This window comes from Miscanthus floridulus, chromosome 4 (assembly GCF_019320115.1).
Source record: "Miscanthus floridulus cultivar M001 chromosome 4, ASM1932011v1, whole genome shotgun sequence".
In the NCBI taxonomy this organism is placed as follows: Eukaryota; Viridiplantae; Streptophyta; class Magnoliopsida; order Poales; family Poaceae; genus Miscanthus; species Miscanthus floridulus.
The window spans coordinates 107809569-107953747 of NC_089583.1; the positions used below are offsets into that span (position 1 = coordinate 107809569).

At 44.7% G+C, this 144179-nt stretch overlaps 4 protein-coding genes and 3 pseudogenes across 5 annotated transcripts; 3 read left to right on the forward strand and 4 right to left on the reverse strand.

Annotated features, from left to right (window-relative positions):
- Window positions 1–26401: 26401 nt before the first annotated feature.
- On the reverse strand, window positions 26402–38424 carry LOC136549044 (nucleolin 1-like). Its single transcript, XM_066540356.1, has 3 exons — window positions 38267–38424; window positions 37883–38146; window positions 26402–26996 (listed from the first exon to the last, which is right to left on the reverse strand). The coding sequence occupies exons 1-3, from the start codon at window positions 38422–38424 to the stop codon at window positions 26402–26404; spliced, it is 1017 nt and encodes a 338-aa protein (XP_066396453.1).
- Window positions 38425–39886: 1462 nt separating this feature from the next.
- On the forward strand, window positions 39887–41732 carry LOC136549045 (uncharacterized; annotated as a pseudogene).
- A 21422-nt stretch (window positions 41733–63154) lies between these two features.
- On the forward strand, window positions 63155–65906 carry LOC136552521 (putative F-box/FBD/LRR-repeat protein At5g44950). Its single transcript, XM_066544091.1, has 4 exons — window positions 63155–64116; window positions 64226–64360; window positions 64477–64892; window positions 65528–65906. Exons 1-3 carry the CDS (start codon window positions 63208–63210, stop codon window positions 64840–64842), a joined length of 1410 nt encoding a protein of 469 aa, XP_066400188.1. The 5' UTR covers window positions 63155–63207; the 3' UTR covers window positions 64843–64892; window positions 65528–65906.
- A 313-nt stretch (window positions 65907–66219) lies between these two features.
- LOC136552522 (equilibrative nucleotide transporter 3-like) lies at window positions 66220–70254 on the reverse strand. The gene is made up of 9 exons (XM_066544092.1): window positions 69936–70254; window positions 68978–69046; window positions 68763–68867; window positions 68266–68421; window positions 68025–68168; window positions 67826–67931; window positions 67208–67383; window positions 66943–67103; window positions 66220–66843 (listed from the first exon to the last, which is right to left on the reverse strand). The coding sequence occupies exons 2-9, from the start codon at window positions 69014–69016 to the stop codon at window positions 66477–66479; spliced, it is 1254 nt and encodes a 417-aa protein (XP_066400189.1). The 5' UTR covers window positions 69017–69046; window positions 69936–70254; the 3' UTR covers window positions 66220–66476.
- A 2946-nt stretch (window positions 70255–73200) lies between these two features.
- On the reverse strand, window positions 73201–76791 carry LOC136552524 (equilibrative nucleotide transporter 3-like; annotated as a pseudogene).
- Window positions 76792–76800: 9 nt separating this feature from the next.
- Window positions 76801–81116, reverse strand: LOC136552523 (equilibrative nucleotide transporter 3-like; annotated as a pseudogene).
- Window positions 81117–98100: 16984 nt separating this feature from the next.
- Window positions 98101–103670, forward strand: LOC136550270 (E3 ubiquitin-protein ligase JMJ24-like). Of its 2 annotated transcripts, none has more exons than XM_066541779.1 (6): window positions 98101–99297; window positions 99402–99535; window positions 101830–101938; window positions 102027–102153; window positions 102225–102288; window positions 103028–103670. In XM_066541779.1, the coding sequence occupies exons 1-6, from the start codon at window positions 98212–98214 to the stop codon at window positions 103422–103424; spliced, it is 1917 nt and encodes a 638-aa protein (XP_066397876.1). In that variant the 5' UTR covers window positions 98101–98211; the 3' UTR covers window positions 103425–103670. The 2 variants fall into 2 exon arrangements, with proteins under 2 accessions (XP_066397876.1, XP_066397877.1); XM_066541780.1 differs by having other exon boundaries at window positions 98101–99216.
- Window positions 103671–144179: the final 40509 nt, after the last annotated feature.

Sequence of the window (144179 nt, forward strand, 5' to 3'; positions counted from 1 at the left end):
GAGACACAGCTGCGCGTTGCTTCTACATATGCAGTCGTTTTAATTTAAGTGATTCTTTTCGTACCTTTTTTTTCTTTATTTGTGTTACTAGGTTACTAATATTTTGTTAGAATCTTATTGTGTAGGCCCATGAGAGGTGTTTGAAGGGGACCGTGACGCCTAAGAGGGGGGTGAATTAGGCGACTTAAAATTCTAACTCTTAAACTATGGCCTCTTTTTCTAACCCTAGCAAAACCTATGTAAAAAATAAACTATCTAAATGTGCAACTATAGTTTTGCTAGTGTGTTGCTATCTCTACCGCAAAAGGAGTAATACAAACAATGTAAATGCGGAAGCTAAAGAGCAAGGTAGAGATATACAAACTCCCGTCGATGACTCTGGTACTTTTACCGAGGTATCGAGAAGCACACAAGCTCCCCCCTAGTCCTCGTTGGAGCCCCTCGTAAGGAATCCCTCATAAGGGCCAAGCTCCCGGTCAGGTAACTTCGTGGATAGCCTCGGGCATTCCCCACGCGCAAGTGGGTCTCTGATGTGCCTTTCGGCAAGCCTCTCCCGGATGCTCCCCGCCGTCTTCAGTATCAAGCTTCCGACCAAAACGCCGCGGGCCTTGTTCCCTCCGGTACACGGTGGCGGCCACACCACAAACTCGGTTGGTGTGATCTCACAAGACTACAAGCCCCTCCGATGTACAACAATGGTGCTCGCAAGCATCGAGTGATAAAAGATATGCAAACCTCACTAAACACTAGGCCTAAACCTAGAGCAAGCGCATAAGTGATGGTCTAATCAACCTAAGCACTTCGTAAACCACCTACGCTAATCACCTAATAAAATACTAAGCACTATGCAAGTGGAGATCACTAAAATGGTGTATCAACACCCTTGGTATGTTTCCTCAGCTCCACACTACCCAGATGGCCGGTTGGGGGTTGTATTTATAAGCCCCACTGAGAAAGTAGCAGTTAGAGACGAAATCCCGCTTTTCTGCTACTGACCGGACGCTGGAGTCGTCCTGATCGGACGCGTCCGATCGTCCCGACCGTTGGAGCCACGAACAACTGATCGGACGCTGCCAGCGTCCGGTCACTTGCCACCGGACGCGTCCGGTCGCAAGTTCGCCACTCTAGAACCTCTCTATACTCGATCAGACGCTGCTATCCTACATCCGGTTGGTTTGCCGCCAGCATCCGATCTAGCGTCCGATCGCTACTGCTGTTGCTGAGCCTCTGATCAGAGCGTGCGATCGCTTTTCGTCAGTGTCTGATCGCTGCTGCTATTGCCGAGCCTCCTAATCGGAGCGTCCGGTCGCTCTCCTCCAGTGTCCGGTCCAGTGTCCAATCGCTTCTGTGAGCTCATTTCTTCGTGATCTTGCGTGCGGCTTGGTTCCTATCTTCATGCTTGGACTTTGCTTGATATCTTAGGTCTTCTCTTGTGCTCCTAAGGTCTTGCTTGTAGTGTTGATCATCGGATCATCACGTCGCCTTTGTCCAAGTCACGTCTTGCACCCTATTGAACTACAAAACAAACACTTGCAAATTCATTAGTCCAATTTAGTTGTGTTAGTCATCAAACACCAAAATCCAAAGTAAATGGGCCTAGGGTGTCAAGTTTGATGACAAGAAAAAGAAGTTCTTCACTAGCAATAGAAGGAAGCCAATCTCAGAGATGGATTGCTATAATTGTGGAGAACTTGGTCATCTAGCTCATCAATGCCCCAAGCCAAAGAAAGACAAATACAAGAAGAAGAACAAGGGTAAGAAAGATGACTCAAATAATGAAGATGAAGATGAGAAAAAGAAAAATAAGCCATACAAGAAGAAGGATGGCAAGAAGAAGGATTTCTACAAGAAGAAAAATGGCAAGGCATACATCATCGGTGATTGGCTCATGAATATTGATTCATCAAGTTGCTCATCCGATGATGATAGTGAGAACAAGAAGGTGGCCTCTATTGTGATTGACTCTTCACTATCTTCACCGATACCACCGCCATCATCCTCTACACACCTATGCCTTATGGCCAAGGATGAACGAAAGGTACAAAGTGATGATGAGAGTAGTGGTAATGATCATGCTAGCGATGATGATAGTGATAGTGATGATGAATTTGAATCACCTTCCTATGATGATCTTGTCAAGTTGCTTAACCAATATACTAAGATCATTAGAAAGACAAGAGCTAAAAATGAAAAGCTAGAACTTAAGAATGACTCACTTTTAGCTAAATGTGACATAGCGGAAAAGGCTAGTGTTGAGCTTGAAGAAGCAAATGAAGCTATGTCATCCAAACTCAAGGAGCTCAAATCTTCTAAGAAAGAGCTCAAAGAAAAACATGATAAACTTGAGAGGATACATAATGAGCTCATCACTAGCTACAATATGCTAAAAGAAGAATATACAAATCTCAAGATCAATCATGATAATCTTGTTGTCTCAAATGAGATATTATCCAATGAGCCACATGATGCTACTAACCATATTGTTAAGATTGATATAGCTACATCATGTGATGATTTAATCATTGAGAGCATTGAGCAAGGTTCTAGTAGCAAAGGCAAGCAAGTGGTTGAATCCGACAACTATGATGAGTATGTCAAGATCAAGAATGAGAATGAGAAGCTTAAGAAAAATCTTGAAAAGCTATCAACCACCAACACTATTGTGATAGAGAACCTTAATTATGATAGTGATCTAATTCTTGAGAATAAGAAGCTCAAAGAAGAGAACAAGAGACTCAAGAAGGAGAAAAATCATGATGAGCTCAAAGAAGAGAACAAGAAGCTCAAGTTAGAAAAAGAACATCTCAAGATTAGGTTGAGTAAATTCACAAGAGGTCAACATCTTCAAAGTGAGCTACTCATGAACAGCATCATGGAGATGGATAGAAGTGGCATTGGGTACTTGGCACATCATGAGAAGAAAGCTCAAGCTCAACACCAACAACAACATAAGTCAAAGCCAAAGCCAAAGAGGTGTTTTAAGTGTGGACAAGAAGGTCACTTTGCCCATGAGTGCCAAACTCCACCACCACAACCCTTGCCCAAGCATGCTAGACCTTTTGCTTTCAATGCTCATTACATGCTTAAAAAGGATTCTAGTGGTAAAATAAAAGTCATGTTCTTAGGACCTTCCAACAAGAATAGGCCTAAGAAAATTTGGGTTACAAAGTCACTTGTTGAGAAAGTCAAGGGCCCTCAACAAGTTTGGGTCCCTAAACAAGCTTGATCTCTTGTATGTAGGTGAACTACAAGACCGGTGGAAGTTATTGGGTAATTGATAGTGGTTGCACTCAACATATGACCGGTGATCCTTGTATGTTCACCTCACTAGATGAAGAAGTTGATGGTCAAGAAAGAATTACATTTAGTGATAATTCATAGGGCAAAGTTAAAGGATTGGGTAAAATAGCAATATCAAATGATCATTCAATCTCAAATGTGCTATATGTTGCTTCTTTGAGCTTCAACTTGCTATCAGTTGAACAATTGTGTGATCTTGGCTTTCAATGCTTGTTTACCAAGAAGGAAGTGATTGTATCCAAGAAAGATTATGATCAAGTTATATTCAAGGGATTTAGATACAACAACCTATATCTAGTGGATTTCACATTCGAAGATGCTAACTTAAAGACATGCCTATTCACCAAAACATCTCTTGGGTGGCTATGGCATAGAAGACTTGCTCATGTTGGGATGAGCTCACTCAAGAAGCTTATGAAGAATGAATTGGTGAGAGGGTTGAAGGATATGAAATTTGAGAAGGACAAGCTTTGTAGTGCATGTCAAGCCGGCAAACAAGTTGCAAACACTCATCCTACAAAAGCTTTCATGTCAACAACAAGAGTGTTAGAGCTCCTTCACATGGACTTATTTGGGCCAACAACTTATAAGAGTTTGGGAGGAAATCTTTTTGTCTTGTGATTGTTGATGACTACTCTAGATATACATGGGTGTTCTTCCTTTATGACAAGACCGAAGTTGCATCATGTTTCAAGAAGTTTGCTAAGAGAGCACAAAATGAGTTTGAAGTGAAGCTCGAGAAGATAAGAAGTGACAATGGAAAAGAGTTTGACAACACAAACATTAAAGCTTATTATGATGAAGTTGGGATCAAATATGAGGTCTCCACAATATATACTCCTCAACAAAATGGTGTAGTTGAGAGGAAGAACCAGACACTTATCACACTTGCAAGAACAATGCTTGATGAGTACAATACACCCAAAGCTCTATAGGCGGAAGCTATCAACACCGCATGTTATGAATCCAACCGCATATTCCTTTAATAGTTTCTTGGCAAGACATCTTATGAGTTGCTCAATAGGAAGAAGCCGAATATCTCATTCGTCTGGGTGTTTGGTTGTAAATGCTACGTCTACAAGAAGCGGCAACACTTAGGGAAGTTTCAAAGATGTTGTGATATTGGCTTTCTTATTGGTTACTCATCAAAGTCCAAAGCATATAGAGTATTTAATCATGCCACCAGCTTAGTTAAAAAAACATATGATGTAGAATTTGATGAATCTAATGACTTTCAAGGAGCATATGAGAATTTTGATGATGTAAGTGATGAACCATTGAGGGAGGCCATGAAGAACATTATGATTGGAGACATCAAGCCTAAAGATGATGTACAAGTGATTGATCCACCTTCGTCATCAAATGTGCCAAGGAAATGAGAGAAAGGATTTTTATCTCTCAAGAAAAGTATACCAAGGATCTTCTCAAGAGATTCAATATGGATGAATATAAGCCAATCAAGACACCAATACCATCTAATGGACATCTCAACCTAGATGAGGGAGGTAAAATAGTTTGATCAAACTCTCTACCGCTCTATGATTGGTAGCTTGTTATATTTGACCGCATCTAGGTCCGACATCATGTTTAGTGTGTGTATGTGTGCTAGATTTCAAGCTAGTCCTAAGGAAGCTCATTTGGTAGCCGTTAAAAGAATCCTTAGGTACCTTAAGCACACACCAAGCATTAGTCTTTGGTATCCCAAAGGAGCTAGATTTTAATTAGTTGGCTATTCCAATTTAAATTATGCCGGTTGCAAAGTTGATAGGAAAAGCACATCTAGAGAGTGCCATTTGCTTGGTAGATTACTTGTGTCTTTGGTCCTCCAAGAAGCAAAATAGTGTGGCTTTGTCCACCGCCGAAGCGGAATACATTGCCGACAATGAGAGTGCGGTAAAACTTGCTAATAATCTAGTTCAACACTCTCGCACCAAGCACATAAATATCCGACATCACTTTCTTAGAGATCATGTTGCTAAAAATGATATTTCACTAGAAGGTGTAAGGACCGAGGATCAATTGGTGGATATCTTCACTAAACCGCTAGATGAGGCTACTTTTTATCGGTTGAGAAATAAGCTCAATGTGCTTGATTTTAGTAACTTCACTAGAAAATGAGCTTGTATTGTCCCTTATATTGCATTGTAATATACAACATGCTTAATTTTTTGTAAGGCATTTAGGGCTTGTCTAACATGGTTAAGATAATCGCCGAAAAGCGTGTGAAGAAGCTTAACCTTAGATCAAACTTGACAAGCAACTAGAATTACTTTCAAGTATTGCATTGCATATGCATGTGTGTTGTTTTGTCATTTCCTTTCGATTGCCCTTTTATTGCCTATTTTCTTAAAAAGAAGTATAGCCTAAGGCAAAATATTTTGAAAACTTTGAGGGTTTGAGAGAGGTCACTCACATCAGTCCCAATTGGTGTTTATTTGGGTCTTATTAATGCTAGGACTTGATTGGGAACAGGCAGCGTGAAGGAACATTGAAGATTTGCTAAAAAAGGGTGACCAGACGCTGCACCAGACTCTGGATTCCAGCGTTCGGTCAGTTCATAGAAGGTGAACATAAGCACAAAGGAGTGACCAGATGCTGAAATAAAGTTCTTCTTGCATCCGGTTAGATGGTGTCCCTACGTTCGGTCAAGTGAAGAAGATGAATACAGGTTCGACCGGACTCTGGCTGTGTCTGGTCAAGGGTAACAGAACGCGTCCGGTCGTGACTTGAGGGGATTTGGACCTCTCTATTGTTGATCGGACTCTAGGTGGTAGTGTCCGATCATTGCCACCAGAGTGTTCGGTCAGTAGAAAATGTGTGGATCCAGGACTCTATTCCTTTTCTTTTCTCATCCATCACAGGGGGCCCCATCATATAACTTCATGCGTAGTCGTGGTTTGACCTAATTCCACAGCCACCAAGAAATCATGCCCATGTCGACTTTGCTGGTTCCCTAGTTGCCGCACCACGCCTGCTCTGCCCATGCCCTCATGCTCCTATGCCCGCGTCGCCTGCCTATAGCCCTGCCACCATGCCTCTGCTCCCCACTTCAGCCACGTGCCCGTGCCCTAGCGCCGCAACACCCGCACCTCTACGCAATGAGCCCATGCCCTAGTGCCACCTACAACAGTGTCGCCATGCCCGTGCCCTAGCGCCACCTACAACAGCGCCACTATGCCCATGCCCTAGCTTGTGCCTACGCCGCCATTCATTGCCTCGACCGTCGTGTCGTCACGGTCATGTTTGCACATCGTTGGAACCCTAACCCTAACCATTGTCAACCTGGTGGTGCCCCGTGATCCATTCCTTTGTTCTTCAGTTCGCTGGTTCGTCAGGTAGCAAGTCATTGCCTCTAATTTCGTATCTATTGCTTGCTTCTTAGGGTTTCATATCTCTAGATGTATATTGTTATTATTCATATATCTGATCTATTCTTTCGTGTAGCGAGTCGGTGTTTTTGAGGTTACTTTGGTAGTTGTCAGTTAACTCAGGGCCAAGCCTATGAGTATGGATCAAGGCCAAGCCTCGTGAGTGTCAGTGATAGTTGGTTCTTGTCTATGACAACAGTTCATTTTAGCTCTAGCAATGGCACGTGTCAAGAATGCCAGAGGTGGTCCAGGTGATGAGGATCCGAGGCCTCTGCCTCGTTTGACTACTCAGGAGAAAGGCAAGGCCAAGAAGACTACGATTAAGAAGAGAAAGCTCATCGATGTAGAGGCTAAGAGAGCAATAGTAGTGGCAGCCATCGTAGAGCGTGTAGAGAGAGGAGGGGCTCGAAGTGGTGTTTGTATTGTAGACCAGCTATCACCTGCTCAGAGGGCCACCGTCGAGAGGGTTGACAGTCTTCATGGTAGTTCAGCTAGGACTGTCATGCTTGGAGGATGGCATGTTGCTATAGATGGGAGTCAGCCTCAGGGGTAGACTATTGAGCAGTAGACATAGCCAACAGAGTAGTTAGAGGGTACCCACCTAATAGAGCAGACTCAGAAGGCAGAGCAGACCAAGGAGACAAAGCAAGCACCTCAGCCATAGTTACAACGCTCTAGTCGTACTCATGCTCAGGTGACGCTGAGGCCTGAGACATAGAGGAGGGGTTCTCGTCTACCTCCTAGACCATAGGGTCCACCCCCAGTGACTTACCTTGACTTAAGGGCAGCCATAGCTAAGTAGGTGCAACAACTCAGGTTTGTCTAGTTCGAGGACTGGTTTCCACCAAGGTAGGATGAGCATGCTTCAGAGAACTTCTATACATCACTATAGGAGGATTACTATCAGGCATATCTAAACAGTGGAGTCACTTTCATATCACAGAGGGTGTGTTCTATTGAGGCACTTGTAGTAGCAGCAGGCGAGCAGATTTGTCCCCATCTATCTTATCTACCAGGGTTGATAGACCTACTTGGACGGACTGGCCGATATGTTCCATCATGGGTCCATGAGTTCTACTCTTTGCTTTGGATTGACCCGGGGCATAGCTTCATACACTTCGCATTCAGAGGCCGCGACTATAGGCTATAGAGCTTGAGAGTCAAAGAGATTCTCAAGATTCTAGAGTCACCCAGTCGCCTTCACAAGGTTTGCTATGGTCAGACAGAGCCTCCTAGATGCCCTCACAACAGTCTTGTGCCTCCTATAGATTTGGTTCAACCTTGCTTCATAGAGCCTTTTGGCGAGGGGTCGAGTAGGACACCTAGAGATCTTACTCCTACAGCGAGGCTACTTGATGCTATCATGACGAGGACTTTGCTCCTGAGGATGGGTTATCATGAGGGATTGACTCGCATCCAGCTGTGGCTAGTGAACTCTCTGATACAGCAGATAGTTTTTTTTATATTTGGGATGTCATTCTTTTAGAGATGGAGAACACTCTTGTTGAGGGGTTCAGAGGTCATAGACAACTGCCTTATGCTCACTGGATTACATTCTTGATTCGTAAGGCAGTTATAGTAAAGTCCCCATAGATGATGGCTTTGTATACTGGTGCTACTATAGAGTTTTCCACATACAACATGACCTAGATGCTACGTGACAGTAGTGCGAGGACACTTAGCCAGCCGCACCATCACCTAGAGGTGCCAGAGACTACAACCTAGTAGGATGAGATCATTAGGGGCATTGCAGTGACAGAGGAGGAGGAGCTAGATGCTCAATAGGATGGTATGGTTGAGAGCAACCCTAGTGATAGTTCTAATGAAGATTATCAGGCTATTCCTCAGATGCCTCCTCGACGACATGACAGTGAGGCCGGTGGCTCTAGCTTAGCTCCACCATAGCCACCATAGACAGACCTCGCTCTCCTTGCTATTCTTGAGCGAATGAGGCAGGATCAAGCACGCTGGGCCTAGGAGACCACAGCTGCACTTGCACAGGTTCAGGCTAGATAGGACGAGTTCCAAAGACAGTAGCAGGCCATACAGTAGCAACAACATCTCCTGATGTAGCAGTAGTTACTTGGATTTATGTAGCATGTTGTCACTGCTATTGGGGTTCCTCCGCCACCATCTACACCTCAGCTCGGCCAGCCTACCACCACTTTAGTGACTCCAACTATATAGCCTAGTGGGCTTTAGAGTTAGGGACAACTAGACACATAGTTTGCTTCATCGACCGAGTAGGTGTCCTAGTGGTTTGCTTCGCTAGTGACAACCTAGGGTCCACACTTCACACCTATAGTTACAAGCTTCACACCGGCTCAGAGTTCCTTAGTGCTAGTGACTAACACCCTAGTATCTAGGAGTCTTGGTGCGACATTCAACGAGCTTAAGGGCAAACTATACCGCTAGAGCTACGTGTCCCTGCTCCCACCATAGTCACTCTAGTTACTAGGACTATAGAGATGCTCCTATCATCTATTACATCATCAGTGCCACCTACTTCAGTGATACCTATAGAGTCATAGGCCACACCAGTCCTAGAGCAGACCCAGACCACTTTAGCTTCACTTCCAGTGATAGAGGGTTATATAGCTCAAAGCTCCAAATCATAGGATGATGCTACACAGTTTTAGATCACTCACCGCACCTCAGTGCCCGACTTGTCTGCTCCTACCCCACCAACCAACCCTTAGATTTTGGTGCTTGACGCTAAATGGGGAGAGCGATCGAGTATGTTAGATTTAGGGGGAGCGTTATATCTATGGGGAGCTTATGATTTATTACTTTTGGCTTTTTATGTGTGATATATTATTATGCATTCATGTTTACTTTCATGCATTGAACTACATACGTGTGATTATGATACTTATGTGATGTGTTATGTGATATGTGACATGTGTGCTCTCTACTTTGATCTATATATATATGTCATGTCACTTCATTATGCTCATTTGCTTTGCTTCCACGTTTTACTCTGATTCAAATGAGCTTTATTTCTTGTACTCATGCTTATTTGATATCTATTGAGTACACCATGTTGGCTTGGGTCATATAAGCATGTCTAACTTGTTTGCTCTTATTGTCAAAAGCTTATATGAACCAAGTATGTTGAAAACCTCATCTCTTTCACATACTCGAGGTTGTATTGTCACCAATCACCAAAAGGGGGTGATTGAAAGTATCTAGGCCCCTAGATGGGTTTTGGTGATTAATGACAATATGAGATTACTATGACTAATGTGTGTTTTGTAGAGGCAATTAAGTTAGGTCATGGTAATGATAATTGATTGGGCAATCATGGTTGTCATGCCCCTATGATGGAAACCATTTTGGTTTTCAAAGGATGGACGACAAGGTTAAGGATGGACTAGTTCTAAGTGTCATTTGGTGTTGAAGAGACAATTAGAGTAGTTTAGGACTTTATTTTTCCTTTGGCCATACTATTAAGGGGGATATAGACTAGTAGCTTGACCTAGGTGAGTCTAGTGGGTTTGGTGTGGTGCACACTCTGTGGCGGGGATAACTGACCGGAGCATCTGGTCACCTTGACCGAAGCGTCCGGTCACCTTGACCAAAGCGTCCGGTCACCTCATAGAGTGTTGACTCAACCTCCTAATGGTTCATTTTGAATGAGGGAGGGGGGTATAAATACTTCCTCTATTCATCCAAGGGAGGTATCTTGCCCATTTGTTCAACTGAGAAACAGCCTTGAGATTGCTAAGTAGAGCAAGAGCCTAGTGAGGTGATTGAGATTTGAGAATCCAAGATTAAGGTCTCATTAGTGTAAGGAGAGTAGCAAGTGTGCATCCAACCTTCTCATTAGGCTTGTTGTGGTGAACTGAGAGTTCATGCTTGTTACTCTTGGTGATTGCCATCACCTAGACGGCTTGGTGGTGATCAGGAGTTTGGTGATCATCTAGTGGAGCTTGTGGATGACCCAACTCAAGTTGTGAGTGGTTGTGGGCGATTCACCGCATTGGAGTGTTGAAGAATCAGCCCATAGAGAGCACTTGATCCTTGCATGGATCAAGGAGGAGCTACACCCTTGCACGGGTGCTCCAACGAGGACTAGTGGGGAGTGGCGACTCTCTGATACCTTAGCAAAACATCGTCGTATTCCTTCTCCTCTCTTTACTTTAAGCATTTACATTTGAGCAATTCAATTCTTGTCTTTACATTCTTAGAATTGACATGCTATAGTAGGATTGGAACCTAGGGTACAAAACTTTTGTGTGGTAGATCAATAGGAACATATTCTAGGCACAAGTGGTAAAGTGGGCTAAGTGTAGGGTTTAATTATTGCAAAGAATTTTAGAATTAGCCCAATTCACCCCCCCTTTTGGGCATCTTGATCCTTTCAAGCGTGGTATTCGTAACCCGATCGGTGTTAGGCTTAACAAATTGGGGTTGGAGAGATAGAGGGTGTTAGAGAAGGAGAGGGCAAGGAAGGAGGCAAGGGAGGAGGAAAGAGTATAGATGCAGGTCTTGAACGGCCATGTTGTTGTATTGTGTGCCAGTGAGTCATTGAAGCCTTGTTATTTTCATTGCCTGCTTTGAAATGTAATATAACCACGTTGCTAACTTGTTGCATTTCATAAATAAAGGAATTGGATATAGCAAGGACTATGCCGCAGAGGTGGCCCAATCAATATTTGAGGAAAAAAAGTTACATAAGCACAGAACACGAGCTGGTCGCACCATTCAATCTCTGATTGTGTTGTCCAATGAGGGGGATGAGGATGAGGATGACACTACCAGGTTGAGCGATCTCATCGCTCTAGCTAAGGTGGGCTTGTAGGTGGAGGAGGCTGAGGATGACACTGGCAGAGAGCGAGCTCATCGCTCTAGTAGAGGCGGGCTTGCAGGCGGAGGAGGATGATGACATGTTCTTCTCTTAGGCCGTAGAGGCCATAGATGAAGCGGAGGCCGCTTACTATAGGTGACAGGTAGATGAGAGCAATGCAGATGAGCCTAGGCACATGAACGAGATGGAGGAGGACACATTCTTATCTTAGGCCACAGATGAAGCAGAGGCCACTTACTATAGGCGACAAGAGGATCAAGGCAATGCAGGTGAGCCTAGCCACAGCAATGAGGTTGTGGTAGAGGATTGGTACTTGAACGATGAGTTACTTACTCAGTATGTTTTTGATAGAAGATTTCGGATTGTGCCTTGTGGTAGTTCCATGCTTTAGTAATGAACAATGTTGTTATGTACTAGACCTTTCATTATGTTGTCTTGTGTTTCATTTCAAGTATTGATGTGTTGTACCCATTTAACAAACAATGTATATATTTACTGAACTACGAAGGCCCATGTGAGACAACATTACAATTGCATGGAATGTCTATAGCTATGTCGAATTGATGCACATACAAGAGTGACAGCAGCATGAAACTTGTTGAATCCCTTATTGCTAAGTATGTAAAGCATGTGGTGGGATTAGTGTGGCCTAGCTTTTGCCACGCCATCCACCACGATGTGGCAAGCTTGATGCACCAGGGCAAAAGGCGCAGCAAGCTACCATGCCACCCTTCATGGCGTGGTAGCGCTTGACAAAGTTTCTAGTGCAACCAGCCTTCAAGGATTGAGCATTGACACTGTTTGAAGCAATTTCAAGCAAATAAGATTCGTTCGACCAAGACCACAAGTTCACAAATATAATTTCACAAGTTCACAAATAAATCACCATGAGCTTAAGTTCACAAATTGGTACATAAGACCAAAGTTCTTGACTACATAAGTTCAACATGATAAGCGTCATTCAACATAAGTTTGACATGAACTTAATTAAGTCAACCAAGTGCACAAGTTCATGACTTAATTAAGTTTACAAATTGAAGCAAAAATCTTCAACCACAAGTGCTACAAGTACATTAATTGGAGTAGTACATGAACTCCAAAATAATGCTAAGTCAACAATGATGGACGTCTTGCTGACATGATCCTTCAACTTCATAGTATCTGAAGGCCTTGTTCAAGGTGTACCTATATTATTGTCAAACGGGTAAGTAAGGAGGCAAGACAACAAATTTTGCAATTGAGGATACTTGAAAAAATGGACTATGTTTACCTAGATCCTACATCCTAGGAGTGAACAGCTATCTCAGTTGCCTCGATAACTTTAGATTTGTAGGCAACATATTAGGAGTGTATCCAACATCCGTGCGATCGCGTTGGCAAGACTGTCGGTGGAACTATTGCACGTCACTAGGACCCTACAAGTATAAGATAGGCAAGATTAGTTATAGTCTTTAGCATTGTTAGTTCATACACGCTAGGTATTCCTAAAATGTAGCTTTGTTAGTACCTGCTCGTCTCTTTGGATACCAAGCAGGGCACCACCTATTTGAGACATGCCAATCTCATCTACATGCCAAGGGTCTCACTGGTGGTGGTGTACATGGAAGCCCGAGGCGTATTCATTGTCCTCATCATACTCTTCTACAAGGCCCTTCCTAGTGCTAGGGTGGGGTGGTGTATGCACAGCGGAAGTCGCACCTTCATTGGCTCAGAAGAACCGGCTAGTGTCCTCAAAGAAGCCAAAGTTGTGCCACCCGACCGCGCCGGGTAGTCGGGTTCCTCCCACGGAGTATCCATGTAGCTCAACTTTTGAGTCAGCTTCCTGCAGCTCTTCTTCACTTTCTGCATCAACAAACGTTAAAAAAATTATTCACCAAATGTGTTGAGAGTAAAAGAACATTTTTAGAATGGACAAGTTTATGTGTGCCTCCATAAAGTCCTGTAGAACACATGGGCCCTACCCTCTAGACTCGTGAAGTTGAAACGCTGCTTCAATGGACAACCTTGATAATTGTATGGCCTGGGTATAGAAACACGGTTGGACCGTTTTAGTACACTTACTAAATGCCAAATGGATAACAAACTATAGCATTCGAGTATCTTACCACATATCTCTGAAGCAGGGCTCTCTGTGGTTGTGTCTCCTCCCTAGTGGCAATGTCGTACACATTTTCAATGACATCTTCCTTGTCATCCTTGTCAATTGCGTCCTTAGTGTAGGAGGGCTTGATATGTGTTATCATAGACTTATGAAGCCACCATAGGTACTCGTCGAAGGTGTGCTGGTCATATGGGGGACCCGCATTGACTGCTCACCGCTCCCTGGTCTCCCATAGCTGGATGAACTCATAGTGCTTCACGCGCTAATCCTTATCCTTGTACCTCTTCATGCGGTCAAACCTGCAACAAAATCATAGTTAGTTCTACCACACGCGCACCTCACAATTGTAACTTTGTGGTGTCCTATGATGCACCCATACAATTTTTGGTTGGTGGAGTAAAACAGTGGTGGGTAGCCTATAATTCTTTTGAACTTCCTGCAAACTCTGATGGACAAGTAAATCTTGACCACGTGGAAGAAAATAAGAGGGACATTCTAGCGATACTCGTTGAACTCTTCCCTAGTGACAGGACTCAAGTACTGCTGGAGCTCTAGAGCATCCCAAGGACACCAAGTGACCTAAACATTTCATAATTGAGTTAGCTTGTGATATAGTGTACATCCAACAAGACACATGTATGATATGAAAGAGAGCATAACCTGGTGCTATGCCAAGACATCGAAACAGTCTATGTACTCCCTATACTTGCGCCTCGCATTCCCTCTAACTAACTCTGCTTTCTTCTAGATATGCAAGCAGTGTATCCTGCCCGTTTTAATGCTACATTGAACATGATAATGAATTAGCCAATCATAATTTCATGATATGTAATAGCTTCAAAGTAACTAGTGAACCAAAGTACTTACATGCAAACCATTAAGAAGGGGCCTCCCAATGGGCCATCTTTCCCAACACCAAACCTAGAGTAGGTAGGAACAACCACCATGGCTCGCAAACCCTGAGGTGCGATGGTAGACAATGCATAGTTGTTGATATGTCCATGCTAGGACCGCGCTACCCTAGGTGTATGTCACTATGTTCTCCCATGGCTGGCGTAGTATGTTAAGGAAAATCTAGCTAATGGTGTTGCCCGACGCATCTAGGAATAGGAAAGCACCAAGGAAGTGTCAGAGCCACACTCTAACGAACCTGTTGATCTCAGCCTTATCAGCTTGTGGGTGCAAGTTATCGAAGTGCTCTATGATCCACGACGATGAAACACTGAAAGTTTTTCTAAAATTCACCAAAGACAATGAGATGTGATGGATTCAGGAAAGTAATGCAAGTATTAAATAGGGTTCAATTGCTTACTTATTTTTTTGCATCCTCATTGTTTGGTGAAAGAAAGCCACAGAACTGAGCCACTAGCTCTCTCCAGTGATCGTTGTCAACTATACCTATCACTAGAAGCCCCCCAACTAAAGGCCAAAGATAGCCTTCACATCCTGCATGGTCATGGTCATCTCATCACAAGGTAGGTGGAACGTGTGGGTCTCAGGCCTCCATCTATGTGGTTGCATTACGAACGACTGTTGGTTCCCTCAATTTTGTTATAAGAATGTTTATGGGGAATGAAGGGACTCACACCTATCTATAGTTGTAGTGAGAAGTGTGGGGTCAAGGGCTAGAAGACCATAGTTGACAACGTAGACAAGCTCAAGGAAGCCGGCACGCCGTATGTACGGTGCGTAACGCTCATCCCACTCGTGCGCCCTGCTATGCGTGTGTGGCCTCAAAGGAGGCAAGGCCACCTCTATGTCAGTGTCGGTCAACACATGAGCTTGGTGCTTGTCGTCGTACTCCACCTCAAGAAGGGGGTACAATGGGTGCTGCGTGGGAGGGGCCATCCTGGTACAGATTGATAAACAAAGGGTTAGAATAAACATGATGAATAATACAATATTGAAATTAACATTAAGTAGCATTGCAAAATTTAAACTATATGTATGCAATAGGAACACAATATGAAAGCAGATGTACATATTGAAAGTAACATTAACAAATATATTAAACAACTTCACTAGGAAAATAAGCAAGTTCTATGTATGGACCTGCTGCCCTCATCTTCTATACCTGCTAGCCTTGTGACTAGGTTCTTTACAAATGGAGCAAAGATTCCTGCCACGGGTCTTGTTGAAGTCTCCCCCTCCATACATGTCTTCGTCGTATCATCTCATAGCGTCCATGTCCCCCTTGAGTCGCTTCTTCTTCCTCCTACCATTCCCTACCTTCAATAGGTCTAGATGCAGCACGTAGTCATACCCATGATAAGGGGGCCACTGTGTCAGGTCAAGGTATGGCTCGAAGCTCTTCTCCCATGTACTAAGGGTGTTTGAATGGAGATACAAGGGTGACATGTATGTTAGACCCTCAAAGTCATATTCACGGACCCTACAAGCAGTGATCACGTGAGAGCAAGGGGCATGCATGATCTAAGTGATGTCGCAACAGCACTCTACTTTGTCAAGATCAACTCGGTAGTTCCATCCACCATAACGTTCACTGCCCAAGCTTGTGCCACCCTTCCCTCGTACACTAAAGACATGTCGGCGAGGTCCATATGGCTCGGCGGTATGCTGCTTGGCCAATTCCTCGACCTCCTTCAAATGTTCTGTTCCGGCCTTTCCAAATCGCCCATGCTTGGCTAGATTCCTCTACGCAAGTTCCCACCTCTTCATAAAATATTCGTTGCACTTTTAAAACAAGAACTCAATAATTCCAGACATAGGCAACGACCGAACTCTAGTGAATACATGGTTAAAAGACTTGGACGAGTTGGTGGTCATGATGCCGTACCTAAAACCGCCCTCATCATATGCTAACACCCACTTATCCTTCTGTTCCATCTATGCTTCTAACCAGGCCATGCCTACTTCATTTACCATCTTGTCTAGTTCTCTCTTTATCTCCTTGAACTAGTGCTCTATATGTACACAACATAGAGCCTTTATCATATCACAAACCTCCTTCTTCCTCTAACGTCGCCAGAAATTAGCGGCAAAATGTCGTTTGCACCATCTGTGCACTAAAGGCAGGAACCCATCGATATGTTCATCTATAGCATTAAGAATCCCTGGGTGATGGTCTAAGATCAAACATATAGTGCGAGATGGGCCAAACACTTGTACACGTAGAAGCCACATGAATCATGACCACAATTCATTGTTCTCTCCCTCTACCAATGCAAAATCCATGGGAACTATAACACCCTTGGTGTTACACTGTATAGTCTTTTACTAAAACATTGCATGAGCATCATACTTATGTGTAAATGTGTGTAATATAATGTGTAAAGCAAAATACATAACTTGAAACGTTCATCGGAAACGCGAAACGAATGTTATATTTCATGTCGCGTTGTGTCACTTAGGGTTCTAGACAAATTTTTATTGAACAAAAATGCTATACAACGCATACTCGACACTTGAATAAAGTTTATAGTACAAACTTCATAGGTGGCAATGAAATACTTGTGGTCAAGAACGGGATTCGCTAGATAGCTTACTTAATAGCTTGGAAATCAAAGTTGACGCGAATCCGAATAAAAACTTAGTCATTTTCTCAAGTCGAAAAATGAATCGATGAAGCGAAGTTTGGGAATTTTTATAGGAGAATCGGTTTAAGTAGTAGCATGGTTTTAGGGTTTGTTTTAGTAGCTTCACATCCCATCTCGACCGTTAAATAGTTAGCTTAGCTATTGGATCATCGAGTTGGATTTTTTAGCAGCTTTAAAAAGCGTGCTTGACAAGGTTGCAGCGTCTAGGCGCGATCATCGTGCCAGCACTCAGCATCGCCGCACCTACTGCCCAACACACATGCTGCACATGGGCCACAGCACTGGCCGGTCTTGTCACTGGCTCTGCGCTGTAGGCCACACCACCGTTGTTGTGCCCTGGCACGCCATGCACGCGCATGTCGCGCTCGGCGACCTGGCCGCTCGACCACCACCACCGGTGTTATGGGCCCGCTGCTCTAGCTCACCTCCCTTGCCATCACATCACCGCTCAACGACACTATGTTGCTACCTTCTTAGACCAGCGCCATACGCTATGACGCGTAGGGCTGAGCCACCGTCGTCGGCTTGTGGTTTATGGCCGTGCGACCCACCGTCCTGAGCATGTTGGCTGCTTCGACATTGCCATATAGCCGTACGCGACTATGCACTGAAGTGATAGCCATGTCCCGCCACGGCAGCGATGAGCCCCACCATGCCTATCTTCCCTGTTCCTCTGGCGCCATGGTCACTGGATCCGCTCCTCTAAATTTGGCCTGGTGGAGCCACCTCAGTCCAATTAACCCCGTCCACAACTCTATCGTGTAGTCAGCCAACCGCCTGACCCCACCTTGCAGCGAGCCTCGCCGTGCCATGCTCCAATCCGGAGTTTTCCTCTCACCGGGTCGTTAAGACCGCCGTGGCACGCGTCGAAGGCAAGCCACCTATCTAGTGTAGCTCGTGTCAATTCGTTGCACTGCTAACTTTGCCTCGTTCGGCTCATCACCTTGCGCACCTTTGCCTAATTGCTACCACCTCCTAGCCATCCCTAACGTACCCTTGCCACCACCATGCACCGCCGTACCATCCATGTGCACATGGCCATCTCAGCTCGAGCTGTATCTGGCCGAACCACTACGTCATCTGTGTTCGTGGTGAGTTCCTTGAGCTCACTCGCTACCTGAAGTTCTTCGGCGTTGTTGTAGCTCACCTGAACATCATCGTTTCAGTGCAGGAGCTCCACTGCAATGGACCGGCCTTACTACGACATCTCAGCTCGCGCTTCCTTCACCCAGTGCTTCACGTTCAAGCCTAGTAAGGTATCAGCTCTGTAGATAGGGCGGGGAGGGCTGGTCTCGCCGGCGTAACCACCGGTGTCAGCGCCGCTGCGTCGGTGTGCGCATGGCAGGGCCCAAGGGTATGGGCATGGAAAAGATAGGAAGAGGGAGGGGCGTAGGTGTAAGATAGTAGACTGGCAAAATAATGCTATTAGTGTTCGCGCGATTATCGGGTAGGCCGAGGGTGTTTTTGCATGATGGTCGGTGCGCAGGTCCTCCCTGTCACAGGCCGTCGTCGCCCGGCTAGGCCGCGCCCATGTGGGCCACACCATGCGTCACCTGCGCGTGAGCGTTGCGCCGAACTGGGCCGAGCCGCTTGTGTTTTGGGCCACGCGGTAGAGTTAGGTTTTCCATTTTCTAGTAAGGTAATAAATGCTTATTCAATTTAGTTTTGAGCTAAACTTTGATAATTTGTAGTAAATCTTATAGATGTCCAAAAATAGTGAAACAAAATTTGTTAGGTTCATAAAAATGCTATCTATCTATTGGTGTAGTTAATTTACAGTTAGCTATGATAATGGTAGGTTCATAAATTCAAATTAGAAAGCTTAGTATTATGTAGATTAATATTTGTAGAAATTTTTGTGGCAAATTGATGATAGCTTTAGCCATGAAATTTTTACAGTAGGCTTATTAGATTATTATGCACTCACTGTAATTTTTTTAGCACTAGAGTAGGTTGATAAATAAAATAGCTAGTACCCTTTTTTATCATATATAGAGTAAATCGGTATTAAGAGTAAGAATGCCTTTAGTTGCTAAGATAATATATGTTATGCTTCATACTTGTTTATGGTAATAGTAGGTAACTTAGCACCTTAGCTAGTAGAACTAGCTTAGTAGATTGATAGGTGTATTCACATTTTAAGAGTTGTTGTTGCCGTATTACTAAGTGTTGCATCATCATTTCATGCATGTAGATCATGAGTTGGTAGAGTTCATGCTCGTGGATGAACAGGACTACGAGGAGGTCATTGAGGAGTACAGGGAGGAGATCCTCATGCAAGAGGGAGCCCCAGAGCCATTTGTTGCTGACTTTGTTGATACACCGCCTGCCCAAGGCAAGCCCCGGTGCATAACCCATATTTTTAATGATCACTGAATATATATATGATGTGCATTTATGTTACAGGCATTTTATGGAAACTACATGCATAAATATATCTACCTATGAGTCCTACTAGTATAGGCTGAGTAGCTGCTATGCTCAGGATTTCAGTAGCATGAGTAACCTATCGTTACTCACAACATGTGAAAATTATGATCACTCATGATAAAATGGTGGAAAGGAAAATGGTGCCCGGGCAGGGATATGGTTTGGGTATTGGTGGGTGTAAGAGGTTGTGTCCTATGGCCAATAGGGCAAAGCTTGGTTACACTTTTTCCCTATCTGTGCCGATTAAGGACTGGTCATTGCATTGGGCTTTAGGCAAGTCACAGATCTATAATGCCGAGCACATACTTGGGTATGGGTATAGGAAAGACTTGTTGCTCTTTTGTCGTGGGTTTTGGCTCTTTCCGGACCGACTAATTGGAGGCAAGGATGGTGGAGGTCCTTGCACTACACTAAGTCCGGGACTTATGAGTGGAGGCTTGGAGTCCAAGTTTAGACAGAAACCTAGACCCCATGACAGGAGGGTGATGGGTTGGTCCTACTTGCGCCTGGGGTACAAGCGGGGCATGTGTTTTTGGGGTACCCAGCTAGGGGTATTGATTCATGAATTGCCGGCATTCTAGTACGGCTTGTCTACAGTCTAGCACCGTAGTAAGAACTGAAAGAGAAAAGGTGATGAAATAGAACTGATTGCTCAACTCTTGCTTGAAAGTAGAATAGGTGATTACATAAAATGGCTAGATAATAAATTAATCATGGCTCCTAATAATAACATAAATAAGGACTCACTATTAGTATTGCTTTCTACAAAAAGGAAACCCAGCAAACCATAAAACTTTGCATATCCCTTAGAGTCGGGAAATTATTCCCACTAGTCGGATAAGTCTTGCAAATACATTATGTACTCAGGGTTTATTTACCCTTGTTGTAGGTAATGCTTGAGGAGTACCATTGTGTGAAGGATTCTTCTGGTGGGCACAAATGGATCCTTGTTCTTTATCGATATATGTTTATTTTTATTCCGCTGTTTAATATTCCGCACTCTGACTTTGGAAATGTAATAATGTAATTTTTAAGAACTCTAGATGTATGAAATGGATTAAGTATTGTAACTCGTTCTCATTATTGGATCCTTGGGGAAAAATGTGGATCTTTTGGGCTCTCCCTTGGGGTGTGTCCGACGAATACCGCCCGTTGTAGCTTGCTTTCGGGGTGCTTAGTGTTTGGTGGAAGACGAGTGCCTTTGTAAGTATGTTATTTCGGGCGGTTCTACCACATATCTGGTCCTCTAGATCAATAGTAGCAGCCATCATCAAGGTGCCCCTGTACTTTCCTGTTAGGAAAGTGCCATCAATAAGTACAACTAGTCGACAAAACTAGAATGCATGTTACATCTACGTGAGCGGCTAGAACACACGATGCAGGACATGCCTCAATGGGTCCATAAAATACATCCCTCCGGTGTCTACAAACCATTTCAAGCCAGGGTTGTTGTGGGGGGTATGACCCTGGATACCCACGGCAGGTCACATGGGCTACGCCTCTAGGGCCGGCCCAGCCCACGAGAAGGAGCCTTATGGGGCACGATTCTGCTCGGCGCCTCCCACAAGGCATGGGGAGGATATCCTGAAGATGTTACAAGATCTGTTAGGATACATATGATCCCATGATTCTTGTAATCTGTTATTACTTTCCGGTTATCTCTCAGATCTAACCGACTTGTAACCTTGCCCCTTGGACTATATAAGGCGGGCAGGGATCCCCTACAAAATCACGGCAAATCATACGATAGCTAATACAAACCAACAGACCATAGGAGTAAGGTATTACGTCATACTGATGGCCTGAACCTATATAACTCATGTGTCTCTGTTGCCTTCTTGTTCTTGATTACACGCTCCTCTATCGATCAATCTACCATCGTGGGATACCCCTCGGTGGACTGTCGATGATATTCTATCGACAGTTGGTGCGCCAGGTAGGGGTGTGCGTGCTGTTTCCTTATCGAACAAGATGGCTTTTTCTACAGGCTCTTCGTCCCTCCCGCAGCCCAGCTAGATCTTCATAGTCGGATCCATCACGTGGGTCATCAACACCGATGGAGTTGGAGAGCTTCTCGAGCCGGTGCAGATCCGTTCTGCACCGACCACCCTCACACTTGCGACTGTAGATCCAATCTTAGAACCACTTCCGGGGTCGACTTCATCAGCTACTCGCCACTCGCTTCCTCGCTACCGAAGGAGGCATGTCAACAATGACGATCTGATCGAGTTTATCGATCGGGTTGGCCTGAAACTCGCCGATTGCCTCTCCATTGCTAAGTCAGCTCTAAACACCCTTGTTCAGCACCGACCACCTTCCGATCCTGATCTATTGGTGTTCAGTGCTCAGCAAACTTCGAGGCTTGCCGCCCTGCCCTTCGGGCTTGCTAACGCCGCCGCTACATATCAGGACGCCCTAAGGGGCAAATTCGCCAACCAGGTCGCCGACCAGCTCCCACCAACTGTCAACATGATGCACGCTAGCCAGGGTCCCAGAACATCCCTCCAAACTATCCTAGAGGAAAATTCGGACTCCGAGTCTCAAGGCTCCACGGAACCCCTTGCCGAGACCTTCACCGAGCAGCCCCCTCTCCTGCCTTTCCAGGGTGGCGTAATCTTCAACGTCAGCATCGATAGCCTCCTTGGAACAGCGAAATAGATGAGGAACACGTCGCCCATGAAAACAGGAACATCAACCATGTGCAATGCCATGATAACAAACGCGCCCTTGCGATGGTCGAGGCTGCTCGTGATAACCAGTTCAACTTGCAAGGAAGGCCCCTCCATCGCAACCTCAACAAAGAATTCCTTCGCGTTGATGGCCACGACATCTTCAAAACTCCGAGTGCCAATCTATCGGTGGCCGCCAATGAACTTGCACACCTCCCGCAGATGCCTGAGCTCACCAAGGTCACCGCTATGCTTAAAGCGGCACACTGTCAACTTAATCAGATCCGAGAGGTTCAGAGACCTTCATGCTCCACAAGCACGATTTGCCGATCAGCCGATCCTAGATCCAATCGCCACCCTAGTCAAAGCCGTTTCACCGACTAGTCACTACCTCCCCAGGGGGGAGTTGGAGGCCACCACGCCGAGCATCATCGCCAGCATGACCAAGAGGTCGAACAGGATGCCTGAGTGCACCTCAGTAACCTTCGGGATGCATGATGGCGTATCGATCAATGTCACTTCGGGCGCCATGAAGATGAAGTACAATGCCACCAGGAGTACGAGCAAGAGTAAGGTAATCCGGACGTAGCTCTAGAGCCGATCGTCACCGGCAATAACGCTGATATCGGCCCCAACAACCTAGAAGGGCCCCCAGGGTTCACCAGGGCGCTCTGAACACTCCAGTGGCCCCATGGTTTTAAAATCACCAGAGTCGAGCCCTATGAAGGAAGGATGAACCCAACTCAGTGGCTGCAGGCTTACGCCACTACCATCCGTGCCACCAGAGGAGACACCAACATCATGGCAAATTATCTCCCCATCATGCTCACGCCAGCTGCCATGAGCTGGTTCACAAGCCTTGCCCCGGACTTCATCGGATCTTGGGAAGAGCTGAAGAAAGTCTTCACCAACAACTATATGGCCACATGTAGGTGGCCGAGCACCAAGCACGATCTCAACCACATCACCCAAAAGTCATCCGAACTACTCCGCAGCTACATCAGACGCTTCTCCGAGATGAGGGTGTGAAGCTACTTTTCGAAATTCACTCTGGTTCCTATGGCAATCACGCGACTTTGAGAACACTGGTCAGCAAAGCTTTCTGAGCAGGTTTTTACTGGCCCACGGCCATCTCCGATGTAGAAGATCTCGTTCGATGATGTGAGGGTTGTCAGTTTTTTGCCAAGCAAATACATGTATCGGCACAAGAACTGCAGACCATTCCAGCTTCCTGGCCATTCGCATGCTGGGGACTGGATATGATCAGGCCTTTCAAACTAGCGCCAGGAGGTTTCCGGTATGTGTATGTCGCCATTGATAAGTTCTCCAAGTGGATTGAGTACAAACCACTCGTCTTAGCTACTGCAAAGAAAGCAGTTGAGCTCTTTGAAGACATCATACATAGATTCAGTCTCCCGAACAGCATCATCACCGACCTCAGGACGACTTTTACCGGCCATCATTTTTGGGACTTCTACGAAGACCGGTGCATCTCTGTTAAATATGTTTCCGTTGCTCATCCTAGAGCTAACGGCCAGGTCGAGCGGGCTAATGGTATGATCCTCGACGCCCTCAAAAAAGGCTCTATCAGAAAGAAGAAAAGCATCCAGGCAGGTGGCTCAAAGAACTACTGGTTGTGGTCTGGGGACTGCACACTCAAGCTGGTCGCAATACCGGCGTATCTCCATATTTTATGGTCTACGGCTCAGAGGCCATACTCCCAGCAGATATTGCTTTCCGAGTGCCTAGAGTAGAAAATTATGATGAACAGTAAGCCTCAGCTGTTCGGACAGAAGACGTTGATCGGGCTAAGGAAGAATGTCTGATTACTTGTGTTCGCACAGCCAAGTACCTCGAAGGTCTACGGATGTATTACAACCACAATGTCAAAGGTCGTTCATTCACGATCGGTGACCTCGTCTTACGTAGGAAACAAAAAACCGAAGGGCTTCACAAGCTGTCTTCGCCCTGGGAGGGACCTTACGTCGTCAAAGGTGTTACTCGACTAGGGTCTTATCGCTTATGTGACTTAGATGGACTCGATGTTCCTAACTCTTGGCACATAGAGCACCTTATACGTTTCTATCCCTGAAACAACACAGATATGTATTCTTTATCTTCAGATTAATAAAGTTCTGGTCTCCATAATTTTCCTCTATTTTTTCCTCCATTATAAGTTTCACTTACCATTATCGGGCTATATGCCACTCCATGACAATCTCCAATACGCTCACCAAGCACGCCCAAATCGCCGAACACGTTAACTCCAAAAATCGCCGAACACGATTTCTCCAAATCGCCGAACACGTTAACTCCAAAAATCACCGAACACGATTTCTCCAAATCGCCGAACACGTTAACTCCAAAAATCGCCGAACATGATTTCTCCAAATCGCCAAACATGTTAACTCCAAAAATCACCGAACACGATTTCTCCAAATCGCCGAACACGTTAACTCCAAAAATCGCCTACTATGTTTTCTTCGGATCACATTGGTTTTTCCTCCTAAAAACGACGACGATTTTGCGCTCCAAATTTCGTAACATAGCTCACCGATCGTCGAGCAACACACGTTTTTCTTTTCTGTTTTCTATGGAGAAGACCTAGTCTCCGATTACTTCCTACACGTGCTTAGGGGCTCCGCGCTCTGCGTTACGGTTGGTCGGCTACAGTTCCTTGGTCATGCTTGTTCATCCTACACGTGTCAGGGTCTCTACGCTCGACATTATGGACTATGGGCTTGTCAAGGCCTAGATTTTAGGCATGAACTAACTGCTCGGACGCCACTTTAACTATTTTTCTCGCCAAGTTACTCAAATTGACCGCTGGGCAGCATGTGTTTTGCTTTGATAATTATGGAGGACACCAAGGCTCTAATATCCCACCACACATGCTATGGGCTCCGTGCTCTACATGTTGGGCGGTAGGCTGCGGTCCTATGATAATGCTTGTTTTTCCAACATGCGCACGGGCTCCGTGCTCTGTGTTATGGATTACGGGCTAGCTAAAGCATCAAGTTTAGTGCAAACTAATTGATCGAACACTGCTTATATTTTGTATAATTGCATCGGGTTGTTAATACAATGATTCTTCATCGCCAAATAAAGTAAGTGGTACAGGCGATAATATCCGAGTAGTTTGTTAAGCTTCGCCAATAGCTTCTGTTTCGCCAAATAGGTCTATATCGCCGACAAGCATTTTTGCTGCATCTTCAACATCATCCTCTAGTTGCTAGGTTTGCACGTCGCTCAGCCCATCGGTGAACCCACCACCTATCGACTGGATGTCGACAGGCGGATAGTGGGACCAAACCACTGCAAGGGCATGAGTAGCGGCGGTCAAAACGGCGTCGTGGTTGAAGTTTTTGAAATTCTCCCACACTATTTCTGAATGATGGTGTCTGGCCCTTGCTGCCTGCTGTCAGGACGGGGTGCTGGTTCAATGTCGACGCAGTCGAGTACTGGTTTTATTGCGGCGGTTATAGTGTTGAAGTTGTCTTTCTAGACTTTGGCTTCCTGCACCAGCACATTGAACTATGCCTTGGTTTTATGGCGATAATCTACAAGAATTACAATGGTTTGTTAGGCTAGAAAAGTACTACAACATTACTTCCAATCAGGGGGTATCTACCTTTCAGTTCTTCGGCTAGTTTATCTGCTTGCTCCGACTCTTTCGCTTCTCTTGTCGGATTTGCTCGACGGTCTGGTGAAGCTGACTGAGTTCTGCATCTTGCTCTACAAGCACAATAGTTATCGAAAAAATGGATGGCCAACTATTGCAAAGTACATTATGGGATAAAGCATACCAGATTTCTGCTTGGATACATCCTCGAACTGCTGGCACTTCCGATCGAGCTACTTGGATTTACTTTTGAGTTCTCCTATTTTCTTGCCCAATTGCTTGGACATATTTTTTAGCTCCTCGGATACAATCGCTAGTTGCTCGGATTTCTTCTTCAGCTGCTCGGATGCAGCCGTTAGTTGCTCGAACAGAACTCCCTTCTGATGTTCAAGGTCCTGTGAGTTAGACTCCGCAATGTCCTGCTCACGCTGGGCCCTATTAATACTCTTTTCTAAAAGATTTAACGCCTCTCGGAGTTTCTTGTTTTCCTTGGTGAGGGGCTCCATCCTCTTCATCAGTTGGTGTCGTTGCTCGGCTGTTTGAGCTATCCCCTGTGGATGAACAATGCTAGAGATAAACCTTGGTCTCCAACAACATATATCAGTGTTTCAGGTGCAGTACTCACCTCGATTTGAGTCATAACTCCAGCAACGGTGGATTTCAACCTCTTTATTTCCCTGGTGGTGTTTTCTTCCTCGACAACTACTACCTCTTCCCCACATTTTTGGAGAATCCAGATGGACTGGGGTTTAGGTGTGGCACACTCGATCTCCACAACCTCATCCTCCTCCGCCATTGCTTGAGGCACCACTGGGGGACTTTGTGGTCGGACAGCTGCTCCGACCACTCCTAGCATCGCTGTGGGTGGTGAAGGTTGCTCCTCGGCCATTGATGGAGTTGCATCCTTAGCCTCTGGTGCATCAACAACAGCTGTAGTTTCCGCTTCCAAAGTATCAACTTTTTCGGTCGTAGCCTCGGTCATGGTCGCCGACGCGCCTATTGTGTGCGCCAACGATTCACCATCACTAGGACCGCTGGCAGTGGTGGCTGGCCCATCCTCTGTTTGTCGAGCACTCAGGGACTCCCGGACGGGAGCAGTTGGCATTTTTTCTATTGAGGTTACGTGCCTCGGTGTTGCCCTGCGTAATATTAGCTTGTCAGTAACCAAGAGAAATCAAGGAACAATATTATTACTCCAAGGCAAATATACTTACGGTTTGGTCTTCCGATTAAATTTCTTGAACCGGCAATGCCTGCCTGATCCCCTAGGCGCTGCTGCTTGGTCTACCTGATGGGAGGACTCCTGCTCCTCTACAACGAGCTGCCGCTCTGCTTGGTGCCCCGAGGCCCCCTCTGTGTGCTGCTCTGCGGTTATCCCCTCTTGTTGCTTGGGGACTTTGGTCATCTACACCGTCGGGACTTCCATCGTTGCCTGCACATAACTTTTCCTTGCTTGTTGCTTAGGAGCTTCAACATCCATCGATGGCTCCTTCATGCTTGGCGGATGCGCTGACTGGTCCTTGTCATCGTCCGACCACTCTAGCACAGCGGTTCTTCGTGGTCGAGCGGTTCGGTCTTCACCAAGCGAGTTGCCGCCCGATTTGTGTGCAGTAGAGCTTGCAGTTTTTATCCTTTTTTGGACCGGCTCATCTACTGTCGGTCTTTTCCCATGGATCTTCTCTGATACTAGGGATGGACTATCCGATGAGGTGCTTGGCTCCTCCTCTTCGGGCTATAGCGGCCACCAAATGTCTACTCCTTTCGGCCAATCGACTCTCGGCACATTTGAAAAGTATATTGCCCTATCCTGCGAATGGATCTTTACATAAGTAAGTCAGTCCTTTGCTTGGCAATTGATGCATGATCAATGCGAAGTGAAAGGGTTACCTAAGGAGGTGGATTGGTGTAGTTGAAAGCCTTTGTTCCTTTTGGCCAGCTAAATGAGACATTGGAAGTAAATAGGTCCATGGCACGGTCTATTACTTCTTTCTTCATCAGACGGTCTGTGCTTTCTCGGGTACCGTCGTTGTCACCTTTATAGTCGAACGACGGGTGGGCCCTCTCTTTGCAGGGCTGGATGCGCCGCACTATGAAGCTAGCTGCAACCAGTTCACCCCTAAGCTCCACGCCCTTAATCAAGTCTAGAAGTTCTATTACTTGCTCCATGTTAGCATTGTTGGGTCTCTCCGACTAGTTACTATGGTTAACCGGGATGTGGTGGACGTCGCATCGAATCATTGGGTGACTCTGTTTGATATAGAACCATCTGGCATTCCAACCTTTTAGGGAGGTATTTAGCAGTACGTTGTTGTATTCGCTGGCCATCCCATCCCTGAGCTGTAGGTACACGCCGCTGACCACCTTGGAATCGCTGCCCCCCTTCTTCTTCAGATAGAATAGGTGCCTGAAGAGGTTGAAGTGTGGAAGAACACCGAGAAATGCCTCACAGAAATGTATAAAGATCGACACGTGTAGTATGGTGTTGGGGTGCAGATTGTAGAGGCTAATCGCCCAAAACTCCATAAGATCCCTCAGAAAGGGGTGGACAGGAAACCCTAATCCTCGCCAGAAATAATCTTCAAATACTATAGCCTCATTAGTATGAGGTGTTGGGAAGGGCTCACCACTAGCCGGCCGCCATCCGGTAGTGAGGTGGTCTGGGAGAACGCCCGCTGCCACCATCCGGTTGAGATCCGCTGCCCCCGTCTTCGACGGCACCCATTCCTCGTCGTGGCTAGCTCCGGTGGCCGCCTTCCTCGGCTTTGTGGCTCCTTTTTTCGGCGCCATTCTCTCTGGATTGGTCCTAGATTGGAGGTGAGTGCTCACGTTGGTGTGGAATGTGGAGCGTAGGGATTGCGAAGGAAGGAAGTAGGGCAGATTGACAGAGGTAGGAGGCGATGTATGTGGCAGCACGGTTATAAAGCACTTTCCCCACCTTTCCTTGCATCTGAGGGTTTTTGAGAAACCGTTCCTGCGATCAGTGCTACTTCGACTTCTCCAATGTGGTTTAATGGACCGCAACTTGGGCTATCATGCAACAGTAGCCCACGTTGCTCATTTATCGCCACCAAATATTCACCGATTTCTCCACAATTTAATGAGGCTTAGTAACCGATACTGTACAGCCATTACTCTGATTTTTCTCCACGGTTTGATTTATCTGATATCTTCGCCCGAAACACGAGGACTGGCTACTTGCTCGGCTGGTTTACTATTTTCTGAGCCTGGCACCACGTGACTACGTCACCTACTGTCAGGCTCAGGGACTAAGTGGGCACACTTCACCTTGTAGTGAATGTGTTTGTTTTTCATCTCGAGGCTACGCTCAGGGACTGGCTACCTGCTCGGCTGGTTTACTATTTTCTGAGCCTGGCACCACGTGACTATGTCACCTACTGTCAGGCTCGGGGACTAAGTGGGCACACTTCACCTTGTGGTGAATGTGTTTGTTTCTTTTGAAAGACTCCGAGCCTCTAAAAGCTAAAACAAGGTATCTTTACCCTTGTGGTCGGACTCTAAGTGGGCACACTTCATTTTACCGTGTAGGAATTTTCAATTTTGGACTTGAGCTCCTTACACCCTTATGTCAAGCCTTGCTCGGAACACACTGCTCGGCGATGTTGCACGCTGCTCGGCAGCTGCTCACAACTGCTTGGCGATTCATTATGGTGGTTGGACCATGAATGGGACAACTCGGTTTTGGTTCGCACCTGCTCAAAAAAGCTCAAGACAGCGTTGCACAACGGGTACAAGGCACTCAGGGACTAGCTGTGGGGGGTACGACCCTGGATACCCACAGCAGGCCACATGGGCTACGCCTCTAGGGGTGGCCCAGCCCATAAGAAGGAGCCTTATGGGGCATGATTCTGCTCGACGCCTCCCGCAAGGCATGGGGAGGATATCCTGAAGATGTTACGAGATCTGTTAGGATACGTACGATCCCATGATTCTTGTAATCTGTTATTACTTTTTGGTTATCTCTCAGATCTAACTGACTTGTAACCTTACCCCCTGGACTATATAAGGTGGGCAGGGACCCCCTACAAAATCACGGCAAATCATACGATAGCTAATACAAACCAATAGACCACAGGAGTAAGGTATTACGTCATACTAATGGCCTGAACCTGTATAACTCGTGTGTCTCTATTGCCTTCTTGTTCTTGATTACACGCTCCTCTGCCGATCAATCTACCATCGCGGGATACCCCTTGGTGGACTGCCGACGATACTCTATCGACAGTTGTAGTAATGCATTGCACATAATATTTGGGAAACCCTATTGTACGCTTCCTTCCAGCTACCCCAATGAATAGCCAGGGTAATTTGCTTAGCACGCCAAGCCTTTCCATACTTCACATCAGACTTAACGAATCTGGATATAGACTGTTGTAATGAAGACATCGAAATATTGTTATTGTCATTAATGAGCCCCAATATACGATGAGCAAGGTGAAAGGTCATAATGGCTAGAGGCAGGGTGAATAGCCTATTAAAAATTTCTACAACAACACTAAGACAAATGATTAGTCAATAAGATGAAGCCAATTTTGTGCTAGCACTATACTTGGGGTTACAAGCCACCCACCCAATTCTATTTTCTATGATCTCAAGTATATCACAACAAAGCTATATCACTAATATACACCTAGGTGATCAACCTAGTGAGAGTAATATAATTAAATGATACACTATCTGGTCTTAACTACCACTAGCTCTATCCAAGTGAATGTATAATAAAATACTTGAGAGTGGTAGAGAGGTATACCATCATGGCAAGTGATCAATCAATGAATACAAATGAATATCAAGGAGACAATCAAGGCACAATGATTTTTCCTCCGAGGTTCACTTGCTTGGTAGCAAGCTAGTCCCCATTGTGTCAATTCACTCACTTAGAGGTTCACGCGCTAATTGGCATCACACGCCAAACCCTCAATAGGGTGTCGGACAACCAACATAAGATGAGGATCACCAAGCCACGAGCAATTTACTAGAGTTCTTTTTGGCTCTCCGCCGGGGAAAGGTCAAGAACCCCTCATAATCACCATGATTAGAGTAGGAGGCAATCACCAACCTCCGCTCGACGATCCTCGCTGCTCCAAGTCGTCTAGGCAGCGGCAACCACCAAGAGTAACAAGCCAAACCCACAGCGAAACACAAATACCAAGTGCCTCTAGATGCAAACACTCAAGCAATGCACTTAGATTCTCTTCTATTCTCACAAAGATGATGAATCAATGATAGAGATGAGTGGGAGGTCTTTGGCTAAGCTCACAAGGTTGCTATGTCAATACAAATGGCCAAGAGAGTGAGCTAGAGCTGGCCAAATGCCTTATAAGCGTCCCCTCGAAATAGAGCCATTAGGCTCTCACTGCAGCCCAACTTAGGGCGACCGGATGCGCTGGTCAAATCAACCGGACACACTAGCCCCAGTGTCCGGTCACTGATCGTCATCCATGTGTCCCCCATGTTCAGTGACATCTGCATGATCTCCATGGTCAAGTGACTTAGCGCAACCCCTAAGTCACGACCAGATGCACAAGCAAGCTGATCGGACGCACCATGCCTGTGTCAGGTCCTCACTCGCCTGTGCACCAACACCCAGCGACCGGATGCACCGATGGAATGATTGGACACTCCAATAATGTGGAGTCTAGTAATTTCCAAAGAGCATCTAGAGCCGCATTTTCTCGATCAGATGCGTCCGGTGTACCACGACCGGACCCAGCTCAGCGTCCAGTGCAATACCCTAGGTTAGGCTGCCTCTGCTTCTTCTAACCGGACTCACCACTATCGTGTCCGGTCACATTTTGACCTAGTGTCCGGTCACTACAACAACAGAGCCCAAGCGTGCCAACTTCATCTAAAATTGATCGGACGCTGCTCCCCCGAGTCCGATCACTACGTGACCTGCGTCCGGTCACTATTTCACAGTGGAAATCACCTCCTTTACTTCACTAACTTCTCCACCCTTGCTCAAATGTGCCAAACACCAAGTGTATCACCTTGTGCATGTGTGTTAGCATATTTTCACAAACATTTTCAAGGGTGTTGGCTCTCCACTATATCTTAAATGCATATGCAATGAGTTAGAGCATCTAGTGGCACTTTGATATCCACATTTTGATACGAGTTTCACCCCTCTTAATAGTATGGCTATCGATCCTAAATGTGATCACACTCACTAAGTGTCTCGATCAATAAAACAAAAAAACTCCTATCAAGTTTCACCTTTGCCTTGTGCTTTTTGTTTTTCTCTTTCTTCTTTTCCAAGTCCAAGCATTTGATCATCACCATGCCATCTCCATCATCACGATCATCACCATTGCTTCATCACTTGGAGTAGTGCTACCTATTTCATAATCACTTTGATAAACTAGGTTAGCACTTAGGGTTTCATCAATTCACCAAAACCAAACTAGAGCTTTCAATCTCCCTCTTTTTGGTAATTGATGACAAGTTGACAACCCTTTCACAAAGATATGAATTGAAATTCATTTGAATCCATGTTGCTTGCCTAAGCATATTTACCATGTGTAAAAGGATATGAACAAGTTTCATAAACCCATATGGTAGCAATTGCTCCCTCTACATATGTTCTAAGAGTTTGGATTGTAGCTTGCACATATGCTTAGATAGAAAATATAGGAGACAATGTCTACCAAATGATGCTAAGGTATAAGAGATGATCCTTTGAAGCGTGATACCAATTGAAGTGCACCAATATACCATCATTAGCACCATGAGTAACTAGACATCCACAAAAACTAGAATACCCCGTGAGATCAATCATTAGAAGTAAGGGTCTAGTTTTCATAATATGAGCATGAGTCTAGTTACTTAATCTATGCATGCTAGTTTTTCATTTCATCATTCAAACCTACAACTACCATACACCACACAAACATGGATATTGAAATTTAAAACTTGTGCCATGCAAGCAAACATATGAAATGCACATTCAAATGCACCATATAAGTTCATGAGCTTGCTCCCCCTACTTGTGTGCTCAAAATTTTAATTGATCCCCTTCCTTTGTCATATTTCTCCCCTATGTCAAATTCTCCCTCTTTGTTGTCTTTTCACTATCTTTGTACACTATTTCTCCCCATTTGTTATCAATGACCACAAAGACTTAAATTATAGATAGGTTAAGATTATCAATGTCAATCAATGGGGTGAGGATCATTTTCCTAAATTTGGTTCAATTTAGAATACTTGCCAAAGACATTTAACTCGATTTGATCCAAGGACAAGCTTCTTCACACCTCCAAATAAGGGTTATCTTGTACTATGTTGAGTTAAACACTTAGAGCTCATTTTCTAGATTAAACACTAGGTTTACAAGGCCACTAACATGTCATATGCTACCACTAGAGCAAATTAAGCATAGAAGCAATAGTGGTACCATACAAACATCAAAATCATTTTATTTTCATGAATGAGCCTATTAAATGTGAAAGATGACTTGATGCACTAAACATGTCCTTATCAAGGATGTATGCCATGCCAATCAACTTTTACCTTGGATTGCTCGAAGGAGAGGCATATCATATAAGTGGGGGGTGCATCAACACATATTTGAGAAATCCAATATGTTCAACTCATTACTTAGCTTACAAAACCTTTTCTCATCTAATGGCTTGGTGAATATATTAGTAAGTTGATCTTCGGTGCCCACACTCTCAATGCAAATGCCCCCTTTTTGTTGGTGATCTCTTATGAAATAGTGGCAGACTTCAATATGCTTTGTTCTTGCATGTTGAACCGGGTTATTGGTTAACTTGACCACACTCTCGTTGTCACATAGCAATGGCACTTTCTTAAACTTGATTCTAAAGTCATTCAAGGTGGCCTTCATCCAAAGTATTTGTGCACAACAACCACCGGAGATATGTATTCGGCTTCGGTGGTTGATAATGCAACACTATTTTACTTCTTTTATGACCATGAAACAAGTGATCTTCCCAACAATTGACATGTGCTTAAGGTGCTCTTTCTTTCAACCTTGCATCCCACACGATCCAAGTCGGAGTAACCAACTAGCTCAAACTTTTCTCCTTTAGAATATCACAAACCAACATTTTATGTATGCTTCAAGTACCTCAATATTCTCTTTGTAGCCTTCAAATGACTTTCTCTTAGTGAGGCTTGAAATCTTGCATACATGCATACACTAAACATGACATTCAGCCTTGATGAGGTCACATAGAGTAGGCTTCAAATCATAGACCGATACAATTTTTGATCCACCATATTGCCACTTGCATCACTATCTAAGTTGTCATTTGTCCCTATTGGTGTGCTAACGGCTTTGCTATCACTCATGCCAAACTTCTTGAGCATGTATTTGATGTACTTGCCTTGACTCATAAATATACCATTCTTTAATAGCTTGATTTGAAGACCAAAGAAGTAACTTAACTTTCTAATCATGGACATTTCAAACTCATTAGCCATCATGTTTCTAAACTCTTCACAAAAGTCTTGATTGATTGATCCAAATATGATGTCATCAACATAGATTTGCAACACAAATAAGTCTTTACCAATCTTCTTGGTGAAAAGAGTGGTGTCAACCTTGCCCATTATGAACCCCTTAGAGAGTAGAAAATCCCTCAATCTCTCATACCATACTCTAGGTGCTTGCTTCAAGCTATACAATGCCTTCTTCAACTTGTACACATGGTCGGGCTTCTTGTCATCTTCAAAACCAGGAGGTTGCTCAACATATACTTCATTGATGTAACCATTGAGAAATGCACTGTTGACATCCATTTGCTAGAGCTTGATGTTGTGGGCACAAGCATAGGCTAAGATTCTAATTGCTTCCAATCTAGCAACTGGGCATATGTTTCTCTAAAGTCAAGACCTTCAACTTATGTATAGCCTTTTGTTACCAATCTTGCTTTGTTCCTTACTACTATCCCATCTTGATCTTGCTTGTTTCTAAAGACCCATTTGGTTCCAATCACATTGTGCCCCTTTGGTCTCTCTACCAATTCCCATACTTGATTTCTTGTGAAGTTATTCAATTCTTCATGCATATCATTCACCCAATCAACATCCTTCAATGTTTTATCTATCTTCTTTAGTTCAATGGATGACACAAATTAGAAATGCTCACAAAATGAAACCAATCTTGATCTTGTTTGTATATCTCTTGAAATATCACCAATGATAGTGTCCAATAGATGATCCCTTACAATATTGGTTGGTTGGAGTATTGAAACTTGATTGCTTGCACTTGCTTGACCATTGGGTTGAGATGATGCACTAGCCACTTGATCTTGTTCATTATCATGAGAGCCATTTGTACTACCTTGATTTCTATCATCTTACAAATTTGTGTTAGAGAGCACTTGCACTTGATCATCTTCATCATCATTCACTTGCCTTGGCCTCAATTCACCAACATCTATGTTCTTCATGACATTTGAAAGTTGAATGCCTTTAACATCTTCCAAGTTCTCATTCTCATCTTGGGAACCCTTGGTTTCATCAAATTCAACATCATGAACTTTCTTAAGAGTACCACTATCCAAATTCCAAACTCTATATACTTTGCTAGTAGTTGAGTATCCAAGTAGGGCCTTCATCACATTTCTTATCAAATTTGTCCAATCTAGTGCTTTTCTTTAAGATATAGCATTTGCAACCAAAGACCCAAAAATATGCAATGTTGGGCTTTCTACCATTCAAGATCCCATATGGTGTCTTCTCTTTCAATGGGTGACAATAGAGGCAATTGCTACAATAGCAAGCCGTGTTGATAGCTTCGGCTCAAAAAGATTGACTCACAATGTACTCACTAAGCATATACCTTGCTATATCAATGAGTGTTCTATTCTTCCTCTCAACAAGGCCATTTAATTGTGAAGTATACTTGGTCGAGAATTAATGTCTAATTCCAAATTCATCACATAACTCATCAATTCTAGTGTTCTTGAACTCACTACCATTGTCACTTCTAACTCTCTTGATGGTTCTTTCAAACTCATTATGAATGCCCTTGACAAATGATTTGAATATTATAAACACATCACTTTTGTCCACTAGAAAGAATACCCAAGTGTATCTAGTATAATCATCCACTATCACAAAGTCATATTTGTTTCCACCGATGCTAGTGTATTGTGTTGGCCCAAACAAATCCATGTGCAATAACTCAAATGCTTTACTAGTGCTCATCGTGCTTTTCTTAGAATGGGTATTTCCAACTTGTTTGCTGGCTTGACAAGAGCTACAAAGCTTATTCTTCTCAAACACAACATCTTTCAAGCCTCTAACCAAGTCATACTTAACCAATCTATTTAATTGTTTCATTCCAACATGACCAAGCCTTCTATGCCATAACCAACCCATGCTAGACTTAGTGAACAAACATGTAGATAATTGAGCTTCACTAGCATTGAAATCAACCAAGTATCGATTCTCATATCTAAAGCCTTTGAAGATCAAGTTAGAGCCATCTACACTTATGATCTCTACATTATCTACCCCAAATATGCATTTGAATCCAAGATCACACAATTGAGCCACGGATAACAAATTGAAGTTCAAGCTCTCAACAAGCAACACATTAGAAATGCTCATGTCATTGGATATTGTAATCTTACCAAGCCCCTTGACCTTGTCTTTGCCATTGTCACTAAATGTGATACTATCATAACCATCATTGCCATTGATATTGATTGAGTTGAACATTCTTGCATCACCGGTCATATGTTGAGTGCACCCACTATCAAGAACCCAATACCTTCCTTCGGCTTTGTAATTGACCTATAAAAGAAAATCAATTCTTTTTAGGTACCTAAACTTGCTTGGGTCCTTGAAGGTTAGTGACCAAGCTCTTTGGCACCCAAATGGCTTTCTTCTTTGAGCCTATCCATGGTGTAACAATGAACTTAGCTTTCACACCATTTGTACCCTTAGTAAGCATATAGAAATAATTAATCTTAATTGAGGATACATTAGCATTTTTGCTCTTGTTCTTGCACTCATGCTCTTTATGACCAACTTGCTTGCAACTAGTGCAAAGCCGACCATTGTTCTTCACAAAGCTAGTCTGGTGAGGAGCAAAGGCCACCTTGCCTTTCTTGGGGATATAGCTCAATCTCTCTTTGTAGAGAGAAGCTCTTTGGCTATCCAAGCACATAAGCAAGTGGTCCTCACCACCATAGGCCTTAGCCAAGGTGTGAGTGAGCTCATTGACCTCCTTCTTGAGAGTCTCATTCTCAACCATTAGTTAGGCATCACAAGTGAAACCATCACTACTAGATGAGGTGGAAGTAGAAGTGCTACAAGAAGGGTTAGTGGGAGCAACAATCATAGGCTTATGGAATGATTCATCAATTATTTCACAAGTTAAGCCTACATCACATGTCTCAATATGCTTCTTCTCATTTTGCTCATTAAGCAAAGAGAAATGAGCTTTTTCAAGCTTCTTATAAACCTTGCCAAGCTTCTCATGGGCTTACTCTAGCCTCTCATAAGATGTATTGAGCTCATCAAAGGCTTGCTTAAGGGCTTTTAGTTCCTTACGCAAGCTTTTGCATTCCCTTCTTTTAATATCAAAGTGTTCTTTAGCATCATCTAGCATGTCGAGTAGTTCATCCTTAGTTGGTTCATCATCATCACCATCACTTTCATTTTCATTTTTATTTTCATTATCATGTTCCTCATCACTTTCATTATCACAAGTTTGTACCTTAGTGGCCTTAGCCATGAAGCATGATGGAGTGTCGAAGATAGAAGGCTTCTCATTGATAGCAATGCTTGCAAGTGCCTTCTTTTTGGTGGTCTTGTCATCATCACTATCATCATCATCACTTAAGGAAGCATCACTATCCCAAGTGGCCACATATGAACCACCCTTCTTCTTCTTCTTGAAGATCATCCTGTCATTTTTCTCTTTCTTTTTCTTTTTGTCCTTCTTTTTGTTCTTCTTGTTGTCATCATCATTGTCTCTATTGTATGGGCATTGAGCAACAAAATGATCCTGCTTCCATAATTGAAGCACCTTCTTGACTCTTCCTTGTTCTTGGATGAAGACTTCTTTCTTTTAGCATGGTAGCCCTTCTTCATCATGAACTTACCAAATCTCTTAACAAAAAGAGCCATCTTCTCATCATCCATCTCATCAAATCTCAAGTATTCATCTTCACTTGATGATTCTTGTTTTGCCTTTCTCTTGCATGATGTGGCCTTGAACATCACACTCTTCTTATTTTCATCCTTTTTCTCATCTTTATTCTCCTTCTTTTCTTCCTCCTCATCATCATCTCTATATGTATCATCGGTCATTATATCTTTCAATACTTGGTTTGGTGTCATGGTGTCCAAACCACTCCTCACTAGAATAGTGACTAATGTGTCAAATCTTGAGGGTAAGCATCTCAAGAACTTATAGGAGAAGTCATTGTCCTCCACCTTCTCACCAAGTGCTTTGAGATCATTGACAAGCACTTGTAACCTGTAGAATATCTCCGACATACTCTCATCTTCCTTCATCTTGAAACTAGCAAACTTCTCCTTAAGGATATATGCCTTGGCACCCTTCATGGCTTGAGTGCCCTCAAATGATTCCTCCAACTTCTTCCATGCTTCATGTGCTATCTCAATGTTCTTGATTTGCTCAAATATTCTCTCATCAATAGTATCATGAATGGCACTAAGAGCAATGTTATTGTTTTAGAGAAGCACTTTTTTGGCGATGGTGGGGTTCTCCAGATCCTCTATCTCAATCTTGGTCTTCACCACCTTCCAAACTATCTTATTGATTGACTCACCTTCCAATAGGGATGGTTTGAGCCATCAAATTGGGGTGGCTTCTTGGTATTGTTGATTTGAGTCATTTTGACACCGAAGGTTGTTAAGCCTCAAATCATGATGACTATGGCTCTGATACCACTTGAAAGGTCCTAATGACTAGAGGGGGGGGGGTAAATAGCCTATTAAAAATTTCTACAACAACACTAAGACAAATAATTAGTCAATAAGATGATGAAGCGAATTTTGCGCTAGCACTATACTTGGGGTTGTAAGCCACCTACCCAATTCTATTTTCTATGATCTCTAGTATATCACAACAAAGCTATGTCACTAATATACACCAAGGTGATCAACCTAGTGAGAGTAATACAATTAAATAATACACTATCTAGTCTTAACTACCACTAGCTCTATCCAAGTGAATGTATAATAAAATACAAGAGAGTGGTAGAGAGGTATACCGCCATGGCAAGTGATCAATCAATGAATACAAATGAATACCAAGGAGACAATCAAGGCACAATGATTTTTCCTCCTAGGTTCACTTGTTTGCCGGTAAGCTAGTCCCCGTTGTGGCGATTCACTCACTTGGAGGTTTACGCGCTAATTGCCATCACACGCCAAACCCTCAATAGGGTGCCGCACAACCAACACAAGATGAGGATCACACAAGCCATGAGCAATTTACTAGAGTATATTTTGGCTCTCCACCGGGAAGGTCAAGAACCCCTCACAATCACTACGATCGGAGCAAGAGACAATCACCAACCTCTGCTCGACGATCCTCGCTGCTCCAAGCCATCTAGGTGACGGCAACTACCAAGAGTAACAAGCCAAACCCACAGCGAAATGTGAATACCACGTGCCTCTAGATGCAAACACTCAAGCAATGCACTTGGATTCTCTCCCAATCTCACAAAGATGATGAATTAATTATGGAGATGAGTGGGAGGGCTTTGGCTAAGCTCACAAGGTTGCTATGTCAATGCAAATGGCCAAAAGCGCGAGCTAGAGCCAGCCAAACACCTTATATAAGCGTCCCGTCGAAATAGAGCCGTTAGGTTCTCACTGTAGCTCAACTCGGGGTGATCGGACGTGCCGGTCAGATCGACCGGACGCACCAGCCCTAGTGTCTGGTCACTGATCGTCGTCCACATGCCCCCCACGTTCAATGACATCTACATGATCTCAACGGTCAAGTGACTCAACATAACCCCTAAGTCACGACCGGATACCCAGGCAAGCTGACCGGATGCACCACGCCTGCGTCAGGTCCTCACTCGCCTGCGCACCAACACCCAGCGACCGGACGCACCGATGGAATGACCGGATAACGTGGAGTCCGGTCACTTCCAGAGAGCATCTAGAGCCGCATTTTCTCGATCGGACACGTTCGGTGTACCTCGACCGGACCCAGCTCAGCGTCCGGTGCAATACCCTAGGTTACGCTGCCTCGGCTTCTTCTGACCGGACTCACCACTGTCGCGTCCGGTCACATTTTGACCTAGCGTCCGATCACTGCAATACGGATGGAAACAATGCCAGCGGGCTCCACTTTCTGGTTCTCAAGCAGTTGAGCCTTGCGGACGTCAGGTTCTCGGAGAGTTCTTTACGTGTCTTGCTATCTGCCAGCCCTGTCCTGCAGAGCTTGCTGCTAAAGGGCAGCATTGGCTTATCTCGCGTCCAAATTGCGTCCCCGACCCTCCGAAGCATCGGCGTGCGCTCTAATCATGGACGCGTGATTCTGCGACAAGTCATCATCGAGGATGCCCCCTGTCTAGAAAGGTTACTTTGCTTTGATTACTTGGGAATCACCATATCGGTGATCTCGGCGCCAAAATTGCTTGTTTTGGGGCCACTATCTGATCAAAGCCCCAGACTCGAGTTTGGCACCACAGTTATTCAGGTATCAGTATCACCGTTCTTTCTCACTTTCATATTCACGAGGCTCTTTCTCCAAACAAAGTCCCTATGTTGACTTTGATTCTAACCTTAGTACTTTGTGCCTTACCTAGGGAGGATCAGGCTTTTTTCCCCTGTTCGCTTGGCTTATAAGCCGTATTTTTTCAGCCAATGAACAGTATTTTTCTCTTACAACAAATCAACCGACAACACTTTCAGCCATGGCTTATCAACCAAGCGAACAGGGCATTTAGCTTGAAGATGGTGGTGCACAGTGTGAAGGTCTTATTATTATTTGAGGAGCGTCTTAGTTTGGATGTGGTTATTGAATTCATGAAATGTTTTCCCTACTTGGAGAGGTTGTACATCCAGGTGACTTCACTTATTCCATAATTAAGAGGCCATCTACAATCTTTTTGTCACTATTGCATCATATACATGGTCTAATGGCAGGTGGTAAGTTGTAACTATTCTCTGTTCATTTTTCCTTTTCAGACAAAAATGGCAGGAGAGAAAAATGTGTGGTGTCATAAGTACAGGAATCTTATTGGCACTCTTGATATTCGTCTAAAGAAAATTGTGTTGGCAGGTTATCGAGGCAACACGTCACATGTTAACTTTGCCCAAGTCCTTTGTTTTGAATGCGAGAATGCTAGAGTCCATGAGGCTTGAGTTATATGTTGCCCTTGAAGATCCCAGCAATGCATGGATTGACAAACAACATAGACTACTTCAGACAAAAAATAAGGCTTCAAGGGATATGCAGCTTGATTTTGCGGCCTCCGTCTGACGAATTCCTTTTTTCGCCCTGAGCAAGTACACGATTTGTCAACAGCTGACCCCTTTCCATGATAGGGCTGATTCTTTCTTATGACCATAATAATCTCGGTGATGACTTGGAGGTAATTCTATGCTTTTCATATCTGAGACTTGAGTCAACAGGGAAGTAATGGAACAAAATATACATTTCCATATCCCGGCAAACCAACTCCTGGTCTACTGGTTGTCCTAGTTGTTTCATTTATACATACTGATGTGATACTGGTCTGAAGTTTATCTGTGGTAAATATATGCCTTCTGTATATCCCTAATCACAACATTTTTGCTCCATTTTATTGACTGAATGGTATTCTTGGGTTGTAAATATCTGTTTTTTTTTAATTGTTGTCTTTATGTTTGAAATATATGGCAGTGGAAAAGAATATTGCATGGTAGGCTAAATAAGTAAATATTGTTGAGCTAGGAAATAGTAGTAAGTTTTTTTATAGCTTCCAATGATAACCCAAGCCCTGATGGCAGTTGAATATCTTCTTGAATATAAGCTATTGATAGCACGATTCCATAAGATTCAGTAATTTTCTTTATATAAAAAAGGCAAAGGTCATTTTAACACTAAACAATCACAATTCTGCAATCTACTGTTAGCTTTTGGTGGCATTATCTTAAGGTGTTTACACAGTCTGATAATCTTACGGTTACGGCTGCCACTCTTCTCATCTGATGAATTAATGTCAGTTAGCTTTACTAAGATTCGGTGCTTGTTATTTCACGCACGAGCTGCATGCTTATCAGGTTGTACCTGTGAGCAGACAAAATGGAAAAGGCACGAGTTGCATGCTTATGAGGTTGTACCTGTGGGCAGACAAAAATGGAAATCCAAGGAACTAGTTGAATGAACTCGAAGAATTAGAAATCCAGGATCAGTCAGGATCTGAAGATAAAGTTTCTTTTGTGTCATGACTGTACAATCGTGTGGCTGCTGAAAAAATTGACAGCAAGCATTGTCAAGGAACTTACAACTACCTACCTTGTAACCTGTTACCTTTCCGTTTCAAGCAATATTGGTGCCAAAATAGTCGAGATAATTTTAATATCTCTATCAAGCTAATATGAAGAAGTTATGATTCTTGTTACGATCTGTGCAGAAATGAATAGATTTAAATCTTCTTGTTTGAAACTGTGTGATTTGAATGTTGCCATTTTAGTTGGTGACACGAGTACATTCCTACAAAAGTTCGATTCAGGCAATTGTTTTTGCAAAGGCCAAATTATATTTTAAGAAAATACACCCCGGTGCTCAAGCTCAGAGCTCAACCAAATTAAATTAGCTGTGGGAATTAAACTCTTCACGATCGCCAATAATATTTCATTCCAGAATACTATACAACATTCAACAGTTGGAACAGAAAGGGAGTGATTGCATCTGAAAGAGAATCTCAGATGTAACCAGATTACAGTATTCGTGAGAATCTCAAATTATTTCAGTGCATCATTCTTTGTGGCCCGAAAAAACTTATGGCGTGGACAAAGTTCTAAAGTGCCTAAAAAAACAAGGGCCTACCACTCTGGGTAGCCACCAAATTTTACTTTTCTTCTAATTCAGCAATTTGCAAATCTAAGTGAAATTATATTCAAATTAAACGTTGGACTTTCAAATGAGTTCAAAGGTTCTCAAATGAGCTCTAGAGATCTCTGGTTAGACCCAAAGAGTTATGAAATCTCAAGTGGTTGAGGCGCTTCCAATTGAGCATGAAACATTTCATCGACATTTAGAGTTCTTAATTATTATCGGAGCTTTCACATTTTCGGCTTGACACCCAAAGGACTCAAAATGAATTGAACTTCACTGTCCATCAGTTAGAAACTATAATTCCAAATAAGAAACGGAGCTGGAGCTAAGGTAAACTATTTTGTATCGTGCTGAGTTAATTCTGGCATGAGTGTGGGATGTTTTGCGATACGAGAAGCATGAAACCGGGCGCTTTCTAAAATTTGTTCTTTGTTGCGTTCAAAAGAATTGCTCTTTGAAAGAAATTCAACATGATTTATATATTTGTAAAAAAAAGAGATATTAGCCATGCCAACCAAAGATTCAAAACAAAAAAAAAGCTTCATCCACTGTGACCATGTGGGTTGTTTGACCTTTCAGTCGCGATTTTTTTTTATTTTTAACACAATTTTTAAACTAATTTAAAAACTAACACTGTTTAATTTGTTTTTCAAATCTAACACTTTTGACCGCGCCTATTCGCACGACGTGACAAATTAACGCTGCCACGCCATGCATGGGGCGCGGCGAGGCTGCCTACGTGGCAGCGGCCAGGGCCCCTAACCGGTGACGTGGCCAGCTCTATCGCGCCACCGATCATGGCGTGGCGGTGACGCGCAATGCATCAAGGCGCGGCAGTGACGCGCCACTCGCTAGGGCGCGGCAGAGCCTAATACAGGCCCGCAGCCCAGTCCCGCCCCTCCCCCTCTGTTTCACTCCGCGCCGTGCAACAACAGCCTCCGTGCCGCCCTGCCCCCGCCGCCGCGCCTCCCAGCTTGAACTGCCGTGCCATTGCCTCCCGGCTCTCCCACGGCCGGCCGCCGAATTTCCCTCCCTTGTCGTTCCCCACCCTACCTTCCTCGAAGCTCCTCCTCGGCCTTGTCAAGGTAATAAAGCTCGTCCTCGGCCTTTGCGGTGGATCGAATGATTTGAATGAGTAGTTAGGGTATGGAGAAAAATATGAGTTCGTTCGAACGTTGGATTGAAGGATTAGGATTAGGATTGTCAATGTTAAGGTTAATTGGTTAGTTGAAATTATGATTACCATGTATTTTGCTTGTTTGAGTTTGCATCTCAACTTTTATATGAGAATAAATATATGGACACGCTGATGATGTACCAAATTTTATTTTTTACTGACCAAAGTATAATTTTTATATAGTTTTCATGTTTGCATCTATGATAGAGTTTGCACCAAAGTGTAGGTTATATTTTATTTGTTGTAATGCAAATGGTTCTCATTGACATTAATTTGTGATGTTTTAATTTTTGTTTGTTAAATTACAGCCGTTTTGTTAGATGCAAGAAATGTATCGGGAGGAGTTTTGGTAAAAACGGGGTCGTCCTCGAGAATTATACCCCGATGCGTCTAGCAAAGATGCCCCCGTCCCTTCTGACCTCCATGTCCCTAACTGTGACTGTGGTTTCCTGGCCGGCGTGTTTCAATCGAGACATCCAGATACAGCGGTGCATTGCTTCTACACATGCAGTTGTTTTAATGTAAGTAATTGTTTTCACTATCTTTTTTCTTCATTTGTATAAGTATGCTACTAATATTTTGTTGTGTAGGACCATGAGAGGTGCTTTTTCATTTAGTGGATCGACGATGCAGATAAGTTTGACCCTAGGTACCTCCTTATCGATGATTGGTGTAGAGGGAGACATCCACGTGAGCACTTCAAGCGATGGGTTCCACCCCCTAAACCCCCACCAATGACGGCTAAGGAGAAGCACCTAGCCGCAGTTAGATGACTCGAGGAACCTCCTCTATGCGAATGCAGAGATCGAGCTGTGATAAACCCTAAGAATACGTTGGAGTTTGTGTGTCCGAACAAACACGAAGTAAGTGGAAAGTGTATCTGTTTAAATATTTAGCTCTATATGTGTGTGTACTAATATATTATCTTGTAGCGTTATGGATTTGCGAAATGTCATTTCAACAAGTGGCTCTATGGTCCTAAGAATCAATGGCCGGAGGCACCAAAGGCAAAGGAAAAGAAGAAAGAAAGATTAATTTACAAAGCACCTCTAGTCAAGTGCGAATATGATGTTAAATTCAACTACGGTCTAGTCCCTTCGGAGCTTGGAATATGCCATTATTGCGGCCATATGGTTGACTATGATGAGGTTGGTTATTTTTGTGGTAAACATGAAATCGTATTTTGTTTATTTTGCTAAGACATATATGATATAATTTTTTGTTTAAATAGGGCACTAGGAAATGCAGGTGGGAATGTTATGATGGTCAAGCTAAGTTCTTGGATGAACTAAAGGGGAGGCAAGTAATTGCATGGAAGAGGGGATATAGACCTGACTACGTCAACCTATTCGTTAAACATCACAAAAACAAGATGCGTGAGTTTGCTAAACAGCGCGGTATTCGTAACCCGATCGATGTTGGGATTGACAAATGGGGATTAGAGAGACGAAGGGTATTAGAGGAGGAGAGGGCAAGGAAGGAGGTAAGGGAGGAGGAAAGAGTATAGATGTAGGTCTTGATCAACCATGTTGTTGCATTGTATGCCAGTGAGTCATTGGAAGCCTTGTTATTTTCATCGTCTGCTTTTAAATGTAATATAATCGCATTGCTAACTTGTTGTATTTCATACATAAAGGGATTGGATGTAGCGAGGATCATGCCGTAGAGGTGGCCCGTGCAAGATTTGAGGAAAAGAAGTTACATGAACACAGAACACGAGCTGGTCGCACCGTTCAATCTCCGATTATGTTGTCTAATGAGGGGGGCGGCGAGGATGAGGACGACACTACCAGGTTAAGTGATCTCATCGCTCTTACTGAGACGGGCTTGTAGGCAAGTGAAAGGATCAAGATGCCCAAGAGGGAGGTGAAATGGGCTAATTCTAAATTTCTTTGCAATAATTAAATCCTACGGTTAGCCCAATTAACCCCTTGTGTCTAGAAAGTGTTTCTAGTGTTCTACCGCACAAAAAGTCTTACAATCTAAGTTTCAATCCTACTCTAGCATGGCAATTCTATGAATATAAAGACAAGTATTGAATTGCTCAAAGTAAATGCTCAAAGTAAAGAGAGAAGGGGGAACGCGGCAATGTTTTGCCGAGGTATCGGAGAGTCGCCACTCCCCACTAGTCCTCATTGGAGCACCCGCGCAAGGGGGTAGCTCCCCCTTGATCCGCGCAAGGATCAAGTGCTCTCTACAGGTTGATTCTTTGACACTCCGTCATGGTGAATCACCCACAACCACTCACAACTTGAATTGGATCATCCACAAGCATCACTAGATGATCACCAAGCTCCCAATCACCACCAAGTCATCTAGGTGATAGCGATCACCAAGAGTAACAAGCATGAACTCTCACTTGACCATGACAAGCCTAATGAGAAGGGTGGATGCACACTTTACTACTCTTGATCTCACTAATGAGGGCTCTCTTTGGGATTCTCAAATCTCAATCACCTCACTAGGACCTTGCTCTTCTTGGCACTCTCAAAGATATTTCTCAGCTGTTGGAATGAGCAAAAGTACCCCCACACACGAATGGAGGAAGTATTTATAAGCATGGCTGAAAAACAAACCGTTATGTGCCTCTATGGGGTGACCAGACGCTCCGTCATGTTGACCGAACGCACTGGTTAGTTCACCCCAAACTACAGTATTTAAATGGTGACTGGACACGTCCGGTCATGATTTTTCCTCTCTAGAACCTTACTGGAGTTGACCGGACGCTAGGACTCAGCGTCCGGTCAATACTGACCGGACGCGTCTAGTCGTGATTTTCTCTCTCTAGAACCTTACTGTAGTTGATTGGACGCTGGGACTCAGCGTCCGATCACTTCACCTCTCAGTGTCCGATCACTTCCAGACGACTTCACCTTGATCAAATGAACTGGCTGAACTCTGCGCTAGCATCCGGTCAGTATTTGACCCTCCATTTACTTTCAACTCTCGATCATATGTGAATGAAGTTTGCTCCAATAGATCTAAGGGCTATTTTAGAGCTACCTAGTGCTAGATTTAGCAAGTGTGCACCACACCTAACTCACTAGACTCATCTAGGTCAAGCTACCCATTCATACCCCCTTAATAGTACGGCCAAAGGAAAAACAAAGTCCTAAACTACTCTAAGTGTCTCTTCAACACCAAACGACACTTAGAACTAGTCCATCCTTTAAAAACCGAAATGATTTCCATCGTAGGGGCATGACCACCATGATTGCCCAATCGATCTCCATTACTGTGACCTAACTTAATTGCCTCTACAAAACACACGTTAGTCACAGTAATCATGTATTGTCATTAATCATCGAAACCCAACTAGGGGCCTAGATGCTTTCAATCTCTCCCTTTTTGGTGATTGATGACAATACCACCTCAAGTATGTGAAAGAGTTAAGGTTTTTAACATGCTTGGTTCATATAAGCTTTTGACAATAAGAACAAAAGAGTTAGGCAAGCTTATATGACCCAAGCCAACATAATGTACTCAAAAGATATGAAATAAGCATGAGTACAAGTAATAAAGCTCATTTGCATTGGAGTAAAACATGGAAGCAAAGCAAATGAGCATAGCACAAGTGATATGACATATAAATAATTCAAAGTAGAGAGCACACATGTCATATATCACTGATCATGTAGATATCACTATCACATAATATAGTTTGATGCATAAAAGTAAACACACGAATGCATAATAGTATATCACACATAAAAACCAAATATAATAGATAATCTAATAGATAAACTAAGCTCCCCCCCTAAGACTAACATACTCGATCCCTCCCCTCCTTTAGCGTCAAACACCAAAACCTAAGGGTCAGTCGGTGGGGCTGTAGTGGACAAGTCGGGCGCTGAGGTACGAGGAGCGAGATGGAACTATGTGCCATCATCATCTGACCCTAAGCTCTGAGCTGTCTGACCCTCTATAGCTGGAAGCGATGCTGAAGCGGTCTGGGTTGGATTAGGGACTGGAGTGGCCGTAGACTATGTAGGTATCACTGAAGTAGGCGGCTCTGATGATGTAAGAGAAGAAGGGAGCATCTCTGTAGTCTCGGTAATAGGTGCAACTATAGAAGGACCTGGGATATTGAAATATAGCAGAGTAGGCTACCCTGTCAACTCATTGAAAGTCGCACCAAGACTCCTGGAGACTGAGGTATCTGGCACTAGCAGCGAGGAAGTCTGAGCCAGTATGAAGCCCGTCTGAAGAGGTGTGAACTGCAGGGCTAACACTAGCGAGGCAAACCACTAGGACACCTGCTCTATAGGTGAAGCAAACTATGCTGGTGGTTGTCCCTGACTCTGAAGCCCACTAGGCTATAAAGCTGGAGTCATAGAAGTGGTGGCAGGCTGACCAAGCTGAGGTGAAGGCTATGGTGGTGGAACCCCAATAGCTGCCACAACATGCTGCATAAACCCAAGTAGCTACTGCTACATGAGGAGCTACTGCTGATGCATGGCCTGCTGCTGTCACTAAAACTCATCCTATCGAGTCTAAAACTATGCAAAAGTAGTGGCGGTCTCCTGAGCCTAGCGAGCCTGATCCTGCCTCATTCGCTCAAGTATGGAAAGTAGAGCGAGGTCTGTCTATGGTGCAGGTGGAGCTGAATTGGAGCTACCGGCCTCATGGTCATGTCATCGAGGAGGCATCTGAGGGATCTCGCGGTAGTCCTCATCTGAGTTGTCGCTGGGGTCGCTCTCAACCATCCCCTCCTACTGAGCATCAAGTTGCTCCTCCTCTATAGCTGCTATACCCCTGATAGTATCATCCTACTGGGCTACAGTCTCTAGCACCTTAGGACGACAGCGCTGCTGGCTAGGTGCACTTGGTGTACTATAGTGGATCATCTAAGTTAGGTTGTATGCAGGGAACTCTATAGTGGCACCACTATACTCTGCTAGCATCTCAGGCGGTCTCACTATAACTGCCCTATGAATAAGAAATGTGATCCAGTGAGCATAGGGCAACTAATGGTGACCTCTGAACCCCTCAGCAATAGTATCCTCCATCTCTGATAGAAGAAGATCCCAAATGTCAAATATAGTCTGTTGCATCAGAGAGTTTAGAAGCCATAACTGAATGCGAGTCAAGCCCTCGTGATACCCCATCCTTAGAAGTAGTGTCCTCCTAATAATAGCATCAAGTACTCGAGCAGTAGGAGTGAGATCACTAGGTGTCCTGCTCAACCCCTCACCGAAAGGCTCTGTGAAGCACTAGCAGACTAGATCTATAGGGGGCACAAGACCGCCATGAGGGCGTCTGGGAGGCGCTGTCTGTCCATAGCAAACCTCATGTAGCTGGACGAGCTCCTCCTAAAGCCTAAGAATCTCTTTGACCCTAGTGCTCATCAGCCTGTAATCTCTGTCTCTAAAAGCAAAGTGTATAAATCTGTGCTGCGGGTCAATCCAGAGTGGAGTATAGAACTAACGGACCCAAGATGAAACATATAAGCCTATCCATCCAACTAAATCTGTTAGCCCTGGTAGGTAAGATAGGTAAGGACGAATCTGCTCTCCAGCTGCTGCTACAATGGTCTCAATGTTGCACACCCTCTGAGATTTGAATACTGCCCCACTATTAAGATATGCATTATAAAAATATTCCTATAGAGGTGTGTAGAAACCCTCTGAAGCACGCTCATCCTACCTCGGTGGAAACCACTGCTCAAAGTCCACAAATCTGAGCTGCTGATCCTGCCTGGCCATGGCGGCCCTCAAATCCAAGTGGGTCACTGAAGGCAGACCCTATGGTCTAGGCGGTGGATGTGAACCCCTCTATTGTGTCTCTGGCCTCGGAGTGACTAGAGCATGGGTATGACTAGAGTGGCGAAGCTATGGCTGAGGTGCCTGCTCTATGTCCTCGGCCTGCTCTCCCTCCTAAGTCTACTCTACTGGCTATGGCTCCTGCTATGACTCCCTCTAAGGCTGACTCTCATCCAAGACAACTCGTCGTCCTACAACCATGACAGTCCCAGCTGGACCACCATGACGGCGCTCAACCTGCTCTAGTGCAGCCCTCGTAGATGGAGAGAGCTGATCTATGATTTGGACTCCACTCCTAGCACCTCCTGCCTCTACATGCTCTGCTGCTGCTGGAACTACAGCTGCTCTAGCTATATCTGCATCTAGATACTTTCACTTCTTTCTTGCAAGCTTCTTCGTCGCCTTGCCTTTTGTATCTGTAGGCTAGAGAGGCGGGGGGCCTCAGATCCTCATCACCGGGACCACCTCCAACATTCTTGACATGAGCCATCTAATGGATCTAAAAAGAACAACTGCCGCTGACAAAGATCAACTACTAACTGTCACTTCTGAGGCTTGGCCTCGATCCATGCTCGCGAGCTTGGCCCCGAGTTGACTGACAACTGCAAATAGAACCACAACGGCACCGACTCGCTGAACGATAGAATAGATAGGATATACAAATAATTACAATATATCTAAAGATATGAAACCCTAAGAAAGCAAGCAATTAGGTACGAAATTAGAATTGAGGGCTTGCTACATGACGAACCGGCGATACGAAAAGAAGAGGAACGATAATTGGGGAACCACCGGGGGCAATGCGAGGCTAGGGTTCTGGTGAAGTGCTACGATAGCCGAGAAAAAAAAAGTAGGGCGGTGGATCAGGGCACGGCCGAGTAGGAAAGCAGCTCTGTTGCTTATGATGGTAGGGACTCTAGCGTGGATCGGATGGTGGCGTTGGTGCACGGAGGTGGCACTGGTGAGGCGGCACTGCTGCTGTGAGAGATCGGCGGCGTGCAGGCATGGCACGGGCGTGGACGGCGTGGGCAGGGCGCGGCGCTGGCGATGGTGTAGGTAGGGCGAGGCAGTGGCGGCGCACGGTGTGGGCAGCAGCGGTGTGGCAGGGCGCGGTGGTGGTGGCATGAGCAGGGCACGACGTAGAGGCACGGGCAGTGGCGGCGCGGTGGTGGCGCAGGCGGTGGCAGAGCTCGGAGGCGACACTGGAGACGCGCGGGCAGCGGCGTAGGCAGGGGCAGGCAAGGCGGCGTAGGGACGTGTCATGGAGGAGCGCGGCGGCATAGGGACGCGGTGTGGAGGAGCGCGGCGGTAGCCTAGGCACGGATGGTGGAATAGGGATACGCGCGCGGAGATTTATAGTGGCCCCCACAGAGTAGAAAAGGAAATAGAGAAAAAAGTTTTATTCCCACATGTTTTCTACTGACCGGACGCTGCCACCCAGCGTCCGGTCGATTCCAGAGAGGTCCAAATCCCCTGGAATCATGACCAGACGCGTTCGATCCTAACTGATCGGACGTAGCCAGAGTCCGGTGCACGCTACCTTCATCGTCTTCGATCGACCGGATGCTGGATCGCCATCTGATCGGACACTAGAAAAACACTATTTTAGCGTCCGGTCACTCCTTCTCAGCAGCAGTTCACCTCCTGTGAACTGACTGGACGCTAGGACTTCAGAGTTCGGTGCAGCGTCCGGTCACTCTTTTTCCATCAAATCTTCAAAGTCCTTCATGCTGCCTGTTCCCAATCAAGTCCAAACTTCAATAAGATCTAGATAAATACCAATTGAGACTGCTGTGAGTGACCTCTCTCAAACCCTCAAATTTTTTTAAAAAAATATTTTGCCTTAGGCTATAATTCTTTTTAAGAAAATAGGCAATGAGAGGGCAATTGAAGATAAATGATAAAGCAACATTCATGCATATGCAATGCAATACTTGAAAGTAAATCTAGTTGCTTGTCAAGTTTGATCCAAGGTTAAGCTTCTTCACACGCTTTACAGCGGTTATCTTAACCATGTTAGACAAGCCCTATATGCATTACCAAAAATTAAACGTGTTGTATATTACAATGCAATACAAGGGACAACACAAGCTCATTTTCTAGAGAAGTTGCTAAAATCAAGAACATTGAGCTCATTCCACAAACGACAAAAAGTCACCTCATCTAGCAGTTTAGTAAAGATATCCGCCAATTGATCCTCGGTCCTTACACCTTCTAATGAAATATCATTCTTTGCAACATGATCTCTAAGAAAGTGATGACGAATATCTATGTGCTTGGTGCGAGAGTATTGAACTGGATTATTTACAAGTTTTACCGCACTTTCATTGTCGCACAAAAGAGGTACTTTTTCTAGAACTACACCATAGTCTAGCAAAGTTTGCTTCATGTAAAGAATTTGTGCACAACAAGCACCCGCGGCAATGTATTCCGCTTCGGCGGTGGATAAGGTCATACTATTTTGTTTCTTGGAGGACCAAGACACATGTGATCTAACAAGCAAATGGCACCCTCCGGATGTGCTTTTTCTATCAACTTTGCAACCGGCATAATCCGAATCGGAATAGCCAACTAATTCAAATATAGCTCCTTTAGGATACCAAAGGTCAATGCTTGGTGTGTGCTTAAGATACCTCAGGATTCTTTTAATGGCAATCAAATGAGTTTCCTTAGGATTAGCTTGAAATCTAGCACACATACACACACACTAAACATGATGTCGGGCCTAGATGCGGTTAAATATAACAAGCTACCAATCATAGAGTGGTAGAGAGTTTAATCAACCATGTTACCTCTCTCATCTAGGTCGAGATGTCCATTAGTTGGCATTGGTGTCTTGATTGGCTTACATTCATCCATCTTGAATCTCTTGAGAAGATCATTTGTATATTTCTCTTGAGAGATGAAAATCCCTTCTCTCATTTGATTGACTTGAAAACCAAGAAAGAATGTAAGCTTTCCAATCATTGACATCTCGAACTCCTTCGACATCAATTCACTAAACTCTTTGCAAGAATCTTCATTTGATGATCCAAAGATGATATCATCAACATACACTTGATAAATGAAGATGTGTCCATCAAGCTTCTTGGAGAATAGTGTGGTGTCGACCTTCCCAATAATAAAGCCCTTCTCAATGAGAAAGTCCTAAAGGCGCTCATACCAAGCTCTTGGGGCTTGCTTAAGCCCATATAATGCCTTAGACAACCTATAAACATGATTAGGATATCTAGGGTCTTCAAACCCGGGAGGTTGATCAACATAGATTAGTTCATTAATAAAGCCATTTAAAAATGCACTTTTCACATCCATTTGATATAATTTCATTTCATGATGTGATGCATATGCAAGTAGGATATGAATAGCTTCTAGTCTTGCAACCGGTGCAAAGGTCTCTCCAAAATCCAAACCTTCAACTTGAGAGAACCCCTTTGCAACTAGTCTTGCCTTGTTCCTCACAACAACGCTTTGATCATCTTGCTTGTTGTGGAACACCCACTTTGTTCCAATGACTCTTGCACCTTTTGGCCACTCTTTAAGAGTCCAAACTTTATTACGGGTGAAGTTGTTCAACTCTTCATACATGGCATTTATCCAATCCAGATCTTGAAGAGCTTCTTCTATCTTAGTAGGCTCATAGCAAGAGACAAAAGAGTGATGAGCAATAAATGAAACAAGTTTTTGTGAGTGAGTCATTACACCCTTTGATGGACTCCCTATGATGAGATCTTATGGATGATCTTGTAGTGGAAGTGTATTTCTGCTATTGACCACTTGAGGAGGAGGTTGTGGAGCATCAACATCTTATGCTTGTACCACCATTTGATCATGGGAGACATGAGTATCTTCATTTTTTACTCTTCCATCTTTATCACCATCTTATAGCACACTTGATGAAGAAGGTGGATCAATCACTTGTACATCATCTTCATCATCTTTAGGCTTGATATCTCCAACCGGAATGTTCTTTATAGCCTCCCTCAATGGTTCATCCCTATATCATCAAGATTCTCATGTGCTCCTTGGGAGCTGTTAGATTCATCAAATTCCACATCATATGTTTCTTTAGCCAAGCCAGTGGCATGATTAAATACTCTATATGCTTTGGATTTTGATGAGTAACCAACAAGAAAACTAATATCACAACGTCTTTGAAACTTCCTTAGGTGTTGTCACTTCTTGTAGATGTAGCATTTACAACCAAACACCCTAAAGAAAGAGATGTTTGGCTTCTTCCTATTGAGCAACTCATAAGGTGTCTTGCTAAGGAACTTTTGAAGGAATAGATGGTTGGATGCATAGCATGCGGTGTTGATAGTTTCCACCCATAGAGCTTCGGAGGTGTTGTACTCATCTAGCATTATTCTTGTAAGAGTGATCAATGTCATGTTCTTTCTCTCAACTACACCATTTTATTGAGGAGTATATGTTGCGGAGACTTTATGCTTGATCCCAACTTCATCACAATAGGCTTCTATATTTGTGTTGTCAAATTCTTTCCCATTGTCACTTCTAATCTTCTTGAGCTTTACTTCAAACTCATTTTGTGCTCTCTTGGCAAACTTCTTGAAGCAAGATGCAACTTCGGATTTGTCATAAAGGAAGAATACACATGTGTATCTTGAATAGTCATCAACAATCACAAGACAACAAAGATTTCCTCCCAAACTCTTGTATGTTGTTAGTCCAAATAAGTCCATGTGAAGGAGTTCTAGCACTCTTGTGGTTGACATGAAAACTTTGGTTGGATGAGTATTTACAACTTGCTTGCCGGCTTGACATGCACTACAAAGCTTGTCCTTCTCAAACTTTACATCCTTCAACCCTCTCACCAAATCATTATTTATTAGCTTCTTGAGTGAGCTCATTCCAACATGAGCAAGTCTTCTATGCCATAGCCACCCAAGTGTTGTTTTGGTGAAAAGGCATGTCTTCAAGTTAGCATCTTCAGAGGTGAAATCCACTAAATATAAGTTATTGTATCTAAATCCTTTGAATATCACTTGATCATCATCCTTCTTAGATACAACAACTTCCTTCTCAGTGAACAAGCATTGAAAACCAAGATCACACAATTGTCCAACGGATAGCAAGTTGAAACTCAATGAAGCAACATATAGCACATTTGAGATAGAATGATCATTTGATATTGCCACTTTGCCCAATCCTTTAACCTTGTCCTTTGAATTATCTCCAAATGTGATTCTTTCTTGTCCATCTACTTCTTCATCTAGTGAGGTGAACATACGAGGATCACCGGTCATGTGTTATGTGCAACCACTATCAATAACCCAATGACTTCCACCAGTCTTGTAGTTCACCTACACACAAGAGATCAAGCTTTAGGAACCCAAACTTGTTGAGGGCCCTTCACCTTCTCAATAAGTGACTTTGTAACCCAAATTTTCTTAGGCCTATTCTTGTTTAGAGGTCCCAAGAACATGACTTTCATCTTTCCACTAGAATCCTTTCTAAGCATGTAATGAGCATTGAATGCAAAAGGTCTAGCATGCTTAGGCAAGGGTTATGGTGGTGGAGTTTGGCACTCATGGGCAAAGTGACCTTCTTGTCCACACTCAAAGCATCTCTTTGGCTTCGACTTTGATTTATGTTGTTGTTGAGCTAGAGCCTTCTTCTCTTGGTTTGCCAAGTATCCAATGCCACTTCTATCCATCTTCATGACGGTGTTCATTAGTAGCTCACTTTGAAGATGCTTACCTCTTGTGAACTTTCTCAAACCAATCTTGAGATGCTCTTTCTCCAACTTGAGCTTCTTGTTCTCTTCCTTGAGAGCATCATTGTTTTTCTCTTCCTTGAGCTTCTTGTTCTCTTCTTTTAGCTTCTCATTCTCAAGCATCAAATCATCATCATGGTCAAGAGTTTCTAGCACAATAGTGTTGTGGCTTTTGATTTCTTCAAGATCTTTCTTGAGCTTTTCATTGTCATTCTTGAGCTTGACAAACTCATCATAATCATCGGCCTCAACCACTTGCTTGCCCTTGCTACTAGAACTTTGCTCAATGCTTTCAATGATCAAATCATCACATGATGTAGCTATATCAATCTTAACAACATCGTTAGTAGCATCATGTCGCTCATTGGATAGAAATTCTTGAGCAATGACAAGATTATCATGATTAATCTTAAGAGTAGTGTATTCTTCTTTTAGCTTGTTGTGGCTAGTGATGAGCTCCTTGTGCATCCCCTCAAGTTTATCATGTTTATCTTTAAGCTCTTTCTTAGAAGATTTGAGCTCCTTGAGTTTAGATGATATAGCATCATTTACTTATCTAAGCTCGATACTAGCCTTTTTCACCATATCACATTTTGCTAAAAGTGAATCATTCTTAGCTTCTAGCTTTTCATTCTTAGCTCTAGTCTTTATAATGATCTTAGTGTATTGTTTTAGCAATCTAGCAAGATCATCATAATAAGGTGATTCATATTCATCATCATCACTATCGCTATCATCATTACTAGCATATTCATCACCACTACTATCATCATCATTTGATACCTTGTGTTCACCCTTGGCCATAAGGCATAGGTGTGTAGAGGATGATGGCAGTGGTGGTAGTGAGGATGATGAAGAGTCAATAACAATGGCGGCCACCTTCTCATTGTCACTATCATCATCGGATGAGCCACTAGATGAATCAATGTCCGTGAGCCAATCACCGACGATGTATGCCTTTCTACTCTTCTTCTTCTTGTGGAAGTCCTTCTTCTTGCCATCTCTCTTCTTGTATGGCTTGTTTTTCTTCTTCTCATCTTCTTCTTCATTACTTGAGTCATCTTTCTTGCCCTTGTATTTATTCTTAAACTTGTCTTTCTTGGGCTTGGTGCATTGGTTTGCTAGATGACCAAGTTCTCCATAATTGTAGCAATCCATCTTGGAGGCTGGCTTCCTTCTAGAGCTAGTGAAGAACTTCTTCTTCTTGCCATCGAACTTGATGCCATTCTTGTTGAGCTTCTTTAGCATCTTGGCGGTTTTTCTCACCATGAGAGCAAGACTTGCATCATCAACTTCATCATCACTTGAGCTCTTATACTCAAGTCTTGCTTTGCCCTTCTCTTGGCTAGCTTTGAATGCTAAGTTCTTATCTTTCTTCTTGGTAGAGGATGAGCCATCTTGTGGCATGATGTGCATATACATCTCATGAGCATTGATCTTTCCCAAGATTTGTATTGGTGTAGCGGTGGAAAGATCATATTGATGAAGCACGGTCACAATATGCCCATATTTATCAATGGAGAGGACACTCAAAATCTTTCTTACAACATCGGATGGTTGCATTTGAGTGAGTCCAAGCCCATTAACTTCCTCTACAAGAACATTCAAATGTGAGTACATCTCATTAGCACATTCTTTAGGAAGCATCTCAAAAGAGTTAAGCTTTTTCATGACAAGATGATAGCGTTCCTCACGCTCACTCTTTGTTCCCTCATGGAGCGCACAAACGTCCAATCATAGTGCATGGGCCTCTTTGTGGTTCCTCACCCGATTGAACACATCTTTGCAAAGGCATCTAAAGATGGTGTTTTGAGCCTTTGCATTCCATTTCTTGTAATTTACCTCATTGCCTTGTAGGTGTGTAGCATCCTGAGGTTTTGGGAAGCCTTGTGAGGTGGCTCTAAGTATTCCAACATCTAGAGCTTCTAAGTACGCCTCTATATGAATTTTCCAAAATGGAAAATCATCCCCCTCAAAGATAGGAGGAGGTCCATCCTTATGAGACATCTTTCTCTAGGTGGTTAAGCCTAAATACGTGAGCACAAGGCTCTGATACCAATTAAAAGGATCAAGATACCCAAGATGGGGGGGTGAATTGGGCTAATTCTAAATTTCTTTGTAATAATTAAATCCTACAGTTAGCCCAATTAACCCCTTATGCCTAGAAAGCGTTTCTAGTGTTCTACCGCACAAAAAGTCTTACAACCTAAGTTCCAATCCTACTCTAGCATGCCATTTCTATGAATATAAAGACAAGTATTGAATTGTTCAAAGTAAATGCTCAAAGTAAAGAGAGAAGGACAAACGCGGCGATGTTTTGCCGAGGTATCAGAGAGTTGCCACTCCCCACTAGTCCTGGTTGGAGCACCCGCGCAAGGGTGTAGCTCCCCCTTGATCTACACAAGGATCAAGTGCTCTCTATGGGTTGATTCTTTGACACTCCGTCGCGGTGAATCATCCACAACCGCTCACAACTTGAGTTGGGTCATCCACAAGCACCGCCGGATAATCACCAAGCTCCTAATCACCACCAAGTCGTCTAGGTGATGGCAATCACCAAGAGTAACAAGCACGAACTCTCACTTGACCACGACAAGCCTAATGAGAAGGGTGGATGCACACTTTGCTACTCTTGATCTCACTAATGATGGCTCTCTTTGGGATTCTCAAATCTCAATCACCTCACTAGGATCTTGCTCTTCTTCGCACTCTCAAAGATGTTTCTTAGCTATTGGAATGAGCAAAAGTACCCCCACACACGAATGGAGGAAGTATTTATAAGCATGGCTAAAAAACAAACCGTTATGTGCCTCTACGGGGTGATCAGACGCTCCGGTCATGTTGACCGAACGCACCAGTTAGTTCACCCTGAACTCTATTGTTTAAGTGGTGACCGAATGCTGGGCAATGTCCGGTCAACACTGACCAGATGCGTCCGGTTGATTTTTCCTCTCTGGAACCTTACTAGAGTCGACTGGACGCTGAGACTCAGCGTCCGGTCAATACTGACCGGACGTGTCCGGTCGTGATTTTCCCTCTCTAGAACCTTACTGTAGTTGATCGGACGCTAGGGACTCAGCGTCCAGTCACTTTACCTCTCAGTGTTCGATCACTTCTAGACGACTTCACCATGATCAAATGAACTGACCTGGACTCTGCTCCAGCAGTCCGGTCACACCAAAGCCAGCGTCCTAGTCAGTATTTGACCCTCCATTCACTTCTAACTCTCGATCATGTGTGAATGAAGTTTGCTTCAATTGATCTAAGGGCTATTTTGGAGCTACCTAGTGCTAGATTTAGCAAGTGTGCACCACACCTAACTCACTAGACTCACCTAGGTCAAGCTACCCAGTCCATACCCCTCTTAATAGTACAGTCAAAGGAAAAACAAAGTCCTAAACTACTCTAAGTGTCTCTTCAATACCAAACAACACTTAGAACTAGTCCATCCTTAACCTTGTCGTCCATCCTTTGAAAACCGAAATGATTTCCATCGTAGGGGCATGACCATCATGATTGCCCAATCGATCTTCATTACCGTGACCTAACTTAATTAGCCTCTACAAAACACATGTTAGTCACAGTAATTACGTATTGTCATTAATCACTGAAACCCAACTAGAGGCCTAGATGCTTTCACGGAGGACACTGAGGACAACACTGGCAGACTGAGCGAGCTCATCGCTCTAGCAGAGGCGGGCTTGTAGGCGGAGGAGGCTGAGGACGACACTAGCAAACTAAGCGAGCTCATCGCTCTAGCAGAGGCAGGCTTGTAGGCGGAGGAGGATGACTGATGCTGTTCTTCACTCAGGCCACAGAGGCCACAGATGAAGCGAAGGCCACTTACTACAGGCGACAGATAGATCAAGAAAATGTAGGTGAGCCTAGCCACATGAGCTAGACAGGAGGAGGATGCGTTCTTGACTACAGGCATATCAGGGCAATATCGGTGAGCCTAGCCATAGCAACAAAGTTGTGTTAGAGGACCGATACTCAGATGACGAGTTTCTTACTCAGTATGTTTCAGACTGAGGATTGGTACAAGTGTGCTAGTTCAATGTTTTATATTTGGTATTTGTATCATAGTAGAACTTTCTCGGTGCTGCGTTGTGTTTTATTTGAACTATTTATGTATTGTACCCATGTAACAAACTACTATTTAATTTTTATAACGGACATTGTGTTATCTCATTAAACTTTCGCCATGAAAAATGGTATTACAATGTTGCTAGTTGAGCATGGCAGCGGTGGTCAAAGCGGCAACAAAAGGAACAAGGCACTTCTATTATGTCGTCTTGTCGATTTAACAAATAGGTCAACAGGAAGGATAAGTGCACGAGACAATCAATACACAAGTTCAGCAGTACTAACTTGTACACGTCCCAAGTTCATCACAAGTTCGACAATGCCACTATTTGACATAAGTTCAGCAAGTCATAACTATGAAACAAGTTCATCAATACATAAGTTCGACATTACTCGACATACTACATGTTCCATCAGTATATGGGTGTCCGAGTATAAGTGCATCCTAAAGAACTCCTATGACCCAGGAGTATATGGTGACCGTGGACATCACTGCCTCTTTGGACAGTAAAGGCAGCACGTTAGGGGTGAACCCAACGTCGGTATGGTCTCACTGGTGGTACACCCAATGGTACTGCTGAGTGTAACTAGGACCCTGCAATTATAATATAGGCATCGTACTTACAATGTTTAAGTAATTGTGATGAATATGGCGAAGGGTTGTTTCAAGTACCTGTGCGTCGAACTATGTAGGAAATGGTGCATCACCAAGCTGAGACATCCCAATCTCATTGTAGTCCTCCTCCTCGTCCTCAGTCCTCATCCTTGTCCTCCTCAATGTCGTGCTCCGCAGGACCCTTGCCACGATTGTCAGGGAGTACGAACATAAGAGGTCCCACCAGCCATCATGTTCGGAGGAACCTGCTCGTGTCGGTATAGTGCTCGAGCATAAGGAACTAGATAGGTTCGGGTCATATGGCATCTCCCATGGAGTATCCATGCAGCTGAGCTTCTGTGCCAGCTTCTTGCAGCTCCTCCTCACTTTCTACAAAAAAAGAAAACACAGATGAATGAGTCATGGGAACTATTTAACCACTGTCATGTCTCTGAGAATAGAATGTACATCGACGAAGACATGTAGAATGTCGTGCGGCTCCCCTCTGGTCTCATGAAGTCACATGGCTGCTTCGTTGGACAGACTTGTCAACTGTGATGCTTGCATACACAAGCGAGCTAAGTTTCGTATCACTACAATTCATAGGAACACCGACGTACAGTTCTATTAAAATTCACAATTCTTACCACGTGCCTCTATAGCAGGGGCTCTCTGAAGCTGTGTCTCCATCCTTGTCGCCTCATCGTACGCATCAGCGATGTCATCCTCGTCTTCGTCCTCATCAATTGGCTTGTTAGTGTAGGGGGCCTGCATATATGTGTGGATACTCCTATACAACCATTGGAGGTAGCGGTTGAAGTTGCGTTGGTCGTGCGACGGTATCTCGACGATCAGGACCCTTTGTCGACTGTCCCATTCGTGGATGAACAGGGCGTGCGTCACGGCCTAATTCTTCTCCTTATACCTGTTTCTTTCGATCGTACCTACAAGTTTAACGTAAGTTAGTGGTTGTATGTATGAACATGACCGCTAAATTATTATATTTTAGTTGTCGCACCCGTGCAACTTTCTGTTGGTTGTGTACAGCGGCAGTGGGCATGACTGTAATCTTCCGAACTGCCTATACACCCTTATAGCGTAGTGCATCTCGACCACGTGGAAGAAAATTAGTGGCCCGTTAAAATGCCACTCGTCCGACTCTTTCTCAGTGCGAGGACTCAGGTACCCCTCTAGCTCAAATCTGGACCACAGACATCAATTCACCTGAAAGTTAGGTAACTACAGTTAGGTTTTTGGAATAACAAAAAAGCAACAACACCAACTAGCAGCATCAAAGTGGTCGTTCCCTGGTGTTGTGTCAGGACGTCTAGCGTGTCCGAGTACTGCCTGTACTGATGCTTCGGGTTCCCTCTAACTACCTCCGCTTCTTGCCAGACGTATAGAGCAGTCGGTCCCGCGTCCACATGATTTTCATGCCTGCATTGAATAGGATAGTCAATCACAAGTGCGGCATCAAGTTTGAGGAAAATAAAAAATCGATGCACTTACAGGTAAACCGTGAACAACGGGCCTCTCGACTGGCCATCGCTCCCAACACTAGTAGGTGGGAACAACCTCCTAGGTTGGCACCTCATGTACTGCGTCGACAGGCAACGCAGAGCTGACGATAGATCCATGCTAGGACCGCGCTGCCCTAGTTGTACTGCTCCTATATTCTCCTATGACTAGCTCAGTATGTTGAGAAAGGCCCAGCTGATATTAATATATATTCTAATTATAACTATACTAACTAATCTAATATTAACATCTATACAAGACTAACTACAACAACTAATTATACTAAATACAATGCATAACTAGACTCACTAACTGTACTAACTAAACTTAACTAACTTTACTCACTATACTAACTTACTATCAGCCTGTTCGGCTGGGCTTATACGATCAGTATACGATCATGGATTATAAGCTGAAATAATATTTTTCTCTCACACCAAACCAGTCCAAACCAGCCAGCAGTAAATAATCCACGATCGTTTACGACGAAACGAACAGGTTGTATACTACCTATACTAACTAACTTTATTAAGTATACTAACTTTACTTATTGTACTAACTTACTATACTAACAATGTCGATTCAATCAACAAATACACTAGGGGAGTACCTCGCGGCAGTGGCGCTCATCCTCGCAGCGGCGGCGGCGCTCGTCCTCACGGCAGCCGTGTGCGCTCGACCTCGCGGCGGCGGCGCGCTAGACCAGGACCGGGAGGCGCGGGCGTTGGCCTCGGCGGCGACGGCAGGAGGACATGGGATAGAGAGAGGGGCATACGACAGTTGAGAGCGGTGTACAGCGGCGACGCGCAGTGAGGACGGTGGCGGGCGCGGCGGGCAGCCGCCATGCGTGGCCGGAGGGCGCGGCGGGCGGTCGACGGGCATGGCGCGCCGGCGTGCGTGGGCGGGGGGGGGGGGTGCGGCGGGCGGGCGGCGGCCGTGGCACGCCGGCGTGCGTGGCGCGGCGGGCGCGGCGGACGACGTGCGGTCACATGCGGCCGCGGAGGGCGTGGCGCGGCGTGCGTGCGGGCGCGGCAGGCAGGGCGGTGGCGTGGCGCGGCGGGACTGGGCCGCGGGCCTATATTAGGCTCTGCCGCGTCCTGGCGAGTGACGCGTCACTGTCGTGCCTTGATGCGTGGCGTGTCACCGCCGCGTCATGATAGGTGGCGCGGCAGAGCTGGCCACGTCACCGGTCAGGGGCCCGGGCCTCTGCCACGTAGGCAGCCTCGCCGTGCCCCATGCATGGCGCGACAGTGTTAATTTGCCACGCCGTGCGAATAGGCGCGGCAAAAGTGATAGATTTAAAAGAAAAATAGGCAAGGTTAGTTTTAAAATTAGTTTAAAAAATGTGGTAAAAAAAATTCCCAGTCGCAGGCCGCAGCCCACAACTCCGATTTCGCGGGCGGTTCCCCTTCCCAAATCCCCGCCAGGCCGCCGCGCCGCCATTCAGCCATGGCGATGGTCTCCGGAGCCAAGAGGAGGAGAGGACTGGAGGGAGAAGAAGAAGAGGAAGATGAAGAGCGCCTCGACCGCATCAGCCGCCTCCCTGACGGCGTTCTCGGCGACATCGTCGCCCTCCTCCCGACCAACGACGGCGCCCGCACGCAGGTGCTGTCCTCCCGCTGGCGCCACATCTGGCGCTCCGCTCCTCTCAACATCGATCTGGACATCAATCCCGATTACCCCCTCGGCGCCAACAACGTCACCGAAATCGTAATCTCGCGCATTCTCTCCTCGCATCAAGGCCCCTGCCGCCGCTTCTCCATCCCGGAGCACTACCTCCACTACAGGGGCCTCCCCGTCACAAGCCTGGACGGCTGGCTCGAGTCCCCCGCCCTCGACAGACTCCAAGAGCTCGAGTTCCACTACGGCCGTCCTCGTTTGTCGAAGTTAGCGCTGCCGCTGCCGCCGCCTCCTGCATCTGTACACCGCTTCTCGTCAACGCTTCGCGCTGTCAGCTTCGGGGGCTGCGGTTTTACAGATGGAAACAATGCCAGCGGTCTCCACTTTCCGGTTCTCAATCAGTTGAGCCTTTCGGATGTCAGATTCTTGGAAAGTTCTCTACGTGCCTTGCTATCTGCCTGCCCTGTCCTGCAGAGCTTGCTGCTAATGGGCTCCATTGGCTTCCCTCGCGTCCAAATTGCGTCCCAAACCCTCCGAAGCATCGGCGTTCGATCTAGTTGTGGACCCATGAATCTGCAACTGCAACATCTCATCATCGAGGATGCCCCCTGTCTAGAAAGGTTACTTTGTTTTGATTGCTTTTGCAAGGGAATCACCATATCGGTTATCTCGGCGCCAGAATTGCTTGTTTTGGGGCCACGCAGCCCCAGACTCCAGTTTGGCACCACAGTTTTTCAGGTACCACTATCACCATGCTTCTCACTTTCATATCCATGAAGATCTTTCTCCAAACAAAGTCCCTAGGTTTGACTATGATTCTAACCTTAGTACTTTGTGCTTTACCTAGGGATCAGGCCTTGTTAGCTTGAAGATGGTGATGCACAGTGTGAAGGTCTTATCATTATCAGAGGAGCGGCTTAGTTTGGATGTGGTTATTGGATACATGAAATGTTTTCCCTACTTGGAGAGGTTGTACATCCAGGTGACTTCATTTACTTCATAATTAAGAGGCCATCTACAATGTTTTTGTCACTATTGTATCATATACATGGTCTAATGCTAGATTGTAACTATTCTCTGTTCATTTTGCCTTTTCAGACAAAAATGGCAGGGGAGAAAAATGTGTGGTGTCGTAAGTACAGGAATCTTATTGGCACTCTCGATATTCGTCTAAAGAAAATTGTGTTGGCAGGCTATCGAGGCAACACGTCACATGTTAACTTTGCCAAGTTCTTTGTTTTGAATGCGAGAATGCTAGAGTCCATGAGGCTTGAGTTATGTATTGCAAAGCCCAGTCCCAGCAATGCATGGATTGACAAACAATATAGACTACTTCAGACAAAAAATAAGGCTTCAAGGGATATGCAGCTTGATTTTGCGTCTGATTATGGCCTCTATCTGACGTATTCGTTTTTTCGCCCTGAGCAAGTACACGATTTGTCAACAGCTGACCCCTTTCCGTGATATGTCTGGTTCCTTCTTATGACCATAATAACCTCTGTCCTGGCTTGGAGGTAATTCTATGCTTTTCATATCTGAGACTTGAGTCAACAGGGAAGTAATAAAACAAAATCTACATTTGCATATCCTGACAAACCAAGTCCTGGTCTATTAGTTGTCTTAGGTGTTTCATTTATACATATTGATGCTGGTCTGAAGGTTATCAGTAGTAAATATATGACTTCTGTATATCCATAATTACAACATTTTGCTCCATTTTATTGACTGAATGGTATACTTGGGCTGCAAATATCTGTTTTTTTTTAATTATTGTCTTTATGTTTGAAATATATGGCAGTGGAAAAGAATATTGCATGGTAGGCTAAATAAGTAAATATTGTTGAGCAAGGAAATAATAGTAAGTTTTTTTATAGCTTCCAATGGTAACCCAAGCCCTGATGCCAGTTGAATATCTTCTTGAATATAAGCTATTGATAGGACGATTCCATAAGATTCAGTAATTTTCTTTATATAAAAAGGCAAAAGTCATTTTAGCACGGAACAATCACAATTCTGCAATCTACTGTTAGCTTTTGGTGACATTATCATAAGGTATTGAGGCAATTTGATAATCTTATGGCTGTCACTCGTCTTATCTGATGAACTAATATCAGTTAGCTGTACTAAGATTCGGACCTTGTTATTTCAGGCACGAGCTGCATGCTTATCAGGTTGTACCTGTGGGCAGACAAAATGGAAATCCAAGGGACTAGTTGAATGAACTCGAAGAATTAAAAATCCAGGATCAGTTTTGAGGATCTGAAGACGAAGTTTCTTTTGTTCAATGACTGTACAATCGCGTGGCTGCTGAAAAAATTGACAGTAACAATTGTCAAGGAACTAACAAGTAACAACTACCTATACCTTGTAATGATGCTGGTAGTTCGTGTAGGTCCATGTTCGCTGATCCCTTGGTGATTAGCTTCGTGGCCGGTCGTTAGTTTACGTTTACATTGCTGCAGTACTTTCTGAACCTTGTAGTTTCGTTACGTTGGTAATGAAATTCGGTTTTTACCGTGGTGGGAAAAAAAAAAAACTCGTCACCTTTCCGTTTCAAGCTATATTGGTGCCAGAATAGTCAGTATAATTCTTATATCTCTATCGAGGTAATATGAAGAAGTTATGATTCTTGTTACAATCTGTGCAGAAACGAATAGATTTAAACCTCGTTGTTTGAAACTGTGAGATTTGAATGTTGCCATTTTATTTGGCGACACGAGTAAATTCCTACAAAAGTTTGATTTGGGTAATTATTTTTGCAAAAGCCAAATTATATTTTAAGAAAATACACCCCCGTGCTCAAGCTCACAGCTCAACCAAATCAAAATAGCTGTGGGAATCTTCAACTCTGCACGAACTCCAATAATATTTCATTCCAGAATACTATACAACATTCAAAAGTTGGAACAGAAAGGGAGTGATTGCATCTGGAAGAGATTTTCAAATGTAGCCAGATTACAGTATCCGTGTTCTCTCACTGACTAGTATAGCTACCTAAACACAGAAGAAATTTTCCTTTTTTAAGGAAAAACAAGAGGGGGAAACAGTGATCTAAAACCTAATCGATCCCGCACAGGACCCACGTGCAGAAGACGTACTCACCAGCCCTTGCCAATGAGCCAGAGCCAGTCGAGCACGACGCCTGAGAAGAGGCCGCCGAGGAGGCAGACGATGAGCACGTTGCCCAGCGCGTTCTGCTCGGGGCCATTGTAGCCGTTGGGCGCCTCCATGAGCACACACACGGTGAGGTACCCGTTGGTGAGCCCCAGGAAGGAGGTTAGGAAGATCATGTACCCCTGGTCGCCGTATTTGGCCGTGAAGTAGAACGCCGGGATGAACAGGAACCGTGCCAAGACAGCCGCCATCATGACCTTCCGGGAGGTTAGCTTCAAGCACGGGATCAGTGGCACGTACCTCCCGATCAGGTCCCACACATTGTACATGGCAATCAGCACAAGTGCGTACCTGAAAATATAAGATTTCTAGCATTTTTAGTGCTCACGAAAGAAACATCAACAGATTGGAATTCTGATTTGTAGAGCGCATAAAAGCAAGAAACTTCACCATGATCCTAGGTTGTGTTCTCCAGTGTCTTCAGACAAAAATCCTGGGAAGATTGACAGCGTCAGGACGTATATCAGGTAGATATCGATCGCGTAGTCGATGTTCTGCATGAGCAGCTCTTTAGTGGTCAGACGCTTGTATTTCTGTGGATCCTCCTCGATCTGCACGAGTCACCCACTGAACATCATGAGCATTCAGATCTCGAATGATAAAGTTGCAGCGAACCGCACAATTGTTTGGTATCTATCACAGGGGGAACGCATACTTGTCCGTGTTGTTCAGCGATGATCCCTGCAGCAGCAAGGTCGCTGGCAACAGTCTTGCTACCTTCAGCGGCTGCCTTTGTACGGTAGTACTTCACGATGGGTAGTTTGGCGAAGACGAACGTGTATAGCAGGAGGCACACCAGCTCGAACAGGCATGTGATTGAAAAGAACAGTACTGCACCAAGTAATGAAAGACATGTTATTTGACAGACAAAGATCATGATCTTCTGTGAAATTTCTAGACATGATTGGAACAGGGCCCAACGGCACATCAAAGGGAAGAAGAGAGTTATGAACAATCTTGTTGATGAGATCATTGGATCATTAAATCCTATCTGATAAAATAATCCAGGAAATGCAAGTATAAGACCTTGGTCAAAACAGATGCAAATCCATAGGTCTAGTTGACATAGCAAATAAATTCTCAAGAAAAGATACCTAAAATGCACACAGATCTAAACCACCCATAGTATAACCTCACGCTTTTGGCATCCCGTTAAATTCCCATGTTTGCTTCAGAATCATATACTTTTATTTTGGAAGTGTCAAGATTTGTTTTCTTAAACCAATAAATAACTTAACTTAATCTGAAAATGTTTCACAAAATTCTGACTTACTAGCTCCAATGCGAAGACCATCTTTTGAGTTCTCAAAAGCTGCCTTGGTAATTAATCTCAAAGCTGATGTGAGAACCCCTGATGCAGCTAAGCCTGCCATGAAGGACTGAAAACCAAAAGTGCAATACAAGTCATGAAAACTCTGAATGACTGCAAACAGCAGCATAAATGACTGAGAAAAGACAATGTGAGATGTTACCTGAATGAACTCTGGGCACATTAAAGAAAGGTCGCCAACCAATGCGCCTTGACAATTAGCATCAGCTGTCCCAAATATGGCGCTAATTATGCATACACCAATGAAAACTCCAAGCCCACCATGTCCTTTAGTTGCAACATCCAGCTAGAGCACCAAAACGTGATTGCATGAGCTCATATGGTGGTATACTAATCTTTACTGTCCTTCTTTTTCTTTAATGTTGTGAAGGCAATGTGCTTACAATTATCAATGCAAAGGAACCGAGGAAGAAAAGGGAAAATCCTGCAAGATTTCTCAATCTTGTGTTCATCTTTGCTTCATAGTATGTCATGATGAGGGTTATTCCAAAGGCAAAAGGCTGGTAGGATAGCGTGAGTACTCTTGTTGGGTGGTAATTCTGCAACAATAACATATTTGTTACAAATTTGAATGTATGGATACAACAAATACTGCAATGAATATGGGACTAACTTTATCTTCTCAGTAACCATTAAAAAATGAACTGAAATTAGAACGTTTGAGAAACCATATCAGTAGAAATGCAATTAACAATATCATTGGATAGTGAGACATTGCAATATTAACTGTTTGAATATCTGAATAGAATCAAATCCTGGTTCCATTAAGTTTATTCGACGAAACAAAGACAAATCAAGGATGCCACCCCCCATGTTTTTCAACTTTGCTGCTAGCCTGCTACTCTGCTACACTGAAACTGAACTCATTCCAATCATGTACCGGGAAGAGATGGGAGTAGTAATCTTCAATGGTGAGCATACTGTTCCACGCGAAAAGGCTTCCATTTCCCAAAAGCCAGCAGACAAGTATACCAAGGAATTTCCCCTGTCAATTTTCAGAAGCAACCTCATGAGTACAAATCAATCTGCAGCTTATACAACGCTACTTGGACCTGTATCTGAATTCGCAGAACAGATGAACAGAAGCGAAGGTACCTTGACAGGTGCCTCTGCACCTGCTACGTCCATGCTCATGGTAACTGTATATTTTCCCCTGCGGTGTGCCTATAAAGAAAAAAAAAAGATTCAGACACGTTATTTCGATTTAGACATCAGGAATGGAAAGAACTGAACAAACACACTTCGATTCTGCTGTCTGTCAGCTAACGAGCTCACAAGTCCACAGGTTAGAAAAAGGAAGTGTTTCCCAACTACGTATCGTAACATATCTAGTACTAGGATGATTAGATACAGATTGGTTATCTAAAGACGCAGACTACAGAAGTAGGATTTCCTAAACAAAATCGAACCCGATGTCCTGACCCCACGAAAGCACGAAAGAAGCCTCAACGAAAAGGGGCGGTGAACTACACATCCCCACATGCGATGCGTCTTGAGCTGGGCTGGAGTTTTAGTAGGAGAAGTTTCAGACGTGCAAGCCACCCGTCGCTACTCACTAGTCACTGTTGCTACCAACCACCGAACTGGATGGAAGGAAGGACCAATAATTCACGGGACGAATCCGATACGACGCGGCCACCGATTTTTCTATCTGCCAGAACAAGAACAAGAACAAGCGCGGGCGGCCGTCGTGCGTCGTGTTCCACGCCACAAAACATTTTTATTAAACTCTGAACACACTAGTCTTCTATTAGCAGTACTAGTCTTCTATTAGCAGTAGATGAGCAGATCCTTCCCCTTGGACTTGGATGGAGGACGTACGGATGAAATCCACGAAGAAAAAAAAAATACCGTCGACGCAGCCAAACAGGCAGGAAGGCGCCTTAGCTAGCGACTGGCAACAGCCGAAAAATCACAAGGAGAAACTCTCCCAATCGTCGGCGGCATCTCTGTCTTTCCGATGCCTTCACCAGAGACAGAGGCAGAGGAGAAGAGCCGAGGCAGAGAGACGGGACGGGACGGGAAAGGGAGGAAGGGGTTAGCAGCAACTCACTGGCCGGCGCGGGGGCCAAGTCTCGGTGTCGTCGGCGTCGTCCGCAGCGGCGGCGGCGGCGCCCAAGAGCGGCTGGCGGCCGCCGAGAAAGCCGGGGAATGGCAAATTGGCAACGACCAGTCGACCGCGACCCAGGGAGTGCGGGTTAGTTAAGCGAGCGCGCGGTATCTTGATCCGACGGTGTGGTGTTTACATAGCAGTTGAGATTCTAGGCGCGGACGCAGAAGAATCTCCGGGCAACGTGTGCGTTTGTTCCGTGAGGGTGAGGGTGAGGGTGAGGGTGAGGGTGAGGCTCAAGCTAGCTTAGCGCGTGGGAACAGCGGCGCCATGGCCAACCACCGAACGGCGGGCCCGATGGATACCTGATTGGCTTGCCTGCGGGCTGGAAATGGGACGGCGTTCACCGGCTAGAGTTAGGGTTACAAATGGGGATGGACTTGCCTGCGCAACCGGAGCCGGATGAGAAAATGATCCCAAAAACAGAATCAAAACACTGAGAAACGTATAGATCTAGGGGCTAGGGTTAGGGTTACGAATGGGGATGGACTTGCCTGAGCAACCGGAGCCCGGCGCCGGAGAAGACGAGGGCCACACAAGGGCAAGACGGGATTAAGAAGGACGGCGAGCGACGGTGGAAGAGAGACGGGGAGGCGGACTCATATGTTCATCGACAAACAGAGGAGAATGAGTAAAAAGGAAGACGGAGAGGGACTGAGGGAGCAGGGAACTCAGGGAGAGGTGATGGAGCGGCGGCGATATCACCGGATCCAAGGACGACGGTCGCACCGGCGACGAAGATGGATCGACGAGAGGAAGCGAAGATGGACCGAGCGGGTGTCGACTGTCGAGTGCGGCTGCGGTTGGGAGGCGAATGGGATTAGGGTTAGGGTGTCGAGTGCGGCTGCCACGCTCGGCGTCAAAGCTCGTGACGGAAACAATAATAAAATATGTGATATTCAGTTGTTTTTGCCTATCAATTGAATTTTTTCCCTATACTTACATAGTCTTCTAACTATATTTACACTGTCTTAATACTATATATACAATAATTTTTAGTGTAATTTATTGGACAGAGTGGTGTAAGTTGGGAATAACACAAATATATACCAATTTTTTTAAAAAAAATACAAATTATTTCTATGGATTTCAGACATCAGAGAAATATATGTCAAATTATTCACAAATTAAAAAAAATACAAAATCTTTATAAATTTTTGAAATGTCGTGCCACGCTGCCGCCACCGACACCGAAGAAGGCGTAGCGTCCGGCCTCGGCTGATACTCCGAGACATGGTACTGCCACATGTGTTGTTGTTGCTACTGCGTTGGCATAAGTTGCTACAACTGCTTCATCATCATCGGCGACGAGGTCGCGGCAGGGAGGCCCCGTGGCATCTGCAAGCAGCAAGTCCACCAGAGAAGAGAAACGCAATCAGTCAGATCCAACGCTCGAATGGATGGAGCGGCGTGACACTGCAGGCGTCCGACAGATCGAACGGTAGCTCCCGGCCGGAGTCGATCCAACGCTGGAAAATTTGGTTGACAGTGAGTAAATCACGGGGTTGACGTATAACGTTCCCTATTTTTAGGCCTCGGCGCGTGAGAGTGACATCTTACTTGTTTCCGTGTCAGCTTATATGTATATATATATATATATTAATTTAAAAGGCTATATCGTCGTGCTAAACATGGTGTTAGATTCAATCGGATTTTAAAAGGATGATGATGGCTGGTCAAGAGATGGCAAAAATTCGATCTCATCTCCGTGGCTGTCGGCGGAAAAGCCACGGTGGATCTCGTCTGCCACTGCTAGCTCTATCATTTGCCTCCATTCTGCAAAGGGATGGTGGCATATACAACAGCGTGCAGCTCAATAAAAGTCACTCTGTTTTCTCTGAAGCAAGATATCCATTCTTCCGAGCGCAAGCTCAAACAGCTCGGCCATCGCTGGTCGCTGCACAGGGAGAATAATCGCCCAAAGTGAAAAGGCTCCCAGCTCGATTTGACCTAAAATGTCGAGGGGACAGCGACATCTGCCGTCATGGGACGGGAATCCGCTAATCTCAACCTCAGCCACCCGCCGTCTCAGGGGCTGTTTGCTGCAGGAACTCTTAAAATTCTTGTCATATCGAATATTTATTAAATATAGATTAATTACAAAACCAATTGTATAATTTACGACTAATTTACGAGACGAATCTTTTAAACCTAATTAGCCCATGATTTGACAGTGCTGTGCTACAGTAACATGCGCTAATGACAGATTAATTAGGCTTAAAAATTTTGGCTCGGAAATTAGCCTCCATCTATGTAATTGATTTTGTAATTAATCTATATTTAATGATCCTTATTAGTATCTAAACATTTGATGTGACATAAATTTTAGGAGCGACTAAAGAACGAAACACCCCCTCACTCATCCTTGGAAAACTGGGATCCACTCCCTAAACTTGCTAGTACATTTTTTCTTTTGAAAGCGTGCTAGCATTTCTTTCTTTGTTTCTAAAAAAAGTAGTTGGTTATGTTTGTACTAGTAGCTTATTTGTGCACTTAGTTCACATGACTAGAAGCCTGTTTGATCCATTAGCTAGCTAATAATTAATGGCTAATATTAGTTGATATTAGCTAGTTTGGTCTAACTAATGAAATAGTTGCTAGTTGGGTATTCAACTAACATTTAGTTAAATTATTAGACAGACTTGTTTGGATCTATGAGCTAATTATTAATAGCATCTATTAGCTCCTTAATCCAAACAGGACCTAGGGTTCTCATCTTAGTCCTTTCTTTGCCGGCCACTTTGGACTAGTTTTGCTCGTTTATTTATGTCATCCGTTTGCTCCCAAGTCGCAGCTTTTCCTGCACGCTTTCCGTAGTCAAACGCTGTGAACCTGTGAATGTGATGTTCCTTATGTCAGCAAGAATCTTTATCTTTTGTTACACACCCGTGATTGTGGGCCTAAATGATGTTTCCCTGCCGATCAAAGAATTGGTATTTGCACGCACCAGCAGCTAATCCAGAGATATGTCATCAACGATGCTGACATGTAGCTGTGCATGACTGTATCAGATACCTTCAATTATGTTTTTTTTTTTTTGCCATGTAATTTGAGCAGAACCGCTCTTCAATCAGGTAGAATATCTTTCCCATCAAAAGAGAGTCTGTGTATTCAGTTTCAAGCCTCTCTTTGCATTTGTGGAACATTTGCAACTTTTGCTCTACAGAACTGGAGGAAGAAAATATACAAATTGGTACACCAAGGACATCCCAGCATTATATGTTCACAAAATTGTACAATTCAGTCCAGACCCAGCGTGCCTATTCCCTTTCCACTAGTTCTTGTTCCCACCCCTTCTTGGCCCAAAAAGAGCTGTAAAAGAAACCTGAAGTCCTGAGAAATGCAGTCAGTGCGATTGGAAGTGAAATCTTCGGCACAAGATGAACCAAATGCTGCTAGGCGCTTGATTGCAACCACACATCAGAATCCAAGGACAGGAAGGGCTTGTGCTACACGATCGGATCTGATCACCACCCTTTGCCTATGAGCTACGCCCAGTCGAGAACGGACCCGCAGAAGATGCCACCCAGGAGGCAAAGCACAAGCAAGTTGCCCAAAGCGTTTTGTTCTGGCCCTGCAGGCACCATCGTGTACAGAACTCGATCAGATGTTGCAAAAGACAACAGTGTTTCTCTCATGCTGAGCTCAAAGCATTTATACACTGACCTTGTACCCTTTGGGTGCCTCAGTGAGGACACACACGGTGAGATAGCCATTGCTCAAACCGAGGAACGACGTTAGCATGATCATCTAGCCTTGGTCGCCATACTTTGCAGTGTAGTAGAATGCAAGAACGAGCAGTAACCGTGAAACAACAGCAATTACAAGCCCCTTCCGAGACCTCAGCTTGATTTGTTCAATCAGGGGTATGTACCTTCCAATCAGATCCCAAACGTTATAGCTTGCAATCAAGATGAGTGCATACCTGCATAAAGCATAATGATGTGACATGGCATGAGTGCATCCTTTCTTTCTTTTTTTTCGGAACACGCATTCACGTGAATTTCATTAAGAAGAAGCAAGAGTGCCGAAGGAACAGCGTACACGACGCGACTATGGGAGAACCCATAGCGCAGGATACAAAACCACAGAGCGAGCGGTTTAGAACGAAAAACACAAGTGAAAGCAAGAAGTGCGGTAGGGGAAGGGCCCTCCACCACAACCTAGCTAGCTGGACCTGCAACTAAAGATAACGACACGAAGGCTGCCAACAAGAGAGGTGAAGCCTCGGTGGCAAAGCATCCACTGGAAAGAACGCGGCAAAATTCACGAGCACAACGCGGCAAAGCATCCGCAGGCTGGTAGCGACTATGGCGGCAAAGCATCCGCCCAGGCAGCAACGACGTCAAAGCATCCGTCGAGTATCCGCAAGCGGCCAGGTAGCTGCTGCGAAGAAGATGACCAACGACGGCAAAGCATCCGTCAAGACGACTACAGCAACACCAACATCCAAGGTGGATAGACCAACGTGAAGAGGAAGCTAAAGCACAGGCAGGAACAACACAGCTAGGAGCGGCTCCGGCGAGAGGAAGAGGACGGCGGCAAAAGTGCTCCAACGAAGCGACTGCGGCAACACCAACACCCGCAGAGAACGGACCAAAGCGAAGCGAAAGCAAAAGCACGAGCAGGCACAGCACAAGCAAGGAGAGGCTCAGACCCAACGAATGGCTTGGTGGGAACAAGCGGAGTGCATCAACGAAGCCTTCAAGAAGGTGATGACGTCCGCGGACACCAACTTCATTGTGAGGATCACCCAAAGGAACTTTCGTCCCCAAACTTGCCCTAGCAACCTCCAACGACGAACTGAGCAATATGATGACGCCTCCAAGAAGGTGATGACACTGGCGCGCCACCGTCGTCAGCCCAAGGCACGAAGCCTGGCGGGGTTTTCACACCTGTCTGCCGTCGGCCCCAGTTGCCGCCGAAGGGTAGCAGGCCGCCCTGGCCAAGAGCAGCTCGCCAGATCAGGCCCTAGGGGGCGAATCCGGCCGCCAGAGATGGAGAGGGTGGTGCCGCCGCCGCCCTGGCAGCCACTCGGCCCGGCAGCCAGTGCAGGCCTACCCGGCCTCATTCCATCGCCGGGGGAGGAGTGCTGGCCACCGGCACACCAGATCCGGCCCCAGGGGGCGGATCCGGCCAGCCGCTTGCCGCACCCCGCCGGAGGAGGGTGGAGGGGGGGGGGGGTGATGACCGCCACCGCCCTAGGCAGTCACCTGGCCCGGCTGCCGGAGCAGGCCTGCCCTAGCCCCTTCCCAACACCAAGGGAGGAGTGCCGGCCACCGGCGCGCCAGATCCGGCCCCAGGGGGTGGATCCGGCCGGCCGCCGCCGTTCCCCGCCGGCATCCTTTCGTTCGCTAAAGTAAACTACAGAAGTTCAGATAGTACAGTACCAAGATCCCAAGCTGTGTGATCCAGTATCTTCAGCTAAAAAACCCGGGAAGATGGACAGAGTCAATATATATATCAGGAACATGTCCAGTGCATAGTCTATGTTCTGTAGTAGCAGTTGCTTTGTGCTCAAACGCTCCACACATGAAGGGTCTTCTTCGGACTGAAAAAGTCATGAAAAAATTAGCTTCGACAGATCATATGCAATTATAAGAAACTTGCTGCGAGTTAAAAAAAAAGATACCATTGGATTTTAGCTATTTTCCACGCCACCAGCAGCAAGATCGGCAGCTACTGTCAAAGATCCCTCTGAAGCTGCCTTTGAACGATAGAACTTCACAATTGGCAGCTTGGGAAAGACGAAAGCATATAGCAGGACACAAAGCAGTTCAAAGAAGCATGATATTGAGGAGAAGAGCACTGCATAAATTGTAGCCCAAGTAAATATATCAGATGAAGTAAACAGATGCAAATGTAACTTTATCAACAGTTGTCTCAACATACTAGCTCCTTTGCGAAGTCCATCTCGGGAATTCTCGAAAGCTGCTTTAGTTACAAGCCTCAGCGCAGAGGTTATCGCTCCTGATGCAGCCAGTCCAGCGAAGAAGGACTGAAAATAATAAAATGGATCGACACATAAGTCAATCTACACTTCAAAATGTGTTTCTTGAATCTTTCCAAGAAAAAAAAAAGATTCTTGTCAAGTGATACCTGGATGAACTCTGGGCACATCAGAGAGAGATCGCCTGTCATCCCACCTTGAACATGACCATCAGCAACCCCAAAAGCAGCAGCAATGATACATATGCCAACAAAGGGGGCAATTCCACCTCTTCCTGAAGTTGCAATATCCAGCTGCAATGTTTAAGAGAAGATCAGTGAAAATGTGAAATATGATAGTGGATTAACTATTCAAACAAGAACGTCAAAATGCAATTAGTCATACTTACAATGATTACTGCAAATGAGCTCAAGAAGAATAGTGTGTACCCTGCCAAATTGCGCAACCTAGTGTTGACCTTTGCCTCATGATACGTGAATATGGCAGTTGTGGCGAGGACGAATGGTCGATATGTAAGCGTAACAACTCTAGTGGGGTGATACTTCTGAATTCAGAAAGCATAAAACAGTACATCCTTTTATATCAGTAGTTTCGACACAGTTGCAGAACTAAGTAGAGAACGACAACAACACACGCAAATCATACTGGGAAGAGGTATGTGTAGTAATCTTCAATAGTAAGCATGCCTGTTGAACCCAAAGAGGCATCCATTCCCCAGAAGCCAGCAGATGAAAATGCCCAAATGTTTTCCCTGTGATTAGTGTACCATTGTTGCAGAAAACAAAATATATTGAGTGAAGGTTATCAGGACCATTTCACTGAGGAGAGCTAACACAAACCTGATTTTTTTTTCGCGTGTAGGCATATATGCCCGAATTTCATTAAGAGGACGGGAATGGTCAATAGACCTTACAATAAAGCCGTTAGCTGATGGTGGCGAGAGACCATCACCAAAGCAAACCGCAGCCTAGCTACTGGATTACCAAAAGTCGTATTACAAGACCACCTGGTTCTGCGACCATAAGCTAATCAAGTGAGCCAACGAAGAGTACCCTGCCTCGCACCAGCATTGCGCTTCTCTGATCACCTCCTGTTCGATTGCCGCCAAGTTGGACGTGATTCGGTTGAAGACCCTATTGTTCCGCTCCTTCCAGATTGTCCAGGTGATGAGCAGTAGCAGGGTATCGAACAGTGGCCGGCTGTCAGCACTCAGCCGTTCTCTCTGTCTCAGCCACCAAATTCCCAAGCTTTCCTCTGTCAGCGGCGTCAAGTCCTGTAACCCCAAAGGTAGAAGCAACCTATACCAGAGTTGCCTGGTAGTCACACACCCACACACCCCACGAACAAGTGATCACACGTCTCGGATGCCTGGCTGCACAGCAAGTGCAGGGTCTTCTTTCTCGTACGCCATGCTTTGTAGTCACTTTGATGGTCCTATGGATCAAAAACAAACATGAGAGGAAAATATCACACAAGATATGTCGAATCACTTGGAACACAAAGAGTACTTGTGGTGATGGCACTCTAAGATGACGAGCTGTGCCTGTGAATCAAAACATAGAAAAGCAAGGGAAGCATATATAGGCAGACGACCAGGAAGTTTGCAGGGGCAAAAGAAATAAAGAGCAGACTAGGAAAGGTAATAACAATAGATGAACCAACAGAAAATACAGATGGGATCACAATGGAAGTATTATACAGATGCCTACTTCATACGTTGACTCTAGCACATAGGGATCACAATCACATCCACACATGACGCTGGGCAAGAAAAATTGGTGATAACAAAGGCACATACCCATTGTTCAGTGGCAAGTGGGAAGTATTTTAACATTTTGAGTCCCGGGCCTGAGGATAAAAGAAATACAGTTCGATGAATCATTGCACTGTTTTTTTTCCAAGGATCGTTGAATCAATGCATGGACAACTCTTGCATTCCCATTAGTACATGGCAACCCATGCTCATCAATCGTTGCATAATTGTATGGCACATAATCCACGCAAGCAGAACAGAGTAAGTTTCCGTGTTGCCTAGAGCACATGCCAACGGATTTTTGGTATATATCAATCAGCACTAGGGACAAGGCTGTGATACCTTATTAGTGTCGTCCAAAGGATTTGGTCGCAAAAAAATGGACGGCATCTCAATTCAGGAACCTTACCTGCACCTTAGGTCGTTCATCAAGAAACTAACTCCCTCAATTCTTCTGTTGCAGCAGTCAGCACTGAGCCACTCGCTGCCGAAAATATTATATTTATTATTTGTTTTTATTTTTTATAAAGAAAATCAGGAAAAAAATACAAAAAGATGGAGTAATAGATGAACAACCGGCAGCAGAAGGAAAAACAAGACGAGAGAAGAAAAACGGAAAAAGAAAGAAGGGAAAAAGTTGGAAAAAAGGACAAAACCAAGAAACTACCTGTGTAACCTGGAAGCCAAAGGTCATGGCACCGAGCTATGGATCTTCTTTGCAAATCTTTCTCCGAGGGATCCAAATGTAAAAATCTTTCAAAAAGGACTAAATTAAAAAAAAAGGTCTAGCCCTAAAACTCCCGATGTTCAATATTATTCAATCCTCGAGAAATTGAGCTATTCAACACTCTGACAACTGCATAGCATGTGAATAATTCATTCATATTGATTATGATTAAAAAATACTCTTAGTTTTTTCTGTCAACTATTGAAATGAGTTATTAGTGCGTGTTTAGTTCACCCCCAACTTCCAAAAAAGTGCTACAGTATTTGTCACATCGAATGTTTGCGGCCCGTGCATTGAGCATTAAATGTAGACGAAAAAAAAACTAATTGCACAGTTTGGTGGAAAATTGCGAGACGAACGTTTTGAGCCTAATTAGCCCATGTTTAAACACTATTTGCCAAATAAAAACGGAAGTACTACAGTAACCCCAAATTCCAAATTCCTGGAACTAAACAAGGGCTTAATTGCATGATCTGCTCGCTTGCATAAGTTTGGTCACCACCCTTTGCCTATGAGCCACAGCCAATCAGAAACAGCGCCAACAAATATGCCTGCCAAGAGGAAAAGCACCAGCAGGTTCCCCAGAGCATTTTGTTCTGGTCCCTGCAGTGAAAACACCGGCAATGTAGATAAACCCAAGCAAACTCTGCTGCAAACAACGATGGCGGTTTCAAATGTTCATACACCAACCTTGTAGCCTTTTGGCACCTCGGTGAGGATGAAGACGGTGAGACGGCCGTTGCTCAGTCCAAGGAACGACGTTAACATTATCATCCAGCCCTGGTCACCGTACTTTGCCGTGAAGTAGAACGCGGGGATGAGCAGGAATCTAGAGATGACTGCGATTAGTAGCCCCGTCCTGGATGTCAGCTTGATTTGCTCGATCAGAGGTAGGTATCTTCCGATCAGGTCCGACACGTTAAAGCTCGCAATCAAAACAAGCACGTACCTGAATTGTGAAATGGAAGTAATAATGACTCACCTAGACGACAAATGATTTTTGCAGTTACAGAGGAGGTGAACATAGTCAACTTGATAAACTAAAAATTAAAGTAGGATTATTACCAAGAACCCAAGCTGTGCGATCCAGTGTCTTCCGCCAAAAACCCTGGGAAAATCGACAGTGTCAGGACATAGATCAGGAACATGTCCAGAGCATAGTCCATGTTCTGCTGCAGCAACTGCTTGTTGTTCAACCAGTTCAAACACACGATCTTCCTCAGCCTGACCAATCAACGAGAAATTCAGCATCATGAGGTTGCATTTCAGCTGAAACAAGATTTTCTATCAGTCATGTGGGTACCAATGGACTTGGCAGGCTTTTGATGCCTCCAGCAGTAAGGTCAGCTGTGACTGTCTGAGACCCCTCAGAGGCAGCTTTTGAACGGTAGAATTTCACAATTGGCAACTTCGGGAATACCAAAGCATAAAGTAGAACACATAGAAGCTCAAAGAAGCATGAGATCAACGAGAACAGCACTGCAATCAATTTAGTTTCATCCATATGTATCAGTAATGGTAGGTTTTATTATAAATCATGAGGTAAATGCAAATCTGATTGTTGCCACGTACTAGCTCCTTTCCGCAGGCCATCTCTGAAATTCTCAAAAACGGCTTTTGTGAAGAACCTTAATGCTGCGGTTATTGCACCTGATGCAACCACGCCGGCAAAGAAAGACTGAAAATCCATACATACCGAGCAGTGTAGTAGTAAGTTTATATTAAACAAATTCTGAACAAATGTTTCCTGAAAATTGTTGTTGCAACGGTGATTATATAAAACTGCACCTGGACGAATTCTGGGCACATCAGGGACAGATCACCAGTCATTCAGCCTTGAACATGACCGTCTGCTATGCCAAAAGCAGCAGCAATGATACAGACACCAATGAATGGGGCAATTCCACCACTTCCTGAAGACAAAACATCCAGCTACCAGAGCAAGAACAAATAAGTGAAGATCATTTATGTGTTTGTAGGCAGTAATTAGCAGGGCTTACAATGATCACTCCAAATGAGCTCAAGAAGAATAGCATGTATCCTGCCAAGTTGCGCATCCTAGTATTGACATTTGCCTCGTGATACGTGAATATGACGGTTGTGGCGAGAACAAAGGGCTGATAGGTGAGAGTAATAATTCTTGTCGGATGGTACTTCTGCATTCAGAAGGCATTGTGTGCCTTTTTTAGCAGCAAATTAAGGTACATGGAAAACAGATGCCAATAATAGTCATGTGGACATTCATACCGGGAAGAGGTACACGTAGTAATATTCAATTGTAAGCATCCCATTGAACCCAAATAGACATCCATTTCCAAAAAGCCAGCACATGAAAATGCCCCAATACTTCCCCTACAATCAGCACTCCTATCTTTCAGCCAAAAATATTTAGCTTATGAAAATACTAAAGCATATCTTCAGTAAGGGCAACAAGGATAAACCTGAGTTTTAGCAACTCCAATTTGTTGATCATCGTTGTCCATGGTCAGCTCACTCTGATAGCCCTACAGATCAAGAAAACAAGGGGCAGAAAGAGTGGCAAGAATCAAACTGGTGGTACCAGAGCTGCATACGGCATACCATTTGTATTGAGCAAGAAATTGAATTGTGTTATTTGGGAGAATGAGAGTACTTACAGGGAGAACACTGTATGAAGAAGAGCCTGCCATGGAGCCAAAAGGAAACACCAAAGGAACAAACAGACGAAAAGACCGAAACTAGGAGGGGGAGCAAAATAAAAGAAAGAAAAGGTCACTTTCTGTGGAAGCTTAGGTGATCTAAGAAGTTGCTGTTTACACGCCTAAGATCACATGGAAATATTATATGTATCCTGGGCTCGCGTGTTACCACCACCAGCTGGGATCACACTCACTGAACAGAGCCAGGAAAGCATTCCATGTTGCCAATAAAGAATCATGGCAAAGTGTACCCTGACCTGTTCAGCAAGAAGTGCAAGTCGCATTTCTTTTTGCTGTGATCATGGTGCATATGTGAACACATTCTCTGGTTTCCTAGTCCCTTTGAGCATGTAATCAGTCTTCTTGATTCAGGTGGCCTTATTAATCTCACACAATATACATCGAGGAGCTTCCATTGGCATCTGTAGAATGTAAGGGAAGCTCAATTTGAAACTGAAACTATATGTAATTGAGCTTCTATTTCCAAGTACTGGACACGAGGTAAAATTTTAAAGAGCTACGCAACGAGGGAAGGGGAGAGGATTCTGTGGGAGTCCAGACCTTGAAATCCAGGACCAGAGTAGACCGTGTCCCCAGCTGCTCTGGCGGGCCAGGTGAGACCTGGGGACAGGGAGAGAAGGGAGCATCAACATCAGTTGCATCAAGCATTCGATCGTGCACCCCGGGAATGGTGGTGTGGTGCCATCAGGAAGGTGAACAGGACGAGGGAGGGAGGCATGCGGTGCAGGTGCCACCACGCCCTGAAGGAAAGCTGTTTACCGGTGCTGCAATTTCTCTTTGAGCTCTGCTACTGGTCAAGCAGATCTCCTTCAGGTCTTTCGGGTGTCATCTGGTCTGCTGCTAGAGCTTACTGATTAGCTTCAGAAATATTTGAAATTTTTAAAATTTTCAAATCTGGTTAGCTTCAGAAGTTGTCCACAAATGTTTCAGTTTTCATATAATCCACAACCAATTATTATACAGTACTAGGGGAATGCAAAAACATTATTACAGGACACATGACAATGAAATGAAGATAACAGTCGGTATTTGGCAACAACAGCCTGAATAATGTTCAGTTGCTATTGTAGTGTTGTACTGACCCAGTTCAAAGGTTTAAAAAAGATGAATAGAAATAGATGAGCATTCTAACCGGCCACGCCATTACAAAATTAGCTGCTGATTGGCAAAATGACGTGATACTCAAAGCTAGGCTTGCACATAATTTTGGAAAATAGATCCAGTTGGGCAATACACAGAAATGTCGATAAATGGTCACAGGCAAAATCACCACCCTTCGCTAGTGAGCCACAACCAATCAAGAACATCCCCAAATGGATCGTCTTCCTTGAAAGGCATGCTTGGTCACTGGGGAACCTAGATCGTCTTCCTTGCAAAGCATGCTTTTTGTTCAATTCAATGGCCCTATGGATCTACAAAACAGGTAGCACTGTACCGGCCACACGCTAAAATGGATATGATGACACAGACTGAGTTCTCTAGGAATCAGGAAAACAATAGATCACTTTAGCATGAGTGGCCTGTAAAATAGAAGAATATGTTGTGCATATAGAAACGAGGAGAAACAGCGAACAAGTAAAAAAAAATGGAAGGCCCAAGAGGGAAGCCGGAAAAAAAAAACAGAGGGGACAGAAGGAAGCGAGCAAAAGAAGATATGTGTAGAAGGAACATTACAAAAGAAGGGGAAAGAAAACAATCAATGACGAAATTTTGATTGGACTTCTTTAATTCTAAAATTTGGAAGCCTAGTGTATGCATTATTAAAAGTAATTTCCTTACATAATTGTATAGTTCAAATAAATGGCTCACGCAAAATTGTATAGTTCAATAAAGCCTAGTATATGTTTGCAGACTTAGACAAATGATCCCAGTACAAGATCTCATCAGTTGAAAGGGACAGTCACACACCATGTCCCAATCACTATAACTGAAAAGAGAAAACTCTCAGAATTCCATGTCTCACCCATAAACATAAATTTACAACAAAAGGCCCAAATAAAACCTTGAAAAGCAACACATTAACCACCGAGAAGTCAATAGCCTCTCCAACCCAAGAAAAGTGTCGTCCTTCCACATCCAGAACATCAAATTATCAACAAACAGCAATGAAATACTGCGGTGGTTTCAAGAGCAGATTTACAAGACAAGTGAGCATCAACCTACGAGTCATCATCATAAAGATGGACAGCTAGTAGTAATGTTTCAGTCTGGTGTGCCATGGACAAAATTGCAGCTCATTCAATCTCTGATAACTAGTAGTGCTACTTCATATTCGAGCCTGTTGAAGACTCATAATTTTCTCGGTCGTACCAAAGCTTAGAAGTTTGAGGTTAATACATTGACACTCCGTGTAAAAAAAATTCACCATATATAGTTATAGAACTACTAAGCTTTTTTTTCTTTAGGCCGAAGTTCGGCATGAGCACTGACTTCACTAAGGTAGAACACAAATTAAAACTAAGAACACGTCCCACCTCCCGCGTTGACGTCACAACGGACGAGGACACAAGGTGCTAGGCTTTCACTGCCCATTTTGATATGGTAGACTCACGAAATTCTCTGCCCTGTTTCTAATGGACATAACACGGTTCAGCCATCAGCATCATGGTTCACAGTGATGCCAAAACAAGGTTCCCAATTAGACTAGTACAAAGATCCATTTGATCCAGATTCCAAAGCAATCTATGAGAATATGAAGTATAGTTCCATATTATCTGAATAATGTAGGGAAGAAGGCAACAACAACATGTAGAACATGGCCGGGAATTAGGGCCTGTTGTTCCCATGGGCTAAACTTTAGTCCTTCACTTTTTGCCTACTTTTAGCCTTTGAGGGAAACAAACAGGTGGGCTAAAAGTGGAGGACTAATTTTTAGCCCCCATTAGTCCATTAGCCCCTCAAGAGACGGCACCGTTCGCTGGTCTGAAACTTGGCTGAAACTGGCTGAAAAACACTATTCCGGCTGAATTGTTATGAGAGAAAAATACTTGTTCCGGCTGAAAAAGAAGCCAAACAAGCCGAATATGGGGTAAGGGCCTAAAAGAAGCTAAAAGTACTTTTACTCTCTTTCTCTCTCCTCGTCTTTCACCTTTTAGTCACCTTTTAGCACCTAGATCCAAACAACCATCTTGAGCTAATCTTGAGCACCTTAGTCAAGGACTAATCTTTAATCCTGTACTTTTAGTCCATTTTTCATCATGGGGATACAAACAGGTGGGCTAAAGGTAAACAAATCCACAAATCTAAAGACTAGTCCATTTGCTCCTCAAGAGGTGCAAAACTGGGCTAAAACACCTTGGGGGCAAGCCGGACACCCCATACCCCCCACGCTCGCACCCATTTCTCTCTCCTCGATTCTCTCTAGCACCGCATCTCACGCACTGGCACAGGAGTGGTGGTGGCGGCCCCATCTCCTCCCCTACGCCCGTATCATCCTCGCTGACGACGACGCCCAATGGCGCCCTCCTCCCACTGGCGTCGTGCAGGGGAGGCGGAGGAGACCCTCCCGTGGTGCCTCCTCCTCCATCGGCGGCAGGCGCGCCCCTTCCCTTCCACCACCGGTGGCGTCATCTCCCCTTCCGGTCATCTGCGAGAGAGGAGGCGGGACTGGGGGCGGCGTTTAGGTGCGGAGCTCGGGGCGGTTCTTAGAGCTGAGAAGAGGGAGGAGAGGAGGGTCGTGGAGCCAAGGTGCATGGCGGCCGCGATTCAGGCACGCAGGAGAGCGGGTTAGAGTGGACCGTGACTGTCGAGCGAGGGACGTGGGAGGAGGAGGGCGGCTAGGGTCCACGGGCTTGATTGTGCGGCTCACCGGTCATGCCGGAGAGGATTGGACCGGCGTCCTAAGGTGGAAGACGAGGGTGGGAATTAGCGGGCCCCGACTGTCCGTGACTCAGAGAGAGGGAATGGCGCGGCTGATGCATGTGCAAGGCTTAATTAAATGAGGGGTAAATCAATTATTTTTGGATGGAGGACTAAACTTTTGTCATAGATCCAAACACCCCAGCTGGACTAAAGTTTAGGGGCTAAACTTTAGTCCATAGTAAATGGATTCAAACGCAACCTTAGTCCCAATCTGGCCCTTATAGCTGTCGCAACATTTGCAATGCAATGCCGTTGTACAAGAGTAGCTGACAAAAGAAGGAAAACTATGGCATCTGAAAAATCCAAGAGCAACACGTAACAGCTACTAGATTACTCAAAAGTCAGAATGCACCGTTGCTCGCCGACTCGCCTAGTCATTCGAGGCATTCGCTCGCCACCCTGCTCGCGAGCACGAGGCGCCCTCCCCCACCACATCCCGTGGGGTGCGCATGCCTCCCTCACCGTGGGTTCATTGGGTGCCTCCATGCGTATCTCTGCCATAATTTTGTGCACACGCGACTGGCAACACCGACGATGAGATGGAGGTAGCAGTCAGCGGGCCAGGGCGGCGGCGTGTAGGCCCCGACTCGAAGGAAGTGAGTGGGAGGTCTCAGGGGGTCCCTTGGTGAAAAAACACGTGTGAGCCCTTCCGTTGCTTTGTGATCTGGTCCGTCTGTAATTGGGATTGAACGGCGAGGGGCTGCCTATCTGCAGGCCGCAGCACTGTTCACCGGCTCTAAGGTCGATGGCACACACACCTACCCCTCGTAGCGCCAGCGCATCTGACCGACTTGCCTCGCCTGCGCTGCCCGTACTGTCCGATTCGAGGCCAACTCGGCCCACCCCGCACATGGACCAGCGTGCCCCAACTGCCGGCTCTGAGCGCGCCTCGTCCGTCGAGCCCTAGCTCACTACGCCCTATTCCCCGGCGCTCGTGCTGTGCCACCATCACTGTCCGCACTCCCTAACTCTCTGAACAACATGAAACACTGTGCAACATTAAATACTTGAATGCAACATACGTATGAAACAGATAAAACATCTAGAACATATAATTGCAATATATGTGTAAGACATATACAACATCCAGATAAAACACTTGCAACTTACAACATGAAAAACACTTACTGCAACATAAGACTGGAATAACTAAAACATTTGGAGCATATAGTTGCAACATATGTGCGAAACATATGCAACATCCTAGAACACTTACAACATACTTCTGGAACAGATGAAATATTTTGAATAAACCTCTGAAACACTCGCAACATGCCTCTGAAACACTTGCAACATCCCCAATCTACTTTTGCAATATACCTCTGAAATATCTCAAACACTTGCACTTGCAACATACGCTTTCATCGCAACATCTCCTTACCTAGGTCGTGCATCGCAGTGGCCACGACCTTCTAGGTGGGGAACGGCGGCATCGGACACACCTTGGTAGCACCCTAGCTGCACGTTGGCGCACGTGGGGATGGGGCATGGCGTGTAGCAACTGGGGATGCAGCGCACTAGCGAGCTAGAGCGAGCAGTGGCGAGGAAGGAGTGTGGCGCCATGCTGGATGGGGAGCCGTGCAGCGCAAAAAATGGGGTGTGCGACGAGAAAGACGGCAACAGCGGGCTCAGGCGCAGTAGCACGTGATGGGCAAGCATGGGAGTGAAAGATATTTTTGAGAGAGATGAGAAAACATAGAGAATAAGGTAGATCTATTGAGTCCGGTAGCGCGCAAGCCCAAAAAGCAGAAGTCAGGTTCGTTCGGACGTCCGCTCCTGAGAGTTACCAGAAAGAACAACTGAAAACATTGTCAACTCTGAAAGTGCCTTGAGTCGAGATCTTAGGATATCATGATGCAAAATTGATGTGTGATGGCTATCTAGTTGGTACCCCAAGTAAATAGCAGGGAACATGATCTAGATTCTAGAAGGTACTGCATGAAGTCCCTACTCTGTATATAATAGCAGTTGGCCATGGGATTGTGATCGGGTCGCCATGTACCATCGTCGGTGCTTGGCATTGAGTAAAGTCGAGAGGCAGAGAAGCTTGGGCTAGCATGTGGGGTTTTGTGGAAGGCCCAAACCCATCGGTTCTAGTAGGTGTCGATACGGGACCCATGGGGTTTCCCATGAAGAAGAGAGAAGAAGACCTAGTCCAACTAGGATTCCCTACATATAATTCTACTAGAACTAGTCACACGTAATCCTACTAGGATCTCTACTTTATAACCGACTAGGACTCCCGCCTCTCCTGGACTATATAAAGGAGAGCAGGGGTCCCTAGATCGGCACCGACACATAACCGACAGAACTCACAACCACAACATACCTCGTAATACAACAAATAGCGCAGGGCGCAATATACTATCCACACCAGACTGGACGTAGGGCGCCGTGACTTTTCCGGCATGCCGAACCAGTATAAATCATTGTCTCCCTGTGTTTACCATCGAGTTCCTAGCAAACGCCGATACCCCTCCGAACAAATCATCGTCCCGGGTACCCCGTGACGGGTTGCCAGGTGGTAAAACATCGACTAGCTGGCGCGCCAGGTAGGGGTTCTCGGCGCTTTGCATTCGAGAGCTCGGTGGACCTCAAAATCAAGATTCGTCGCACCGCCGTATTCACGTTCAGCATCGGCATCAATTCGTGCGAGCCCGAGACCTCTTCGTCAACATCTACTCCGACTTCATCAACTCAGCGAGATCCTAGTAGAAGCGTGACTGTATCACGTTCCTACTACACGCCAACCAGCATCAAACATGACTAATACAAGTACAAGTCGGACTGCAACTCAGACTCCATCACAACTCAGCTATATGCGGATTCAAGTCCAACTCCGACACAAGAAGAGTCCTACTCCCACACGAAGCCGACAACGTGTGGGCCAATTATGAAGCAACATATCCAAGAGATATACAAGCTATGAGATTGGACAGAAAAGGATAACGACATGCAAGTTAGTCAGGATATACAGGAATTAATGGATCAACCCAGTGCATACACGCGCACACCCCCGTCTCCAAGTCAACTTCATATACGAATACATCACGGACATGCAAGAAGCTAACAAAGGAAGCAAGCAAGCAAAGCCAAAGGTGTTTGTGCATTGATTTATACATACGACATATTCATACTGAGAGAAGGTCAAGAAATACAAGCTATACGGTCAATAAAGAGAAGACCACCTACAACAAGCCGACAAGTCATGAGCAAGCAACCAAATTCTGGGAACCCAGCAACACATTCCGAGTTGTTTCGAGTACTCGACATAACAGTCACTCGTTTGGTTAAACTCATCAGTAAACAACTCGGACGAGCTGTCCGAACGAACTTCATCATGCTGTTCGACTACATCAAGCAAGTTGTCGACCCTGCCTCCATCAGCTCAGGATGCTACGCCAACAACTCGGCTGTAAACTGACTACTTGCCACACCGACCGACTACCCGGCTGCTGGTGGTCAACAACGTGGCCACGAACCAAGCTAAGTCACAGTCTCATTTTTTATATATTCCTGGATATTATTCGTATGTCTCTATGGCCATATCATCTTCCCTTAACCGCTAGTTAATTTTCTCGGATAGTAAGCCTTAATTCGTGAAGCTTGTTTTCTCGAATGGATGGTCACTGTCAATGAACCTCTAAATCATACGGATGGTCACATCAAAGAACCTCTGAACCATACGGGTGGTCATGTCAATGAACCTCTGAACCATACGTGAGATTCAAGTGCTTAAACATAACAAGGCTACTACCCAGGAAATTAATCGACCTAGCAAGGGAAGACATAAAAAATCATCATGCGAAGCAAACATAGTGCTCTAAGTAAAATCATCATGCGAGCAAACATAGTGCTCTAGGTCTTCTCTTAACGGTCACCGAATTCCTCAGGTAGAACATGCCTTAATTCGTGAAGCTTGTCTACTCACATGGACGGTCACTGAACCTGAGTGCCAGGCTCACATGGTCACAGTCATGAACCTCTGAACCATACGCCAGAGATTCAAGTGCTTAAACGTAATAGGACACTAACTGAGGAATTTGCATGGCCTAGCAAGAGCAAGACGCAAAAAGTTTATATGCATTTCATAATGCAGGGGCCCGCCCCTGATTGATTATTCAAATATGGGACATGCTCCCCACTTCATATCCGAAATGTCATTTACAACATATTTTTATGTTTAACATGCAGGGGAGCTACATCGGTACCATGAGATCAGGAAAACACGCTCCTGAGAGCTAGTCTAGAAATGACCCGGATGAATAAAAAACAACCCAGATGAATAAAAAACAACCCGGATGAGGTACATACAAGTTCAGAAAGAACCTAGACGAAGTGCAAACAACTTGGAAGAGGTACATCAAGAACCAGAGAAGTCTTGAAAACGACCTGGAGGAATAAAAAACAACTCGAAAGAGCTTCACGGCTTAGTCAAAAACTAAGCTCGGGGGCTCGGCATTCGCTTTAACTACGCCCAGGGGCTCGGATTCAAGGATGAAAGTCCAAGAATACAAGTACTCGAGACTACGACAACACATCAAGACCCTTCATCCAATTTCTATTCTAAAGAAAAGTACTCGAAGAAGGCTCGGGGGCTGCGAGATACATAACCCCCCAAAAATTTTTAAAGACAAGAATCTAGACCCTCCAACTTTTGCAAGCAAAAGCAAGAGGCTCGGGGGCTACACTCAGTGAGTGCAATTTTTACGAAAAATTGCACCCACCGAAAAAGAACTTGGAGCAACCAAGAAGACTAAAGGGACCCTCTAGCTTTTTGTCCCAACAAGCAAGAGGCTCGGGGGCTACACTCACTGAGTGCACTTTTGTCCAAAAGTGCACATCAGCCGAAGAAAAGACAAAGAAGACCATCTCAAGGTTTCACTTCAAGAAGAACCTGGAACGGATTTATAACAACTCAACGAAGACCAAGAAGAATAAGAAGGCTTCCGAAGCTCATCCATGAGATGCTCGGGGGCTTGTCGATACGGGACCCATGGAGTTTCCCACAGAGAAGAGAGAAGAAGACCTAGTCCAACTAGGATTCCCTACATATAATCCTACTAGAACTAGTCACACATAATCCTACTAGGATCTCTACTTTGTAACTGACTAGGACTCCTGCCTCTCCTGGACTATATAAAGGAGAGCAGAGGTCCCTAGATCGGCACCGACACATAACCGACAGAACTCACAACCACAACATACCTCGCAACACAACAAATAGCATATGGCACAATATACTATCCACACCAGACTGGACGTAGGGCGCCGTGACTTTCTAGCGTGTCGAACCAGTATAAATCATTCTCTCCCTGTGTTTACCATCGAGTTCCTACAAACACCGATACCCCTCCGAACAAATCATCGTCCCGGGTACCCCGTGACGGGTTGCCGATGGTAAAACATCGACAATGTTGCAAACACATCACTCTTGTCAACAAGAAAGAACATCCATGTGTATCTAGTGAAATCATCCACAGTCACAAATCCATATTTGTTTCCACCAATGCTAGTATATGTGGTTGGTCCAAACAAGTCCATGTGCATCAACTCAAATGCCTTAGATATGCTCATCATGCTCTTTTTAGGATGTGTGTTACCAACTTGCTTTCCGGCTTGACATGCACTACATAGCTTATCTTTCTCAAATGTGACATCTTTCAAGCCTCTAACTAAGTCACGCTTAACCAACTTGTTTAATTGTTTTATTCTAATATGACCAAGCCTTCTATGCCATAACTAACCCATACTAGACTTAGTGATCAAACATATTGTCAATTGAGCTTCTCTAGAATTGAAATCAACTAAGTATAGATTCTCATATCTAAATTCTTTGAATATCAAGTTAGAGCCATCTACACTTATGATCTCTACATCATCAACACCAAATATACACTTGAAACCAAGATCACATAATTGAGCTACCGACAATAGGTTGAAGTTCAAGCTCTCTACTAGTAGCACATTGGAAATGCTCAAGTCATTGGATATTGTAATCTTACCAAGCCCTTTGACTTTGCTTTGCCATTGTCACTAAATGTGATACTATCAATCCCTATTGCTCTTATTTTCATTGATTGAATTGAACATTCTTAGATCACCGGTCATGTGTTGTGTGCACCCACTATCAAGCACCCAATGCCTTCCTCCAGCTTTATAATTGACCTACAAAAGAAGATCAATTCTTTTTAGGTACCCAAATTTGCTTGGGTCCTTGAAGGTTAGTTACCAAAGTCTTTGGTACCCAAATGGCCTTCTTTGGGCCCATAATTGGTGTACCAATGAATTTAGCCTTCACACCATTGGCACCCTTAACAAGCATGTAACAAGAATCAAATTTAATTGAGGATACATTAGATAGCTTGTTCTTGTTAGTCTTGCAATATTGCTCTATATGCCCAACTTGCTTGCATCTATTGCAAAACCGGCCATTGCCCTTCACAAAGCTAACTTTAGGAGTGACAAAGGCCGCCTTGTCTTTCTTAGGGGTATAGCCTCCTCTTTGTTTAGAGAAAACCTTTGGCTATCCAAGCACTTTAGCAAGCGGGCATCTCCATCATAGGCATTGCCTAAGGCACGAGTGAGCTCATTCACCTCCTTCTTGAGAGTCTCATTTTCTACCATTAGTGAAGCATCACAATTGAGACCATCACTCAAAGGTGAAGTAGAAGTAGTAGTGCTACAAGAAGTGTTAGTGGGAGCAACTACAATGGGCTTATAAAAAGTTTCATTAATAAGATCATATGTTAGTCCCACATCACAAGACACGATCACTTGCTCCTTCTTGGCCTCCTCCTTCTTGACTTGCTCGATGAGGAGTGAGCTTTTTCAAGCTTAGAGTAAGCTTTGCCAAGCTTCTCATGGGCTTCCATTAGCCTCTCATGAGTGGTATTGAGCTCATCAAGAGATTGCTCAAGAAATTTTACTTTCTTGTTCAAATCTTTGCACTCCTTTCTCTTCATCTCAAAGCAAGTGTGCACTTGCTCACACATGTTCATGAGCTCCTCCTTAGAGTACTCTTCATCATCATCATTACTCCTATAAATATCACTTTCACATTTATCATCATCACTCACATCATATTTTATCTTGGTAGGCTTTGCCATGAGGCATGTTGATGAAGTGTCAAAGATGGAGGGCTTGTTGTTGATGGCGATGCTTACTAGTGCTTTCTTGATAGATTTCTTGTCATCATCACTAGAGTCATCACTATCTAAAGAGTCATCACTATCCTAAGTGACCACATAGCCTCCACCCTTCTTCTTCTCTTGGAAGGTCATCTTTTTCTCCTTCTTCTCCTTCTTTTCTTTCTTGTTCTTCTTGTGCTTCTTCTTCTCATCCTCATCATTGTCACTATTATAGGGACAATCTACTACAACATGATCGGGGCTCTTGCAATTATAGCATCTTCTCACATATTCTTTGCTTTTGGTGTGATCTCTTCTCTTTCTTGCACCATGCCCCTTGTTCTTCATGAATTTGCCCATCTTGCGCACAAATAGAGCCATGGACTCATCATCAATGTCACTAAGATCCTCATTATCACTTGATACTTTCTTGGACTTGCCCTTGTTCTTAGATGATGATGAGCTAGCCTTGAATGCTATACTCTTCTTCTTCTTGTCTTCTTCTTCCTTCTTGTTATCCTTGTCATCCCTCTCCCTTTCCACACGGTATGTCTCTTATGTCATGACATCACCTAGTACTTGGTTATGGGTAATCTCCTTTAATCCTCCTCTTATGATAAGCAATCTCAACATCTCAAATCTTGGAGGTAGGCATATTAAGAACCGATGAGAGACATCATCATCCTTGATCTTCTCTCCTAAAGCCTTCAAGTCATTGACAATTACTTGCAACCGATGGAACATCTCCGGAATACTCTCATCATCCTTCATCTTGAAACTTGTTAACTTATCCTTGAGGATGTACAACTTGACACTCTTCACCACCGGTGTGTCCTCATATGTTTCCTCCAATCTCCTCCACACCTCATTAGCTCTTTCATAATTCCTTGATTTGCTTAAACACCTTGAAATCAATGGCATTGTATATGGTGTTGAGAGCCATTGTATTGCATTGCTTATTAGTCTTGCCTTGGTTGGTGGGATTGTCAGGATCAATGATAACATAGTCATTCTCGGTCACCTCCCATACTTGATCATTGATTGAACTAGATATATCCTCATCTTTCTCTTCCAATAATCATAGCATGTGCCATCAAAGAATGGTGGTTTACCCTCCACATGGTTGAACACAACTTGAGCTATAATTTGACATCGAGGTTGTTAAGCCTTTAATCAAACGGTGACCATGGCTCTGATACTACTTGAAAGGTCCTAATATGGCTAGAGGGGGGGGGTGAATAGCCTATTTAAAATCTATAAATCAACTAGAATAATTTGATTAGTATAACAAATAGCAAAATACAAACTTGCTCTAGCTCTACAAGGGCTGCAAGCCACCTATCCAATAATTCTAGTTGTTATGATCACTAGGCACACAATCCACTAGATCGCTACTCACTAAGAGCTCTCATAATTGCTACACTAAAGAGCTCCACCAGATTAACTTAATTCACAAAGCAAGCTCTCAATTCTAGCTACACTAAAGAGTTTGATATAGCTAGTTTGCGGGAATGTAAATGAGTAAGTGAGGTGATTATACCGTCGCATAGAGGAGTGAACTAATCACAAGATGAATACTTTATCAATCACCGGGAGAATACCAAAGTGCAAGAGACAACTAATTTTCTCTCGAGGTTCACGTGCTTGCCAACACGCTACGTCCCCATTGTGTCAACCAACACTTGGTGGTTCGGCGGCTAAGAGGTGTTGCACGAACCTCGTCCACATAATTGGACACCGTAAGAACCTACTCACAAGTGAGGTAACTTAATGTCACGAGCAATTCACTAGAGTTACCTTTCGGCGCTCCACCGGGGAAGATACAAATCCCCTCATAATCATCGGAGATGGCCACGAACAATCACCAACTCGTGCCAATCCTCCTTCGTTGCTCAAAGCTGTCTAGGTGGTGGCAACCATCAAGAGCAACAAGCGAATCCCGCAGCAAAAATACGAACACCAAGTACCTCTAGATGCAATCACTCAAGCAATGCACTTGGATTCTCTCACAATCTCACAAAGATAATGAATCAATGATGAAGATAAGTGGGAGAGCTTTGGCTAAGCTCACAAGGTTGCTATATCAATGCAAAATGGCTAAGAGAGTGAGCTTAAGTTGGCCATGGGGCTTAAATAGAAGCACCCATGAATAGAGCCGTTTTACTCTTTCACTGGGCACAACACGGGGTGACCGGACGCTCCGGTCAAATCGACCAGACGCTGGACCTCAGCGTCCGGTCACGCGATACGTGCCACGTGTCCCCTCTCTTCAAATGTTGATCGCCCGATCTCAACGGTCAAATGATGACTGGACGCAGCAGCTCAAAGTGACCGGACGCTGAACCCCAGCGTTCGGTCGTTTCTAGTAAGCATCCAGAGACGACTTTTTATGACCGGACGTGTCCAGTCATGCTCGACCGGACACACCCAGTGTTCGGTCACATGACAACTTCCCTATGCGCTGCCATATCAGCAGGACTAGACACAACCTTCCAACGTCCGGTCACTAAGTGATCCAGCGTCCGGTTAGAGATCGACGTGCAGCGTCTTCATGCTTCACCTAACCGGACGCGCCGGTCCTACCGAGACCAGCGTCCGGTCACTTACAGTGACATCCATCTTTTCTGTCTAGGGCGTCGGTGGCACCGTCGGACTGTTCGCACTTCGCCGGTGAAGTTTCTAACCCTTGCTCAAATGTGCCAACCACCAAGTGTATCATCTTGTGCACATATGTTAGCATATTTTCACAAATATTTTCAAGGGTGTTAGCACTCCATAAGATCCTAAATGCATATGCAATGAGTTAGAGCATCTAGTGGTACTTTAATAACCGTATTTAGATATGAGTTTCACCCCTCTTAATAGTACAGCTATCAAACCTAAATGTGATCACACTCTCTAAGTGTCTTGGTCAGCAAAACAAAATAGCTCATATCATTTATACCTTTGCCTTGAGCCTTTTGTTTTTCTCTTTCTTCTTTTCAAGTCCAGACGCTTGATCATCATCATGGCATCACCATCATCATGTTATGATCTTCATTTTCTTCACCACTTGGAATGTGCTACCTATCTCATAATCACTTTGATAAACTAGGTTAGTACTTAGGGTTTCATCAATTCACCAAAACTAAACTAGAGCTTTCAATGGCCCGTGACGTGAACCGAAGGATCATCGAGGACGACGAAGCTCTCCCACACTTCACCCGGGCAAGCCAGAATATCGCTGTTGCGATAGCCTTGCTCTGGGGGCTTTCGGGGCACGCGACACCCGAAAGAACATTGGGCCCATCGCGTCAGTTCACCACGACGTCCGCTGGGACAGAATGGAACGCCATGATCGGCAGATGACACCTGCGTATGGCGCCAGTGACGAATAGAGTCACAGCATGGAGCCGTACCTATCGATATCTACAGGATCGATGGGACCCGCATGAAGGAGTAGAAGGACCGGTGATCCTAGAAGCCTTCCGGCCTGTTCGCTTGTTGGTTTCAGCTAGCCTAAACCAGCCAGTCAACAGTGTTTTTCTCTCACAACAAACCAACACCAGCCAGCCCAAACCAGCACAGAAACTAACCAGCGAACAGACCGTTCGGCTCCATCTCGTTCTTCTCCTTTTCCTCCGCTGTAACCCGCGCTTTCCCTTCTCCTATAAAAAGGGAAGTAGGGCGTCCCATGAGGGGGAATCCAGATCTGCACGAGATCGAACCAAGAGATAAAAAAACAAGAGCACGACACGAGTACATGGCTGAACAGTGATCGAGCTCTCAGCACCCGTTCACTCCTTTCACCAAAGACTTGGGATCATTCCCCTCTCTTGTCTGTTTGTAACCCCTACTGCAAACCAAGTGTCGGTAACATGAGGAAGCAGCAAACTGGACGTTGGGACGTTCTGCCCGAACCAGTATAAACCCCTGTGTCCTCTGAGCACACCATCTAAATCAGACGCGTAAATACAAATTTACTCGTCGATGGTCCAAAAACACTCACACCTTTGGTTTGCAGGATTCATGCTTAGTGCCTGTTTAGTTGCACTTTATTTTGCAAAAATTTTTAAGATTTCTCGTCACATCGAATCTTTAGACGCATGCATGAAGCATTAAATATAAATAAAAAATAAAACTAATTACATAGTTTAGACGAAATTCACGAGACGAATCTTTTAAGCCTAATTAGACTATGATTGAACACTAATTACCAAATAACAACGAAAGTGCTACAATACTATTTCGCCAAAAATTTCGCTAACTAAACAAGGCCTTAGGAAAGGTGAAGGAAAGTTTCCTTCGCTCCTATTTTGAACCTATTTCATAGGAATCGAAACATTCACTCCAACCTCTTTTTCCCCACTCGGGCCTTGTTTAGATTGCAAGTTTTTTTCACTCTCTCTTCGTCACATCAAATCTTTGAACACATGCATGGAGTATTAAATATAGATAAAAAAATAACTAATTATACAATTTGATTATAAATTACGAGAAGAATCTTTTGAGCCTAGTTAGGCCATGATTGGACAATAATTGTCAAATACAAACGAAAATGATACAGTGCCAACTACTGATTTCTAACCTCAATCTAAACAAGGACCTCGCTTACGTAGGATCATGGCACAACTCATGATTAGTAGACTGTACACATTGGTAGGCTTGGGAACCCGTGCTAAAACAATTGGCTTGGAAAGGGATAATAAAGTCGCTCTGGCACACCATTAATTAAATTAATGAATGTACATTATGTGCTTTAAGACTTTCCTGCGAGCATCAAACATCTATCTTCAGCAACTTTCCTATAGGTTTTAGAGGATGTTGGGTTCTTCAGTTGCTCCTAAAATTTATGTCACATCGAATGTTTAGATATTAATAAGGAGCATTAAATATAGATTAATTACAAAATCAATTATATAGATAGAGGCTAATTTCTGAGACGGTTTTTTTAAGCCTAATTAATCTGGCATTAGCATATGTTTACTATAACACCATGTTGTCAAATCATGGACTAATTAGGCTTAAAAGATCCTTCTCGCAAATTAATCGCAAGTTGTGCAATTAATTTTGTAATTAGTCTATATTTAATACTACATGTATGTGTCCAAACATTCGATGTGACATGAATTTTAAGAGCGACCGTAGGAACAAACAGGCTCTTAATCCTTTGTATTACAATTACATTCCTATAAAATTTCTATATTTTTCCTATTCCTATGCTTTTGCAACCCTGTTTTCCAAAGGGGCCTTAGTGTACCACCGTTCGATTCAGATTTAACACGGTCCAGATCACGCGCAGCTCACCACTGAATCGCCATAACCATAACATTATATTAAACCACTTAGTAAGGAGTTACTATAATCTCGTAAATTAACATAGTAATTATCGTAACTCAAAGTGGCTACAGAATAAGTTATTCTGTAGCCAGCTACAGGATAGTAGTTCTATATATATATATATATATATATATATATATATATATATATATATATAGAACTACTACTCTGTAGCTGGCTACAAAATAACTTATTCTGTAGCCACTTTGAGTTACGATAATTGCTATGTTAATTTATGAGATTATAGTAACTCCTTATTAAGTGGTTTACTATAACGTTATGGTAAATATCCTCGTGTGTTATAGTAACCCAACTATAGTAAATATATATTGACATTATCGTAAATTAGTATATAAAATCATAAATGATTTCTATATATATATATATATATATATACAGACGAAAAATCTCCCATAAATGATTCCTCAAAAAAGAAAAAATCTCCCATCAATGCACATCGTACGATCTCAGCCGCCCAATCTCAATCCCACGGCTGGGCCGCTCCCTGCGGCCGGCGCAGCCCGCCACGAGCTTGAATAACTCCCTAGCTGCTTCCGAATCGCCAGTAACCGCCCCCACGTTTAAAGCTTTCGCATCCGACGATGTGCCTCTGAGTCGTCAGAGAGCGGGCCCCACTCGCGCAGCCCTCTTAACCCCATCCGCAGCCCGCGCCTGTGTCCATCTCCCCGAGCCAGCCAGTACACGCACCACTTCCCCCCCACTTCGATCTAGCAATCCCGACCCCGCGCCGACTCGCCGGAACCCTAGCCAGCCGCCGCCATGCCGCCGCGCCGCGGTAGAGGGAAGGGGAGGGGTAGGGCAAAGCCGAGAGCCAAGGCCACCGAGCCGGAGCCCGAGCCCGAGCTAGAGGAAGCCGTCGAGTCCGAGATCGAGGCGGGGGACGCGAAGGCGGAGGAGGAGTCCGCCGCCGAGAGCGAGGACGCGAAGGAAGACGAATCGGAGAGCGACGCCGAGTCCATGGATGCAGAGGCCAACGAGGAGGCCGGCGAGAACGGAGCGGACGAGATGGATGCGGAGCCTGAAGCCAAAGCCGGCGAGGCCAAGGCTGAAGCCGCAGCCACCGAGGCGAAGGCGAAACCTGACGCCTCGAATGCCGAGGATGAAGAGGGCGGTGAGACTGGCTCCGACCGCGAAGCAGATGCAAAGGGTGCTGATCCGAAGGCCAAAGCGGAGGAGTCCGACGGCGAGGATGAGGAGGGAGCCGCCGCCGAGACCGACGGCGAGAGTGAAGAGGAAGCCGCTGAGACGGGCGGCGAGAACGAAGAGGACGGTGGGGACTCCGGCACCGAAGGTGATGCTGCGGAATCCCCTCCATCCCCTCCTTCCCGTACTCGCCGCCGTAAGCGAGCGACCACTCCCGATGATGAAGCAGAGGAGACCCCTGCGCCGTCGCGCCGCCGGCGCCGTCGGAAGTCGGGGGAGCGTGGTGACTCTCCGCCGCCACTTCCGGACCACCTCCGCTGCCGTCGCAGCGATGGGAAGAAGTGGCGCTGCTCGGGCCGTGCGCTCCCAACTGTTAGCTTCTGCGAGTACCACTACGCGAGGGCTAACAAGGGCAAGAAGCTACCAGCGGATGGGGAGGTCCTAGCTGTTGCTCTTCAGAGGCAGAAGAACAAGAGGAAGGGCAGGAGGAGCATCAATCCGCCGATGTCCCCTCAGGCAGCCACGACTGACCGCCAGACCAGGGATCTCCCGAACGGACTGATGACGATCTCGCCAGGTAGCAGTGGACCTGCAGCACTGTCAAGTCCTGTTACTACAAAGGTTGGTGTAGAAATTCCTGCACCTATACAACGGTGCTATCGTTCCAAGAATGCTGAGCCATTGCCTGTTGGTCCTGTGAAGGTTATACCCAGCTAATCTTCAATTGTTCATGACTGACAGTTTGATCTTCATTATTTAGCTTTCTGTTGGGTCTTTGCTTATTACTGATGTTTGTTTGGGATTAGGTTGTTCCTCGTGCGATGAGTATGACAAAAGCAGCAGCAAGAACATGTCACTGCTGTGGGATAAAGAAGGCAGCGCGTGTTGCCAATTGCAAGAACTGTGATAAGAATTTCTGTAACAGCTGCATTAATAAATGGTTAGTCTTTGATTTGCTTGCCATTGCTTTATTTGCATGCTTAATCAGTGCATCAGGAACATATGATTAAATTACACACAAAGTTCAAACTTTTAAAGTTTTAACTATGTGGTAATGAGAACTTGGTAGATTGCAATTTAGTAATTATATAAGAGATTAGCTCGCTATTTAGCTTGTTATAGTGGTTGAATTGGTGCACCTGGGGGGCTTATGCCTTTTATTGATGTCATCAAATTACTTTCCTGTGTAGTTGTGGATAACCAACTCTAGGTCCGTACTCTGTTAAATTTTGTTAATGATTACAGAGGAGGAAGTAGAGATTGGAGACAGATTTGCTTAGTTTATGAACTATTGTTTCCATGTAGCTGTGCATATCCTGTGTTTTCCATGCATGTTAAATTATTTTGCATATAACTTCTAACTTGTCATTGTGTATATTAGTTATAATCAATTTCAGCTATTCTTTTTCTAGTGCTTAAATATCTCTATTTGATGTGATTGGGGATACTGCTAAGGAGATTTAACTTAGATTTATACTTGAAGAGTTTGCATAAATTACTTCCTTGCACCATTCTGAATGAAGCAAATGTGTTGCCATGTCAACATAAATGCAATATTTAAGTTGTGCTTTCATTTGATAGATAATCATAGGCTATCCTGCTGTGCAATATCAATGGTTTTTCTCTTCTTTTTTGTGTCTTGGGGGCTGTTGTGGTGTGTGTGTTGGGGGGGGGGGGGGGGGGGGGATCATATAGAAGGGTTTCCTCAATTTGATACCCCTAGGAACATCTCCAGCTGTCCCAGGCCCCCTATACCTGTGCTGTTTGGTGGGTGAAGTAACCGCCTTTGGTGATGTGCGGCCTGGCTGACCTAGGGTGCATGGGAAACATGCCCATTCCTTTGCTGGTGTCAAGGGTGGTCACCCCACCCTCGAGGTGGTTGCCCCCTTCTTCATCTAACAGAAAAAAGGCCATGCCACAGCTGCGGGCATTGAGGGTGTGGCAGGTCCAGGCCTTGGTACAGTGGGGGTTCCTTGGCAGAGTTGGTGGCAGAAATGAGCCAGCTCAGCTGGGAATGAGAGAAGGGAGAGAACAGGAATGGGAGCTGTGGGGGTGGGGGCGAGGGCGAGGGCGAGGAGGAAAAAAGGGGAAAATAAAAAAATGAATTGATCGGTTCATCCGTGATAGGTGGCCTTAATATGTCAGGGTGCTGACTTATTGGTAGTCTGCTGCAGCAGTGTCCCTGATATTGCTGATAATGTTATTGGCGCTCCCCCAATAACCGGGAGCTAACAATTCAATTTCCTAAAAATTTAAACAGAGTTTTACTCTAAATTATGACACTGAAGTGGCAAACACGCCTCAACTAAAGAAGTATGGACCCTCTACATATTGAAGGTTCTAACTTGTTTATTTTTATGTTCCCATACTATGACTGCTCATGTGCATAAACAGATAGACTACAGATGGCTGTTTGATATTACCATGTTAGGTTTTAATACTAGTTTAACAAACTTGTAACTCTAGATTGGAAGGACTCAGTGTATTTTAAGATCCACACCTCCTCCTTATTTAAATTAGTTCGTGAACATGTATGTGACTGTTCTGTTGCTACTCAGTTAGGAAAAGTTTTGCAGGAGACCGCACTAGGAACTAAATCCTATGAAATAATATCCCTCCTGTCCAACATGCCCTTAGGGAGCTTGGAGTGTTTAGAAAACATTATTGAAGTTAGTTATTGAAATGACAACTTTATCTTCTGTACATTGCATTTATGTGAACTGATTTGTCATCTTTGTTCTTGACTGTTCATACATGAATGCATTCATACTGATTTTGTGTATTTTTCCAAGGAATACCTACAATAACTTGTCTGCTGTAACTTAGCTAATTGTGGTGGATGCTTGTGTCAGAGTTAGAAGTGTCGAGTTGCATTACAATAAAGTGAGTTAATCAAATATTAGGAGATATCATTAATCGCAGTAACAATGCTACTTGATTGCTGAACATTCTTAGTTGAGAAGTGCAAACTGATGAATAATCGCTGAACTTAGATTTGAGATAACCTATGGAAATTACATAAGTACTAACGCATTAAATTTGAGATGCATTATTTGATTTATTTGGAGCTTTGGAACAAATGATTCAGTAGTTCATTTTGGGTTTGACATGGATTATCTGATTTATGTCAGGAGATTGTTAATTAGATCTCAAATCCTTGATATGCCTATGTGTGCTTTGGTTCTAGTAAATCTTGGCCCTGACTGTTAGTACACTGCACCCTGCACCCTGCAGGTATTCTAAGTTGTCCAGGAAGGATATAAAGGCTCGTTGTCCAGCTTGCCGTGGTCTCTGCAATTGTAAACAATGCAGCCTTGGTCATACCAAGGGTGCTACGCATAAGGTGATCTTTCTTCTACTCAGCGGAAAGCAATTAAAATGGTATTTTATTGTTGTATTTATTTTTTTGGTTTTATGACTTGGATCTCCAGGAACCGCCAAGTGGTGAAAGGAAGATACTCAGCATAAAAATTTCCAACCATCAATTTTACAAGCTTTTACCTGTAAAACTTGACCAGGAGCAGCTTGATGAGTTGGAATTAGAAGCTAAAATACAAGGTTTGTTTGTACTTTTTAAAAATCTGAAGCTATGTGGTTCTTTTGTAATCTAATTGTCTACTCTTAATTAGGAACAAAAATATCTAATGTCCGCGTCCAGGTTGCTGAAAATGGTCAGAATGAGTCACTCTACTGGTAAGCTCTAATCTCTTATGTCGCCATCAGCTACATATAAGCTAGTAACTCTCAGTTCAATAAGTTTTCATCCTTCACTTATTTGAGACAGAATAAAGTGTAACCGGGTCCTTGCTTTTGAGTGGCTCACTTTAAAGTTTTTTTTTTTTTGGATTCTCGCCTAGGTCCATAAACTCTTAAAAATGAGGTCCTCTTTTTAAGTGGTTCACTCTAGAGCAACCAATTTAAATGTATTATTACCCGGATCCTCACTGAGACTGAACCTAGATGAAAACCTGGAAAATTTTTTAAGGACTGTGGGTGTTTACTCTTATACTTGTGGTGAGCATAAAATAAATCAATCCTGTAAATGCACATATAGTTAGATATTTCTTTGGTCAGGCAAACGTTAATCTGCATATTAATGGTTGTCTTGTCACTAGTTTAGTACCAATACTGTTCCAATTTTGTCAGTTATTTTCACATGTTCAAATATTTATGTCGTATAAACAAGTCGATGCTAGGTGTTCTAAAAGGATTATGGTACCCTTATGATTCTTTTGCATTGAAGCATCTACATTGATCATCCTAGAGAGAGTTCAGTTTTCTTTTTTCATTTTACGGTTTAGCTTTTTTCTTAGCTATTCGAATATGCATTTTGGTAGTGGTTATGCTGCCTTTTGATGTATTTGTCAACTGCTATTTTCTGTTGCAATTTCTCATTTAACCAGAGATCTTGTTGAATGTTTTCTGAAAGCAGTAATAACTGTAAGCTCTCTGTGAGCCAATTCTTGAGATGCTGCCCAACATGCCCTTTCAAGCTGTGCCTAAGTTGCTGTCAGAAGATACGTGAAGGAAACATGTCGGACAGCACACCCGAAGATAAATTCAAGAACCGGCTGCTTCAACAAGAGTCTGTTCATGAGGATGGCAGCATTACTTGCCCTTCGATTGAGCTGGGTGGCTGCGGTGACGCCATGCTGAACCTGATATACGCATCTCCATCTAGCCAGTCTGAAGAGCTCAGTTCAGATTGTGAGCTAGATGCTGCAGGCAATCATTCTGGAGTGAAGGATGCTCAGGTTCATGGCTCACCTGTACCTGAGAGTAATGGAAGATTATCGTCAGCTGCCCAGACAGAAACATTGTCCACATAGTCTCTGAAGATGCAGTTCGTGTTGGCTCATCTTTCAGGTGGGAGCGCAAGCTGACTTGTTCATTACCATGAAGCCTGAAGATGTGTATGATATGGTCAGACTTCGTTAGAGGGTAGTTTGCCTGATTAGGTTGCTTGATTTAGTGCGGTTATCGGCCTATATGGCCTTTGATTTTAGGCCTGTGACCTGTGGATAATCTTTAATTGTTGTGTTGTTCGTCTTTGATCCGGGAGTCATTATGTTAAACATCGTTGTACATATGGTTATGGCTTTATTTTTTACACTACCGAGAGGCGAGAGCTGATGGAATGGCTGTATTGCCATTCGTTTAAGGATTGCCTGGTTATGTGTATGTGCGGTACCATCAGTATTCAGTAGCGGACTTAAAGATCGTATTGTTGTCCATGTGAGGCTAGTTTCTTGCTCTGCCATTTGGCCCTTGCGACTCGATGGTGAAAGCAATACGAAGAGGCATACTGCCACTACATTACATTATTTACATAGCTTGAATAATCTACCACATCGTACAAGCAAAAGCATGCAATATTTCTGTCAACTGTGCGGTGCTTTGTATGTCGACTGTGCACATGGCCTTGTGAATTGTGATGGAGGCATGGAGCACTTTCCCCCTGCGGTGCCCACAGCCTGACCAGGGGCTCGCACCACCAGCCACAGGAACCGGTGGATTGACCACGATGGAGCCCCTCGAAAAAACGGCGGGGGGAGAGAGCGTGACGCGATGGAGTTCTGGAAGAACGGCAGAGAGGGTGATCAGAACAAACGGGTGAGTAGTGAAAGGGTTAAAATTATTTTTATTTGATACTGGTGTTTTTAATCGCTTTTTTTTTTACTTTCTATCTCTATATTTCAAACCACTTTCTGTAACTTTCCCGTATTTTGTATTCCTTTGTTTTCTCCCTTCATTTCTATTTTATTCATATGATTCTTACTTCCTCTGTCCATTAAATTTCTAGAGTTATCTTAAGTTAATTTTTTTAGTCTTGGCGCTCTATTTTTTTTAGCTCTACGGTCATATTGCTCTTGGATTCTCTTCGGTAGCACCTACTACCCATAATAAATAGTAATTCTAGCCTTCTATAGTTGTTTTAAATTATTTGTCATTCTCACCTTTCGGTGCACCTTTTATCTTTTCTCAATATATCTATATCCCTATTTCTATCATTTCATTTTCTATCCACCAAACTGTTTTTTAGTTGTTAAATTCCCGTGCATAGACCTAAAATGATAAAGGGAGTAAGTATACGTACTATTGTTATGTGAGAGCGGTTCCCATGTGTGTTTTGGGGTGACCAGGGGTAGAGACGGATCTTGCAGGGGGCTCAAGCCCCCCAATCCCATGGAGCCCTAGAGCCTCTCCAAATTTTTTGCCATGATTGCTTTGAGGAGGAGAAGCTGGAGGTGTCGCCCCCACCTGGATTGCATTGAAATTTAAATACACAATGTCGTACTCCACACAATGCAAACAAAACAATCCGCATAAAATACACAATGCTGCACTCCACACAATGCAAATAAAACAATCCACACAATCTCGCAAAAAAATCCACACAATGCAAATACATAACCCGATCACCTGGGTATATCCCCTATACCATAAACCTGTCTCCCTCGGACCAGCGGCGAACCTGCTGGGATGTGAAGCAGGGAGCACTTCGATGATGATAGCGATCTCCTCATTGGCGGCCGCGTCGTGTGGCCGTGGGGGCCGAGTCGATCACTGTGGCCATGGGCGTCATGTCAAGTCCTGCTTCTCTGACAAGCCTAGCCCCTAGCCCCCACGGTGATTGAGCCCTTTCTTTTCATCCTGTGTGCTTGGTTTCAACCAGCCTGAACCAGCCAACCAACAGTATTTTTCTCTCACATAAAATCAGCACCTAGCCAGCTCAAACCAGCCCAGAAACCAACCAACGAACAGGCCCTTTACCTTGTGCACCTATCGTGTCAGTTTTCTTTCCTGCACTTTGTGTACGTTTCTGCTTGAGCCGTTGTGCCTTTTGCGCCAGCGTGATGCATGTCATTGTGTCTATTTTTGGGAATAAATGGGTTCTAGGAGGTCCGCTGAGCATTGTTTGCTGTGTTTAAGCTAGCTGGTTGCGGAATGGGATAACACGATCGGACGCAGGTTCATCGCCGCGACCGTGATGTGCTAACAGTATAGTTTTTGGGTTATCTTGCCACGTTCGGGGAACTGCTGTGTCTGGCACCACCCTTTGTGTGGGTGGATGTAAGCTATGAAAGCGCAGAAGGGATTGGTAAGGCGACTCGCTATCACTAGTAGAGAGCAGACCTTTCATCATCGGCCAAAATGGGCTCTAGTCCCAGAATTTTTTGCGCCCTGGGACTAGAAATACCTTTAGTCCCGGTTGGTGGCTCCAACCGGGACTAAAGGTCCCTGCCCAACGGCTACTGCGCCAGACAGAGGTGGCAGGGACCTTTAGTCCCGGTTGGAGCCACAAACCGGGACTAAAGGTATACTTTTACTCCCGGTTGGTGGCTCCAACCGGGAGTAAAGGTCTACTCCCGGGCCGTGGCTGCACCCGGGGTTGGAAAGTTACCTTTAGTCCCGGTTGGAGCCACCAACCGGGACTAAATGTCCCCCCTTTATATATCGGCCGTCTCCTTCTTTCTCCCCGAGCCCGAGCTCAGCATATTTTGAAGCTCACTGCACTAGTGTTCTTGCTTCCTCCCTCCCTCCATTGTTCCTCCATTCATTCTTCGATTCCTCCGTCGATTCTTCAGTTGTAAAGGTTACCAATCTCATACTCTCATTTTTCACTATTGTCTTATGTCATTTTGTTCACTATATATATGGTTCTTTATTGTGGTTTTTTTTCATTTGTAAGCAATTTGAGCTCAAAATCACTTCAAGCTTGCATATTTACATGAAAGAAGGTTAAAGTATATATAAATATAAACTTAGAAAAAAGTTAGAAAATTATAGCAAATTCGTACTAGTTGAACTTGCGGACCGTGTTCAGCTCGGCGAGCATGTTCTCTGCCGAGCGGTAACGGACGTTAAGGAGGAGCTTTGATTCTACGAGGGAGAGCGGCAACGGTCGTGGAAGACCGTGTTCCCTTCCTCGTAGAATCGGAGCTCTTCCGTGGCCAAGTACGGTGCCGTCCAGTAGAGAAATGCTCGCCGAGATGATCACGTAAGTAAGTTCAACTAGTACGGATGATTATTTATTCACATGTCCCGATATTGTCGCAGTAGTCTGTCAATCACCGTACCCAAACGTAGTATATATATAAATATAAACTTAGAAAATAGTTAGAAAATTATAGAAAATTCGTACTAGTTGAACTAGCGGACCGTGTTCATTTCGACGAGCATGTTCTCTGCCGAGCGGTAACGGACGTCAAGGAGGAGCTTTGATTCTATGAGGGAGAGCGACAATGGTCGTGGAAGACCGTGTTCCCTTCCTCGTAGAATCGGAGCTCTTTCTTGACCAAGTACGGTGCCGTCCGGTGGAGAAATGCTCGCCGAGATGATCACGTAAGCAAGGTCAACTAGTACGGATGGTTATTTATTAAAACATGTTTTTGAGCTATAATGTATTAAAAAATGAGTATAGAGATCTAGATAATTTTATAGTTTCTTAATTTTATTTGTTTATAAAAGGAGAAATTTATAGTGTATTAAAAAATGAGTATAGAGAGTAGATGGCAACTGCTTCCGGGTCCTCGGCCTCTCATGGGTTTCCTAAAGCGACTTAGGCCAGGGCCTCCCTCTCATTCCATGCGGCAAGTGTCGTGATGAGACGAAGATTGTGATGGAGTACCGAGTGAAGAAGGAGGGTCCCAACAAGGATCGTATCTTCTACAAGTAGTCCGGATCAGCAATGTGAGTTATTTTATCGTATTTAATGATTATGGTTAGTTTATACCTATTTTCATGATGATTGTGATTAAAGTTCTAATTTTTTGTTTTAATTTCAATGGGATGGCAGTGGACGATGTTCAGGCTTCTACTAGGAAGGAAGAGTATGTTGAACTCGTGCAAAAATATCTTGCACAACAGGCAGATACGGCGGCTAATGAGGCAGTGATCCAGCCGAAGAAGCCTAAAGATGTTGCACAATCAGGGGGATCTGTCTGTTTTAGTTGAGATTGGTCGCGAAATCCTTGTGCTCTTGAAATGTATTTTAGCTTTAGTTCTTTTAGTGGTAGTTGGGAATTATCTACATTGTAGCGATGCTTTCATAAATTTGTATCTTTTGTGGTGGCACGCATGTTGTATAAATAATTAATTATGATCTAGGTTTTAATATGATATTTATGTCATGTAATGCAGATGAGCCGTCATTAGATGTATAATGCTGATCGCCGCTCCCAAGAGTTCATTGACGGTGTGCATTCTTTGTTACGTGCGGCCGAGGCAAACAAACGCGACGGTTTCATGTGCTACCCATGTGCCATATGTAAGAATACAGTGGAATATCCTTGCTCAAGGACTCTTCATTCACACTTGTTCAAGTCGGGTTTCATGCCAAACTATATTTGTTGGACAAAGCACGGAGAAACCGGTGTTGTAATGAAAGAAGGTGAAGAAGAACAATGGGACGACAATGATATTATTCCCGATGGTGCGTGCTTCAATGATACTGTAATGGGAGAAGCTGAAGAAAAGGTAGCCATAGAAGATGAGCCGGCTGATGATCTTTCTCAGGTCATTCGTGACACACAAAGAGAATGTAAAAGTGAAAAGGAGAAGATCAAGTTCGAGCGGATGCTAGAAGATCACAAGAAATTAGTTGTACCCAACTTGTGATGCAGGGCAGAAAAAGTTGGGAACCACACTAGAATTGCTGCAATGGAAGGCAAAGAATGGTGTATCTGACAAGAGATTTGGAGAGTTACTAAAAATCCAAAAGAAGATGCTTCGAAGTACAATGAATTGTCCCGCCACTACCTACGAAGCAAAACAAGTTGTCTGTCCTATGGGGCTAGAAATAGAGAAGATACATGCATGTCCTAATGACTGCATCCTGTACCGTGGCAAAGAGTACGAGAAATTGGATGCATGCCCGGTATGCCATGCGTCGCGGTATAAGATCAGGCGAGATGACCCTGGTGATGTTGAGGGCGAACGTCCGCGTAAGAAAATCCCTGCCAAGGTTATGTGGTATGCTCCTATAATACCACGCTTGTAAACATCTGTTCAGAAAACAAAGAACATGCAAAATTATTGCGATGGCACAAAGAAGACCGTAAGGTAGACAATATGTTGAGACACCCTGCTGATGGGTCCCAGTGGAGAGCAATCGACAGAGAATTCCCAGAGTTTGCAAATGACGCAAGAAACTTAAGGTTTGCTTTAAGTACAGATGGTATCAATCCTTTTGGAGAGCAGAACAGTAGTCATAGCACTTGGCCTGTTACTCTAAGTATCTACAACATTCCTCCTTGGTTATACATGAAGCGGAAGTTCATTATGATGCCTGTGCTCATCCAAGGCCCGAAGCAACCTGGCAATGACATCGATGTGTACCTGAGACCACTTATTGACGAACTTCTCAATTTGTGGAATAAAGAAGGTGTACATGTGTGGGATGAGTACAAACTAGGAACACTTTGATCTGCGAGCATTGTTGTTCGTAATAATCAATGATTGGCCTGCTCTAAGTAATCTTTCAGGAATAGTCAAACAAGGGATATAATGCATGCACACACTGCTTTGGTGATATTAGAGGTGTATTCTTGAAAAAATGTCGAAAGGTCGTGTACCTTGGCCATCGTCGATTTCTTCCTACAAATCACCCCTGTAAGAAAGAAAGGCAAGCATTTTAAAGGGAAGGCAGACCACCTGACCAAGCCTCGCAACCGAACCGGTGAGGATGTACTCGATATGGTCAATGATGTGAAAGTCGTCTTTGGAAAAGGACATGGAAGCCAACCTATTCCGAAAGACGCTAACGGTCACGCACCCATGTGGAAGAAGAAGTCCATATTTTGGGACCTACCCTATTGGCAAGTCCTAGAGGTCCGCAGCTCGATCGACGTGATGCACCTGACAAAGAATCTTTGTGTGAACCTACTAGGCTTTATGGCTGTGTGTGGAAAGCCTAAGGATACATTTGAAGCACGACAGGACCTGCGTTGTTTGAGAGAAAGAGACAACCTACATCCAGAGAAGACAAATGATGGATGCCATTACTTATGTCCTGCTAGCTACACTCTAAGCAAAGAGGAGAAGGAAATCATGTTTGAATGCTTAAACAACATCAAGGTACCATCTGGATTCTCCTCGAATATAAAGGGTATTATAAATGTACCAGAGAAGAAATTCTGTAACTTAAAGTCCCATGACTGTCATGTTCTCATGACGCAATTACTTCCAGTTGCATTAAGAGGAATTCTATCTCCAAATGTACGTCTAGCCACCGTGAAGCTATGTGCATTCCTCAATGCAATTTCTCAGAAGGCAATTGATCCAACTGATCTAGCTAAACTACAGAATGATGTGGTTCAATATCTCATCAGCTTTGAGTTGGTGTTCCCTCCTTCCTTCTTTGATATTATGACACACCTCCTAGTTCACCTAGTCAAAGAGATTTTCACTCTCGGTCCTGTGTTCCTACACAACATGTTCCCCTTAGAGAGATTCATGGGAGTCCTGAAGAAATATGTTCACAACCGTGCTCGCCCAGAAGGAAGCATCGCCAAGGGCTATGGAACAGAAGAGGTCATTGAGTTCTGTGTTGACTTTATTCCCGACCTTGACTCGATTGGTGTTCCTGAATCGAGACATGAGGGGAGACTAAGTGGAAAGGGGACACTAGGGAGGAAAACATATATTGGTACGGATAATGATTATTTTAATAAAGCGCACTACACAGTTCTACAGAACTCCTCTTTGGTAAATCCGTATATTGAGACACACAAGGATCTCTTACAATCTGAGTTTCTAGGGAAGACTGAAGCTTGGATTACACGTAAGCACATGGAAACTTTCGGCGGTTGGTTGCGAAAAAAATGTTAAGGTGATGAGAGCATCCATGAGCAACTGTATTTATTGGCTATGTAACCATCATGGCATATCGTCACATACAAAGGGTACGAGATAAATGGGAACATATTCTACACAGTAGCCCAAGATAAAAGGAGTACCAACCAAAACAGTGGTGTCTGCATAGATGCCACAGACCCGAATGGGAATAAGCAGACATATTATGGCCGCATAGATGAAATATGGGAACTAGAATATGCACCTACTTTGAAGATCCCATTGTTCAAGTGCCAATGGGTCAAGGTGACCGGAGGCGGGGTAACAGTAGACAACGAGTATGGAATGACAACAATAGACCTTAGTAATATTGGGTACAAAGACGAACCATTCGTCCTTGCCAAGGATGTGAATCAGGTGTTCTATGTCAATGATATGTCTACCAAACCAAAAAGAGGGAAAAACGATAATGACTCAACTAAAGAGCCAAAGCGCCACATAGTTCTTTCAGGGAAAAGAGTCATCGTAGGAATTGAGGACAAGTCGGACATGTCAGAAGATTATGAAAAGGATGACCGAATTCCGCCCTTCAAAGTGAACAAAGACCCTAGCATCTTGGTAAATGATGAGGACACTCCATGGTTACGAAGTGATCATAACCAAGGGACATATGTAAAGAAGAAGTTCACTGCTGTGCCCACTTGATGATATAGTGATTTAATGTAGTGTGTGTTTGAGATATTATGTAATAATTGTGAATTCAGATGTTTATTATGTCATGTTTCAAATTAAATCAATGTTTGATTTGGTGGGATTTCTCTCTCAAAAAGGTAAATTAGGATACTGAGTGATGAAAAATTAAAATATTAATGTTAAAATAATGTGAAAACAAATTTCCTGTCCAAAACCAATAGTTTTTATAATTTTAATTAAACACTACATTTTTGCATTAACGAAATAATAAATATTAGTTACATTATGTTTTATAATTGTAACAAAAAATAAAAAAAGTTAGGTTATAGATTTTTCCTATGTGCAATAAACAAAAAGAAAATCCATATTTTTAACAAAATAATTTTATGCCTTTTATTTAATTTACTATATATTTAACAAAAACTATTGCATTTCTATTGTATTTAACAAGGCTATTGCTTATAACAGGCGGGAAATGAAACTGCAGGCCACCTTACTCCCGGGTGGGAAGCCCACCCGAGAGTAAAGGTGGGCTGCAGTTTCGTGGCCCGCCAAAAAAACCCTTTACTCCCGGTGCATGTTACCAACCGGGAGGAAAGGTATACTCCCGGTTGGTAACACGCACCGGGAGTAAAGAGACCTTTACTCCCGGTTGGTAATACGCACCGGGAGTAAAGGACTTTTACTCCCGGCTGGTGGCTGGCACCGGGAGTAAATCTCACTGATATATAACCTCCAGCGCCTGACGCAGATCGATCCGCTCGTCTTCTTCCTCGTCGAACACCGCCGCCCTCTTCTTCCTCGCGCCGCCGTCTGTTCACCTTCCGTGACACCGCCACCCTCTTCTTCCTCGTGCGGCCTCCACCGCGTGCGCCCGTGCCCCTCCTCCGCGCGTGCCCGTGGCCCTCCACCGTGCCCTCCTCCGTGCCCGAGGCCCTCCACCGCGCCCGAGGCCCTCCATCGCGCCCGTGGCCCTCCACTGCCGAGCTCAAGGTGATATGTTCGTCGATCTCTCTGTACATTCTCAGACGGTGGCCGGAAACTGAACATTGTTTCATGAATCTAGAACACTGCCTTTGCTCAATAGAAGAATTTTTTTCTATCTTCATAGATCAATGTTTGTTAACGAAATTTTATCCAAATATATTCATGTAGGGTCTTTTTTTGAAGGATTTGTTGTAGGATATATAATGGTCAAATAGGAACTCAATTTGGATACCCAGTTTGTAAACTAAGCGTTTTTTAGTTTATAAAAAATATCACATGTGATGATGTAAGCAGTTTTGGTTGGACTTGCATGCATGGCTACAGACAATGAAGGAAAACTTCAATGTTTCTTCATTTATGAACTTTGAATATACAGATATAATATATTAATGTTGCTAAAGTAATATGAGCATTACATATATTTTTTCCGGGAAGACTATCTTCAAACTTTATATCATAGCATAAGAGATCGCCTGTAGAAGAAGAAAATAAATTCTTATCATTTCAGAAATAGTAATGGTTATATTAGCAATAAGACACATATACTTACATTTCATAATGACTTATACTTACATTATCAGCATAGAATTTTCTCATATGATGAATGACTACATGGTTCACATGGTACATAGGATCACAACATCACGCACTGACACCGCCTCGGCCCGCCTCACGTCGTTGTCGTTGTCAGCACACCGGCCCGCCTCACGTCGTCATCGTCAGCACACTAGCCACCGCGCCAACACGTATATATATGTCATTTGTATTCATATGCATGTATATATACATCGCGGAGCACCACCGCCCTCGTTCGCCCATGCGTTTCTATGTATACGGCGGAGCACCGCCGCCCTCGTTCACCCATGTGTACAGACATATATACGGCGGAGTGAAGCACCGCCACTCTTGTCACATCGCCCTCTCTCGTGGCCTAGTTAATAATGTATATTGTTCGTAGATTTTACGCATGTAAGCAAAGATTTGACGTACTATATATTGGTTTTGTTTTTTGAAGCTAGATGGCCGACCCGAGAAACATGGATGAGGAGGAGTTGATGATGAATTTGATCAACATTGGCACTCAAGTTGCCGGCGATGATGGTGCTAAAAATAACGTGCAAGAGGATGCAGATGACGGGAGTCAGTACTTAGCTCTTGAACAAAATGAGCAGCAACATATTGGCCAAGTATATATTTTTTATTATTAGCTATATATATTATCATATGTCTTATGTGTGCTCATGACATTAAAAATAATGTTTATGTTTTGTAGCCCTCTGGATCGACATCAACAACTACAACGAAGAGTAAAAATGTTCGAGGTCCCAAAAAGCCATTGGAGGGCCGCTTCATCATCTCGGAGTTCAATGTGGATACAGGAGAACCGGGGGGGGGGGACGAATAAAATGAAATTTGTGCACCACTGTGGTTACCTTGTACGGGACCGGCTCCCGATTAGTACCCGTGAATGGAAGAAGAAGACCAATGCTCCTCATATCAGTTTTGTCTCTGATCATGACAAGGCGTTAATTTGGAAAGATGTCTTGGTACATTTCACGCTCCAAACAGATGATTATGATGATATAATAGATGGTGATGAATTGAAGGAGCGAGTTAGGGATTAGGCAATGAAGAAGATGGCCACCTAGTTTCAGACTTGGAAGAAACACCTATACACGATGTATATCAAGAAGAATATAGCACCAGATTTTACTGTCCCAGGCCCGATCTCAAAGCAGAGGCCCTATTGGGATGAGTTTGTATAGTACAAGACTTCGGAAGAGGGTGTGAGTCGGGTGATAAAGAACTAATGTAATGCCCAATAGAAGACATACCACCATAACTTGGGATCAGGTGGCTACCTGACTGCTATTAAGAAGTGGAACAAAATGGAAGCAGACCTTCTTACCAAGGGTATCAGACCAGAATCACTCGAGTGGGGAGAACGTGCAAAGAATTGGTTTTTCGGTCATGGGGGAACACTAGACCAGGAGACAGGGAAGTGCGTTTATGGCGCAAGACTGCAAGAAGTAGCAGAAAGATTGTTTTATGCTCAGAGAGCTACTGCTAGTGGTGTGTTCAGGCCCAACAGAGAGAAGGATGAGCTAACATACGCCATCGGGACTATTGAACATGGTGGCCAAACTAGAGGTAAAGGAAGTGTCTCGTGGGAGCATGGATTCCCTTAGGACAGACCTTCCTACAGAAGTCGCTAGAGAAAGAAGGAAGAAGAGGCACAGCGGCTCCAGAGGTTGGAGGAAGCGGTGCGTGAAGCACAGGAGCAGGAAAAAAACCTTGAAGCGAGAATGCAGGAGGAAATCAGAAGGCAAGTGCAAATAGCAGTGAGTGCAAGCAAGCAGGCATCAGAGCTAGGAATCAACATTAGCCAATCTGTTCAGTTGAAAAGCAGCTGTGCTTCCACGGAGATACCAAATCAAGGGGATACAGGACTACGCTTCCCTGTGGATGATGTCACTGAACATTGTACAACGTGTGAGCTACACATTCCGAAGGAGAATTCCACAATCAAGGTGGCTATCGGTCTTGTTAATCCTATCGACCAAACCAAGACACTAAGGATTCATGGGAATATAATCCAAGAAGGATATGCTACCATCTCGGTAGATAAAGCTGAAAAAGGTTTTAGTGATTTGCCTCTTGACATTCCTGGAGGTGATGGCGAGAAGACTCTAGGAGAAGCGGAGAAGACATTGATTCTATGGCGCAAGCGCTACATCATCATTCTAGGGATGTCGGCTCCACCTCCTCCTAAACTACCTCACCATAGGTACATGTGGATGAAAACACTACATCATTAATTTGTATTGGCTTAAATAATTAACAATCTGCTCATAATAATATGCCATTCCTTTTTTTGTAGCAGATCCTCCCCCAACCTAAATCCAATTGTTCAATCGCCAGATCATCATAGTGCTCTGTACGATGACATTGTGTTGGAAGGCGAGGCTGCATCCACACCATCTCCAAGGAGGTCTCCAACGCCGCAGCCGCCACCTCCAAGGAGGTCTCCAACGCCGCTGCCAACACCTCCAAGGAGGTCTCCAATGCCTCCCCCGCCCCCGCCTACCAAGAAGCCTAGCAAGAGGCTAGCCCCTCAAACGAAGAACCAGTCCCCCGCCTGCAAAGAAAGCCACCGTGAAACCAAGGGCTATTCCCAAAATAATATCTGAAGAGAAGGAAGAAGGAACTGATGCATATAAAAAGACATGTCTAGATTCTATGACAAACTTAAAATGAATCAAGAAGCAAGGAGAAACCCGGAGAAACCATACTTCTTCATAGCTCCAGATATTCTAAGAAAAAAGGTGATTTCTTACTAGCAACAACAGCGGGAATCTCGTAAGCCGTCCAAATCAACGTTATCGGACTATGACCGCACTCTCACCAAGTCAATTGAGGCGGCTAAGAAAAAGAAGCGGGCAGGGAAAGGAGTTGCCCAACTCAGACAACAAGTGCACCAATCAATCCCCCCGCTAGTTGTTGGTAATGAATATGATTCGAATTTAGGATTAATGCATCAGGCAAACATACCTCCAGATGTCGATTTGGATCACCTTGGTGAATTTCTTGATGAGACTGGTCTCGACCTTTACCAGATGTTTGGTGATGGAAACATTGAGAGTGCGGTGGAGGTTGATATTTGAAAGAAAAAATTTGTACTAGGCCAGAGTCTATACAACCCTCAAGCCTTATCTGATCTGGGGACGCAAATGTACCTGCTAAACAAGTGGTACATGCAGGCGTCTACCGGTGGAGACTTCTGTGTTGGTGTCAGAATTAGAGACGAACATTGATTCTGTGGCGATGATGTTATGTATGTTGACTTTGCAGAATTTCATCAACTATACCACCTGACCTCTCTGGACAAAGTTATCATTAGCTGCTATTGCCTGTAAGTAATAATTCTTTCGATCTATTATTAAACTCATCATATGTGTGTATATGCATATAAATTATCCTAACAAGTACTATATATATGTAGATTTACAATGATAGAGCTCAGAAAGGAAGGCTGCAATGAAATTGGTTTTATTGATCCCCATATTGTATTTAAAGACCCAATTACTCCAAAGACTAATTGGAAGTCTGAGTCAGAGAGTAACCTCATGAACTTCTTAGTGAACCAACGCCACAAGAAGGATATACTCTTTCCCTATAACTTCAAGTGAGTGTTAATCATGTCGATCATCCTTAATGGCTCATATGTTGATTCTAGTTAATTAATGAGTGTTATACGTTATATCCTATAAACACATGCAGCAATCACTGGATATTGATGGACATCGATCTGGTGAAAAGTCACTTGATAATCTATGACTCGATGAGAAAACCACAACAAGACTACCAAGATATGATAGATATTATCTAGAGGTAATTTCGGGATCTCTAGCAACTATATATACACACAAACATGATGATTCACTATATCTGATGACGTGGCAAATTTTTTATTGGACGGTGTTTGGAAAACCTTTATTGAGAAGCAACACATGGAAAAATGCAAAGCGCCACTGAATGTAATCCCTTTGAAAGTAAGTCCCCTGAATCGCATCATCTTTATTAATTAAACATATAGCTTTCACCGGATCACCAGACTGGATGACAAATCTTTTTCTCGTAAAGTGGTGTCTGAGGCAGGAACAGGAGAACAACTACTGTGGTTACTATGTTTACAAGTTTATCAAGGTGGTCTCCCAAAGAACTCCTACGGAGAGACTCAAAGTACGTTAAAAATACACTATTCATTTAATTATTATTATTGATTGTGTTACTATGTCTTTATATATATATATATATGTACATATATTAATTTATTTTCCTTTAATTCAAACCTGTAGACTCGATGGTTGGAGGAAAAGGTCATACGGCAAGACCAAATCAAAGCAATTCAAGAGTCTATAGCCGGATTTTTTAATGAGCAGGTCATCGATTCCAAAGGCGAGTTCTACTTCGACCCAACACTGTCATTGAAGCCAAGCTAGAGGATGAGAGGAAACTTGTTATGTCACAACAACTGTAATGCAATCTTTTGTAATATATGCACATGAAATAATATAATGTAAAATACACATATGCATGCATGCATGTAAATATATATATATGCTTGAATTGTGTGATTTAATACGTTCATTGTGCTTGAACCGAAACATACTATACGCGCGTATAAATGTATAATTAGCAGCGTACAATACGACTTCGAAAACCTATTTTGAAAAGAAAACAAAAAAATGAAAAGAAAAGAAAAGAAAAAAGAAAAAAACCTTTAGTCCCGGTTCGTATTACCAACTGGGACTAAAGGTGCCGGCCATCGTGGCATGTCAGGAGACACCTTTAGTCCCGGTTGGTGTTACCCACCGGGACTAAAGGTCCTCCTTTAGTCCCGGTTCCTGACCCGGGACTAAAGGACCCCCCTTTAGTCCCGGATGCTTGTTCCTGGGTGGGAAATCGGGACTAGAGGGGGTTCTCCACCGAAAGTAAAGCTCTGTTCTCTACCAGTGTATGTGGGCACGTTGTTTCGATCGGAGGATTGCTTTGTCCGGCACCACCTATCGTGCGAGTGGATGTAAGCTAGGAGAAGCACAGCAAAAACCACCCTTTTCTTGTGTGTGGGTTGGGTTTTCTTGCATGCGACACACGTGCATCGTCTAGATCCGTCATTGGCCAGGGGCCTATGCCCCTCCGCTTAATGTTGCAGCAAAAAAATAAACCCCCAAATGCAACGCATGGAATAACACACACATACATACATACACACATATATATATATATATATATATATATATATATATATATATATATATATATATATATATATAATTTATTTTCCTTCAATTCAAACCTATAGACTCGATGGTTAGAGGAAAAGGTCATACGGCAAGACCAAATCAAAGCAATTCAAGAGTCTATAGCTGGATTTTTTAATGAGCAGGTCATCGATTCCAAGGGCGAGTTCTATTTCGACCCAACACTGCCATTGAAGCTAAGCTAGAGGATGAGAGGAAACTTGTTATGTCACAACAACTGTAATGCAATCTTTTGTAATATATGCACATGAAATAATATAATGTAAAATACACATATGCATGCATGCATGTAAATATATATATGATGCATGCATGCATATATATATATATATATATATATATATATATATATATATATATATATATATATATATATATATATAGGGAGAGGCTATTCAGTAGCCGGCTACAAAATAAGTTATTCTGTAGCCACCTCTATTTACCATAATTTTATATACTAATTTACCATAATGTCAATACATATTTACGATAGTTGGGTTACTATAACACATGTGAATATTTACCATAACGTTATAGTAAACCACTTAGTAAGGAGTTACTGTAAATCTCGTAAATTAACATAGTAATTATCGTAACTCAAAGTGGCTACAGAATAAGTTATTCTATGGCCAGTTACAGAATAGTAGTTCGATATATATATATATATATATATATATATATATATATATATATTTCTATGCTTGAATTGTGTGATTTAATACGTTCATTGTGCTTGAACCGAAACATACTATACGCGCGTATAAATGTATAATTAGCAGCGTACAATACGACTTCGAAAACCTATTTTGAAAAAAAAACAAAAAAATGAAAAGAAAAGAAAAAAGAAAAAAACCTTTAGTCCCGGTTCGTATTACCAACCGGGACTAAAGGTGCCGGCCATCGTGGCATGTCAGGAGACACCTTTAGTCCCGGTTGGTGTTACCCACCGGGACTAAAGGTCTTCCTTTAGTCCCGGTTCCTGACCCGGGACTAAAGGACCCCCTTTAGTCCCGGATGCTTGCTCCCGGATGGGGAATCAGGACTAGAGGGGGTTCCCCACCGGAAGTAAAGCTCTGTTCTCTACCAGCGTATGTGGGCACGTTGTTTCGATCGGAGGATTGCTTTGTCCGGCACCACCTATCGTGCGAGTGGATGTAAGCTAGGAGAAGCACAGCAAAAACCACCCTTTTCTTGTGTGTGGGTTGGGTTTTCTTGCATGCGACACACGTGCATCGTCTAGATCCGTCATTGGTCAGGGGCCTATGCCCCTCCGCTTAATGTTGCAGCAAAAAAAATAAACCCCAAATGCAACGCATGAAATAACACACACACACACATATATATATATATATATATATATATATATATATATATGTGTGTGTGTGTGTGTGTGTGTGTGTTATATATTCCATGCGTTGCATTTGGGGGTTTAATTTGTGTGTTATTCCCTAGCGGCCATGCTAGGCGCGTGCGAGGAGGCCTTGTTTGGTTCATGGTATATACCGTGAGCTTGGTCTCTAGTAGGGCTGTTAGTTTGGTTCCATGATGCATAGGTGTCAGAACGATGTAAGCCTCTCAAGTACACCTTCTAGGCACCTGTGCGTGCACCGCGTCACTCAGGCTCCCGAGGAAACCCGAAAATTTTTCGTATCTGGAGCCAGCCTGAGGGGCGCCTCTTGCATGTGGCGGGCCAAGCCTGAGTACCCACCCAGCCTACCAATCAAGCGTCACCTGCATCTGGCTTACCTGTCGAGGCTGCATGCAGGAAACCAAGAGCGTGTTTGATTTCATGTCTGTCCAAATGGTACAAGTGCCTGTGTTTCATTGCTTGTTCCTGCAGAGCCGAGCTCATATGAAAACGTGTTTGTTTGCCTATACAAGAGTACGGTGACCCTAGACCTAGAACATAGTAACGTCAACCCCATCATCTTTGGCATTTGATCGAACACATGTAGGGCGAGCACCATGGCGAACGCGGACGCACCCACCTCGGCCTCGTGGCGCCGGCGGGACACCAGCTGGGACCAGACGTATGCCGGCAGCGCTACCAGTAGGTGGCCGGGGTTGATGAAGCCGCTGTCAGGCGCTGGAGACTGTCGTCCTACCAAGCACCAGGTGCCAGCTTCACCGGTGGCGCCACCACCGCTTCTAGGGAGGGACCGGCTGACGGCGTGACCAGGGCTGAAGCCAACGGCGGCAGCCTCTGGTTCATGGACGTCATTGTCGTCCCGGGTCCTTGACAACACCATGGCCTCCGCGTCAGCTTGCCGGCCCCCGCCCCTCCCCACCGCCGTGGCCGTCCATCCCTCACCACCGCCGCTCCCCGGTCCCGACGCCTCCTTTCCTCTCCTGAATCTCTGGCGGATCTCCGTCTCAATCAAATCCCTAGAGCAGACGCGCCGCACGGGGCAGGCAGAGGCTGCGGCCACGCCCTGGGCTAGAGCTTCGCCATGGAAGGCGAAGCAGCCCGCCGCTAGACACCCTCCAAGCTGCCATCGCTGTCGCAGTTTGGCCGTTCTTCCACGCGCTGCTCGCCGGCATCTTTCTGTACGCGCGTAGGTGGGCGAGGTACGTCAAGGTGCGGCAGGACTGGGAGCTGGAGAGGGTCCCCGAGCTCGCCTCCTGCCATGGCGACTGGGGTTGCAGCGGCGACGGCAGCGAGGAAGTGAGAAGTCAGAAAGGGATGGGAGGTGACTCGAGCGTGTGCTTCAGCGCTGAAGCGAGCCCGGCCGCCAAGAAACGAAACTGGATTTCATTTTCAAAGAGCTAGGAGAGAGAACACGTTTTGCATCTGGCGAGCCGAGCTCGATGGTGGGCCAAGGAAATCAAACACGAGCTTCTGCAGCCCATGGGCACGGCCAGGCTAAAGATGGCAACGAGCTCCGATACCCGATATTCGATGGGTATTTGATCTTTACCCGTGGGTATATAAATGGGCAAAAATCCATCCTCGATGGGTATAGCGGATATGGGAACGTTTCCTGTTTATCTGTCCCCGTTACCCATTGGGGAACCTGACTATTTGAGCTGTCATGCGAGCATTAGGCCCAAAGAAGCTCAACATATATATTTTGGCCCAAATCTGAACAATCATATATATAGTTTATGTGTTTTAGGAACCCTAGTTCAATTTTTCCTCACCATCTCCGCTAGCAGCACAAGCACGCCTACCTCACGAGCGCTCGTGCCCCTCGCTTCCTCAGGTCGGTCTCTCTGCCACCTTTGCTCGTCCTCCTCACAACCTCGCTCCTTCTCCTCGGCATCTTCGAGACTCCGACACTTATACCCGGGTGAAGAAGAAATGTCTCCGATTGCAAAGCTACGACCCCAAGTGTCATTGTTTATCTGGTATGCAGTACCCGTCGGGTATCTGTTACCCGACCGATGCCCGATGGGTATGGGGATGGGCAAGAATCTATACCCGAGACAGTTAACAGGAACGGGGACGGGATGAATCTTCCGTAGCGGGAAAGAGAACGTTCCGACGATACCCGATGGGTACATCCCCGTTGCCATCCTTAGGGCAGGCCTCCTGGCCAAAAAAAATACACCCCTAAGGCCTCGTTCGTTTGGTGCGGATTGAGGGCCAGAAATAATCCATCTAATCTTTACTACTATAAATAAACTTGTCATTCCATCCGGAACTGTTCTAGGCCTCCATTCCCCGGTAAACGAACGGGTCCTAAAGGATAAAGTTAGTTTCCTATCTTAGCGTGAGTGAGACTAGGGCCCTTCCTATCCATCACTGAGTCTCGACTCAACCATAGTACGTCATGAGATTTCCTAACATACCATCGTTGTAGACGCGGTGCGTCTCTCTTGCAGACTTCATGAGCTAGTAGGCCCCGTTTAGTAGGCTTCTACTGTTCCATGCACTGTAGCAAAGAGTCAAAACTATTTACAGTCATACTAAACATGGTCATAGCAACACACCGCAACACATCATACAGATACGCTAATCCACTATGACTCGGGCCGACATAAGGTACTGCCCCTCCCCCCATCCCCACCCAAAGGACTATTCCAACTCTAGGACTGCGACTTTTCTCTGCCATGTACTTTGGTAGTGGTTAATCGAATAATTGTGTTACTCTTTATTTTTGGAGAGTAAACCATAAATGATTTATGGAAACAAAATCATTTCACTATCACGTAACCTATTTCTTCTCTATTTTCTTTTCTTTATTCTAGTATTAAGATTTTAAATTATGAATAATTAATGTCACCTTAAGTAAGTTACGGTCTACGTCCTTACTTTGAGTCCGATATGTAATGATGTTCGTCTGGCCCATGCTGTTATGACAAAGCAGGAAATGCGGAAACTATCAGGAAAACACTAAGCGTGTGTTTGGATTGAGGGTGGTTGTGGGCTGGACCCAAATTTAGTTGTGTTTTGTTGGGGGTTGAAGTGGATTGGGTTCGTTCCCATAGGAAATATACATAGTAGATGCGGGTTGAATTGGTTTCTCAAAATCAGGCGAGCGGGGTCAATCCAGTTCGACACCGCCGTTTCTCCGTCTCGTAGTGCTAACGTTGGCGAGATGAGCTCCGCTGGAGCCAGGCCATGGTGGCTCTAGCCAAGCTCCATCGGCGTGGTTGGGCTCCGCTAGTGCTTGTGTCTCGCCCGACAAGGACCCATACCGCCGCCAACCACTCAAGGTCCAAGCGTATAGGCCTGGGTCAAAACTCTGACACCAAGGAAGAGACGAGCATGCCCTAATGTAACCCGTGGCCATGACGAGCCATACATGAGGATTCACATCAAGAACAGCATCGAGCGTGCCAGTGCTGTTCTGCCTAACTCTCGTACGAAGGCTGACATGCACGTTAGTTCACCACGACGCCTGCTGGGATGGAATGGGATGCCATGACTAGTAGATGACGCTTACGCATGGCGCTAGTGACGAATAGGGCCACGACATGGAGCCATCCCTGTTGATGTCTATAGGATCAGCGGTACCCACATGGAGGAGAAGAAGGACCCGACACCCTGGAGGCCTTCTTCTCCCTCTCTTGTTCTTCTCTTTTTCCTTCGACTATAACCCGCACTTTCCCTTCGCCTATAAAAGGGGAAGCTGGGCGCCCCATGAAAAGGGGAGACCCGATCGATCTAGATCCGCACGAGGCTGAACCACGAGATAGAAAACACAAGAGCATGACACGAACACACGGCTGAGCAGCAACCGTGCTCTCAGCACCCGATCACTCCTTTCATCAGAGACTTAGGATCCTTTCCCTCTCTCGTCTGTTTGTAACCCCTACTATAAACTTTCAGTGCTAGTAACACGAGCAGCAGCGACAAAACTGGATGTAGGGACTTTTTGCCTAAACCAGTATAAAGCTCATGTCCTCTAAGCACACCATCCAAGTCAAACGCACAAATACAAATTTACTCATTGGTAACTCAAAATACCGATAGTTGGCGTGCCAGGTAGGGGCCTTTTGCATGTCTCGACGTCCACACTAGGCCTTGGATGGCTAGTCATGGCGTCAGCTAGGTCCTGAGTGCACACGTGCGCTTTGGGAACTTGGACTTCATTGTCATAATGGAGGAAGAGTTGGCATGGGCTCCCACCGCCGTCCAACCTCTCCACTCCACTAGCCTCAATGCGATCATCGAGGCGCTTGAGGAGCTACAGCTGCACGCACCAGAGGCACACCCCTAGGAGCGACCAGCTCCTCAGCTTTGATTATGGGAGGCTAGAGCGCTGGCTCGGCACCTTCCTAGGACCCCCATCGTCCCGGGAGGACCTACGCCACCTCACCTTCTCATTCACCAATGTCATGATGTAGCTTGCTAGAGGAGAGCTGCTCTCCCTAGAATACCTCGACCAGAGTGCCCCGACGATGGTCCAATTTGGTCTATGCAACGCCGTAGAGACCGTTGGCCACCTTGTGGCACAACGCAGTCCCCCATCCCCTATGAATGACGAGTTTGTGGGGATGACCGAATATGTCATGGAATCTTTCCACGACCTCCTTGTAGGAGAATTAGAGTTGCCCTCTAGCTCTGACTCCAGTAGGGGGAGCCATCACCCTTCTCGTGAATGTTTCATGGCAGGTACCCTCAAGGGACATGTTGAAAGTATCCATGAAGGAGAGGCTACCCCAACGAATGACTTTGATGACGAGGTTGAGAGGGATGCAGGGGCCCACCTCGCCTATGGGTAGAGCAGCTGAAGGCCCTGCACCAAAAGCTCAAGGAAGCATGACTCCAGCTCAAGCAGGAATGCATGAAGCTCGAGCGAGAGATCGAGCGCCACGGAGATGGTGGGCGTGCACGTGCTGTGGCTCATGACGTGAACCAGAGGATCATCGAGGATGATGAAGCCCTCCCACACTTCACCCAGGCAAGCCAGAACATCGCCGCCGTAGCGGCCTTGCTCTAGGGGCTTTCGAGGCCCGTGATGCTTGAGGATTGTCTGGTCCATCATGAGATTCGCATGCTAGTCGAGCGTGCGATGGCGTAACAGGCCAAGAGCTCGTTATCCTGACAATGTGAGCTTGACTCCAGCCAGCATGCACCCTCAGAGCGACCCAACATGGACGTGTCAGTCCACCAGGCGCACAAAGGTGGTAGGCCGTGCACCACAGTCCTAGTGCATGAGCGTCTCGACCTTCATCATGACACGCGCGATACCCTCCATGCCTGTAGATGTACCCACAGTGATGCAAGGGAGGGGGCAAGCCACGTCTACCACCCTTGTCGTGGTGGACGCTACGACAGCGGCGAGGACCAAAGCCTAAGCCTTGACTTGCCGAGACCTTAGGCCTTTGGCCGACACATCCTCAATGTCGTCTTTCCACGCGGTACCGACCATCGACCAACATCCCAAAATACTTCAAGGAAAGGAACCCTGGACTGTGGCTCGAGGATTATCTGCTTGCTTGCTAAGCTAGTAGAGCGGATAATGACGATTTCATTATCCGCAACCTTCCATTTTTTGGCCGATTCAACGCGAATGTGGTTGGAACACCTTCCACCCAATAGATTCCAAAGTTAGATGGACCTAAAAGAGATCTTCATGGGAAACTTTTAAGGCACATACACATGTCCTAGGAACCTATGGGATCTTAAAAACTACCAACAGAAGGCTAGAGAAACTCTTCGTGGGTACATCCGACGCTTCTCCCGATAGTACAACGAGTTGCCCAACGTCACTGATGCTAACGTCATAGAAGCCTTCCTGTCTTGGACCACCTACGAGTCCCTGGTTCACAAGCTAGGATGTAAGGGCCTGCTGAAAGCTCTAGTTTGGTTTTGGTTAATTGATGAAACCCTAAGTGCTAACCTAGTTTATCAAAGTGATTATGAGATAGGTAGCACTACTCCAAGTGATGAAGCAATGACGAAGATTATGACAATGGTGATAGCATGGTGATGATCAAATGCTTGAACTTGGAAAAGAAGAAAGAGAGAAACAAAAGGCTCAAGGCAAAGGTATAAAATGTAGGAGCCATTTTGTTTTAGTGATCAAGACACTTAGTGAGTGTGATCACATTTAGGATAGATAGCCATACTATTAAGAGGAGTGAAACTCGTATCGGAATGCGGTTATCAAAGTGCCACTAGATGCTCTGACTCATTGCATATGCATTTAGGATCTAGTGGAGTGCTAACACCCTTGATAATATTTGTGAAAATATGCTAACACATGTGCACAAGGTGTTTGTAGGGTTGAGATGGGTTTGGGTCCCTCTCTCCCTCCCGCCGAGCAAGCTCGGCGGGATTCGGCGCTTTCAGGAAAATGAAATGTCTATTTTCTATTGCGCCGGATGCAAAATTCTTGGTGGTTGGCACATTTGAGCAAGGGTGAAGAAGTTAGAGTTGAAATGGAGTTGGTCGAAAAGATGCTGGCGTCGGTCTACTGACCGGATGCTGGGTCACTCAGCGACCAGACGTTGAAAGGCTGCGTCCGGTCGAGCTGTCAGATGGCACAGTCGCTAGGGTTGAGCACCGGACGCTGGTCTGCGTCCGGTCAAGGTGGACCGGACGTGTTCGGTCGAAAAAACATGCCTCGGGGAGCTTACTAGAAATGACCGGACGCTGGGGCTTCAGTGTCCGGTCAGTTTTGACCGGAGCGTCCGGTCAGCTTCGTAGCCGTTGAAATCTGACGAACAGCGTTTGAAGCCGGTGACGCGTGGCGTCCATCGGGCGACCGGACGCTGAGGGCTAGCATCTGGTCAGTATGACCGGAGCGTCCGGTCAGAGCGCGTTTTGCCTAGTGAAGGGGTATAACGGCTCTATTTGATGGGGGCTCTATTTATAGCCCCATGGCTGGCTCAAAGGATAACTCTTGCACATTTTCATTGACATAGCATCCTTGTGAGCTTAGCCAAAGCCCTCCCACTCATCTCCATCATTGATCCATCATCATTGTGAGATTGGGAGAGAATCCAAGTGCATTGCTTGAGTGATTGCATCTAGAGGCACTTGGTATTTGTGTTGCGCTGCGGATTTCGCTTGTTTCTCTTGGTGGTTGCCACCACCTAGACGGTTGGAGCAGCGGTAAAGGATCGGCACGAGTTGGTGATTGTTCGTGGCCGCCTTCAGTGATTGTGAGGGGAGTTGTACCTTCCCCGGCGGAGTGCCAAAAGGTAACTCTAGTAAATTGCTCGTGTCATTGAGTTACCTCACTTGTAGGTCGGTTCTTGCGGTGTCCTATCATGTGGACGAGGTTTGTGAAACACCTCTTAGCCGCCGAACCACCAAGTGTTGGTCGACACAACGGGGACTAGCGTGTTGGCAAGCACGTGAACCTCAGGAGAAAAATCGGTTGTCTCTTGTCATTTGCATTCTCCCGGTGATTGGCTTGATCTTCATCTTGTGATTGGTTCATCCCCTACACGGCGGTATAATCACCCTACTTGTTTACATTCTTGTAAACTAGTTGATACAAGCTCTTTAGTGTAATTAGAATTGAGAGCTTGCTTTATTATTTACATTCATCTAGTTGAGCTCTTTGGAGTAGCAAGTTTGTGTGCCTAAGTAATCATTGCAACTAAAATTGTTGGATAGGTGGCTTGCAACCCTTGTAGAGCTAGAGCAAGTTTGCATTACGCTATTTGTCATACTAATCAAATTGCTCTAGTTAATTTGTAGATTTTTAAATAGGCTATTCACCCCCCTCTAGCCATATTAGGACCTTTCACCTGTGAACCACCAAGGAGCTCCTTGACATCACCACTAGCCATGCCTCGGGCAAGGAGGCGGTTGGCAATTTTTGACCGCCTCAAAGGCAAGGTGAAGCGGGACGAGGACACCGACGAAGGCGCCTCCAACCATCCCAGCAAGAAGAAGAACAAGCAGCGGTGCGAGGGCTCGCTTGTGGCCACCACCGACAGCATGGGGGGTCAGAAGCCCATCGAGGGCACCCTGGACCACTTTGAGAAGCTACTCGAAAGACCATGTCCAAACCATGCTTTCCTTGTCAAGCACCTATACAATGACTGTGTCCTCATAAAGCGGTTCTTGACCAGAGGCTCCAACAAGGGAGAGCATAGGGGGACCCCAAGCCAACCATAGACGACACCGAGGGGAAGGATGGAGGCTTTCCGATGTTGGATGGCTGCCTCATGATCTTCAGAGGGTTGATGGCCTATGACTCCAAGCACCACCAGAAGCTTGCACACCATGAGGTCTATACGGTCGAGCCGGCCACGCCTACTTTCCTTCGATGGTCAGAGTCCGCCATAACCTTTGATTGGACCGACCACCCGAAAAGTGTCATGCAGCTGGAAAGATATCCGCTCATGGTCGACCCGATCATTGGCATGAAATGGCTCACCAAGGTGTTTATGGATGGAGGCAGCAGCCTCAATATCATGTACGCTGAAACGCTCGACGCCATGTGCATCGACCGAGCGTGCATCCGGCCGACTGGGGCGCCTTTCCATAGTGTCATGCTAGGAAAGCTGGCCATGCCACTTGGGTAGATCAACCTACCCATCACCTTCGAGGATCCAACCAATTATAGGATGGAGACCCTTACCTTTGAGGTGGTTGGGTTCCATGAAACCTACCATGCATCTTAGGACGTCCATGATTCATGAAGTTCATGGTTGTCCCTAACTACACCTATCTAAAGTTGAAGATGTTGGGTCCATGCAGGGTCATCGCCATCGGCACCTCCTTCCAGCACGCCTACGAATGCGAGGTCGAGTGCTACGAACACACCATGGCAATTGTTGCCTCCAAGGAGCTGGCGGCCATCAGGAAGGGGGTCATCGAGGAAGCGCCCGACCCTAAGTGGTTGGATGGGTCTTTTGAGCCTGTATAGGGCGCTAAGGAGGTCCCCATAGACCCTAGCGGCTCCAAGGGCAAAGTGGTGCGCATTGGCACTGCGCTTTCTTCCGAATAGGAAAGCACGCTCGACGACTTCCTCCACGCCAACAGAGACATCTTTATGTGGAGACCCTTAGACATGCTAGGCATTCCGAGAGAAGTCACCGAGCATGCCTTGAAGATCTAGCTGGGCTCTAAGCTGGTAAAACAACACCTGCATCGCTTCGACAAGGAGAAACACTGGCCATCGATGAAGAGATTGTGAAGCTTTTGGCGGCCTAGTTCATCAAGGAAGTATACCATCCCAAGTGGTTAGCCAATCCTGTTCTTGTATGAAAGAAGAGTGGGAAATGGAGAATATGTGTTGACTACATGGGTCTCAACAAAGCGTGTCCAAAGGATCTGTTTCCTTTGCCACGCATAGACCAAGTAGTCGACTCGACCTCAGGGTGCGAAACCCTTTGCTTCCTTGATGCATACTCTGGGTACTATCAAATCATGATGAAAGAGTCCGACCAGTTCGTGATATCTTTTATCACCCCATTCGGATCATTCTGCTAGGTCACAATACCGTTTGGTCTGAAGAACGTGGGGGCTATGTACCAACATTGCATGCTCAAGTGTTTTGCGGATCTCATTGGCTAGACCATTGAGGCCTATGTGGATGTTATTGTGGTCAAGTCCAAATGGGCTGACTAGGTCATAGCTGACCTAGAGCAGACCTTAGAAAAACTCTGAGCAAACGACATTAAGCTCAACCCTGAGAAGTGTGTTTTTGGGGTCCCAAGGGGTATGCTGCTGGGTTTTATCGTCTTCGAGCGTGGCATTGAAGCCAACCCGGAGAAAATCTCGGCCATCACAAGGATGGGCCTGATTCAAAACATAAAGGGGGTACAACAAGTTACAAGGTGCCTTGCCATGCTCAGTCACTTTATCTCGCACCTCGGTGAATGTGGTCTCCCCCTATTGGGTTCATAAACCTAGGGTCCCCAATGGGCCCACTTCCCAGCAAAAACTCAGCCCAGCGGGTGGTGTAGAGACAACACACGCCTCCCGGGCTGGCCTAGATACCTAATGATAGGCCAGGAGAATGATCCGGTCCCCAACTAGAAGGCCTGGCCAAGGTGGGACATCGTCTGACTCTGACCTCCTTTTCTGATCGAGGATACGCCAAACCTCTGCTTGTAGCTCTTCTCCGACCAACACGATCGGGGCCAACTGGAAACAACTGACCGGGGTTGCCTGCTTGGTAAGGGCCCAGGGATCAGGCAAAGCAGATAAGGTAAGGCACTCAAGTCAAACCACAACACCGAGGACCTTTCCCTATCGTACCCTACGCACCTACAAGACGATGCCACCAGGCCATACCAGATAGGCACTATACAACCTTCCAGGCGCGTCAGAACCCAAATAGTGTTGTGGGTGTCGTCGTTTGCCATACCCTGCCATGCCCAGCACACCCATAGGATGGTGCCATCGGGACATGTAAGGCGAACACGGTAGAGCCTGCCAGACGCATATGGACATGAACAGTATTGTGGGCGCTGGCAGCCATCTCATACCTAATGGCATGAGCAACAAGACTAGGTAGCACACATACACACTTTCTCTCTTTCTCTCTAACTTGTAAGGCCATCCCCTTCACCTATAAAAGAGGATGCGTTCTCTCCCAATGATACTCTCTCTCTCTCTCTCTCTCTCTTTGGCGCTAGAGAACCTGAGCATTCGAACAGCTCCACAGTTCTAGAACTCAGCAGCTACACAGAGCATATGCTCCAATACTCAATGCACGTTAGAGCACCTATCACTCTTAGCCACTTGGTTTAGAGTCCGACCGAGCCTCTAACACCCCCTTCTCATTCCATATTCATTTGTAACCCCACAGCAAACTTTGAGCACCTGGGCTCAGGAATAAAGTCACCGACCAATTGAAACTGGACGTAGGGCACATTGCCTGAACTAGTATAAATCTATGTCATTGAGTGCTAGGCCACATACGATCACAACGCATGGCAAAACTACAAATATTTTCTTGTTGGTCACTTTTCGCACCGACAGTTGGCACCGGCCGTGGGGAAGACACGGTGTGTTCACGCTTTTGGTCATCGGATGGTCCACCTTTCCACCATCTTTGGCATGGTGGGCTTGAGCAATATGATTCACTTTGGCTCACTAGAATTTCCTACGCTCCCACCTACTGGGATGTGGGTTCCTCCTATCTTCCTGTCACTCTAGACTTTCCTCTTTAGGAGTCTGGACTTTGTTGCTGACTGGCTCGGCGTACTATGCCTCCAGGAAGAGGCGCTCATCTTGGCATTCACTAGAGGAGGAGCTCTCTCCACTGGCCCCGATGTTGAGACACTCATGCTTCACCTTGAGCCCATACTGGGCTCAAACTCCATAGTGAGTAATGTACATACTGTTCTTTACTCACTGTTTAATATGTTCCACCGATTCTTCAGAGGGACCCCGTTGTCCCCACCGTGACCATCGTGCGATCGGTTCCCCTACGGCTTTGCATCCCCCATGGACACATACACATGGGGGCTCTGAAGGATGCTTACGCCGCTCCCTCTCACATCCAAATTCGTGGGGATGGTGGGATACGCTCCCGCCTCTTTTCATGACCTTGTGGATATGAGGTTAAAAGTGATGGCTCTAGCATCGGTGACGTTGTGGCATCTAGCCACCCTCTATCATGGGAGTGCGCAATGACATATGCTCTAGGATAGCCACCGGTGGTAGCGGAGTCTCTACGGACTCACACCCCTCTAGACCCTCGTGCGGAGGCCCTCACGCGTGCGTAGAAGCACGGCGAGGAGTTTAAGACAAAGGCGATAGAGTCAGCCGCCACCTACACTAGCATGCTTGGTGCAGCATGCTACACCACATGCACGTAACCCATTGAGTGGCACTCGGGATCATGCCTGCCAGGTCTAGCGTGACATCCTGGATGGAGGAAATGACCCCCCACAATTTGCTTAGGCTGGCCAGAATATCGCTGCTGCGACACTGCTTCTATGTGGCCTTCCCAAGTCTGATGAGCCCTAGGAATAGGCAATCCACTAGAACCTTCAGGGGGTGGAAACCACCACCATTCAATAGGCGGAGAGCTTCGCGTCACAACACCGGCTCATGGCCTTTTGCCCCACCGAGGGAATAGGGCCGCACTAGTCGAGTCGCTCCATCCACTCACCACTACAGTTGCTAGGCATGGGGTAGGAGGCCATGGATGCTCCACAGCCTGACCTAGTGCCTGCTCCACAGCGACCACCTATGCGTGAACGTCTTGGGCCAAACCATGACGCTCGTAGTGTCATCAACAATCGGCGCCAAGCCTGACACAATGATGACATCCATCAAGTGGCGGTGAGAGCAGGCAGCATGGGCCTTGGCCTCACCATCGGGGAGTGTAGGGACATGCATCCTAGGCATGGTGGCCAACCATATGACTAGAGCCCCAGCCCAAATGGGCCAGGGCCACAGGCCTTTGGTCGTCGCATCCAGAGAGCGTCGTTTCCACAGCGCTTCTGACCACCCACCAACATCGCCAGATACACTAGGGAAATGAACCCCGGTATATGGCTCGAAGACTTCTGGCTTGCCCGCTGAGCCGAAGGTGTGGATGATGACCACTTCATCATTTAGTATCTCCCCATCTATGTGGGGGAGCATGTTTGAGCATGGCTCAAATTCCTCCCGCCTGATAGCATCCACGACTAGGTGGATCTCAAGAGGGTCTTTGTCGAGAATTTCTAGTGGACATATGTTTGTCCTGGGAATTCCTAGGACCTCAAGAGTTGCCAGTAGGAGCCCAATGAGTCCCTATAGGATTACATCCATAAGTTCTCAAAACAGTGCAACTCCCTTCTTAATGTCGTTGACATGGACATCATCAGCGTGTTCCTCTCTAGGACAACCTGTGAGTTCTTGATCCACATGCTCGGCTATCTGAAGCCCCGTACCACCCGTGACCTGCTCGACATTGCCACAAACCACTCCTCTGAGGAGGCAGTCGGGGTGGTCTTCAGCGGCAGTCAGGACAAGGGCAAGGCCAAGCGCAAGGACCAAGGTAAGGGCCCCTCCACGCAAAGGGGCAAGAAGAACAAGAAGGATCAGCGTCGACCGACTAACTCAGCTTTGGTCACTACAACCAATCGTGTGGGCAAGCAGCCTCAGCAGGGCCAGCCTGACCACTTCGACAAGCTCATGGAGAGTCCATGCACCAATCAAACCTACCCCGTCAAACACTTCTACAAGGACAACGAGCTCCTGAAGCGCTTTCTATGATAGGCTGGCAAGCCAAAAGAAGGAAAGGGCAAGGAGGAGGCGGCCAAGAAAGGAGGCATGATGGGCAAGGATGATGATGGCTTCCCCAACCCTGAGGAATACCTCATGATCTTTGGGGGATCTGTTGCCATCCACTCTAAGCACCAGCACAAGGTACGCTATAGAGAGGCATGTGCTGCCGAGATAGCTGTCCCCTCTTTCCTTAGCTGGTTGGACTCCCCAATCACTTTTGATCAGAGAGATCATCCTTCCCATGTTGCCCAACTGGGTCACTACCTGCTCGTCGTCGACCCCATCATCTGCAAGAAGCGCCTCACCAAGGTGCTAATGGATGGAGGTAGCAGCCTCAACATTCTCTACGTCGACACCCTTGATGCCATGCATATCCCTTGGTCGGAGCTTCGCCCAGTGAGCTCTCCCTTCCATGGCGTGATCCTAGGGACGTAGGCAAACCCACTCGGGTAGATCGACCTGCGCGTCACGTTTAGCAACCGAGCCAACTTCCGCTTAGAGGTCCTCACCTTCGAGGTGGACTTTCCAGGGTCCTACCACGCCATCTTGGAGCAGCCATGCTATGCCAAGTTCATGTGGAAGTTGTTCCATCCACCATTCTAGATGTGTCTAAGGTATTGTTGTGACCTTACCACCATTTTATACATTGGTTATACATGATTACAAGCATAAGCATATAGATAAAATCAACATTCCATGTGATAAGGTATAAGAACAAGATGAAATTTCATATGCTCATGTTCATGAATGCTTGGATGATGCTTGTGCTCATAAGATGCAAGTGCCAAATGCAAGGCTTAACACTAGGGTGTTACAGCCCGTCCCCCTTATATAAATCTCATCCTGAGATTTGTAAGACCTACCATTCTTCGTAAAAAGCAGGATAGACCACATGTAAATAATCCTCCCATTCCCACGTGGCATCTTGTTCATTGTGGTTATTCCACACCACCTTGTAGAACTTAAGGACCTTGCTCCGGGTTACTCTTTCCATTTTTCTAACACTCGGATTGGTTTCTCTTCATAAATCAAATCCGATTGGGGCTTAATGTTGGTGGGTGCAATGGCTTCCTCAGGTATGCGAAGACATCTTTTTAATTGAGAAACATGGAAGACATTGAATATAGCACTCATCTTTGGAGGAAGTTGTAACTTGTAGGTGACATTTCCTTTTCGTTCAATTATCTGGTATGACCCTACATATCTAGGCGTAAGCTTCCTTCTTACTCCAAATCTCTGCACTCCCTTCATGGGCGACACTTTTAAGTATGCATAGTCTCCTACTTTAAAAGTTAGTGGTCTTCTTCTTTTATCAGCATAACTCTTTTGTCTGGACTGAGCTGCTTTCATATGTTGTTGGATAATGCGTACTTGCTCTTTAGCTTCGGCGACAAAGTCAATGCCATAATATCTTCTTTCTCTGGCCTCAATCCAATTCAAGGGAGTTCTATATTTTTGACCATACAAGGCTTCAAAAGGAGCTATCTTGATGCTCTCTTGATAACTATTGTTATAGGAAAACTCGGCTAAAGGTAGCCATTTTTTCCCATAAACTCTTGGAAGATATAACACAAACTCTCAACATGTCTTCTAAAATTTGATTCACTCACTTAGTCTATCTAGGAGTTTGTGGATGGTATGCTAAACTTCTGATTAGTTTAGTTCCCAAAACCTGGTGCAAGTGTTTCAAAAAATGAGCTATAAACTATGGGCCTCGATCTAAGATTATTGTCCTTGGTACTCCATGTAACATCATGACCTAAGAAACATACAACTCAGCGTACCTCCCAGCTTGATACTTCGTTTTAACCGGTATAAAATGTGCTGACTTGGTGAGGCAATCTACAATGACCCATATGGAATCATGACCATGTTGTGTCTACAGGACACCTATAATAAAGTCCATACTTATTTTCTCCCATTTTTAGCCTAGAATAGGCAACGGCTGAAGTAATCTAGCAGATTTCAAATGAATGGCCTTCGCTCTACTACAATTATTACACCTAGCGACATAGGCGGTGATCTTTTCTTCATCTTGGTCCACCAAAAATGGGTCTTCAAGTCTTGGTACATCTTGCTACTGCTTGGATGGATAGACAACTTGGATGAATGAGCTTCATCTAAAGTTTGATTTCTAAGTTCTCGGTATTTCGGTACAAGTCGGTCCTCAAACCATAGCACGCCTCTTTCATCCAACCTAAAATGCTTGGTTTCCTATTCTTTCATCTTTCGTTTGATGTGGAACACACCCACAGCTATCTTCTGCAGTTCTATGATTTTGCTCTCAAGTGAGCAACTAACGGTGATATTGTGTAGCACAACAGGATGTAACAAATTAAATCCATCTTCCAACAAGGCTTCCAAGGTGTTATAATGAGATTTCTGACTAAGTGCATCTGCTACAACATTAGCTTTTCCTGAATGGTAGTGCACTTCCAAATTATAGTCCTTGATCAGCTCTAACCACCTACGTTGTCTCATGTTCAACTCAGGCACCTACGTTGTCTCATGTTCAACTCAGGTTGAGTGAGGATATATTTGAGACTTTTATGATCAGTGTATATGTGACATATGTTTCCCAACAAATAATGTCTTCGTATCTTCAATGCGTGAACAACTATGGTAAGCTCCAAATCATGTGTAGGATAGTTGACTTCATGCTTTCACAATTGTTGGGAAGCATAGGCAATAACTCGGTCTTCTTGCATAAGCACACACCCCAAACCTATACCCGATGCATCACAGAACACATCGAAGGGCTTTTCAATGTCGGGTTATGCTAAAAACGAGCTATAGTCAACAAGGTCCTTAGGGTGTGAATAGTAGCTTCACACTCCGGCGTCCAATTAAACTTCTTATCCTTCTAGAGTAGTCTGGTCATGGGTTTTGCTATCTTGGAAAAGTCAGGAATGAAATGACGATAGTAACCTGCTAGCCCTAGAAAACTCCAAACTTCATGAACTGAAGTTGGAACCTTCCAATCCATGACTTTTTGTACTTTAGATGGGTCTACAAAAATTCCATCTTTAGATAAGATGTGACCCAAGAAAGGTACTTTGCTCAACTAGAATTCACACTTGCTGAACTTGGCATATAACTTATGTTCCCTCAATTTGGACAAAGCAACTCTTAGATGCTCTGCATGGGCTGCCTCATTCTCCGAGTAAATCAAGATATCATCATTAAACACGACCATGAACTTGTCAAGCTTAGGCATGAATACCGAGTTCATCAAATATATGAAATAGGCAGGAGCATTTATCATCCCAAAAGACATGACCAAATACTCATACGAGCTGTACCTAGTGGAGAAAGTTGTTTTAGGTACATCCTCTGGCCTATTTTTAATCTGATGATATCCGGTCCTCAAGTCAATCTTAGAGAATACCTTTGCTTTTGCCAGTTGATCGAACAAGATATTGATATAAGACAAAGGATACTTGTTCTTAATGGTCACAGCATTAAGTGGCCTATAATCCACACACATTCTCAAGGATTTGTCTTTCTTCTTTATAAATAAAGCTGGACATCCTATGGAGATGAATTAGGTTGAATGAGACCTTTGTCCAAAAGTTCCTATAACTAGATTTTAAGTTTGGCTAACTTGTTTGGTGGCATCCTATAGGGTCTTCTTGAGATAGGTGCCGTACCTAGCACTAACTCAATCTTAAATTCCATATCCCTATCAGGCAGTAAACCTAGCAATTTATCTAAAAATACATTAGGAAACTCGCAAACCACTAGAATATCGCAGAGAGTAGTGGCTTGGATAGCACAAGACAAGTTTTGGAGGTCAAAACTTCTGGGAAGTGGTACTAGAAAAGCATTACTCCCCTTTGGTTCTCTCAACATAATTGTTCGAGTGGATGTGTCAATGAGAATTCCATGATCACTCATCCAACTCATGCCTAAGATCACATCTATGGCTAATCCAGGCAATACTATCAGATCAATTGTGTACTCCCTCTCTTGTATCAAGATAAGCACATCTCTAACTATTTGATTTGTAGAGATAGTAGCCCCAGCTAAACTTATACTATAATCACCCTTATTTATCTCAATTATTTTCTGATCATACTTGGATGCAAATGTTTGGCTCATAAATGAATGAGAAGCTCCAGAATCAAATAAAACAATGGTGGGATGTTTGTTAATAAGAAACATACCGGCAGTCACAACTTCTCATGTAGGGATTTCTTCCACCGCGGTGTAGTGCACGTATCCAGGACGTGCTTTTGGATTGGCCTATTTCTGATTACCCTAGTTTTGATTGCTATTCTTCTTGGGATGGGGGCACTCCTTGGCCCAATGACCCAACTAATTGCAGTTGAAGGATGGCTGGTTGCTTCTTGGTCCTGCTAAGCTTTCTTGCCCTACATTCCCCTTGGGTAGGGCAATGGTGAACGCCCTGTGGAATGTCTTCTAGGGGTGATTGGCCTAAGCTTTTGGCTGATGAGGCCTAAACTTAGACGCTGGTGGATGAAACTATGGCCTAGCTGCCACTAGAGCTCTAGACTGGGAAGATCCTAAGACACCTGCCTTAGCTGCTCTTTTGTGGCCTTTTGCTACTGCGTGTAAGTTATTTTGATTCTCCTGGGTTAGGGCATTGCTAACAAACTCATTGTATGTAGCACACCTTGAGTTGGCTATGGTCTTCATCAGTTTAGTGCCAAGGCCTCTCTTGAAGCTTTCTATCTTCTTTTCCTCTGTCTCGACAAACCCTAGGGTGTATTGGGACAAATTGTTGAAGGCATGCATGTACTCGATAAGGGTCTTGGTCCCTTGTGTGAGTCTCATGAAGTCGACTACTTTCATACACATCAGCCCCATGGGAATGTGATGTCCCCTACATGCTAACTTGAACTGCTCCCATGTGACCTATGAGTTGGTAGATAGAAAGGACAAAAATGGGTCCACCATATCCCTACCAGTCTCTGCGGTTGGTGAGATGCATACTCAGCCTTCAGACGCTCAGTAACCCTTAATAGATGGAACTTCTGCTCTATCGTGTTAAGCCACTCATCTACCTGGAGCGGTTCTTCGGCCTCTTCAAAGATAGGAGGCTTAATGTCTTGGAAATCTTTGAACGAGCTATATTAATTCGGTTCAGGCCCTTGATGTTGCCGATGGGGGTGAGTAGTGTTCTGCACAATGAGGCACAATGTATCCTCCATGGCTCTCTAATTACCTAGGAACTGTGTGAAGAATTCATTCAAAGATGGTGATGATGGTGGTGGTAAATCACCATCATTGCCACCTTGGCTGGTGCCTGCCCCAGCGCGAGTGTGAGTCATTTGTAAAATTGCAATAATAAGTGATTATTTGTTGATGTCAAGGGATTGTAGATGAATTGTGTAATCATGCCAAACTAAAATTACTGGAGAGAATCTTAAATTCATACAATAAAACAGAGGCATAATAATTCATTCTCGCAACATGACATCACCAATTTGATCACTTATCATGCTCGCAATGCATTAACATGCATGTCATATTTCACCAGTAAAACAAAACTTGAATTTCATTAAAGTTCAACCCATAGTGAATGACATGCAAAGTGCCAATATTACACCAAAGTCACATCACGAATACTGAACTTCAAACTAGAAGTCCGTTACATAAATAGTAGGGATACAACTAGCACTTCAAACTAGTCACTAAATGGCTCTACTCTTCATCGTGCTGGCTGTCGAGGTCAGAGATAACATCATCCTCATCCTCTAGGTCCACTTCTTCCTCCCAACCATCATCTTCAACAAATATTTCTAGATCTTCTTCTTCCTCATCTAGAATCGAGTGTAGTTGGTTATTCAAAAAATGCATCTCATGCTGAAGATCAACCACCATGTTCTGGGTCTGCGCAAGCTGCTAGCATAAGTCCCTTTCGCTACATGGCTAAGGCTTTGGCTCTGTTTCATGCTACTTCTGCCATGGAAGCACAGTTGTTTGCTTGGATCCACTAGCATGTAGCTATGAGTGCCTCAGCATGAGCGGCCTCTAGCTGCTCCTGAAGTCCTGCTAACATAGCCTGATCATTAGCTCTTGCCTCATGGGCGGCAGCTCTCTGCTGATCAACCTATTCCATCTGAGTGTGGAGATTTTCCAATGCTACATAAGCTTGATCAGAATCCCAATGAGCCTCACTTGCTGCCTTTTTATGCTTGCGCACACGCTTCCTCAGCTTACGCTATGTAGCTTTGGCTCTCATGAGCCTATCCATGCAAGTGGAATAGGACTCTTGCCAGAAGTCCCTGGTGTCCTGGCGAGCATAAAACATCTTTATCATGGTGAACATCACACTCATAGCAGGACTAGAACTATCTACTCGCTCATCCTAATCTTGGATCAACGCATTGTGGTTGCACTATGTACAAACTGTTGTAGATGGATCCACCCGAGGAAAAGTACCAGTAGCACTGTCGATAAGCTCATCCCCATGCTACTGACATATCTGGCCAGCACCTCAAAAGCAACTACCTGGGCACCTACCCAAGGAGTTTTTCCTTTAGATTCTGCCTTCCACTCCTACCATAGGGGTGCTTGGGTACGAGCTGGTATGGTTAGCTGCACCTCATACCATGGTTGTCCCTCCATGTACACCTCACTCCAGGAATAGCGAGGTGGTTCGGTATATCCCACATAATGCAGGACTCTCCAAAGTAGGGCAGGGGTACGAAACATTTCTAGGAAAGTCTTGCTCCCTGCTAGTGCTGCCATCTGTACCAACAAAATAGTGCAACTCTCATGAGAACAACGTTATAATAGAAAAGAGTTACTTAACTGAATAAGAGACTTAGAAGGGGAGGAACAATGCAAGTGTGTAATAAATGATTTATCATGATGCATGCACGTTTTGTACGTCCTCACAAACTTAGGAAAATTAAACTTCTAACGACATACATGGTGGCATACATGCGTTCTCTTATATATAACGTAGCTAGTCGGGCTACATGTTTCGCTGTTAGTGTACCTACACAAGAATTTCATTTCCGCCCAACCCCACAATTATATATGTAGAAATAAAAAATCTAGGCTCTAGGTTGCAAGCTAAATACTTCCATATATATATACTCATATATATACTTTCGTATCAAAGCTACCCAAAAGTAAATACGTCCTATATATACATATAAATATGCATATATAGCCATATCAAAACTAACTCACAATTAAATACCTCCGTATATATATAAGACATATATATACTTTAGTATCAAAGCTAACTCTCCCCATTAGACCACACGCTCACATCTTGCGGTCATGCCACTTTGATGATGAGTGGCATCTTACCTTGGGCGTAGAGGCATTTGATCCATACATTACCACTCAAGTGAATGACATCCATACAATAGCACGTCGTATGGACGACGAAAATAAAACCCCCCAAGTTAGTACTTAATTAGCCACCTGAAATCCTTAATTGGGCATAAAGGAAGTGATCACTGGTACACTTTAGATTCAAACTTTAGGTTTAAACACACACACACACACACACACACACACACACACACACACACACACACACACACACACATATATATATATATATATATATATATATATATATATATATATATATATATATATATATATATCAGTTACCAAAACTAGTTTTGAAAAAAAACATTTACTTTAAATACACATGTGGCAATTAATGTTGAATCTTGCTTTGATGCTAGCTATAGCAGAAACATCCAATTTATAAGAGCACAAGTACAACGGCAGCCCGCAAGCAGTCGCATTGTCATACTTAAGCCCATATAAACCCTATAGTCCATCGAGTACCACAAAGGGTCTCGATTCAACCAATATACAATCAAGATCATACATGATTCAAGATACATGTTACATAAAGTTCACAAATATAATTTCATACATCAGATTACGATTAAAAGTTATTACAAAGCAAGTTCAGGTAAAATAGTAGCGGGATCAATTAAAGTTTAAAACCAATATCTCCATCGTTTTTCAAATACTATGCCAGCTCATGATCATAATCCCACAAAAGCATAAGAGAAGGATTAACAAGAGATGCCTTGCCCAGGGCCCTACTCCTCGTCCACGGTGGAACAGAAGCAGTTCTTACAGTAGCCATGATATATTGTATTATCTGCAACAAGTGGAAAATAAACCATAAGTACAAGAAGGTACTCAGCTAAACTTACTCGTCATAAACCAAAAATAAAGTGACTTCAAGGATCATGTAAGGCTTGATAAGTGGAGCTAGCTTGACAACATTTTTCATAAAAATGACTAATTCAGTTGTATATTTATAATTCGGTCATCAAGTTAATTATAGTTATTCATCTCTAGATTAGCAAATAACCTATGCCAAACATATGGTATATCATTTATTAGCATACAATAGTAACCATAGCCGGTGTAGTAATTCTATGTTCATCATAACCATTATTCCATAATACAGTTACTACGATGTTGGGGCTAGCCAAGTTTCTCACTGTCCGGGAGAGACGACAATTCAAATTGATTTCAACCAGCTAGGATTTTATTCCAAACACAAACCTAGGCAGACCAAATCAACGGTCACCTTTGGTATAACTTAGGTACATATTTCACGGGTTCAACCAGCGCCGCACAATCAGGGACAACCAGCTGCCAGGACGATCAGAACTACCCTGCCCTTGGGCTCAAGTCTGGCTCTTTGCACATCCTTACTACCATCTAGAGTGTGCACTCTAATAAAATAGGGCTCGGCCTGAGTTGACCTACTCTGTTTTACAGTCGGAACGAGTTATCTAGCCAGCTAAGTGAGAGGCATACGTTCAATCTCAACAAAAGTGCCAACAACGGTATGGTCCTTAATTGGCATAGACGGAATCACATGAGTCAACCTACATATAGACTCCACCTGGCCTCCAGTTACATTATCACATGGTTTTTTTCCACAATAGCAAATATAGCCAACCGTGCTTCGGTATCCACCTATATCTCGCAGGTGACAGGAAATCACCCGATTTCTACCGGTCTAAGCATGGCTAAGCATATATTCAATCCTGAACCTACATAGGGTTAAAGGTATATGTATCTAGACAAGGTAGTTCTATGCATCAAGTGTTTCTAATCAACTCTTATAACCTAATGTATCAAATATAAAGGAATCAAGTGATATTTTGTAAAGCATGGAAGGCTTAAAATGCTCTAGGACTTGCCTTTGATAACAGAAGTTAGCTTGTGGTCTAGGCACTTGGGTAAGTCTTCAAGAGTTTGCTCCTCTCCTTCTAGAGCTATGGGCTAAGATGCCTCCTATTGTTCCTCTGGCTCTTCGTCGAATTTCAATAGAGTTATCCCCTTGGATAATCCTATATACATCAGCAGGAAATAAGATATCATGGATGCATATATAATGACATGTATAATATGATATGATGGGATGAATGCATCCTCATAAGTGTTCTCAGCAACATTGCATTAAGGTGATAACAAGTTACATTTTTTTATTGAGTAGGTGTATATCTCTTCGCTAGTAATTAAACAAACTCTCACCTAAGCATTTTTGGACTACAAGACAATAGCCACTTGTTTTAACCATAATTGAAGTTATACACATCTAAATAATATGGTTGTTCACTTTCTGGAGAGCTTATGAAATTTCCTACAACTTTATTTTAATCATCTTAAGGTGATTCAGTAGTTATCTAGGTTAAAAAAATCAATCTTTCAGACATGTTCAGAGAACAAGTCATTTCTGATAGAAGATTTCTAACAACTATTATTCTTAAACCATTAGGCCTATGACTATAAAAATTTAACATAAGGTAGATTAGTAAGTTATCTACAACTTTATTATTAACAAATTCCACAAAAAAGATCATTATCATCATGAATTTACCACCACAACAGAAACTATACATGCATCCATCTAGTTGACTTATAAAAGCAATAATTAGCTAGCTACCTATAACCAATTACTTCTAAGCCTAACTAATAGCATCCATAGATTATATGCATCACAAGCACCACAGAAAAAACATCATGGTTAAGCGTAACTAATTTATTTATATTCATTTATTAATTTCCTCATATAATAAGGTGATTGAAAGGATAAATACTTCTAGTACTCAATAAATTATGAGAAAATTAAAGTAGCCTACAAATGAACCCAGTAGTCTACTATACAAATTTCATATCATTTGAATAAGAATAGCCACCTCTAATAAAATGATAAGTTACATATGCTTATTTTAGCAAAAAATAGTTTAGTCTAGTGAAAAGTGTTAAACAATCAATTTAATATTTTTCTAACTTTACTCCTAGCATAGGAATACTATGTAAAAATTTGCATGATCATATGTTATTTATTTTTACCCCATTTAATTTCACTAGAAACTAGCAATTAATCAAGATTAAATAGGAAGACTATATTTCAAGTATTCCTACTATTGGTTTAGTATTTTTCCTAGCTAGAGCATGTCAACACAAGATTAGCAAAATTAGAATCACAATTTTATCACCTTCCTAGCTCAAGATATGCATTTTATAAGATATAAACTAATTTAAAAGCACTTATTTTACTCAATTTAATTCTCCTAGAAAAATACCCTAAGTAGTAGATTTAATATTTTTATCAAATAGTACACTTCAAGATAAATCTAACAAAATTTGGTTCACCCCATTTAGATACTCCTAGCTCTAGATATGAATTTTTGAAGTTTGTATTCAAATCTATGAAAATAATTCAAAAACAACTAAACCCTAACTGCTAGGTGCACTAGGTCTATACACCACAGAGGCGCTGACGACTGGGCCCCGTGGGTCAACTGACCCCACACGTCAGTGAATTCGAGCAGAGCACCGGCTTTGACCGATGAGAACTCGCCGTTGGTGAGGTCACCAGGGACGAGGTTGGCACCAACATGTTCCCCATCCTATTCCGCACCTACAGGTACCCTTGGTTTGCTCGGAGGATCACCGGAGCTAGCTCACCGGTGAGCATGGTGGCTCAGCGGCGGTGCATAGTGGTGCTCCGACCATCCTCGGTGACGGCATGACCAGGCAAGCGTGGCTACGACATCTACAAACCCTAGCGAAGCTCTACGATGTGGATTAGGTCAAGGTGGAGCGGCAGCGAAGCTTGGCCACATGCATGGCGGCACGATGGTGCGCAGCCACATTCTGGCGCCAATGTGTAGGCGTTGGCTCAATAGCCAGCGGTGTGACCTAGACCTAACCCTAGGCTAACCCTAATGAGAGGAACGCGGGAGCGAGATGGCCCGGTGGAGCATGGCCACGGTGAGCGCAAGCTCAGCAGCGCTCTGGTGAGGGCGCGGCGATGGTGAACTCGCCCATAGGCCTTTACCTTGGCTCAATTGGCACAGATAATAGGTTGGCGAGGTGGAGGAGGTGATGCTGAGTGGTGTGCATGAGCAATCGCACAATGGTGCAATGGCGGTGGCGTGCGAGTGGGGCAGGGGTGTGGTGGCAACAACGCAGCGCTATGGTTCGCTCAGCGAGAGCGAGAGTGAAAGAGGGAGGCAAGGCAGAGGCAAGTGAGTGCGTGAGATAGAGTGGGAGGGAGTGGCACGCTTATCTGCCTACGCTGGCCTGATGGGTGGGGCTGACGCCGACGTACGGCCACCACACGACGGCCGTGGCCTAACACTAGTCGACCACGACACATGCACACGGCACCGATTTAGTCCACCCTGAACCTGACTGACAGCGCATCTTCAAGCGAT

Coding starts and splice junctions, on each gene's coding strand:
- LOC136549044 (XM_066540356.1), bottom strand. CDS start 38,424: ATGAAGGGTGCCAAGGCATATATCCTTAAGGAGAAGTTTGCTAGTTTC. Junction 38,147..38,266: donor GACAATGACTTCTCCTATAA/GTTCTTGAGATG, acceptor TGATACATATAG/AGATGATGATGAGGAGGAAG. Junction 26,997..37,882: donor AACAAGGAAGAGTCAAGAAG/GTGCTTCAATTA, acceptor AATATTACGCAG/GGCAACACCGAGGCACGTAA.
- LOC136552522 (XM_066544092.1), bottom strand. CDS start 69,016: ATGAGCATGGACGTAGCAGGTGCAGAGGCACCTGTCAAG. Junction 68,868..68,977: donor GTGCAGAGGCACCTGTCAAG/GTACCTTCGCTT, acceptor GAAAATTGACAG/GGGAAATTCCTTGGTATACT. Junction 66,844..66,942: donor GAACACAACCTAGGATCATG/GTGAAGTTTCTT, acceptor TTATATTTTCAG/GTACGCACTTGTGCTGATTG.
- LOC136550270 (XM_066541779.1), top strand. CDS start 98,212: ATGCCGCCGCGCCGCGGTAGAGGGAAGGGGAGGGGTAGGGCAAAGCCG. Junction 99,298..99,401: donor TGCCTGTTGGTCCTGTGAAG/GTTATACCCAGC, acceptor GTTTGGGATTAG/GTTGTTCCTCGTGCGATGAG. Junction 99,536..101,829: donor AACAGCTGCATTAATAAATG/GTTAGTCTTTGA, acceptor TGCACCCTGCAG/GTATTCTAAGTTGTCCAGGA.
- LOC136552521 (XM_066544091.1), top strand. CDS start 63,208: ATGGCGATGGTCTCCGGAGCCAAGAGGAGGAGAGGACTGGAGGGAGAA. Junction 64,117..64,225: donor TTGGCACCACAGTTTTTCAG/GTACCACTATCA, acceptor TGCTTTACCTAG/GGATCAGGCCTTGTTAGCTT. Junction 64,361..64,476: donor TGGAGAGGTTGTACATCCAG/GTGACTTCATTT, acceptor TTGCCTTTTCAG/ACAAAAATGGCAGGGGAGAA.